The sequence below is a fragment of the Dendrobates tinctorius genome, unplaced genomic scaffold, assembly GCF_039654945.1.
Source record: "Dendrobates tinctorius isolate UK_male_01 unplaced genomic scaffold, ASM3965494v1 ptg000127l, whole genome shotgun sequence".
Taxonomy (NCBI): Eukaryota; Metazoa; Chordata; class Amphibia; order Anura; family Dendrobatidae; genus Dendrobates; species Dendrobates tinctorius.
The window spans coordinates 4,017,354-4,161,532 of NW_027361795.1; the positions used below are offsets into that span (position 1 = coordinate 4,017,354).

Here is a 144,179-nt window from a genome sequence, read left to right on the forward strand (position 1 = left end):
CACATCCACAGTGAGTACTGTCAATGGTTGCTCTTCGGGTGTAGATCTCAAGCTTTCAATGTAGTCAGTCACCCTTCTCCCTAATATTGATGCAGGAAAAATATATTTTGGGACCGTGCTAGCCAGTATATAGAAAAATATTACAATTTGAGAGTGCTCAGAGGTTGATACCTTTTAATGGCCAACTGAAAGAAGCAAGCTCGGGTCGCTCTCAGACAAAATCTGAAAAGTCAAATCTTTATACACATGACAAAGGAATACTTCTCTATTTCCTTTGTCCTGTTGTGTACAAATATGTAATTTTTCTGATATTATGTGATACTATACCTGATGAAGAGACCTGAGTAGTGTTGAAAACTTGATCTTTACCATTTTTTCAGTTAGCCATTAAAAGGTTTCAACCACTGAGGACTCTCAAATTGTAATATTTTTCCATCTCTCCAAAACACGTCCACATTCTGCAAAAGCATGCTCCAGTGATAGTTCTAGACTTGAATCTAGACCTTACATTGTACCTTGGGTGTTGCTATAAAACAGGAGTCACACTTGCGAGTGTGATGCTCGAGTCTCTCGCATCAATACCTGGCATTCGGATCGGAGTGTGCGGCTGTATGCATTTCTATGCAGCCGCACACTCCAGTCCGAGTGCCGGAGGCAGTGCCGGGTATTGATGCAAGAGACTCACACGAGTTTCTCGCATCACACTTGAAAGTGTGCCCCGGCCTAAAGCCCCCGTTACACATAGCGATATCTCTAGCAATATCGCTGTAAAGTCACCGATTTTGTGACGTAACAGCGATATTGTTAGTGATATCGCTACTTGTGTTACTTACTTCCGACCGGCTCCCCCGCTGCTCATCGCTGTTCGCGCGAGAAGGTCCTGGATCATTTCTCGTCGGCCACTTCCTGCTGGGCTTCCTGTGGCGCCGATGAGCGACGCGGGCGGGAGGACGTCAGGATCGCCGCGTCTGACAGGTAAGTAGCGACCCCCGACCCCTGCGATGTAGCTGGTGAGATCTGCCTGTGTGGCAGCTCACTAGCGACCACTTAGCGATCCACCAGCGATCCATATCGTTGTCGGGATCGCTGGTGCATCGCTAAGTGTAACGGTACCCTAAGTGAAAGACAACACTCCAAGGAGAAGTTCATTAGTTTAGTGTATTGCATAAAGCACTTATCACAAAGCATAGGAGCCCCTCCTCAACACCACACGGAAGATCACAATGAAGTGTGAGATTATAAAACTAGAAGAGTAGGACAGACCACCTTGTACAGGGAGTCTGGTGAGAGGACATCAAGCTTGCACTGAAGATATGTTCTGTAATTGCTGACATTGGAAGAGCTGGGACTACTGCTGATACTAAGAAAGCCTGCAGATGTTAGACAATATTAGAATACACTATGCAATTTGAAGACATACATACTTGTCATTAACTCTATGTTTAGTCCTGTCGAGAGAAAAGTAGAGCTGTCTTATTCCAAAACCTTCCTACTATAATGAGATTACCTTGCCTCTAAGCTCGTCCCCTTACTAAAGATGACAATATCTTACTCTGTCGCTTAGGAGATCTAAGCCCCCATAGACATCGTTGAGGATCTACGAACTCAGCCAACGATGTAATGTGTAAGGGGGCTTACCGACACTCCACAGACAGATGAGAGGTCAGGAAACGGAAAGATCTGGCAGTTGGAATTGAAATGTCTGATATGTTGGTTCTCAGACAAGATCGGCGGCTGTCAGTAGATTTCTTCCATCTATTAATGTGTATGGACAGCTTTAGCTCTTTACATGAATTTTAACTCCTTTGTGTATGGAATTGTGCTTTTGATGTAAGTAACTCAATCATACATCCCCAAAGCAATTCACTGATTCATTCTACAGTATTGTTAATTATGTGTGCTTTTCCACCAATGGGTGGATTTGTAACAATTTGCCTATTCGTTAAGAAATCTGCCTGCTCGATCACCGCCTCCAAGATCTGAGCTGCTAAGATCTATGGGCTAGACAAGAATCTCTTGAGAACCTGCTTCCACAGCTTATTTTAGATGAAAGGGGGCGTTACTAGTGTGAGACATGTAATGACTGACAGTCTTCTCTCCTGATCTACGTGTCTCACACTGGTAAAGCCTATTTTCATTAAAAATAAGCTCTGGAGGCAGATTCGTAGGAAGACCTATGTTCCGCCTATAGATCTTAACAGCTCATTTCCATATTGAGAAAGACATACATTTCTCTGGAATAAGACATCGGATCGCCGATATCAAGGTATCATTGTATTCAACTCTCTATGACCTACATGCTTATATAGATGGTTTAGGCGGGTTGATCCTACTGATGGATGCCCTTTAAACTTTTTTTTTTCACTTATTGTTTATATTTAAGAAATTTTTAGAGAGAACTAGTTAGACACAGTTGGAATTACTACCTTATTTTAGCACAAGAGCAGCATATTATATTGGGAAGCACAAAATTCATCTAAAGACAAAATTAAAAATACACACAGTTAGAGGAATCATAATTTGGCTTTATTTCGTATTGCTTACCTGCATGGATCATGGTAGTATTGCATTCATTAGAAATCATTCGCTTACATAGATTTATAAATAAAGTAAAAAATCTTGGGTAGGCAGATCAATGTAACATGCAGATAAAAGAATCTAGAATTGTTTGCAGGGTTCTCACAATCCCGAGGGTTCGGTCAGATTTCAGCCCTTTGCTCACGTAATGATTGTGTACAGCAAAGCAATATTTGTGAGCTTCTACTCTCCAGGACTGTCTACATGGGCACCCCAGCAGAGGTATCAAGAAGGCAAATATCACATGCATAGCATGGAACTTCTTGAGCACCCTAAAGCCAAATCAAGTGCTACTGATTCACATTTTAAGAATATGGCATTTGCTGGAGACATAATTAGAAATCACTGAGTGGCAGAGCAGATTATATATATTAACGAAGAGTCACGATCATCTACATCTAAAATACATATTTAAGGAAAACAAAGCCTCACAAGCCTGAGATTATAATATCAAGGATAAAAGCTAAGAATATTGTGTTTGCATTATAAGCTCACAGTGTTATGTAATTGTGTGTACAGTAGCGTCACTTAGGGGCGGTTGACTTCCTGTGATCTAAAAGGAAAAGCCAACATGCACCTGGAAATGTTTTTCCTGTAGATGTTAAACTTCAGGATATATTTTGTGCATCGTACTCCTCTTTTATTTGGTATTCTAATACATTTAAAACTCAGAAATATAAAGCTAAATCTTATCTTTGTCTCAGGAACTGAGCTACGTCCCCTCCTTCTTCTCACAATCCTGTGTCTGGCTGTAAGACAACTGACTGCAGCAGAAAGACAACATATAGCAGTCGGACAACACATACCCCTTCCCTTGGCTGAGGAGGCGGCTTCTAACTCAAATGGAAGAAATTACCAGAGGATTATTAAAGGGAATCTGTCAGCAGGTTTTTGCTACATAATCTGTCACCTGTTAGTCAGTGCTGAGGGCATGGTTGGACTAGTACGCATGAGGACTGTTGTCTTGTAGTAGTAATCTCCAGAAGATAAAACAGTGATTGTATTGAAACAGCAAAATAAATCCCAGTAAGCGACATCACTTGAATCAGGGTCTCTGCCCCTACAACATACTGCTCTCGGATTACATTGCAAAAATCATCTGCTAGATTCCCTTTAAGGCTATATTCACACGTAGCGGAACTCTCGCGGAAGTTACCGCGAGAATTCCAGAATTCCATTCCGCGGGAAAATTGCATTTTAAATTCCCGTGATTTTCCCATGGAAAAACTAGCAATTTGCAAGCGTAATTAGCTTGCAGAATGCTAGTGTTTTCCAAGCGATCTGGAGCATCGCTTGGAGAACTGATTGACAGGTTGGTCACACTCGTCAAACATAGTGTTTGACAAGTGTGACCAACTTTTTACTATTGATGCTGCCTATGCAGCATCAGTAGTAAAAGATAAAATGTAAAAAATAATAAAAAAAAAATTAAAAAATATTGTTATTCTCACCTTCCGACGTCCCGCGCAGCCTTCCCGCCTCTCTCCACGCTCCCGGTCCCAGTAATCCTTTGCGCGAATGACCGCGTGACGTTGCGCTCCCGCGACGTCATCGCGAATGACCACGAGACGTCGCGCTCCCGCGAGATCGCGACGTCATCGCGGTCATTCTGACAAAGGATTACTGGGACCGGGAGCGTGGAGAGAGGCGGGAAGGCTGCGCGGGACACCGGAAGGTAAGAATAACAATATTTTTTATTTTAATTCTATTTTTTACAGGGATATGGCACCCAGAGCCCGGAGGACAGTCTCCTCTCCTCCGGACCGTGGGTACCATCCGCAAATGTTCTGCTTACTTTTCGCATGGTGGGCACAGCCCCATGCGGAAAGTAAGCAGAACAATGCATTCCTATGTGGGCGGAATCGCCGCGATTCCGCTAAATTAATGAGCATGCTGCGTTTTTACCGTGAAGCGATTCCGCCGCGGAAAAAAACGCAGCATTAGCACAGCATTGCGGAATCCCATAGGATTGCATGGGATGCTTACTTTTTGCGTTTTCACGGCAAAATCGCGCTTTTAAAACCGCCGCGAAAACGCGAAACAACTGTGACGTGTGAACTCAGCCTAATACTTTGTGATCTGCAGGATTTCTACAAGTCCAGTTTTATCATGCAGAAAGTGCTGCAGACGGAAAAATTGTGAAGCAACTAAATTTCTCGTTTCATATAGTCATTCCTTTCTCGGCTAGTGTTCCTTCAAGTTCTATTGCTTTGCATATAATTATTTTAACTTCTCATAAATGTTCCCCTTGTGTTTTTTTACATTTTGTCATCTGTGTGAAGTCTCTTGACAACATATATAGTGGTATATATATGTGACTGGTCCTGACCCTGGACCTGTAACAAAGGTGATGAAAGTACAGCATTGCTAACCTGGGCCAAATACTTGCTATTAGTTTTATAGCATAAAGTAGCCAGTATACCTTCACACAATTCCTTCACGGGATTCTCCAGCCCTGCTCATAGACAAACATCAATTCATCAAGGGTGACAAAGAATAGAGGTACCATAGAGAATTAAGGCAGCAGTATTGCCAGGGCTCACGGGAGGCATTCTCTGTGCTAAAGTGTTGAAAGGTGAAGTATAACCAACATGTGCAGAAGTCTTCCATAATCAGGAGTCTCAACATCTGCAGATACTCTACCTTCTGATATACATAGAGCCAATGCAGCCACTAAATAGGATGATCTCTAATAATCATATATATTATTCAAGGAATACTAGAAGAAGACTTCCTGAAAGTTCACAGTCTTGGTGAGGTTGGCTTCGATTTCAACAACAGTTCCTTTATAAAGACAGGATTACCATTGTAGCCACTCAAGGATCAATGCCAACGACAAACTACTGCATGAAAGACGTATATAACGTGATTTTACCTAGGATCTGAGATAAACATTACATTTACGGTAATAGGTGCAGACTTGGCGTCATGCTTTTGAACTCACCTAAAAACACATTTTGTTGAAGAAGTAACTGTTGTTTTAATATATCTTATCAGAGAAATCTGCTTCGTTCTCCTCCTGGATTAATCGCTCTCTTTCTCAATTCCTAGGTAAAATCTGTATTTGGTTAAAGGGGTTATCTGGTATAAATTGCTAAGGGCCCCGTCACACATAGCGATCTCGCTAGCGAGATCGCTGCTGAATCACAAGTTTTGTGACACAACAGCGAGATCACTGTGTGACAGCGATCAGCAACCGGCCCCCCTGCCGGTATCGCTGATCACTGTAGGAAAGCCCTGGACATTTTTTTGGCCGCTGGTCTCCCGCTGGCCAGCACGCATCGCTGCATGTGACAGGCGGGAAACCAGCGATCAGCTGGTAACTAACGTACACATCGGGTATCTAAGGGACGTGCGTCCTTTAGATACCGGATGTGTACCTTAGTTACCAGCTCCCTGCATCAGCGCGCTGGTAACTAATTTTCACAGCGACGCCGTGCGCTCGGCGTCGCTGTGCTGATCCCTGGGAAAGCTGTCTGTTTGACAGCTCACCATCGATCACATAGCGACTTACCAGCGATCCTGACACGTTGATATCGTTGTCGGGATCGCTGGTGAGTCGCTATGTGTGACTCCAGCTTTAGTCTGCAGTCACTCTGTGTGACTGCAGACTTATTAATCCTCCCCAGCGCATGCACTGTGCACTGCGAAGTTTCTGAGCCGGAACCATAGGGTATGTATGCATTATGCATACTCCCGGGCAGAACGCGCCATACACATGTATTGAGTGAAGCGGCGCCCACTAGACGGCCAAGTCACTAGACTGGGCGCGGCGTTGCTCAGTACAAGTGTATGCACTAGACAGGTTCTGTCCGGGAGTATGCATAATACATACGTACCCGGCGGTTGCAGCTCAGAAACCGGCGAATCCTCGCAGCGCAGAGTGCGAGCACTGGAGGGATTCCCAAGTCTGCAGTCAGACAGATTGACTGCAGACTTATCAATTTAGACAACCCCTTTAAGATAGCTTTTCACATTACTAAGATAAGAGATGGCAGTTGCGCAGCTAGTGCTTGTAAACTTCTATGGAAATGCTGCAAGTTCTCTTGATCCATATGAGTACCAACTGTGAAAATCTGAATACAGATTTCAGATTCACTGAAGATAGGTTTTACCCATGCTTGACAATTTTCAGACTGAGTGATCAATCCAGGAGGAGAAAGAAGCAGATTTCTCTGATAAGATAAATTAATTATAAGTTTCTTATTTTCATGTGTACTATTGATTTCTGAAAATAAAATTAAAACAACAGTTATTCTTTAACTTTTTTTTTACTGTCACTGGAATATTAGAATTCCATTCCTGGAGCCTGGCATCACAAAATAAACAAGATTGTTCCAACACAAGGAAGTGACCACATGCAAACACATGAAACAGATATGATATAGATGCAGACAAACAAGGCTGGTGGTTCTGGTTCTGTCTTGAGATTTCACAGATGAGTTGTCTAATTTCAAGCATCAGTATCTGAAAGAAAACGATACAATATAACATACGTGCATGTACTTACACCATATGCTCTATGCTATGTACTAATTTCCCAAGGCCGAAGTGATCTTAAAGGAGTTGTCCACTACTCTGATAACTCCTTCTCATTCCCCATGATTGGCCCTGCTAAAATAAAAAGCCTCCACTCCCCTCCGGTGCCACTACCGTTCCAGAGGTGTGGGCGATTGCTCTTCCAGGGCTCGCGCCTTCAGATGTATACGTAATTAACAGGGTGTGAGTGTCTGAAGGCGGGGACACTGAAGCCAGGTTAAGATTAAGAAGCATCGCTTCGAAACGCGTCAACCCTGTTTTTGAATTTCTCGTGGGACTGTCTCCTTGGTATGATACATCATCCATGTCAAGTGTGGACTTTACCCTGAAACTATGATTTAAAGCATGAAATAAAGCCTGTGATTTTAACAGAGGTGCTGGATCCCTTTCTTCTTTTTCTGCATGGACTATTTCGCTGCAAGTCAGATGCCTGACCGCCGCTCCATTCATTCTCTATGTGGATTTTGGAAACAGATGATAGCAGCACTTGGAAAGTCCCATACCAAATAAATCGAGCATGCGCCATCATAAATCAAGTATTGGTGCGCCAGTCTAGCAAGGATAAAAGTGCCCCTTCCCACTGATGGGTTCAGGTCCCAGTGGTTAGACTCCCACCAATCAATAAGTTATCACCTTAGGTAATAAACAGTTTTCACAGGATAACCCCTTAAGTTGTAGGAAATCTGTGTTTGAGCTGTAGTCTGCAATTTGGTTCTTATTCGACTTACACCATCCAGGCCATTTTCTCATTCTAACACTTTACCTGTAGTAGTTGGGTTTAAATGGCCCATTTTTGTTGAGTCCAAGATATTTGGCTTGGTCATCACTTAACTCTGTTAGATGAGCATCAAAAGATGGCAGATGCAAACTGGCAACATACTCATCTAGAGAAAAGAAAGTGTTGTGATAAGAAGTGGTGACAATAAGGAGAAGTACAAAAAAGGAAGACGTGGCATCACACTGTCCATTATAACGTGTTTGTGAATTTCCATTTGCAGTCAGTGAGGATTCTAGACAATTTATTGGCAAGTAGCATCACCCCGTGAAAATATAATAAGCTGTAATCTCTCCAATGTATAAAATCCATAACTTACCCATTTTCTTAGGTAGCAGGTACACATCCTGCTTGTATCTGCCTTCAGGGGCGTTATACAGCTCAATCAACGCCAATGCCTATGGAGAAAAGAGATATTTTGACAACACATGTGGTAAATTCACATTCCTGGTAATAATGGGCAGGTTGGCATTTTTTAAGTGGGGCTGAGAATTGGAGAAATGGAACTCACATGTTAAATGAGAATTGCAATTACAGCATTTAATGCCCTCTCAGATCACCAAAAGGGTTACAATTGTTGGGGTTGTGGGCTGTAGTATAGTATACTGGTATCTCTCAAGTTCTGGTAAATCAGTGCTGAAAAAAAGGCACAGCAGTGTCTCATCTGGGTGACTAGGGTATTAGGGTACGGGGAATAGCTCACCTGGTTGGGTTGTGAAACCATAACATACAATGCGCTAGATATGGCTGCTGCAGACCCGTCCACAATACATTAGCAAGAAAAAAAGGGGTTTAATTCTGGCCCTGTAATGAAAACCAATGGATATCCCAGAGGAAGAACCAGGATAAAGGAATGCGGTTTATTGACGACGCGTTTCAATGTATAACAAACTTCTTCCTCAGGACAAACCGCAAGTACAGGACTAAACCCATTTGTGGATTTAAATAATGTCTGTAAAGTGTTGTGGAATTAACGGCACTATGTATGTGAGTAAAATAATATTTTCAAATACATTCGCCAATAAGATACATGGGGTGGACATATCAACTGTCAGTTTGAATAAAGCTTGTCAACATGAATAAAGAAAAATACATTTCACACAAAACACATCAACATATACCAGAAACTGGTAAAACTAAATTAAAAACAAAAAAATCTAGAAATAAAAGATAGTAGATGTACATGGAAAAAAAACAATATATATGTTCCAAGATAAAAAAAAAAGGACTCGAACTCGATGTGTGGCATAATTGTAGTGTGCAAAACAAAGGAGTTATCTACTATTTTTTCTTTCTAGGTTTTTTGTTTTTACTTCATTGTCAATTTTAACCCCTTCGCACCCGAGCCTGTTTTTGCCTTCGTGACCGGGCCAATTTGTTCAATTCTGACCAGTGTCACTTTATGAGGTCATAACTCTAGAACGCTTCAACGGATCCTGCTGATTCTGACACTGTTTTCTCGTGACATATTGTACTTCATGATGGTGGTAAAATTTCTTAGATATAAACTGCGCTTATTTGTTAAAAAAAAAATCGAAATTTGGCAAAAATTTTGAAAATTTTGCAATTTTCAAACTTTTAATTTTTATGCCCTTAAATCAGAGAGTGATATCGCACAAAATAGTTAATACATAACATTTCCCACATGTCTACTTTACATCTGCACAATTTTAGAAACATAATTTTTTTTTTTTTAGGAAGTTATAAGGGTTAAAAGTTGACCAGCGGATTTCTCATTTTTTCAACCAAATTTACAACACCATTTTTTTAGGGACCACCTCACATTTGAAGTGAGTTTGGGGGGTCAATATGACAGAAAATACCCAAAAGTGACACCATTCTAAAAACTGCACCTCTCAATGTACTCAAAACCACATTCAAGAAGTTTATTAACCCTTCAGGTGCTTCACATGAATGAATGGAATGTGGAAGGAAAAAATAAACATTTAACTTTTTTTCACAAACATTTTAATGCAGAACCATTTTTTTTTATTTTCAAAAGTGTAAAAAGAGAAAATGAACCACAAAATTTTTTGTGCAATTTCTCCCGAATACGCCGATACCCCGTATGTGGGGCTAAACCACTGTTTGAGCACACGGCAGAGCTCAGAACGGAAGGAGTGCCGTTTGACTTTTTCAATGCAGAATTGGCTGGAATTGAGATCGGATGCCATGTCGCATTTGGAGAGCCCCTGATGTACCTAAACAGTGGAAACCCCCCACAAGTGACCCCATTTTGGAAACTAGACCCCCCAAGGAACTTATCTAGATGTGTGGTGAGCACTTTGAACCCCCAAGTGTTTCACTAAAGTTTATAATGTAGAGCCGTGAAAATAAAAAAATCATTTTTTTTCCACAAAAATGATCTTTTAGCCCCTAAATTTTATTTTCACAAGGGTAACAGGAGAAATTGGACCCTAAGAGTTGTTGTCCAATTTGTCCTGAGTACGCTGGTACCCCATATGTGGGAGAAAACTACTGTTTGGGCACACGGTGGGGCTCGGAAGGGAAGTAGTGACGTGGAAACCCCCAATTCTAATTCCAACCCTAACCCCAACACACCCCTAACCCTAATCTCAGCCCTAACCCTAGCTGTCACGGGGTCCTTCTCTGGTATCACACAATCAACAGAGCAAGAGGAGAGTGAACAATTCCAAGACATTTATTTAGGCAAAAATATGAAAGGTCCATATTCAGTCCACCCCACAAAGGATAGATAGTCCAGAATCTGAATGCAGTTCAGTAACAGTATAAAATGTCCAGGGAGATGAGAGTCCAAAATCCAGCTGACAGTGATAACATGTTCCATATATTCTTCTTTCTCTCAGAAGTCCTGTCTTCACACCATGCTCTGCACACAGCAACTGACTTGCCCAGCCCCTATCCTCCCCAGCCCCCCTCATTATGTCCAGGGAGTCAAAACAGGTTGGGGGCCGGTTATCAGGCCTCCCAGACTTGACAAAAGGTGCCTGGGGGATTATGACACTACAGGGGGTCATCAAGAGTCATAGATAAAAGTCAGGCTGCAGACATACAAGGCATCAAGATTAACACTATGCAAATCAGTGAAATAGCAATATACACAAAATGATATCCATATAGCATATCACACCATCACAACCTCCCCCCCCTCATAATAAGTGAGCACGCTATGAGGTCTACACAGACCTCTGGCCTGCTCACTATAGTCCACATTGCTCAATCGTTTATAGTTCCTTGTACAGTGGCAGGGGTTGCAATAATTATAAGCACTTGATGTCCTTCCATAAATTCCCGGGTCCTGGCGTTACGGTCATACCAGGTTTCTTGACTGGACTGGGCCATTTGCTGTTGATCATTAGCCACTAGCTGGGCGAGACGATTTCTGAACTCTAGAACGTAGAGAATGATGGGCATTCCAATGTCTGCGATATCTCCCTCCAATTGTTCTTTCAGAAGAGTGAGAGGTCCACGGACCTTCTGGCCAAAGAGATTGCTCCTCAGTGGGGTCCGAATGTTGTGGTGCTTGAAGGGCATGTAGTCGGGTGACTGCTCCCACAAAATGACACTGTAACTCCCCAATGTCATTCCCAAGGAGGATATCTGCAGGAAGTCCTCCCATAACTCCAATCCAGCACAGTTTTTCCCCAAAACCATAATCCAAATGCACCAAAGCTCGCTGTATATATTTGCGGACGCCCCCCGCCAAGACAATGGGAATTCCTGCACCCTGGTGAATTGCCTCGGGTCGAACCACACGGGGGTCAGCGATAGTCAAGAATGCCCCCGTGTCTCTAAATCCTGACACTTTGTATCCATCAATTAACACCTCCTGCAGGTGGCGTTGCCGTTGCTCTGGGTAGCCAAAGGACAGAGGCCGAAGTCCGTACACTCTAGGAGGAGTATCTATGGTGCCGTGGTCGGTGGTCCACTCTGGTTGGGATGGTGGTAGCTCTCTCTCAGGCGGGATGGAGCGTACCAGATGCACTGGACGAGGTGGGGCTGCGTGGGGCTCCCTCCGAATCCTTGAGGGACATCTAAACTGCAAATGTCCAGGTTGCCCACACACATAACATCTCCTCTCTGTGATACCCCCAGGTCGTGGTCGGAACTGTTGGGGCCCAGGATTAGGAGGCGTGATAGTCAGCAGCTTGCGACTAGGTGGAAGGGCAGATATAATCTGAGGGGGACGGGGCGCGGGAGCAGGCCGTGGTTCATTGTCCAGAAGCCTCCTCCATTGCGGTCGGATAGTAAGGGCTTCATCGGCCAGGGCTGCAGCTCTATCCACGGTACACGGCGTGCGCTCCCGGACCCATTCCCGTACCTCTGCAGGGCACTTGGCAAGAAATTGTTCTATAAGGAACGCCTGTATAACATCTTCCACAGTAAAGGTGTTTTCTGCTTCCAGCCATCTCTGACATGCCTCGGACATCTTATGTGCATACATCCTAAACGATCCCCCCGTGGTGCATGGGAGGTCTCGGAACTTGGCCCTATATGAGTCTGGGGTGATAGCATGCTAATCCAGGATAGTCTGCTTTACAATGTTATAATCCTGATTCCGCAGTGCATCAATGGTTCGGTAAGCCTCTGCCAAGCTTCCGCTCAGGAGCCCCACTAACAAACGCATCCAGCTAGAGTGGGGCACCTCCATCACAGCACACTGCTGCTCAAAGTCTTTGAAGAACCCCTCCACATCTCCAGAAGCCTCATCAAATGGCTTAAACTCTGCCTGGGTGATCCGTACAGGCTCCCGGATTGTTGGGGTTACACTCCACATTGCGTTAGTCCCTTTTTCAAGCTCCATTGCTTCCTGTCTCCGCTGTGCCCGGCGGGCAGCCTCCTCCTTGTACTCCTGAGAGACGCCGGGGCCCAGAACCGCCATCTCTTCTTCATACCACACCAACCACTGGCTTTTCTGGATGGGGATCCCTGTCTCCAGTGCTCGTCCTTCAGACATCTGGGAGGAGGTGGCCGGGCTAGCGCCCACCAGTAGATCGATTAAGGCCTCTTTAGTCAGTCCCTGGTAGTTCAGGCCCAGGTCTCTGGCTCTCTCCTGTAAACTGCATACAGTCCAATTTCTGTACTCACTCTGTGGGTGGTTCTCCATTGGGTGACGCTCTGTTGATCCCACTGCTGCCACCAGTTGTCACGGGGTCCTTCTCTGGTATCACACAATCAACAGAGCAAGAGGAGAGTGAACAATTCCAAGACATTTATTTAGGCAAAAATATGAAAGGTCCATATTCAGTCCACCCCACAAAGGATAGATAGTCCAGAATCTGAATGCAGTTCAGTAACAGTATAACATGTCCAGGGAGATGAGAGTCCAAAATCCAGCTGACAGTGATAACATGTTCCATATATTCTTCTTTCTCTCAGAAGTCCTGTCTTCACACCATGCTCTGCACACAGCAACTGACTTGCCCAGCCCCTATCCTCCCCAGCTCCCCTCATTATGTCCAGGGAGTCAAAACAGGTTGGGGGCCTGTTATCAGGCCTCCCAGACTTGACAAAAGGTGCCTGGGGGATTATAACACTACAGGGGGTCATCAAGAGTCATAGATAAAAGTCAGGCTGCAGACATACAAGGCATCAAGATTAACACTATGCAAATCAGTGAAATAGCAATATACACAAAATGATATCCATATAGCATATCACACCATCACACTAGCCCTAGCCCTAACCTGCGTGCCTGCTTTTTTTTTTTCCTTTACTTTTTTTTTTCTTTTTGTGACAAGATCGCTGCCCTGCGATCTGACTCATAGTAGCCCTTGAAATCCAGAGCAGAAAATGGTCGCACTCGTCGAGATGAATAAATCACCAATTTATTGGCATTCCAGGGACCCGTTGAAGCGCTCACACAGCGCGAAACGGCCGTTGTCAGCCTCTCGTGCACTCCTTATATCACTCCCCCGACCTGATATGTAACTGGAATGCCAATAAATTGGTGATTTATTCATCTCGACGAGTGCAACCATTTTCTGCTCTGGATTTCAAGGATTCACTCATATTAGGTCCAGCACCCGGGATTCCCAGCTGATGGTCTTCTGTTTGCCGCACATCACAAGCGCATTCAAGGTAACAGCGGTGCCGTCCGTATTCTTTTGTTTCCTATATGCACTGACTCATAGTAACGCCACTTCTCCTCTGATGTCACACTGACAGATGATCAGAGGAGAAGCAGCGTTACTATGTGACAAGATCGCTGCCTGGCACATAGTAACGTGACTTCTCCTCTGATCTCACACTGACAGATGATCAGAGGAGAAGCAGCGTTACTGTGTGACAAGATCGCTGCCTGGCACAGCTGTGCCAGGCAGCGATCAAGTCACACAGTAACGCTGCTTCACCTCTGATCATCTGTCAGTGTGAGATCAGAGGAGAAGTTGCGTTACAATGAGTCAGATCGCCGGGAAACAAGCAGGTTTCCCAGCGAGCGCTCTCATTGGCTGCTGTGACGCTGACGTCATCAGGACCTGAACCAATCAGGTCTCAATGACGTCGGGGGTCCCAACATGCATTGTGCACCGGGATCCCCGCGTTATAAAGTATGTGGGGGTCCCGGGGGGCACAAAACCGCCGACAGTAGATAAACGTCGGCGCTGCACAAAGTCCAGCAAGCGCCAACGTTTATCTACTGTGGGCGGTCGGGAAGCGGTTAACAGTTTCTCATACAGTCATGGCCAAAAGTGTTGGCATCCTTAAAATTGTCCCAGAAAATAAAGTATTTTTTCAAGGAAATTATTGCAATTACACGTTTTGCTATACATATGTTTATTTCTTTTGTGCGTATTGGAACAACACAAAAAGCAGAGGAAAAAAATGCAGATTGAACATAATTTCACAGAAAATCTCAAAAATGGGCCAGACAAAATTGTTGGCACCCTCAACTTAAAATTTTGTTGCACCCCTTTGAAATAAATAACTACAATCAATCGCTTTCTATAACCATCAACAAACTTTTTACACCTCTCAACTGGAATTTTGGACCACTTTTCTTTTGCAAACTGCTCCAGGTAGTTTATATTTGAAGGGTGCCTTCTCCCAAGAGCAATTTTATGATCTCTCCACAGGTATTCAATGGGATTTAGGTCTGGACCCATTGCTGGCCACTTCCGAACTCTCCAGAGCTTTATTTCCCTCTATTTCTGGGTGCTTCTTGAAGTATGTTTGGGGTCATTGTCCTGCTGGAAGACCCATGACCTAGGACGCAAACCCAGCTTTCTGACACTGGTCACTAAATTTCGACCTGAAATCCATCAGTAATCTTCAGATTTCATGATGTCTTGCACAAAGTTCAAGGCACCCAGTGCCAAAGAAAGCAGTACAACCCCAAAACATCTTTGATCTTCCACCATATTTGACTGTAGGTACTGTTTTTTCCTTTGTATGTCTCATTCTGTTTTCAGTAAACAGTAGAATGATGTGTTTTACCAAAAAGCTCTGTTTTGGTCTCATCTGTCCACAAGATACTTTCTCTGAAGAATTTTGGATAACTCACATACATTTTGGCAAACTGCAGTCTAGCTTTTTTATGTATCTGTGTCAGAAGTTGGGTCTTTTGAGGTCTCATCCCATAATGTTTAATTTCATTTAAATGTAGAAGAATAGTTCATGCTGAAACTGATGCACCCTGAGCCTGCATGACAGCTTGAATTTCTTTGGAACTTGATTGGGGCTTATTATCCACCATTTGGATTATCCTGCGTTGCAACCTTTCAAAAATTTTTGTCTGCTTTTCACGTCCAGGAAGATTAGCTACAGTGCTATGGGTTGTAATCTTCTTGATTATGTTATGCACCATGGACAAAGGAACATCAAAAATCTCTGGAGATGGACTTTAAACCTTGAGATTGTTGATATTTTATAACAATTTTGGATCTTAAGTCTTCAGACAGTTCTCTTCTCTTTCTGTTCTCCATGCTTAGTGTGGCACACACAGACACACAATGGAAACATGGAGTCATCTTCTCCCCTCTATCTGGTTTTAGGTGTGATTTTCATATTTCCCACACCTGTTACTTGCCACAGGTGAGATTGAACGAGCATCACATTTGAAACAAAGTTGTATACCCACATTTTTGGATTGGTGCCAACTCTATGACTCGAGTATAAACCGAGATTTTCAGCTCATTTTTTAAAGCTGAAAGTGCCCCTCTCGGCTTATACTCGAGTTATAGATCAGGGGGGTCAGCGGGGGAGGGGGAGCGAGGCTGTCAGATCATACTCACCACCTCCTGGCGCGGTCTCTGCAGCCCCTGCTTCTCAGATGGTCTCCGGCGCCACAGCTCTTCCTGTGTTCAGTGGTCAAGTGGTACTGCTTATTAAAGTAATGAATATGCGCATTTTCATTACTTTAATGAGCGGTACCACGTGACCGCTGAACACTGGAAGGAGCTGCCGGAGACCATCGGAGAAGCAGGGACTGCAGAGACACGCCAGGAGGGGGTGAGTATGATGGGGAGGATGGGGGAGCATATGCGATATTCACCTGTTCCCGTTTCACCGCCACGCGCCGCCCTGTCTTCAGCGTCCTCTGGCTGCGATGTTCAGGTCAGAGGCCGTGGTGACGTGGTTAGTGCACGCCCTCTGCCTGAGCAGTCACTGCAGAGACCCGGAAGACAGAGCAGCATACGGCAGTGGAACGGGGACAGGTGAATATCACAGGTGCCATGGCCCTGAGCCAGCGGAGACACCGGCACCTGGCCCCCAGCAACGGGAGGTATGTAATTTTTTTTATTCACAGCAGCAGCATATGGGGCATATTCTATGGAGAATCTTATGGGGCCATCAAGATATATGGAGCAGCATATGGGGCCATATTCTATGGAGCATCTTATGGGGCCAAAACCTTTATGCATTATATGGGGCATCTTATGGGGCCATCAACCTTTATAGAGCAGCATAAGGGACATATTAATCTATGGAGCATCTTATGGTGCCATTATTAACCTTTGTGCAGCTTTATATGGGGCGTATTTTGTATGGAGCATCTTATGGGGCCCATCATGAACTGTATGGAGCATTACATGGGGCTCCAAATTCAATATCGATATTCAAAAACATTTAACCTATGGATGTCTCAATTAATTTTACTTTTATTGGTATCTATTTTTATTTTTGAAATTTACCAGTAGTTGCTGCATTTTCCACCCTAGGCTTATACTCGAGTCAATACGTTTTCCCAGTTTTTTGTGGCAAAACATGGATTTTTGTGAGTACTCACCGTAAAATCCTTTTCTCCGAGACGCTCATTGGGGGACACAGAGACTGTGGGGTGTGTGCTTCTGCCGTCTGGAGGCTGACACTAAGTATACAAAAAAAGAGTTAGCTCCTCCTCCGCCGCATACACCCTCGCCCCCAGACCGGGCGTAACTCAGTTTAGTGCATAAGCAGTAGGAGAACGCGCCTTAAATTCAGGCAAGAAATTATACGTCTGGAAAAGGGACCACCCTGATCCTTACATAAGGATTTGTATAACTCAAAATAAGCAAAAGCCAACTGGCTAGTAGGGTGGGTGCTGTGTCCCCCAATGAGCGTCTCGGAGAAAAGGATTTTACGGTGAGTACTCACAAAAATCCATGTTTCTCCTTCGACTCATTGGGGGACACAGAGACTGTGGGACGTTCTAAAGCAGTCCCTGGGCGGGATCTTAGCTCACCCAATCCATGCTATTTTGCGCCCCTGATTAGAGGTGCGCAACTGCTGCCTGGAGAATCTTTCTTCCCAGGCTTGCATCCGAGGATGCCTGGGTATGTACGCTATAATGTTTGACAAACGTATGCAAGCTGGACCAGGTAGCTGCTTTGCACACCTGTTCCGCTGAAGCTTGGTGTCGCAGTGCCCATGAGGCACCCACTGCTCGAGCCGAGTGTGCCTTGATCCCTGCCGGAACCGGCGTGCCACTAATTTCATAAGATTCTTGGATCGTCAGGCGAACCCATCTGGCCAAAGTCGCTTTGGACGCAGCGAGCCCCTTCCGCCGCCCTTCTGGGATCACGAATAGAGTCTGTCCGGCGGAAAGGAGCTGTCCTTGTCACATACCTCCTAAGAGCTCTTACCAGATCCAAGGTGTGCAATGCCTTTTCTACCCTGTGCACCGGTGCCGGGCAAAACGAGGGTAAGACAATGTCTTCGTTGATATGGAATGCAGAGACAACCTTCGGCAAGAAGGGAGGAGCTGGCCTTAAAACTACCTTATCCTTATAAAAGGTCAGGAACGGCGGTTTACAAGATAAAGCCGCCAATTCCGAAACCCGCCTAATACACGTAATAGCTACCAGAAAAACGACCTTCCTGGACAGGTAAGGTAAGGAAACCTCTTGTAACGGTTCGAAAGGAGCCTCCTGAAGGGCCCTGAGCACCAAGTTCAGGTCCCATGATTCCGTCGGCGCCTTATAGGGGGGTACTAAATGTGCGACCCCCTGCATAAACGTCCTAACCTGCCAGACCGAAGCGACCTTTCGTTGGAAAAGCACCGACAGAGCCGAGATCTGCGTTCTGAGCGAACTCGGAGCCAATCCTGCGTCCAGCCCTGCCTGCAGAAAAGCCAGTACGTTGGGGATCGAAAAAACCAGAGGAGCCACTCCGCGATCCCTACACCAACGGAAAAAAACTTCCCAAGTCCGATGATATACTCTCGCCGAGGAAGGCTTTCGGGCACTCACCATCGTGGCTACCACATCGCGCCTGAATCCTGCCTGTGTTAACAGCCAAGATTCAATGGCCACGCCGTCAAACACAGGGCCCCTAAGTTCGGATGGTAGATCGGCCCCTGGGACAGCAAGTCCGGCCGATCTGGGAGACGCCAGGGTACGTCCACCACTAGCTGAACCAGATCTGCATACCAGGCCCGCCGAGGCCAGTCTGGGGCCAGCAGAATTGCTGGAACCTTCTCTCTCCTTAACTTTCTGATGACTCTTGGAAGCAGAGGTAGCGGGGGGAACAAGTACGGGAGACGAAACTGGCTCCACGGAAGCACCAGAGCGTCTGCTGCGATTGCCTGCGGGTCGAGGGATCGAGCGACGAACCTTTGTACTTTGGCGTTCTCTCTGGATGCCATAAGGTCCACGTCCGGTGTCCCCCACCGTTGGCAGATCTGTTGAAAAACCTCGGGGTGCAGGGACCATTCCCCTGCCGCGACCCTCTGTCGGCTGAGAAAATCTGCCGCCCAGTTTTCGACTCCCGGAATGTGCACCGCTGAAATTACCACGCGGTTCTTCTCTGCCCAACGCAGTACCAGCCCGACCTTGCGCATGGCTGCCTGGCTGCGCGTGCCCCCTTGATGGTTGACATATGCTACTGCTGTAGCATTGTCCGACTGAATGCGCACCGGCCGGTGTCTCAGGAAACACTGGAAATGTTGCAGGGCCAATCGTATTGCCCGTATCTCCAGAATGTTGATCGGGAGAATTATCTCCTGAATGGACCACCGCCCCTGGGCTGTGTGACTCTGGAAAACTGCTCCCCAACCATGCAGGCTTGCATCGGTCGTCACCACCAACCACTGCTCCGGGGGAAAAGGTTTCCCCTGGACCAGGGACGAGTCGCGAGTCCACCACCGGAGTGAATGTCGGACCAGCGGGGACAACTTGCACCGATGACTGAGAGACAGCAGCCTCCGGTCCCATGCTGACAAGAGCGCATGCTGAAGCGGACGGAGATGGAACTGGGCAAACGGGATTGCCTCCATCGCCGCCACCATTCTGCCCAACACACTCATGCCGTACCGGATGGATCTGGTGCCCGGCTGCAGAAGGTTCCGTACTCCTTGCTTGATTTTTCGCGCCTTGTCCTGAGGGAGGATCACCAGCCCCCGGGAGGTGTCGAAAATCATGCCTAGGAACACGATTCTTTGGGCTGGAACCAAGGACGACTTGCTCCGATTGATCAACCAGCCTAGACGGGCCAGGGTATCCAGCGTGATACTGACATTCTCCTGGCACGCCTGAAACGACGGCCCCTTTACCAACAGGTCGTCCAGGTAAGGTAGTACCGTTATGCCCCGAGCATGCAGGATGGCCATAACCACCGCCATTATCTTCGTAAAGACTCTGGGAGCAGTGGCCAGACCGAAGGGCAGAGCAACAAATTGAAAATGTCGCCCTCCGATCGCAAAACGCAGGAACCTCTGGTGTGGAGGAAAAATCGGAATGTGCAGATATGCATCCTGCACATCGATCGAGGCCAGGAACTCCCCTGGATCCATGGCTGCAATGACCGAACGGAGGGATTCCATCCGGAACCGCCTGACTCTGATGAATTTGTTCAGGATTTTTAGATCTAGTACTGGCCTTACTGTCCCGTCTTTTTTGGGGACCGAAAACAGGTTGGAGTAAAAACCTTGTGTCTCTTCGCTTTTCGGCACTGGGACAATGACCCCGTTGCGCCGTAGCGTCATTATGGCCTGTAACAAACCCTCTGCCTGCGATACTGTTCCGGAAAACCGGGAATGAAAGAATCGCCGTGGCGGGAGTCCGACAAACTCTATCTTGTACCCGGACGATATCAGTTCTGCCACCCAAGCGTCGCGTGCCACTGCGACCCAAACGTGGCTGAACCTTAGTAGGCGTCCGCCCACTCTGTCGTCCGTAGGTACGGAGCGCCTCGAGTCATTTTGCTGGAGGCTTTTGGGATCTGGCACCCCTCGTTCTGGGCAAACGACCTCGGCCTCTGCCCAGCGGATTGGCTCTGTAAGAGGTTTGCCTTTCCCCAATCTGACCATCATTTGCGGAGGTGGATGCTCTGGCCGAAGTCCCCCTCCAGGGGTTACGAAAGGGCCGAAAACGCCTCTGTGTGTGCCTGAATGCTGGCCTAGTCCTCTGCTGCGGGAGGAAACTACTCCTCCCCCCCGTGGCTTCTGAGATAAGCTTATCAAGCTTCTCACCGAACAACCGATTGCCCTGAAAAGGCAATGAGGTCAAGGATTTTTTGGAGATAGAATCCGCTTTCCACAATCTCAGCCATAATGCTCGCCTAACGGCGATCGCATTTGCTGCTGCCACAGCAGAACACTCGGCCGCGTCCAGAGAGGCGCTGACGAGAAAATCACTTGCCCCTGATATCTGATTTGTAACCTCCAAGACCTCCGCAGGCAGATCTCTGTTTTGGAGGGCATTATGCAGAGCGTCCGCCCATGAAACCATGGCCTTAGCCACCCAAGTAGCCGCAAAGGAGGGGGCCAGGGCCGACCCCGCTGCCTCATACACCGAGCGGGCAAGCCCCTCTATAAGGCGATCAGTTGGGTCCTTGATAGAAGAACCGCTGGGTATCGACAATAGCGATCTTGATGCTAAACGTGATACCGGTGGGTCCACTACTGGCGACTCCACCCATCCTTTATGGAGTTCAGGAGGAAACGGATACTTTGCTTGCAGCACTTTTTGCATTGCAAAACGCTTATCCGGGTGTTCCCTATGTTTCTGGACTAGCTCCTCGAACTCCGGATGCGTGGCAAACCTTCTATGCGGTCGCCTGGTCTTCTTGAAGGAGACCTTGTGACCTGAGGCCGTGGACACATCGTCCTCGATCTCTAATGTCTGGTTGACTGCCTCAATGAGGCTGTCCACCGAGTCTTGGTATCCCAGGCTTTCTGGATTCCAGGCCTCCTCTCCCTCCTCCTCGCCCTCATCCTGCTCGCTTCCCGAGCTCGGCAACGGGAAACGAGATGCCCTAATACCCGCCGCCGAAGCCCCAGAGGGTCCGGCCGACGGGGAACGAGTTCTTTTGCTATGAGCTTGTCTGGTGCTGGAGCGGCCTCTAACGGTCGGAGGGTCCTGAGACGTGGACGAGCTGTCTTCCGCTGGCAGACCACCATCCTTGTCCCTGCCCGGGCCTCGAAGAGACTCAATTGCCCTTGTAAGGGACATCATAGAGTGTGATAAAGACACCGCCCATTCTGGGGGGTCCTGACTTCTGGGCTCTGCAACAATGGGGGGCTCCTGGGCTCGCTCCGACTCGCAGGCTTCACAAAATTTATCCGGCTGCGCCTTAGGCAGCCTGACCCCACAGGAAACGCAAACAGCATATAGGAAAGAATGAGCTTTCCCTTTGCCAGACATATTGCAGGGTAGGGTAGGAGGAGGAGGATAACCCCTTCCTTGACCACTAGTGCGGCACTCGAAACGGGGTTGCACTCACCCACCGGTAATGTCCACCTTGCGTCTCTTCCACGGGGCGTGCGGCGTTAGTCGCCGGGGCACTTGCGGCGCACTCCGGGAGATAGGCGGCGGCTTCCGGCCGCACTTCGCGAGAAATGAGGAGGGGGAGGGGGGCGGAGCTCCCCGGTAACTGTGCGCGCCCGCCGCTCTCCGCTCCCGGAAGTTAGTGGGCGGGACTTCTGGCTACCCCCGGAAGTCGGCGGGCGGGCGCGCGGAACTCCGGACCTCCCCATACAGCGGGGACCGCGGCCGCCGACGGGGCTTCTGGCCGCACTACACGTGCGGCGTTCGAGGGAGGAGGGCGGGAGCTCCCCGGTAACTGAGCGCGCCCGCCGCTCTCCGCCCCCGGAAGTTAGTGGGCGGGGCTTCCGGCTACCCCCGGAAGTCAGCCGGCGGGCGGGCGGAATCTCGGGCCTCACCATACAGCGGGGGCCGCGGCCGCCGACGGGGCTCTGGCCGCACTCCACGCCCATCAACAAGAGAGGTGAGCCGGGCCTCCCCCCTGTGGCTTCTGCGCCGTGGGCTTGTGGTGCTCTCAACCCCATCCCTGGGCCGGGAGGGGGAGGCTACTGCACCACTTCGACGCTTCGCTCCCTTGGCTCACCTGCGCCTCCAGGACCACCCCTGGTCTCCTACCTAGGGGTGGTAGGGGCATTAATGCATTCCCACGTTGCAGGAGAGTAACAACGTGGAGGATCACTCACACGTGCTCGCCCGCTGGGGTTCATGGGGAACCGAATCCTCTTATCAGGATGCGTTGCCACCTCTTTAGAAAAATAACAAAGAAAAATGGTTGTCTGGGGAAAAGTCCCAGATGTGTCCCTCGGTGCGGGAGAGAAAACACGTGGAGGGCTACTCACACGTGGTCGCCCGTTGATGATTTGGGGAGATCGGACCCTCTCTATAGGATCCGTCGCCCCTATCTTATCTTCATAGAAAGAGACCAAAAAAAAAAAAAAAAAAATCTAATCTGGAGCTCCAGACTGCGTGTGCCTCCATCAGACACTAAGCAAAAAACTGAGTTACGCCCGGTCTGGGGGCGAGGGTGTATGCGGCGGAGGAGGAGCTAACTCTTTTTTTGTATACTTAGTGTCAGCCTCCAGACGGCAGAAGCACACACCCCACAGTCTCTGTGTCCCCCAATGAGTCGAAGGAGAAATTAGGGGCCTCGGCTTATACTCGGGTCGGCTTATACTCGAGTATATACGGGTATGTCCGGCTCGTTTTTGGGGTTTTGTGAAAAAATGTCCAATTTGCCTTTTTTCTCAGTTCCTTTTTGTGTTGTTCCAATAAACATAAGGTAGATAAACATGTGTATAACAAAACATGTGTAATTGTAATCAATTTCTGGGAGAAATACTTTATATTCTGGTACAATTTCAAGGGTGCCAACAATTTCGGCCATGGCTGTATTTGTTGATGTGTTTTGAGAAATGTACTTTTTTTTTCCTGTTTTTTTGTGCTGATAAGCTTTATTCAAACTGACAGTTGATGTGTCATCTGACACCCTATGTGTTTTTTGGTGCCTACTGTATATTTAAACCCACACACGATTTTAGTCCTGCACTTGCGGTTTGTCCTGAGGAAGAAGTTTGTTGTACTTTGAAACGCATCAACAATAAACCGAATTCCTTTATCCTGGATCCTGATTCTTTCTCTTGAATATCCATTGGTATTTGTAGCAGCACAGAAATTAAACCCCTTTTTTTTCTTTGCTATAGTAATTTCACAATGATCGGCTTCCTCATTGCAGTGTTCTGTTGGGTGGGCAGCTCCCCACCAGCCTTTACGTGCTCTAACGGAGAGGTGTCTCCTTATTACACACAATATTAGTGACGATATTGGTTGGTGAGAAGCTTGAGGAAAGCTGCCTAGCAGACATCTCTCTCCCCATGCCTTTAAAGGTTCACTTTAAATATATAATATGAATTGATGAAACATATAATTACAAGAAACAACAGTCTTACAAAATAACAAACAAAAAAATATGAAAATGTTTTAGGCCATGTGCACACGATGCAGATTTGCAGCGTTTCCGCAGCGGATTTTACCGCGCAGAAACGTTGCATATCCGCATTGTGATGTACAGTACCTTTAAAATGAATGAAAAAAAAAAAACGCTGTGCAGACACTGCGGATTTTTCCGCGCGGTTTTCCTGCGGTACAAAATCCGCAGCATGTTACTTCTTTTGTGCGGTTTTCTATCTCCCCTGTTACCAAATCCGCAGGGGGAAAACCGCAATGGAAAACCGCACAAAAACCGCATGAAAACCGCGTGAAAAATGGAAGAAATCCGCAGGAAAAATGCAGGTCATTTGACCTGCGGTTTTCTTCTATTCTGCACGGAAAAATCCGCAGGGCTCAAAACTCCGTCTGCACTCAGCCTTATTTTTCACATTTGCACAGCAAAAACAAAATAAAATGTATTAAAAAGTTATCCCCAAAATGAAGTTAATCTTTATGCATAGGATAAGGAATGGCTTAGTGATCACTGTGTGTCTAACCGCTGGATGCAGTGGAGGTATGCATTTGTGTCCTTCGCTCCATTCATTGTCTATGAGGCCGCCAAGCACTACACTCGGCTGCTTCCGTCAGTTCCATAGACAATGAATGGAGTGCAGGCCAAGTATGCTTGCCTCCGCTTCACTCAGGACATGGCTGTAGAGCTATATTCTCTGGATCATGTGAGGCCCAGAAATCAAACACAAACCGATCAGCAAAGCATCCTCTAACGGTCTAACCCATGGATGGAGAAAAGCTTCTTTTTCAGAGAATAACCCTTTAAATACACTAACTCGTATGTATAATTAAACAATAACAAAAATAATACATTTTTTCTTGCATACATCAAACCATTATACAGCCACTTTATTGAAATGCAGAGGCATGAAAAGAAAAACTAGCTAGTTATGAAAGAAGCAGTTGTATGACTGCACCCTCACACTGATTGTCTTTCACACTCTGATTTTATACATGGTGGAATTGCTTCCCTTTTCAATCTCCTCCTTGCTTTCCTTTAGACTCCATCTTGATTCCCAGATTTCACATTGCTTTATTCCATTATGCCCTACTATAAGTTACATAAATTGAAAAAAGTACTACCTTTCTCCACCAATTATGCATTTTGTCACTAATTTAACTATAACCCACAATGTTATGTGTACTGAGGAAATCACGCAGCCCTTTTTTAAAAGCTGTTCTAGTGTCTGCCATTACTACCTCTTGTGGTAGGGAATTCCACATTCTGACTGCTCTAACTGTAAAGAACCCTTTCCTATTTAGCTGCTGGAATTGCCTGGAAAGCACATCCCCTCCAGGACTCCACTTGGTAGTGACAGGGACAGTCACACTAGTTTGTTAGGCACCTCGCCACTGCAGGGCCTGTGGACTTAACGGACAACACTAATTCTATATATCCTTTCCTACTGCTTTATATCTATTTGACTCCCCTGATGAATCCCCACCATAGGGAGCTTTTCTGTCCATTTTTCCCCTTATCAGTGGGGGTGTCCACTACAGCAGGGGTCCCCAACCGCCGGTCCGCGGCCCAGCACCAGGCCGCTGCAGTGCCCTTGCCGGTCCGCGGACACAAGGGGAGCCAGGGGCGGTCAGTGGCGTAGCGGGGGCTGGGGCGGCGCGCAGCAGTTCTTAGCGGCGGCCAGGGAGCGATCCAAGCAGCTCCGCTGCCTGCAAGAGGGAATAGCAGGAGCGGAGCTGCAAGGACCCGTCCAGCTTCCTGGCCGCCGCCCGCGCTTCCTGTCTCTGACTGACACAGAGAGGAGAGCGCGGCCGCTGCTGTGTCACAGCGAGGAAGCGCGGGCGGCGGGCAGGTGAGAGGAGAGAGGTGGTGTGTGTGTGTGTGTGTGTGTACGTGTGTGTGTGTGTGTGTTGGTCTGTGTTTGTGTAGCCTGGCCCTGGAGGAGATGGGGACATGAGGAGAAGGCCATGAGGGGAGTGATGGAGAGACGGCAGTGATGGGGTGAAGGCAGTGATGGGGTGAGGGCAATGATGGGGAGAAGGGAGTGATGGGGTGAAGGCAGTGATGGGGAGAGGGGAGTGATGGGGTGAAGGCAATGATGGGGAAACAGCAGTGATGGGGTGAAGGCAATGATGGGGAGACAGCAGTGATGGGGTGAAGGCAGTGATGGAGAGAAGGCAGTGATGGGGTGAAGGCAGTGATGGGGAGAGGGGAGTGATGGGGTGAAGGCAATGATGGGGAGACAGCAGTGATGGGGTGAAGGCAATGATGGGGAGAAGGGAGTGATGGGGTGAAGGCAATGATGGGGTGAAGGCAATGATGGGGAGAAGGGAGTGATGGGGTGAAGGCAATGATGGGGAGAAGGGAGTGATGGGGTGAAGGCAGTGATGGGGAGAGGGGAGTGATGGGGTGAAGGCAATGATGGGGAGACAGCAGTGATGGGGTGAAGGCAATGATGGGGAGACAGCAGTGATGGGGAGAGGGGAGTGATGGGGTGAAGGCAATGATGGGGAGACAGCAGTGATGGGGTGAAGGCAATGATGGGGAGAAGGGAGTGATGGGGTGAAGGCAATGATGGGGAGACAGCAGTGATGGGGTGAAGGCAATGATGGGGAGACAGCAGTGATGGGGTGAAGGCAATGATGGGGAGAAGGGAGTGATGGGGTGAAGGTAATGATGGAGAGATGGCAGTGATGGGGTGAAGGCAATGATGGAGAGAAGGGAGAGATGGGGTGAAGGCAATGATGGGGAGAAGGGAGTGATGGGGTGAAGGCAATGATGGGAAGAGTGGAGTGATGGGGTGAAGGCAATGATGGGGAGACAGCAGTGATGGGGTGAAGGCAGTGATGGAGAGACGGGAGTGATGGGGTGAAGGCAATGATGGAGAGACGGCAGTGATGGGGTGAAGGCAATGATGGGGAGACAGCAGTGATGGGGTGAAGGCAATGATGGGGAGAAGGGAGTGATGGGGTGAAGGCAATGATGGGGTGAAGGCAATGATGGGGAGACAGCAGTGATGGGGTGAAGGCAATGATGGGGAGAAGGGAGTGATGGGGTGAAGGCAATGATGGAGAGATGGCAGTGATGGGGTGAAGGCAATGATGGGGAGAAGGGAGTGATGGGGTGAAGGCAATGATGGTGAGAAGGGAGTGATGGGGTGAAGGCAATGATGGGGAGAGGGGAGTGATGGGGTGAAGGCAATGATGGGGAGACAGCAGTGATGGGGTGAAGGCAGTGATGGAGAGAAGGCAGTGATGGGGTGAAGGCAATGATGGGGAGAGGGGAGTGATGGGGTGAAGGCAATGATGGGGAGACAGCAGTGATGGGGTGAAGGCAATGATGGGGAGAAGGGAGTGATGGGGTGAAGGCAATGATGGGGTGAAGTCAATGATGGGGAGACAGCAGTGATGGGGTGAAGGCAATGATGGGGAGACAGCAGTGATGGGGTGAAGGCAATGATGGGGAGAAGGGAGTGATGGGGTGAAGGCAATGATGGAGAGATGGCAGTGATGGGGTGAAGGCAATGATGGGGAGAAGGGAGTGATGGGGTGAAGGCAATGATGGGGAGAAGGGAGTGATGGGGTGAAGGCAATGATGGGGAGAAGGGAGTGATGGGGTGAAGGCAATGATGGGGAGAAGGGAGTGATGGGGTGAAGGCAATGATGGGGAGAAAGGGGTGATGGAGCACTTATTCAAAACCTATGGTGAGTTGAGTCACATTATAAATGTTATTTAATTATAAGTATGCACTGCTACACTACAACCGTGTCCATAGCCCCGCCCCCTTATGACCAAAGCCCCGCCCCTGCCACACCTCCATCCCCGCCCTGCCGGGCCATGGAAGAATGGTCTTGCTTGAAACCGGTCCCCGGTGCAAAAAAGGTTGGTGACCACTGCACTACAGGATCCACTTGGGGCCTGTCCTTGTTAGGACAGGAGTAACGCTGGGGCACGACAGGGAGTGTAGGGGAATACTTTACATTAACACTGGTTTTCCCATGTCTCGGCTCCCCATGAGTGGATCGTCTCTCCAGCAGGATACGCCCTGATGCTGGAATGCTACATCTAATACCAATGGTGAGACCAAACCATTTTTTATTGAGCACTGGTTCACATGAGCACTTTTTTGTAATGTTTTTGTGTGTTATGTCCTTTTAACGGTTCATTAAAGGTTATGTTTTAATTTACTTCATGTGGGATACTCTCTAGGCTGTGTGCAACATTTAACCCCTGAGGGGTTTTTGGAATAGTGCTAAAAAGCTCACACTATAGCTGAGTGGCTAAACCCAATTGAGCATCTCTGGAGAGACCTGAAAATGGCTGTCCACAACGTTCACCATCCAACCTGACGGAACTGGAGAGGTTCTGCAAGGAAAAAGAATGGCAGAGGATCCCCAAATCCGGGGGTGAAAACTTGTGGCATCATTCCCAAGATGAGTCATGGCTGTACTAGCTGTGCTTCAACTCAATACTGAGCAAAGGGTCTGAATACTTTTGTCCATGTGATATTTCAGTTTTTCTTTTTTAATAATTTTGCAAAAATTTCTACATTTCTGTTTTTTTTCAGTCAAGATGGGGTGCAGAGTGTACATTAATGACAAAAAATGAACTTTTTTGAATTTACCACATGGCTGCAATGAAACAAAGAGTGAAAAATGTAAAGGGGTCTGAATACTTTCCGTACCCACTGTACATCAAGAAAATTTGACTATGAAAACATCCAATCAGATTTTGACATCTTACCTCTGTTGTTGCAGTTATCGAAAGTACAAAGGTTGGAATAGTTGAACAGCTCAGATTGAGGAGACGACCCTGGAACATATATTACAGTTGCACATAAGAATGAAGACAACACACCAGAATTAAGTGTGAACGATATCTCGACATTAGGTTCATATATTACTGACATTCTCGGCAATCATTTTTGTGCTGATTATTTGTTGCCAACTTATCACCATTTAGTTATGTTGTTCTATGTTCTATGATTCTATGCCCACATCCCGCACCCCTTATCCTGGCCTTTGACATCTCCAGTTTGTGTATCATCTCTCCTGCTTTTGTAGTCATCCACAGTGTAAGTCTGTGGAGCGCCAGAACGTGACTCCATAGGCTTACACTGTAAAAGAGACGTCCGGCTCATGCATAGAGCACAGAGTGAGCAGGTAGTTGCAATCATGGTGACGTCACAGAGACGAGCAGAAGAACGGCATTAGATATTGGAGAAAAGAGAGATAGGCGAGTATATTAATACACTCTGACTGTATTACATGAATATATACACACATTTAATGAATAAAAGCTTAACAGAAGTGCTTACTTAAAGGGGTTGTCCACTACTGATGAACCCCAGAATAAATACACTTCGTAGCCCCATTTAAATACTCACCGCCTGCAATGGCACCATTCCGGTAATGATGTCGTCATTGCTATTCCTGATGGGTCACATGACACTGTTGTGTCACAGGTCTGCTGCAGCCAATCGATGACCGCTGATCAGCTGCACCCTGTACTATTTTGTCAGAGCGGAAGTCCACTGTGATGAAATATTGATGCCCTGAAGCCAATCAGAGACCACCGATTGGCTGCAACAAATCTGTGACACAACAATCTCAAGTGACCCACCAATAATAGCAATGACAGCATCACTGGAACGAGGGACACTGCGGGAGGGGAGTATGCATGTAAGTCTCAGATAACAATATTATAGGACCACTGAACCTAAATACAAAGGATCATAGTAAGCAGTAGACAGTAAAATACTTTTCCCCTGTATTTGCTAGTCTGTAAGCCTTATACTATACAGTTGTGGCCAAAAGTATTGACACCCCTGCAATTCTGTCAGATAATATTCAGTTTCTTCCTGAAAATGATTGCAAACACAAATTCTTTGGTATTATTATCTTCATTTTATTTGTCTTAAATGAAAAAACACAAAAGAGAATGAAGCAAAAAGAAAAACATTGATCATTTCACACAAAACTTCAAAAATGGGTCAGACAAAAGTATTGGCACCCACAGCCTAATACTTGGTTGCACAACCTTTAGCCAAAATAACTGCGACCAACCGCTTCCGGTAACCATCAATGAGTTTCTTACAATGCTCTGCTGGAATTTTAGACCATTCTTCTTTGGCAAACTGCTCCAGGTTCCTGATATTAGAAGGGTGCCTTCTCCAAACTGCCATTTTTAGATCTATCCACAGGTGTTCTATGGGATTCAGGTCTGGACTCATTGCTGGCCACTTTAGAAGTCTCCAGTGCTTTCTCTCAAACCATTTTCTAGTGCTTTTTGAAGTGTGTTTTGGGTCATTGTCCTGCTGGAAGACCCAAGACCTCTGAGGGAGACCCAGCTTTCTCACACTGGGCCCTACATTATGCTGCAAAATTTGTTGGTAGTCTTCAGACTTCATAATGCCATGCACACGGTCAAGCAGTCCAGTGCCAGAGGCAGCAAAGCAACCCCAAAACATCAGGGAACCTCCGCCATGTTTGACTGTAGGGACCGTGTTTTTTTCTTTGAATGCCTCTTTTTTTCTCCTGTAAACTCTATGTTGATGCCTTTGCTGAAAAAGCTCTACTTTTGTCTCATCTGACCAGAGAACATTCTTCCAAAACGTTTTAGGCTTTTTCAGGTAAGTTTTGGCAAACTCCAGCCTGGCTTTTTTATAATAATAATAAATTTTATTTTTATAGCGCCGACATATTCCGCAGCACTTTACATTTCAGAGGGGATTTGTACAGACAATAGACATTACAGCATAACAATAATCACATACAATAGATTATAACAAATAACAAGAGGAGTGAGGGCCCTGCTCGCAAGCTTACAGTCTATGAGGAAAGAGGTAGACACGAAAGGTGGGTGGTAACAGTTGCTCTGATTGTATGGACCAGCCATAATGTTAAGTGTGTAAAAGTACAGACACAGAGGGCTAATGGATGCATAAAGCATGAGGGAACATGATGCTGGGAACCTGGTTATGGTAAAACTTTTGGCTCTGCCACACAGGGATAGGTTAGGTTAATGTGTTGAGGCGATAGGCCAGTCTGAATAAATGCGTTTTCAGGACACGCTTAAAATTGTGGGGATTGGGGACTAATCGTATTGACCTGGGAAGTGCAATCCAAAGAATTGGCGCGGCACGTGTAAAGTCTTGGAGACGGGAGTGGGAGGTTCTGACTATTGAGGATACTAACCTCAGGTCATCAGCAGAACGGAGGGCGCGGGTAGGGTGGTATACTGAAACAAGGGAGGAGATGTAGGGTGGTGCTGAGCCATGGAGGGCTTTGTGGGTGAGGGTAATAAGTTTATACTGAATTCTGGAGTGGATGGGTAGCCAGTGTAATGACTGGCACAAGGTAGAGGCATCGGTGTAACGATTGGTGAGGAATATGATCCTGGCTGCAGCATTCAAGACAGATTGGAGAGGGGAGAGTTTGGTAAGAGGGAGACCGATTAGAAGAGAGTTACAATAGTCGAGACGAGAATGAATAAGAGAAACAGTAAGAGTTTTTGCAGAGTCAAAAGTAAGAAAAGGTCGAATTCTAGAAATGTTTTTGAGGTGCAGATGACAAGAGCGAGCCAGTGATCGAATGTGGGGGGCAAAGGAAAGCTCGGAATCAAGTATGACCCCAAGACAGCGGGCATGTTGCTGGGGAGTAATAGTGGAACCACACACAGAAATAGCAATGTCGGGTACAGGTGCATTAGTAGCGGGAGGAAACACCAGTTCAGTCTTTGACAGGTTCAGTTTCAGATATAGTGAGGACATGATATTAGACACAGCGTTTAGACAATCGCCAGTGTTTTCTAGAAAGGCTGGCGTGATGTCAGGAGAAGAAGCGTATAATTGGGTGTCATCAGCATAGAGATGGTACTGGAAACCAAATCTACTGATTGTTTGACCAATAGGGGCAGTGTACAAGGAGAAGAGGAGGGGGCCTAGAACCGATCCTTGAGGAACCCCAAGGATCGGGGTTTTTATGACTCGGGATAAGAAGTGGGGTCTTCCTGGGTCTCCTATCATACAGTCCCTTTTCATTCAGACGCCGACAGATAGTACGGGTTGACACTGTTGAACCCTCGGACTGCAGGGCAGCTTGAACTTGTTTGGATGTTAGTCGAGGTTCTTTATCCAACATCCGCACAATCTTGCGTTGAAATCTCTTGTCAATTTTTCTTTTCCGTCCACATCTAGGGAGGTTAGCCACAGTGCCATGGGCTTTAAACTTCTTGATGACACTGCGCACGGTAGACACAGGAACTTTTTAATACATCTTATCAGGAAAATTTGCTTCTTTCTCCTCCTGGATTGACCTTACGTTGTCAATTCAAGAGTGAGAGCTACAAAATCTGTATTCAGTGAAGACTTTTGAAAATAAATGATCAGTCCTGGCGGAAAAAGAAGCTGATTTCTCTAATAAGATATATTACAAAGCTTTATGCTTTCATGCGTACTATTGATTTATGGAAAAAAACAACACTAAAATAATGGGTACTCTTTAAAGTGAACCTGTCAGCAGATTTGACCAACAAGATATGAGGTAAGACCACCACCTTTCAGGGCTAATATACAGCATTCTATAATGCTGGATATCTGCCCCCAACCCGACCTGCAAGACAAGAAAAGACCTTTTATTATTATCCACATGAATCAAGAAGGAGGACGACAACATCGCAAGAAGAAGGGAGGCGCCGGACCAACACCAGCAACACTCCTTGGATCAGAACACCCCACTGGTGCTTATAATAAAAGGTCTTTTCTTGTCTTCCAGGTCGGGTGGGGGGGTTTATATACAGCATTATAGAATGCTTTATATCAGCCCTGAAAGATGGTGGTCTTATCTCATATCGGTCAAACCTGGTGACAGGTTCCCTTTAAAGATGATGCTAAAAAGCCCCACATTGATTGGCTTGATAACAAGCTTTTTTTTGGGAAATCATTGCCAAGGAAAGGTTATTTCACATAATACAAAGTCTAGGAGGCCCTGCAAGACCTTGCCAGATAATATTATTGGTGTAGATTCAATATGTATCTGACTGAGCTGTTTCTGCAGTGTCCATAGACCTTCATGGAGCTTCCAAACGTCAATGAAGGACCCAGCAGAAAGAACTTGGTAAGTCATAAATATTAACTGATGGAAACCCCCTATAATTTTGGCAGAGTGCTTACCTCAGCCAGCAGAACTATCCGTTTTCCATCTGGCCAGATTACATGATCGACCTGAGATCTGATACGTTCCCATGTAAGCTCAGGAGTGCGTAGGCTGGTCTGAAAAGAAAGTTACAATGAGGCAGAAAAACTCTTTACAGTGTATTATTACTTTCAATTTTAAGGCACTTTAGCATTAAAGGGAACCTGTCAGGTCCCTGAACGCTATTAAAGGGGTTGTCTGGGACTTTTATATGGATTGCCTATCCTTAGGACAGGTCGTCAATTTCTGATAAGCGGGAATCTGTCACCTGATCAGCTGTTCCCTGTGGAGGCAGTGGTCTGCAAGTAGCGGAGCTGTACAGGACAGCTCTGTCAGCAGAATAGTGTCCAAGGCCAGATACTGCAGATCCACCCCCTATACAAATCAACAGGGGATGGATGTGCAGTACTCAGCTGTGGCACAATGCAGTTGACAGAGCTGTGCTTTGGAGCTCCGCAACTCGGCACACCTGGCCGGCACCAGGAACAGCTGATAAGCGGGGGTGCTGGGCATTGCACCCCCTCCGATCATATATCGATTTCCTATCCTAATTTTATGCCATCGATATAAAAGTCGGGAAAACCCCTCTAACCTGCAGATAAAGAGATAATTTGCAGGTTAATAGCAGGAACAATGCTGTCCAGCCACCTTAATTAAAGCCTGGCTACTGGAAGAAAATTGAACAAAAACGATTATTGACCTAGATAAATGGCACTTCCAAAAATATATCTAATCCTACAAACATAAAGAAGCCAATGCCAAAAATAATCTGAAAAAGATTTTACATTCTTTATTAAACATATAGTATACAAAATGTAAAATAATTGGGGATACAAGATTAAAAAATAGCTGCACACACAGGGAGTATATATTATATCAAATCAAGTGATTCATGTATAACATTCCTATTCAGTTTAGAGGAATTGACCCTTGTTTGCATAAATTAAAATAAATAGAGGTGGGAGGGCAAGATAGAATGAACAGGGGAGTCATAGGGGAGCTGTGGAATGGCTGATTAGCCTTAATGATAAGTAATCAAAGTTATTCCCATACCAGTCACTGTGCAAAAAAAGAATACCTTCCTGCAATGGATCCATATGCTGATTACAGTAACATGATTATGCTAGAATAGCTTAGTGGCTTAGTAGTTTCCATAGACACAGTAAAGTGCAAAGTGCATTTGGCTGAAAGTTGTGCCAGAAGCTTATTTAGTAATGCAACAGAGTAACTTAATAGTAATATATGTGGAAACGGATAGCAAGGAAGGAGGAAAGAAAACTCATGGAAGTGAGACATACATGACCTGGGGATGCAGCACGGAGCCCTGACGCGCGTTTTGCGTTAGCTTGTTCCTGAGGGGGGAGCTAAATTTATATTTATTAAAATGTATGCAAACAAGGGTCAGTTCCTCTAAACTGAATAGGAATATTATACATGAATCACTTGATTTGATATAATATATACTCCCTGTGTGTGCAGCTATTTTTGTATCCCCAATTATTTTAAATTTTATATTCTATATGTTTAATAAAGAATATAAAATCTTTTTTTCATATTACTTTTGGCATTGGCTTCCTTATGTTTGTAACATTAGATGGAAGAAAATTAACTTTGCTGTTCCCAGGAGCCGCCGGATTTCAGACATAGAAAAATGTCTACAGTCATTGTTCATTACGCAGTGAGTGGTGGCTGTAAGCACTCCTAAGCACTTTAAGTGACAGCCTGCTCTGCAAACCATCTATGCAGAGCGAGCTGTCAATCAAAGTTCTGGAGCATGCTTACAGCTGCCGCTCACAATACTGTGAGCGATGACTGTAGCTGCTCCGGGCATGCCTGTATGACTGACAGTCAGCGACTCCCAGGGGAAAGAAAGATAATTTTCTCCCTGTAGCAGCACTTTTAAAGTAATCTGTCAGCAGGTTTTTGCTCTTCAATCTGAGAGCAGCATAACGTAGGGACAGAGATCCTGCTTCCAGTGAAGTGTCACTTACTGGGCTGCTTGCTGTAATTAGGACTAGTAAACTGCTGCCATTTACTCAAACCCCGCCTCCACCACTGATCGGATGCTTTTTGTGTGCATTCAGCATTTAGAGAACTGGTCGATCTGCAGCAGATAAAACCTTTGATTTGATAAAAAAGACACCATGCTGTTACTTATACCAGTAAGCAATACATTGCTGAATTCAGGATCTCTGCTCCTTCCTATTGCTGCTCTCAAATGACATAGCAAAAAGCGGCTGACAAATTCCCTTTTAGTAAGGTGGCCAGACAGCTTTGTAATGCTATTAAACTGTAGATTAACCCTATCTGCAGAATAATAGCATTTGTGCACGTGCCCTTTAAACGTCATTCACAATCTTCTTTTCTTTCACGTTACTTCAATTTTCTTTTTTTGCAAATGGCAACCAGGTCAAACAAGGATTAACAGTTTTTAGGAAAAAAATTACATTCAAGCCTGTGAAATACTACACGAAGGTTACCTGGGTAATATAGCTCCAGATATCTAATTTGCAGCTTTCGATTGTTATTTTGTCTGTTACTTTATAATAATATTGTAAAATGATATTAAATAACTATTACAATCAATGATAGAAGATAATAATATTGTGCTTACTACATCAATCTCCGTATTAGAGTGTCCCATATTACATACAATGCAGCCATTCTTCATACGGTCAAGATGCTCCCGCATTACCACATTTTTGTTACCTATGGACCAAAGTAACGTCACAAGGTTTATTGGAAAATTAATGCTAATATTACTCCTGAAAAACTGCAGATGAAAGTTGTCTATAACTTCAGTTTAAGTGCAGTTTGCATGTCTACTGGTTATGGGATTCCATGGTCTATACCTAAAAATCCCAGTTGCCATATACCTGGTTACCTGTACAAGTGATGACCACATCCACTTGTCTTATAACTTCATTGAGTTTCATCACACGAAAACCTTCCATGCTGCATTGGAGAGAAAAGTATTGTACTGAGACCACAGGCAGTGACAGCCCATGAATATAAAAGGGGTATTAACACTCTACATACACGTCATTCATGGTATAAAGGGGTTGTCCAGTTAGAAAACCCGTTCTTGTATATCTTATAAAGAAATAGTTGATAGAGGGAACTTCAGGATCCTAATTTCTTGACCAGTTGAGTGACGTTACAGAGAGCATCGGTCACTCTGGAGGAATTGTGCCGTCCAGCTATACAAAGTCAATCCATGGGTGGGAACGGATACCGTGTACTGCCCAAAGAAGCGCTCCTATGAAGGTTTTATTTCAATAAATGTGTGCATATAGTGTAGTGTGAGTGTGCTTTCTCTGGTATCCAGCACCGTCCTTCAGACTCTCTGGGTCCTACTACAAGTGGCTTTTACAATCTAAGCCTATGGACCATCAGAACGAGGCTCCATAGACTCACACTGTAAGAGAGACGTTTAGCCAACGCATAGAGTGAGCCGGATAGTCTGAAGAGTGGTGACGTCGCTGAGAAGAGGAGCGGAACGGCGCTGAATCCCGGAGAAGGTGGTGGTAGGTGTGTACTTGTATATTAATACACTCACACTACATTACATATACACAGGTTTAGTAAAAAAAAAAAATAACATGGGAGGGCTTCTCTCATTTTCTTTTGTGGTGGAGCTGTATGAAAACGAACACTTAGGCCCTGATTCATCAAAGGATTTTCACCAGATTTCCGACGTAAACTGCAACATTTTTATGCGCAACTTGAGAGTTTGCACAAAATTTTTAGGAATTTTAGTTTCACGGCGGTTTTGTACAGCTGCTCTAAAATGGGTGCAGCTGGGGCAGGGAGGAATGGTGAGGTGTAGGGTACTTACCAAATAGAAATCTTACTCCGGTCTCTGAATGGAGTAAGATTTGTGGCGAGGGGCACAGAGAAGCACACCACTTTTCAGATGTGCCAGATTCATTAAAATGCATGGACCTCTTAATGAGTCAGAAGCGTATGACTCCAACGCATCCACCGGTGAAGATTGGTATGAACAACGCTGGTTTTCAAGAGTCTGGATTTTACTGACAGATTTGTGACCAAATTTGGGGGGCTTGTGGTTATCCTATTGCCAAAGGACCCTTTGAGTAAGTAGGGATAGTCAGCTGAGAACCCCTTTAAATGTTAATGTGTGGTACAGTGTTTTAATTTCTTGCCAACTCACAGAGATTTCAACATATAGAGTAGACTATCAAAATGGCTTCAACTTTAGGCGAGCAATTTTTGCACTTCGAAATTGTGGATTTAGTAGAAGTTTGAAGCAAAAGCTCTAACTATATTTAGGCCTGATTACTTACCAATTCACATACATGGTACATACAATTGTATAGAATGTTGATCCATTATAAAAAGAATAAAACTTTGCGTTTTTTAAGAGCAGTTATCAAGTATCCCAATCCATCAATGGATCACCTTTGGATCAGCTGTCGAGAAAATTGGCACCCTTGTCGGTTTATTATAAAGAGCAAATGGTCTTCAGAAATAAGTGGATAGGTACCAATTAGGAACACAGAATATGACAGAATTGTAGGATCCACTGCCTAATATTTGTTTCCACAACTTTTAGCAACAATGACAGCCTTCAAAAGATTTTATAGCCATCTGTGAACTTTTTCCATCTGCCTGTGATTAGCATCTTCCACTGAAATTCTCCTGAATGTTTGCAGAATTCAGCTTTCGCCAAAAATGTACAAATGGACTGAGATCATGATTCATTGTGGCCAAATGTAAGCCAGTTTCACATGCTCTGATAATCCTCTGATTTCATTCTTTTTATAACACATTCAAGGCCTAAAGTCCCATAGGCACAAAGCCGCCACACCGCACTATAGATCCTTCACCATATTTCACTATGTGTAGGGTACACTCTTCTCTATAGGCTTCATTTCACCATTCCTCAAGAAACATTTTCATAGAAGTGTAGTTTGTCTATGAAAATGGTGGCAACATTCAGTGGCTCTTTTCATTCTTTTTTTTTAAGCAATTTAGTCCTCCTGGGTCTTTGCCCATTATTTCAGTATGTGGCACAGAACAGGATAAAACTATCACTCCAGATTCTCCAGCTTAGTCTGAAGTACGTTGGATGTTATATGTGCTATCAGTGCCATTTCAACCCCCCTTCCTTTTGTAGGGTTCCCTCATCAATTTTCATTTTTCTAGAAAAACAGCGGTGCTATTTGAGGTGCTTTACAATTGTTGGAAGCTGATGGACTGGTGTGGTCACATAATCCTCCATCATCAGCCATTTTATGGATAGAAGTGTAGGTCAGTTTGTGAGGAAAGCTGCACTAACCAGAGATAGTGGCCAACCTCTATAAGGTCATGTGTGCATGACAACGTGGGGACAGGATTCATATTTAACTAATCATGCGTTAGTCTGAGTTTGCCCATTGCTCCAAACTGAATATAAAGTGTCATCAATTGTGTTTTGACATTGTCTTCAATTTTGTATGCTCTTTTCCCTGTCAAGTATGGTTATTTTTGTCAAATTTATGGGTATACATATATCCAGCTTCACTGAACACTTTCAAGAGATATAGCCCATGGTGCCAATACTTTAGACCTCAACTGGAATTTAGATCAAGACCTACTGAAAGTTCTGAAGAACAAGAATTAAAAAAAACACTATCCTAAAAGAGAGGCATCACAGACAATGTTTATACCATGGGTGCAGAACCTGTAGCCCATAATGCCATTCTGTGTGGCCTTTAACTATCTGGTCACACACATGCTTGAAAGTGTCTGGTGGATGCTCACATGTATTTCCCAAGTCGGAGAAAAGAGGAGCTAATGGTGCACAGTGTGGACATCTAAGAGTTCCACCATATTGTCTGGAGAGTCCTAACTCCTGAGCAGCACAGAAAGGAATAGATAAGTGCTGCTATATGCATTGCAATTTATGAGAGAAGACAAGCACGTAGCTAGTTCAGTGTCTTGCAAACACAGCAATGGAGAAAGTTGAATATATGGTATTTTTCTTTCTGCATTGCAAAAGGTAGAAACAGGACCTATATAATCTTTGAAATGTCTGAGTCTTAAAAAAAGGATTAGGACATACTAGATATTTATGGCATATACTGTATTTTCAATATGGCACAAATGTCTCAGAAGGTAATACCTGCCAATAACCAGGTTAAAAGGTTTTGTGACACTAGTTTATATCGGATAACTGGTATCACGGACAATGCTTATACCCTTGGAAGAGAGAAATGTCATTTACATCTGTGTCAACCATAAAAATGGTAATTTTAATGAACGATTAATGATTTTATTAGGAGAAACCCAGCTTAGAGCAACTGGATGACCTAACTTACAAGTGATGTGGATCAATTGTATGAAAGTACGATTTTCTAGTTATTAATGTTATTATGAGTGCCCTCCACCTCTTACCAAGCTTGCAGAGCACAGATAGGGTCAATCTCTGTGACATGTACAATGGCACCTAGCGCCTTTAGAGCTGCACAGCATCCTTTTCCAACCTGTACAGGGAAGACAAATAATTATGTACTGATAGGTGTGAACATGTTGTCTATTAGACCGTAAATGCTCAGGCCCTACAATTCCTGAACCTATAGATGGAATTTGTACTAGATTATTTGTAGTTGCATTGACTCTAGAAGGATTTGACTTACCGTATATGAAACAGCAGAACTGCTGAGTTCCCTGTTCGGCATCTGGTAGGGTAATCGGAGCTCTCTATAGCGTGCTGCTGATAAAACCAAAACTCAATGCTACTATTTCCTTTGGTCCCTCTTGATGTTAAAGAAATATACTCATTTGCATGCAGGGTAGCTACCATATATACGGTAAGTTATGGTATGGGGCAGTGATAATAGTTATATAATATATATATATTATTACATGTTAAAAGTAACAATCTTGTTAGTGAAGAGGCCACAGTCAGGTCAGCTATTAACCAGTGGTGACACCGGATTTCTTCTACATCATGGATATTAACACCACTCATCTTCACTAATTCTGGTCCTCACATTTCTGCAACTCACGGGGAAGGGAATCTTTTTGATAGCTCAGTGTGATCTGATTTCCTCAGATATTTTTCACTTGTGAACCGGCTTGAAGGACTTTCCTGTTTTTTAAAGGGTTCCTGGTTAGTTATAATTTCCATATTTGGTTTGACATTATTGCTTGCTACTTTCTCAATTATTTTGGCTTGTTTTGGCTAATGAATGATTATGTTTGGTTGGGTCTCCTTGGAGTGGACAAGACCCTGGCAACGTGTATTTGGTGTTGGACCTGTTCACACCTGTATTAAGGCTCAGATAGAAGCTTTTGTTGCAGATTGTCATTTTTTACCGTCAGAAATAGAGCAATACATGATCAATATAAGGTTCAATTTGTATCTGTCATATGACAGATACATATCCCGGATGAATTCCATTTTTCTGTTCCTAAAACAGACCAAATTCCTACTGCATATATGAACATAGCTAATCAGACCTTTAAAAAGAATAATATATTTATGCAAGATGAACACTGGCTCACATCAAGAAGCAGCTGCAAACCCCTATAACCAAGTCCTGGTCTTAGTGGAAAGTGGATGCACCCATATCCAGTCTGCAGAATGTTTTCTGAGATAAAAGGCCCCAATCCTGACTAACCACAAACTGTCAGCCCTGCTCTGAGTACATAAAATTGTATATATTTCTCAGCTGAAGGTCAATGGGTTTAAAATGACATATTTCTCATTCACGGACAGCAAACATATGTCTGGAAAATGGTGGGGAAATAAACATCCAATTGATACATACAAAAGTTGTAGAGCTAGTCCTCATACAATAAAAGTCCAAAGCTCGGATTGCCGACGTATCTATTTCAGACAGAAATGTCCTAAGTCACGGCTACGCTTTGTTCTTTCATATGCTAGTTTGGTCGAAAGAAACAGTGGTGAGCTGACTGCTTGTTTTATTTCTTGTGCCCTTTTACTACCTGACACTTCAGCTCCATGTCTTGGTACTCCCCACGGGTCTTCTCTTTACTTTGGCTGCCGCAATCACTATACGTGTGACTGCTGCTGCCAAACATTGGTTTCAACTGTCTTATGTCGTATACTCCTAAGCCCAGTGATTGGCGGCAGAGATCACGTGGTATATAAATCACACCATGTCTACAGCCAATGTAAACAAATGACTAGCAGAGAGCATCGGGCATGCAGGACTGGAAAAAAATAGAATTCCAATAATACCTATTTCTTTCAATTAAAGAAGACTGTAAAAGATTTACACAGCAGTTTACAGTTCAGGCGACATCACGCAACAAATAATTGATCAAAGTGTTGTGACAACATCACTGGCAAAGTACTGGAGGGGAAATATGTAACACTGAGGTTGTTAGCTTCAGTGATATGAACCTAGAAAATTGAGTGGGTGGGAGGCTGTTCACCTTATCTCCACCCCCAGGGTAGAGTCAAGAGGATAAATACACATCCTTCTGGCTCATTCAGTGTTGGGTGTGCCTGGAGATGGGAGCTCCAGAGCTGTGTTTGAGAATAAGGAAAGTTGAACCTTTTTTTTCAGTTTTTTACCTCAGCGGGCGGATCCCAGCTGCAAAACACGAACTGTGCCATTTGTTTATGTTTTGTTTCCCATTAGGCCAGAAAGGCCATGATTATGTTGCTAACCTTTCCCTTGCTTATGCTGTTCCTCAATAAGCCAGTGAAAAATTTAAAGAGACAGTGTTCCTATGTCTTCCTCTATGAGCAGCCGAGTGAGCCGATCTACCACAGTGTGCAAAGATTGCATAATGCACACATTTCTACAACTACAAATGCTTACAGAAACATCAATGAGGAATTCAGACCATTGCAGATTTTCTTGTATAATGTTCTACAGCGCTCCCATTCATCTGAAAAAAACCCAAACACCTGACTGAAGCCAGATATGTCTTTCTCTGAAAGACTGAAAGTTTAAGAAAAAACAGTTTCAAAAGCCAGTTTCTCCACGTCCCGCTCCAGGTGATGGAAAGGCCTCTTCAATATGTGTACATGTACATAGTAAGAGATCCATCAAATAACTGAAGTGGAGCAGGGAGAAAATGGCTGGAAACTAAAGGGAGAGACCTGATTAGTCTGGTGCCGCCCCCGATTGACTTCTCCTTGCTTCTCTCTCTATGGTACATTCATTGGAGTGACCTAGAGCAGGGAGAGAAGAAGACAGCTGGAGCTGTACCACTCTAGTTTCGTTTCTCCCTATTGTTTCGGTTAGCTTTTCAAACTATATTTTTAGATATTTACCCATATGGTAAAAACACTAAAGAAACTTGCTACTTCTAGATTTTCAATCTGAGATTCTATCCTTAATTTCTCATGCACTATACAAAATCTCTAACCTTAATTTATAGCTGCCAATTCATAGACATAAGGTATCATAATACATATCGGTGTGTTCAGGGCTCTCACAGCTGTTTTCCAGACACATAAACCTATATGGTGCACATATGAGACACAGACAAATTTCTCATCATTTCTGGAGTGCATCTTCTTCTAGAGGTATAGCGGTACGGTATTTGTTCTGGTTTCTCACTGCGAACTTGGTGTATACAATATGGCCCCATGGTGCACTCCATGGCACATACAGGTCAATCATACTGTCCACATATATAATGCCTTATCAATTACTCACCTCTCCATATCCACATACAACAACCTGTTTTCCACCAAACATAACATCTGTGCTTCTCTTAAGTCTGCAGCAATATAAAAGGGAAATAAATAAAATGATCAATAACTACAATAGAAGTGACACATATACAGACACTCATCGAGTATGTTATACTGCTACATGAAGTTTTTGTGTATTTACATAGGACAGTAGCCAAACATTTTCCCATAGTGCCCACCCTCTATTCCTTTGTCCCTTCATCAGGTGAATTATACAACCATGCTAGAACAATAGCCGTGTCTTTTTAAAACCTTTTTGCTCTAGTATGGTTGTATAATTTACCTGATGAAGGCTTTTGCCAAAACGCGTTGTCTTTACCTTGTATATTTAGAATAAAAAACTTTTATAATAAACCAATACAGCACAGGAAATAATTTTCAGGAGCGCCGGCACCAGACTGGTTTTCTGCATCTTTTCACTTTCACCTGCGGACGATTGAGGATCGCCTCGTGGACCGGGAGCTGTGCAGCAGACCGAAGAACTAGGACCTCGGTTGGGATTCTGCCCCAGGGCCAATACGCTGTTTCTTAAACCTGGTGAGTGCATCAGCTCTGCACTTTTATTTGCGATATTTTTAATATTGCGCGGTGCTGTCCCTTTTATGTTCCCTATCCTCAGGGCATTTTAGGACAAACATATTTGCTTTATCTTCCCATTGCTATTGCCTGACTCTAGAAAAAAAAATTAAAAAAGGTTAAAAATTACCTAGAAATTATGCCCCATGTATCATAAGAAAAAAAATGCAAAAATTATTTAAGTATCCAAAAAAGTTTTATTTTTAATTGCCCTTTAAACTGCATGTATGAAAAAAAAATACGAAAACATGTCTGGTCAAAACCTGGAGTAATTGGCCCAGTCTTGAATTGGGTGAAAGGGTTGTCTGGTCTTCTAGAATTCTGTCTGCAGCCATTCTATGTGTCATACGTCTGGCCACATTCCAACAAGACGTGCTCGGCCTCACTTAGTTCAATTACAAATTGCATACTGACACAGGAGAATCCTGACTGCATGTGTTGCGCATACTGTAAGGATTTAGAAGTCTGCAGTCACATACGAGTGACCACAGACATTTAGCAAAAGACTGGACACCGCTTTTTTAAGAAAACAATCGCTTCTTCCATGTTACTACTCCCAGCCAGCTATACCACATTGATGCTGCGCATATTCATATAGCTTTTTTTTTCCAAGTATTACTACTTTTCAAACTAAGGCCAAGGTCACACCATCCCGATTGACTACAGATTCATGGATGGATTCCGCATTGCAAATCTGCACCAGTTTCTAGTATGCTACAAATGAATGGGGTTTCCAAAACACACTCAGAAAACAGGTAAATTCCAGCAGGATCCACAGGAAATCTTGATGACTTAAAAAATAACTTTTATTATCATAAAATTATGAACAAATATGATGTTCAATGCAAAAATAGCACTAGCAGCACAACACATTTAGCAGCATAATCCAACGCGTTTCGACTCTAGGTCTTAATCATGGATACCAAATCCATGGCAGAAATTTCCACACCATGTGAACATAGCTCACAGAGACTTTGTGAAAAACTAAAAATATGCCTAGGCAAGAACAGGAAGGTAATTGCTACCTACCTGCATGTTGTGCTTGGTGCCGATCATCGCTGACACTGACCGCTCCTGCCAGGAATTCAGCTGCTTCTGCTAACGCGACATCGACAGAAAAGATGCTTCTTTTCAGCTCCGTTGACAAGGCGGGACTTGAATTCCCGCTGCCTAACTAGGGGAGCCGACTGTCAATCGCACGAAATCAGAAGCCACGCCCCGTCGGCAGAGTAGGGCGCTAAAGAAGCAGCTGAATACTCCTCGAGAGCGACCCATGACAGCTCTGTGTGGGCGATCAACGGCAACAGGCAGGTAGGTAGGTAGCAACTACCTGCCCGTTAGTGTTTATGTATATTTTTTGCTTTTCACAAAGTCACGGATATACTCTTTAAGGTTTTGCATTGCTGCATTGGGGGGTGAGCTGTACTTCTTAATGATAGTGTTGTAGTGTATAGCTCACTTTTTCTTTAGGCAGCAAGATAAGTAAAAAGCAACTCTGACATTGCCTTATTTTTCTCTTTTTTATGGTATTCATCATGCAGCTGAAGTAACTTTATATTTCGAGTTGTAGCAATGATATTTGTGTTGGGGGCTACGGTTACATTTTTTACAAAAAAATTTTTTTTAACACTATTAATCTTTTTCCTGTTATTTGTAGTCCCACTAGAGGATTTTAATATGTGACAGCTTGATCATGTTTACAATACACTCTAATTCTGAACTGCAGTGTAAAATGTATCATGCCTATCCGCATAATGCAGATCTATCAGTTTCTGCATAACAGATGCACTAAAATGGCAGATCTGGGGGTCTGTTAGAACGGGGTGCATTGACACTGGCCGATTATCACCTGCTGGTGAAGTACAGCCGAAAATCAAAAGGAAGAATTTGGCATAACCGTCTGACGATGTACAAAAAATAATTAAAAACATGTTTTTGATGAATCTTCAGTAAAGTTTGTTATATTTTTATACATGGTTGGACGGTTGTGCCGAATTCTTCCTTTCCTTTTCTGTCACCTTTAGACACCACAGCAACTAGTGGCACTCATCTCCCTCTGTAAACCACTTAGATGCTAGATGTGGGAGCACTGACAGCAGTGGTCATATGTCCAACCAAGCAAGAAGTACACAACCAGTCTCTCTACTGTATGAAATGGAAGAGTGCTTCAGCCAATAACTGGCCGCAGTAGTGATCAAGTGATCAGCGCTTCGACCAGTGTTTGTTTGCAGTCATCACCTGCCTGTCCGTCAAGAAACCGGCAGGGAATACAGGCAAATTTAAAGGTGGAGCAGCGGGGGATCAATATAGTGAATAAACTTTGTTTAAATACCGTACTTTAAAAAATATATGCATGTGCTGTAAAAAAAAAAAATCAGGGGTGGACAACCCCTCTAAGTGGCATTATTTACTATGGTGGTTTATTCTTTACACCATGTTCCAAATTATTATGCAAATTCTATTTTCCTAATTGGTCGATACAAATGAATCAGTATAATATCCAAATCATCGATCGTTAAGAGTAATATGAGGCAGTGACGTCTGTTACAGCTAGGGTAGGGGGCGCTGTGTGTTCTCCCCAGGATACACACGGAGGCTTATTGAGGCTCTGGAAATGCATTGCGTTCACAGGCGTAGCTGGGATTGCAATGGTGAAGCAGTGACCGATGTCACAAGTAGGGGTCGCTGTGTAGTCTCCCCAGGATATGCACGGAGGTGTATGAAAGCCATAGGTATGCATGGCAGTCACGGACGTAACTGTGACTGCAATGCAGACTGATAATAAACGTAAATGTTAGTCTTGGACATGCTAGTGTCCACGACAGTGGTAGAGAAAACCTGCTCTGGATGTGTGTATGAAACAGATTGCAGTATGATAGTGTTGTCGTCTGTTCCATTCCGGACAGAGGTTTTCCATGTGGCTGAAAGCCACAGGTTGCTGTGATAAAAGCCCTGCAGGAAAGGGTTACTGAGGTCTGAGAGAGTCTCAGGTGTGTCAGGGCCAGAGTGAGACCTGGCAACCCGCAGTGTACACAGAGATGCAAGTCGTCCACGGTGACTGGTCTCGGATAAGGACAGTCCTGTGCCCAGAGGTGAACTGGAGGTGGATGTCCTGTGCCCGAAAGAAGACTGGCGTGTTTAACGATTGCAAAACAGGTGGATATGGTGCCCGGCTGCGATCCAGAAGATATCCTGGACTGTGTACGGCTGTGAGTAGAGACTGTGATACAAGTGGTGCAGGACACCCACGGGAACCAGTCAGAGGAGGACTAATGTGTGTAGTGACTGCAATCTAAAGGATGCTGTGTACTATGTAGTGCTATGAACTGGTGTGAACTGAACACTGATAAGATGCACTGAAGTTATATGCAATTGTGTGAATTTTGACTTTTATGTGTGAAGACAACACATTAAAAAGACCTTTGTGTTTGAATTTTGTGAGTCACCGCCTCTTCACTGCGTACGGTGGTACCGCTACCTTACAGTATAAATACATTTTTATTGCACAAATCTCCCAAAGATGACAGTAGTATTTTTTTCAAACCTAAAAAACTCAAAATGCACTGTTTCATATTGTTATGCACAACAGAGTTTCCAAACGTGTTATAGGTAGTTAAGAACTAAAAATGGTGATTAGTTCAGTTTGCAGCATTAAGAGGTCACATTTACTGAAGTCAAAAGCTTTTTCAATCAAAAGCATCTTAACAGGCCAAGTAACATTTTAACATAGCACCCCTTCTTTGATATCACTTTTATCACCTTCACAATTCTTGCATCCCTACAACTTGTGAGATTGACATAGTTTATGCTTGAATTTATTTGCAGGATGTCAGAACTGATTCCAGAGCTGCTGTTTTGATGTGATCTTGAGGATACTCCAAAGGTTCTCAATAGGGTTGAGGTCAGGAGAGGATGGTGATGACACCATGTGTTTCTTTCCTTTTATTCATATAGCAGTCAATGACTCAGAGGTATTCTTTGCAGCATGAGACGGTGAATTGTCATGCATGAAAATGATTTTGCTATGGATGGTACAGTTCTTCTTTCTGTGCCATGGAACAAAGTTGTCAGAGACTCTACATACTTTGCTGAGGTCATTTTCACATCTCCAGGGATCCTAAAGAGGCCTATCGGCTCTATCCCCATGACTGCAGCCTAAAACATGTCTCCACCACCTTCTTGGTGATGTTGCATCCTTGTTGAGACATAGTGGCCATCTAACAACCATACACCTGGACCATCCAGGGTTGCACAGCACTTATCGTTAAACAAGACTGTTTTAAAACCAGTGCTTCATCTGTGTCTGGGCCCACTGAAACCATTTCTGCTTTTGAACACTGTTATGTTGTCTTGGCCGAATAGTGGGTTTATGCCCAACTGCAAGTGTCTGAAGGATCCTACACTTTGAGGTTTGTGGGACCCCATAGGCACCAACAGTTTCAAATACCTGATGCTGATTTTTATGATACTTTAGCAGCTGATTTCTTAATCCAATGAACTTGTCTGGCAGAAGCCTTCCTCATTATGCCTTTATCTGCACTAACCTGTCTGCTCTGTATAGTCACAAATTTCTTCACAGTAAGATGATCACGCTTGAAATATCTAATGTTTCATGCCTTGTCCAAGGCATTGCACTATGTGACACTTTTCAGCGGCAGAGAGATCCTTTTTCCTTACCATATTGCTTGAAATCTGTGGCATGCTTAATAATGTGGAACATCCTCCTCAAGTAATTTTCCCTTAATCGGGCTCACCAGGAATTTTTTTTTTATCTATTTCAGTGATCCAAAGAGCCCTGAGACATAATACCATCCATGAGTTTAGTTGGAAAACAAAAAAATTACATCTTTATGATATGATATTTAAATTCAATTTGCATAGTAATTTGGATTCTGGTGTATAAAGAAGAAAGGGTACATGCAAAAGACAGCAGGATTTATTTTACCACAGAGCAGAAGTTGATTTACGATATTAAATGAAGTTTAGAAAATAACTTTACTGCGTTCGCTGTTCAGTAGACATCACATCACTACTCGGTGTTCCCAAAATGGGAGCAGCGCAAGCACAGCAGTGGGGCACAGAAAAAGACCGCATTTTCAAGATTTACTTCCACTACTGGAGTAATCAACGTCCTTCCACACTGCCCACTACATATGCTCATGCCCTTCAAGTATGAGAACATGGTTGATCGTCAATGAACGCCCACTTGGGTAAGGGCAGTTATATTTTCTTTAGGTACATATTATGGCACTAGTTGAAAGTTACTGGGATTTTCCAGCGTGTACCATCACAAATTTCTTACCCGTCCAGTATTGACTCACGACAACAGTATAAATTATCAAATTTCTGTTTGGTGACAGAGTCGTTCACATTCATGGCAGGGATACAAAGCTTACCAGCCTTGGATAGCTGGTACAGGCTGTAAAAATACAAAAAGTATATTGTTCAATAGTTATAAAGTATATAAAATTGTCTTGTTCACTGTATTTAAGAAACACACATATTACACAAATACGTGACAAATACCATTTCACAAACATGGACATGTTCTTGGAAAAAGAACATCACGGGGCTTGCTTTGGACAATCACTCTATTAGCTAGCATAGGGAAGAGTTGAAGAGTTTCCCAATAAGACTACAACTTATTTTCTTAAATAGTATCAGAAAAATAGTTGGTAACAATAGGAAATCGAGTACTTTTACTTGACACAATTCTGTTAAATGCAACTCTTTTTTGCTTATTTTTATGCGCCTTAATTTAAGGGTGGTATACAATAAGGTCAGTGACCCCGATTCCAGTGCTGTCACCTACTGTAGTTTTGATATACCATAATTACCATTTTATCTGCTAGTTCTCTCAATGATGAGCTCTATGTAACCCCACTGGTAATATTTATTAACTGATTTTTGGCTACAATGTGATCTATAGAAAGCTACTAATCAGTGCTGGTGCACAGGACAAGCCAGAGCCATGAATATCAAGGACTACACAGCAGAGGCTATTACTGAGAAGACTAGCAAAGCTGCAGCAGATAAAATAGTGATTCATCAAAACTACAGCAAGTGACTCCGTGCTAGATTCAGGGTGTCTGTCCCTACTTTATGCTGCTGTCATGTGGCTAGATTCTCTTACAGATGGCCAGACATTATAGAGACGTACGTTGACTGAACCAATTTTAGCAGGACAGGTGTATAAAATGGGGATTCTTGTTCAAAATATTTTAAACACATGCACGCTCGACTACACCAAGTGTTACTTAAAGCATATGACCACCTTTCCTCAATCTGAGGCTGTCTATAGACTTAAACAAATAAGCTATTAGTTATCTATGCATATCCATGTACAGAGAAGGCATGCTGTACCCTGCTTAGTGTTTAGGGTCTCCTCGCTCCACTACTCGGACAAACCCCTTCTTAAACACTATCTTCTCTAGTGTAAAATAAAAATAACACATATTTTCTTACTACACTGGCGCCGACGTAAGGATATCAGCACTGGGTTCTTGCCACATGAGCGCTGCGGCCAATCAATGGTCACTGATGGGTTGTAGTTCTCACTCTTACTTTAGAAGCACCTCGGACATCCCAAAAAAAGTGTGATATCTGCAGTCTGCTAATAGTAGTTGTTTGTCTGCAGTGCTCATGTGGCGTAACAATGCCACTTGGACCCAAGGAAACCCGTCACCGACATCTTTGGAACAGCACCGGAGGTGAGTATCTGTTATTTTATTTTATACTGGGGAATATAATATTTAAGGACGGTTTGTCCAAGTAGTGTTCCACCCCTTAATGTACAGGGACGTCTAGGTATATGCATACAAAATTTGCAGGCAATCATATCAGGTATATACAAGCATAAATTGCAGCTTGTGCAAAATATCATGAGGATTGACTGTGGATTGGCGGCTTTTGGTTGTACACCTTCACCTGCACTAATGGAAGAATACATTAATACTTTTCAAGTTTTAGAATAATAGTTATGAATCTTAATACCAAATAAGTAATTCCTGCATAGGTCCCTTACAAATCAACTTATCTTACACTGCATCATGTATTATAGTCTCCGGATCATACATTATCATTAGTAAGCTTCAGGGCAAGTAATAAACTTACCGATGCACCCCAGTCACACTCTCCTCCACAATACCGCGGATCTTTTTATAAACATTTGGGTATTTCTTATAGACCCAATGAGTTAAATCTCCTCCATCATCCAGGATCTAAGAAAAACAGAAGCTTGCCGTGATGTGAGGTTTAATAATTCTGCTTATTACATGAAATACAATCTATTTAAATAAAAGAAGAAGCTTCCATGTACCATGTTTGGCTGCCAACTATCACCATTCACTGAGCGATCAATGCACCACCAAAAATCATCTTCTGATTCTCCTTTCCATGCAAACACTGCAACACCTAAAAATATGGGGAAAAGAAGAGTAAAAGATGCATTTTCATGTCGATTTTTATGTACAACCTATTTCAAACCAACATGTACTTCAGTTTAGTAGTTTTCTCCGCTTATAGTAAAGTAACATATTTTTAAGAGAATTGTCCAGGTAGTCTGACATTGCTGGGTTATGGCTGGTTGCATTGCCTTTTATTCACACCAAGTGGCAGATCATGTATAAGCCTGCGCTCACACTTTAAAACCTAAATATGGTATATTTTACTGAACTGAAAAATGTACTATTGATCCCATAAGGACAACCAATTTTTGGATTTAAAGAAAATAATTTTTGTTTTTTTTTATCATTCCAAATGATGTAATGTTTTGGAGTTTTTGTGTAGAGGTCAATGAATGAGATCTAGGGACATGCAAAATTAAGCATTTCTATATGAAGTTACAAGCATAAAAACACACAATTCCTAACACTATGCTGGCATACTTCTGCATGCAATCACATTGTAGCTGCCCTAACAGGTAGACGCATGAAACAGCCCTAGGAATCTTTGCTAGACCTAGGACTGTCTGCATGGTGGTGCCAGCGGCTGGAACTGTAGTGATCACGGCTAAAAGGTACTCCGTCCCGTGTACAGTGCCGCCATCATGTTTCATGGAGGCAATGATGGGGTTCACTGATCTTGGCAGCTGTGGCAGTATACAACAGTATACTGAGACTAAGGGACGGCCCTATATCCCGTGCGAGAATCGCATTGCACTGCACGGACTGGCCTGCCACCTCTCCTGACCTGAGCAAGACAGCGAGATGGATTACTATGCAGCTGTCAAGCTCAGGTCAGGAGAGCTGACAGCCAGTACGAGGTTTACGGTGCAATTCTTGCATGAGAAATATGGCCGTCTGTCTCTGCCCTAAGGGTTGCAGTAAGATGACCAACGATCGCATCGCCGTGCACGGACTGGCCAGCCCCTCTCCTTACCGGAGATTGACGGCGTCATGTATTTCTATGCAGCTGTTACGCTCGGGTCAGTAGAGCCGCCGGCCTGTCTGTGCACTGCAATGCGATCGTCGGCCATGTTATACGTTCATCTGACTGCGTCCTAACTGTGACGTACGTTTTTGTCATTAGTTGAGAAGGTATTAAATTAATGAAAAGCTAACCCTTACAAAATAACTATTTCCCATAAAATTAAAAAATAAAAAAATCGATTCCCACTCTACTTAGAACACTGCATTATGCTATTTCTTTGTTGTTCCTCCTGGAAATCAATCAATGAATAACTATTAGTGGCCATTTTGCGACCCACTGGGACTTCTTGCTAAACATTACGACACAGTACAGACTGTGCAGGAACAGATCCCAAAGAAAGGTCCAAGGGGAACGTGCCAATTTACACATTTTTTCCAAGAGGAACAATAGAGGAATGGAACAATGGCATGGATGCTCTTAAATTTATATTGCATGTAGAAAACAAAAGGAAAATTAAAAAAAAGAAAAAACAGTTCCATGTCTGGGCACTGTTCTTCTGAGTATTTCTGCCCTCCTTTGTATCTTTTGCTATATTTATTTCTATTAAGTTTCTAAATAACACAATATAATTTATAAACAAACAATATAAAAAGATAAAAACACCATGGCCTTCTGTATCTTTTAGTTTAACCCTTGAAACCCACTTTACACCGAAATTTTGAACAAGAATTAAAAGGTGCTGTCTATACTGGACAACCCCTTCTTAAAGGGGGTTTTCCACAAACAAATTTCATTTTAATCAATAGGTCTTGGAATAATAATAATTAGAGGTCTTTAAAAAAAAATGTTCCTGTGCTGATAATCTTATAAATGTGCCCTTGCTGTGTACTGTGTAATGGCTGTGTCTTACCGTGCAGGAACATTGGCTGATCATACCACAGCTCCTGGGCAGGGGAGAACAAAAGAGTATACAGACAGGACAGCACGGGATCACAGCTGATTCTTTCTTGGAGGTAAAACATTTTTAAAAACAGGCAGGGAAATGTTTTATCTCACAAAAAGAATCAGCTGTGATCCCGTGCTGTAATGTCTGTATCCTCTCTATTCCTTCCCCCCCTAGAGCTGTGGTATGATCAGACCATGTCCCAGCACAGTTAAGGTACTGTCACACTTAGCGATGTACAGCGATCCCGACCAGCGATATGACGTGGTCAGGATCACTGGTGCATCGCTAAGTGGTCACTAGTGAGCTGCCACACAGGCAGATCTCACCAGCGACATAGCAGGGGTCAGTGGTCGCTACTTACCTGTCAGACGAGGTGATCCTGACGTCCTCCCGCCCGCGTCCACGCCTCGCTCGTCGGCGCCACAGGAAGCCCAGCAGGAAGCGCCCGACGAGAAACGGTCCAGGACATTCTCGCGCGATCAGCGATAACCAGCGGGGGAGCCGGTCGGAGGTAAGTATCAGACATAGCGATATCGCTAGCAATATCGCTATATCGTCACAAAAACCAGTGACGTTATAGCGATATTGCTAGCGATATCGCTTAGTGTGACAGGCCCTTTAGACACAGCAATTATACAGTACACAGCAGGGGCACATTTATAAGATTTTCTCAGCACAGGAACATACTTTTTAAACACATTAAATTGTGGCAATTATTATTATTCCAAGATGAATTGATTAAAATAAACTTTATAATTAACTTTGTTAGTGGGAAAATCCCTTTAAATGTTAAAATCCCCAAATAAAGTAAAAAAAAAAATATATACAACCCCTGGCAAAAATTATGGAATCACCGGCCTTGGAGGATGTTCTTTAATTTTGTAGAAAAAAGCAGATCACAGACATGGCACAAAACTAAAGTCATTTCAAATGGCAACTTTCTGGCTTTAAGAAACACTATAAGAAATCAAGAACAAAAAAATGTGGCAATCAGTAATGGTTACTTTTTTAAACCAAGCATAGGGGAAAAATTATGGAATCACTCAATTCTGAGGGAAAAAATTATGGAATCACCCTGTAAATTTTCATTCCCAAAACTAACACCTGCATCAAATTAGATCTGCTCGTTAGTTTGCATCTGAAAAGGAGTGATCACACTTTGGAGAGCTGTTGCACCAAGTGGACTGACATGAATCATGGCTTCAAAACAAGAGATGTCAATTGAAACAAAGGAGAAGATTATCAAACTCTTAAAAGAGGGTAAATCATCATGCAATGTTGCAAAAGATATTGGTTGCTCATAATCAGCTGTGTCTAAAATCTGGACAAAATACAAACAACATGGGAAGGTTGTTTAAGGCAAACATACTGGTAGACTAAGGAAGACATCAAAGCGTCAAGACCGGAAACTTAAAGCAATATTGTCTCCAAAACAGGAAATGCACAACAAAACAAATGAGGAACGAATGGGTGGAAACTGGAGTCAACGTCTTTGACAGAACTGTAATAAACCGCCTAAAGGAAATGGGATTTACATACAGAAAAGCTAAACGAAAGCCATCAATAACACCTAAACAGAAAAAAACAAGGTTACAAAGGGCTAAGGAAAAGCAATCTTGGACTGTGGATGACTGGATGAAAGTCATATTCAGTGATGAATCGCGAATCTGCATTCGGCAAGGTGATGATGCTGGAACTTTTGTTTGGTGCCGTTCCAAAGAGATTTATAAAGATGACTGCCTGAAGAGAACATGCAAATTTCCACAGTCATTGATGATATGGGGCTGCATGTCAGGTGAAGGCACTGGGGAGATGGCTGTCATTACATCTTCAATAAATGCACAAGTTTATCTTGATATTTTGGACACTTTTCTTATCCCATCAATTGAAAGGATGTTCGGGGATGATGAAGTCATTTTTCAAGATGATAATGCATCCTGCCATAGAGCAAAAACTGTGAAAACATTCCTTGATAAAAGACACATAAGGTCAATGTCGTGGCCTGCAAATAGTCCGGATCTCAATCCAACTGAAAATCTTTGGTGGAAGTTGAAGAAAATGGTCCATGACAAGGCTCCAACCTGCAAAGCTGATCTGGCAACAGCAATCAGAGAACGTTGGAGCCAGTATGATGAAGAGTACCGTTTGACACTCATTAAGTCCATGCCTCAGAGACTGCAAGCTGTTATAAAAGCCAGAGGTGATGCAACAAAATACTAGTGATGTGTTGGAATGTTTTTTTGTTTGTTTTTCATGATTCCATAATTTTTTCTCTCAGAATTGAGTGATTCCATAATTTTTTCCCTATGCTTGGTTAAAAAAATAACCATTGCTGACTACCACATTTTTTGTTCTTGATTTCTTTTAGTGTTTCTTAAAGCCAGAAAGTTGGCATTTGAGTTGACATTAGTTTTGTGCCATGTCTGTGATCTGCTTTTCTACAAAGTTAAACAACTGAATGAACATCCTCCAAGGCCGTTGATTCCATAATTTTTGCCAGGGGTTGTATGTAGATTCAGTGCTCAAAAAAATAAAGGGAACACTTAAACAACAGAATATAACTCCAAGTAAAACTTCTTTGAAATCAAGCTGTCCACTTATGAAGCAACACTGTTTGACAATCAATTTCACATGCTGTTGTACAAATGGAATAGACCACAGATGGAAATTATTGGCAATTATCAAGACACCCTCAATAAAGGAGTGGTTCTGCAGGTGGGGACCACAGACCACATCTCAGTATCAATGTTTTCTGGCTGATGTTTTGGACACTTTTGAATGCTGGTTGTGCTTTCGCACTCGTGATAGCATGAGACGGACTCTACAACCACACAAGTGGCTCAGGTAGTGCAGCTCATCCAGGATGGCACATCAATGCGAGCTGTGGCAAGAAGGTTTGCTTGGCTGTCAGCGTAGTATCCAGAAGCTGGAGGCGCTACCAGGAGGCAGGCCAGTACACCAGGAGACATGGAGGGGGCCGTAGCAGGGCAACAAACCAGCAGCAGGTCCACTAACTCAGCTGTTGTGAACACTTTTGACCTGGCTTCTGAGTTTGGGCTCCCTCTGGTGGTTGCTGCTGGTAATGAAGCTGGTCTGGCTGACAGAAGTCAATCACCTGAGCAGGATGATTGGAGGTCAGGTGTTACATACTGGAGTGATTTAAGTGAGCAACCTTCCCTCAGCTCTTGCCGGTGATTTGGTTTTCTTCCTGAGCTTTTGGAAGTCTGCTTGCCTCCTGCTTCATCCTGCATCTTTCAGATAAGCTATTTTGTCTGCTTGAATCTTTTTGCATTTTATCCATTTTTTGCTTTTCTCTGATTTCTGCCTGTGCTGGACTCTGTTTCATTTGCCACAGCTTATGTCAGTCTTTGCAGTATTTCTAATCCCCTGTTATATCAGCATCTTTTGTTTGCGTCCAGTTACATCAGAGTTCTGATTTAGTGGGGGAGAGGTCGTGTGCCCTCAGTATTTTTGCATATCAGACGTGTTGGAGTTTTTCTTAGGGTTTTTTGCATGATTGCTGACAGTATCCCCCATCTGTGGACGTCGTGCACTCAGACCATCCTCATGCAGTCGGTTTCTAACCGTTTGTGCACACCCATACACATTCGTGGCCTGCTGGAGGTCATTTTGCAGGGCTCTGGCAGTGCTCCTCCTGTTCCTCCTTGAACAAAGGGTGAGGTAGCGGTCCTGTTGCTGGGTTGTTGCCCTCCTACCGCCCCCTCCACATCTCCTGGTGTACTGGCCTGTCTCCTGGTAGCACCTCCAGCCTCTGGAAACTATGCTGACACAGCAAACCTTCTTGCCACAGCTCGCATTGATGTGCCATCCTGGATGAGCTGCACTACCTGAGCCACTTGTGTGGGTTGTAGAGTCTGTCTCATGCTACCACGAGTGTGAAAGCACAACCAACATTCAAAAGTGACCAAAACATCAGCCAGAAAGCATTGGTACTGAGATGTGGTCTGTGGTCCCCACTTGCAGAACCACTCCTTTATTGAGTATGTATTGATAATGGCCAATAATTTCCATTTGTTGTCTATTCCATTTGCACAACAGCAGGTGGAATTGATTGTCAATCAGTGTTGCTTCCCAAGTGGACAGTTTGATTTCACAGAAGTTTGATCTACTTGGAGTTATATTCTGTTGTTTAAGTGTTCCCTTAATTTTTTTGAGCAGTGTATATATTTGCGCCTCCCGAGTCGGCGTTGTTCCAGTGATATCGGTGCTGCGTATCTTGGTGGTCACATGACATTACATCAGGTGGCAGCTGATCAGCTGCAGCCTTCAAACTTACAGAACTGTATTAAATTTGATGTGGCAGAATTGTGAAGGCAGCAGCCACCAATGGGATGCAGCGCTCATATGACGTAAAAATCTCACTTGACCATTGGGAGACACAGCGCTGGAATAGATTTGGTCCAGAAGGTGAGTAAAAGTTTTTATTTATTTTAGCTGGAGTACTTTAGCATTTAAAAAGTATTGTTTATCAATGGACAACCCCTTTAAAACTTTTACGGTCAAGGATTAATAGTTACATTCTTCTAGTAAAATGGCTACATGAAGTAAGGACTTTGCCTATTGACCAAGATTTAAAACCTAAAATCATCATGTTGCCCATAAAGGAAAACAATTTAAGTTATAATGAAATTTCCTGAATACATTTGTGTCAGAGGTCTCCCTTTAATTTCCCCCAGCATTGGAGCAATTACACGTTAATTAACCCATTAGTGCTCAGGAGCTGAGCCCTCTCGCCATGCAGTAGATGCTGTCTCTGACAGGGGTATTAAAATAGTGTGGTTGCCAGTGCAGCGGCTTCCACTGGCCCACCCATGATGAAGTGATATGTAGGCAAGGAAAGCCATGTCGCTACCACCTGGGCACTCCTATGATGCCATCCCATGGGGCTAAGCTTCTAAGCAGGCTGTAATTTTCACTATATATGGTTATACTGTGACACTGCACTACATAGCATCAGTGATCAGACGACTGCAGTTTTACGTGTCCTTAAGGGATTAAAAAATAAAGGAAGAAAGACACTTTATATCGCTTGGAGAACTGATTGACAGGTTGGTCACACTCGTCAAATATAGTGTTTGACAAGTGTGACCAACTTTTTACTATTGAGGCCGTCTATGCGGCATCAGTAGTAAAAAGATCTAATGTTAAAAATAATTAAAAAAAAAAAAATCGTGTTATATTCACCTTCCGACATCCCGCGCAGCGTCCCCAGGCCTCCGCGATGCTCCGGCAGGTCCTGTTCCCAGTGATGCATTGCGGCAATGACCTTTGATGACGTCGCAGTCTCGTGAGACCGCTACAGCATCACGAGACGCGACGTCAGCAAAGATCATCGCAATGCATCACTGGGAACGGGAGCTGCCGCGTGTATCGCTGAAGCCTGGGGATGCTGCGCAGGACGCTGGATGGTGAATATAACCAGATTTTTTTTATTTTAATTCTATTTTTTACAGGGATATGGTACCCACAGCCCGGAGGACAGTCTCCTCTCCTCCAGACCCTGGGTACCATCCGCAAATGTTCTGCTTACTTTCCGCATGGTATGCACAGCCACATGCGGGAAGTAAGCGGAACAATGCATTCCTATGGGTGCAGAATTGCCGCGATTCCGCAAATTAATGAGCATGCTGCGGATTTTTCCGCAATGCGATTCCGCCGCGGGAAAATCCGCAGCATTAGCACAGCATTGCGGAATCCCATAGGATTGCATGGGATGCTGTGTTTTTTTGCATTTTCGCGGCAAAATCGCGCTGTAAAAAACACGAAAAAACCTGAATGTGTGAACGCAGCCTTATAGTAGGTACACTGCAACTGTGAGATACAGTCTAAAAGAATAATCCAGAAAATTACATTGTATGATTTTTACATAATTAATTAGCATTTTATTGCATGAAATAAGTATTTGATACAATAAAAAAGCAGAACTTAATATTTTGGTGCAGAAACCTTTGTTTGCAATTACAGAGGTCAAATGTTTCCTGTAGTTCTTGACAGAGTTTGCACACACTACAGCAGGAATTTTGGCCCTCTCTGCCATACAGATCTTCTCTAGATCTTTCAGGTTTCGGGGCTCTTGCTGAGTAACATTGAGATTCAGCTCCCTACAAAGATTTTCTATTGGGTTCAGTTCAGTCTGTTTGAGACTGTGGTCGCAGCTCTCTTCAGGTCATTGATCAGGTCCTTACGTGTAGTTCTGGGCTGATTCCTTACCTTTCTCAGAGTCATCTTTACCCCACAAGATCTAGCATTGAGCCCCAGACTGAGGAAAATTGACATTCATCTTGTGTTTCTTCAATTTTCTAATAACTGTGCCAAAAATTGTTGCTTTCTCACCAAGCCGCTTGCCTATTGTCCTGTAGCCCATCCCAGCCTTGTGCAGCTCTACAATTTTGTCCCTGGTGTCCTTAGACAGCTCTTTGGTCTTGGCCATGGTGGAGAGGTTGGAGTGTGATTGTGTGGAAAGGTATCTTTTTTACAGGTAACGAGTTCAAACAAGTGCAATTAATACAGGTAATGTGTGCAGAGACGGAGGGCTTGTTAAAGAAAAACTAAGAGGTCTGTGAGAGCCAGAATTCTTGCTGGTTGGTAGGTGATCAAATATTATTTTATGCAGTAAAATGCAATTTAATTATCTAAAAATCATACAATGTGATTTTCTGTTTTTTTATTTTTAGATTCTGTCTCTTAAAGTTGACGTGTACCTACGATAAAAATGACAGTCCTCTCCATACTTTGTAGGTGGGAAAACTTGCAAAATCAGCAGTGTATCAAATACTTATCTTCCCCACTGTATGTAATCCAAATTGGTATCAATAAAACTATCAGCGTGCCAACAATCACTCACACATCTCCACTGACAGAAAAAAATTGTTATAGGTCTTGAAAAAAAGGCCAACACAAATCCAAATTTTATTTATTTTTTTACAAACGTCTAAATTTATTTTTAACATGTAAAGGAAAAAAAACATCTACGCAAACTCAAGATCTCTGTAATCATATTGAGGATGAAGTCTCCAGATCATCTTTAGCATACAGTGAACACCATAAATACAAAATTCAAAAAACAATTGGCAGAGTTTGTTTTTTTTTCACCAACTAACCCAAAGGGTATTTTTTCGTTTTTCATTGTATGGTAAAATGAATGGAGATAAATAAAACTACAACAAACTATCCCTGTCATGGCTAAATTGATAGAAAAATAAAGTTATCGCTCTTGGAAGAGAGGGAGATAAAAATGCAAACGTAAAATTAAAATTGGCTGCAAAATCAAGGGGATAAAAGAGAAATGTCACTTTTATTAAACTAATTTTCCAAAATACTTCTAGCCCCCGTTACACACTGCGATATAGCTAGCAATATCGCTGTAAAGTCACCGATTTTGTGACGTTGCAGCGATATTGCTAGCGATATCGCTGCATGTGATACTTACTGTACCTCCGACCCGCTCCCCCGCTGATCAGCATTGGTCGCGCAAGAAGGTCCTGGACCATTTCTCGTCGGGCGCTTCCTGCCGCGCTTCCTGTGGCGCCGACGAGCGAGGCGTGTACGCGGGCGGGAGGACGTCAGGATCGCCGCGTCTGACAGGTAAGTAGCGACCCCTGCGATGTCGCTGGTGAGATCAGCCTGTTTGGCAGCTCACTAGCGACCACTTAGCGATGCACCAGCGATCCATATCGTTGTCGGGATCGCTGGTGCATCGCTAAGTGTAACGATACCCTCAGATCCCAGACACAAACAATCTCTGTCTACCTAATCAGAGTTAATTGTTGATTAGATCGAGGAAGCACAGAATAGCAAACTATGCCAACAGGGAACGGATTAAGGCCGGAGTCACACTGGCGAGGAATACGGGAGAGTGAGAGGCGCAAAAAGCCCGCATTAGACACGGACAAATGATTTTCTATGGAGTCACTCGCACCAGGCGTATATTTCTCCTCCGTATCCTACGCTGCGTGCCACTCGCAGCATGCTGCGATTGTCAGCGTACTACGCCCGTAGTACGCCAATGCAAGTCTATGGGTGCGCAAAAAATACGCATTACACACGGAACACACGTGTGACCTGCGAGCAATACGCAGGTCTTTTGGCTGGTGAACAGGAAATGGGCCAATCCATCATCAGGAAGCCTAGACATGCAAATGAGGTCAAAAAGCGCTCCAGACATCCAGGAAGTACGCCTCCACGGAGTACAGCAGCAGCATGGCGTCCACATATATTAATGTAGAGCTCCTCATTGTGCTGGTGCAGGAGCGTCCAGAAATATGGGACCCACGCGACGCAAACTATGCGAACCGCACAAGAAAGGAGGCGTCATGGAGGCGCATCTGTCGCCAGATGTACCATGACTTTGGTGACAGACCACGTGATGAGCAGCATAAAATTCGTAAGTGCAACCATAAAAATATAATTAACCTTAGCGCGCACTATAAAAGGAATCTACAATCAGCCCCCCCCCCTTCCTGTGCATGTATTTTTATTAGCCTCATGAGGCCGTTACATTAGGATGTGACACGTGGCTTCACACAGCCATAATTAGGGGTTAGGCCACAAGCTCCTCATCCTCCTAGCCACTAAAATTAGTTTCAGGGGAGCTAATGAGACCCTGGGTATCGGCACAATTACATATGCCACCATGGGTAGAACGCACACCCCATAAGGATCCATGCCTAGACTACTGTTTGAAAATGTGACCTCTCAAATATCTGATTTTGACAATCTTTCCTGTCACATTGCAGTGGAAGATGTGATGAAACGGTGGAGAAGCATCCGGGACCAGTACCGGCGGGAACGCCAGCAGCGGTCCAGGAGTGGGGATGCTGGCCATGTCAAGCGCAAATATATCTACTATGACCGGCTGAACTTCCTCGCCCCAATTCTGGCTCTGAGACCGTAAGTACATACCTCACACCACATGACACAAAAACATTACACAAATACTTTACAGGGACAAAAATATTGATGTATTTTTGCCTCTGTTCTATTTCATAACAGAACTCAATCCAACCTTACGGATCGAGGAACGGCCTCAGAAGCTGAGCCCATTATAGATCCTGTAGGGGATGAGGTGGCTGGCCCATCTTCTCCCCCTACAAGAAGGATGGCTGAAGAGGAGGCTTCACCAGAACACACAATGGCTGCCCTACACAACACACCACCAGGACGGTCTGCAGCTGCAACCTCACCCATCCTGGAAGAGATGGGCAACTTGAGCAGCAGCCCAACTGCCCAGATCAGGCCCTCCCCACAGGCTGCTCTAGCAACAAGGCGAATAAGAAGAAGGCGCCAGGTCAACATTCAAGAGAGCAGGACCAATGTGGACACTGGGGTGCTGAATTACTTGTCCAGAGTCACTACAGATGATGGTGAGGAGGCCTATGCACGTAGCCTCACCCTTTATCTCCGTGCCCTTACCCGTGAGGTCAGGCTCCGTATTAGGGGGTGTATTCAGATCCTGCTTGATGCAAGCACCCCCCCCAATACCCCATATGAGGTGTTTGAATTTCTGGAGAGGTGGCAGCTCTCACCAAGAAATTTAATGTGCATGAAACCATCCACACAGATGCTTGCTCAAGCAGGGTCTGAGCAGCCCCTAATACGTGGGCCAACACCTCAACCCCTTCCTCCCCCTACCCATCCTTCTATTCCGCAGTCCCAAATGTCTTCATCAAGCCAACCCCACCAATATGGCCACTTGTACCCACCCAGTGTTGGAGGCTGGTCCCAACCTGGTTGGGGACGATCTGGCTATCTTGGTGGGTATGAGCCACGGGCCTACCAGAGCCAACAAGAAGCCCCTCACCATCATCATTATTACTCTGGCCAGTATCACCAACAGGCCCAGGAGGCTGGACAACAACAGCATCATGGGCAACAGTATGGCCCCACACAGGGCGATCTTGGCCACAATGTCCAGCAGCACCCACAGGCTGTTCCTCCCCGTTCCCCTTCCCCTACATATGAGGATTTATGATTCAAAATTTTGGAGATGTCCAGTAACAGGTAACTGGTGCTTCTAATCTAGACAAAAAAACAGGTGTTCTCCTTCACCAACATTTAGAACATAATTTAACACTCACATTTTTAAACAATGTTTTCCAAACATATGAAACAATCCATCATGACAGGCAACGCTACCTCACGCCTTTCACACAGATATTACATGTGTGTATAAAAGAGAAGATTTAAATGCGCTATACTGTTACCTGAAAGGATGAAAATACACTAATCACTTGCTAATGCATAGTAAAGGCGTGCTTGCCTTTAGTTAAGTAGTCAACTTTGTTATTAGCATTCTCTAGTAAACCAATTTGAGGCGACCAGCATTCTCAATATCACGCTCTCTCAATGTCTTAACAAGTGAGTTTTGTATTTTCATCCTTTCCAGTATAGCATGCTTAAATATTGTCTGTTCTACAGACAGGTAATATCTCTGTGAAAGATGTGAGGTAGCCTTGCCTGTCATGGTGGAATCTTTCTATGATTGGAAAACATTATGAGGAAATGTGAGTGTTATCTTATTGACTTTATTTTGGTGATGGAGCTCACCCTTTGTTGCCTAATCAAGGTTAATGTAGGCATGCAGCAATGTTGTTATTGCATAATGGTTGTTGCAGTTTTTTTCTGTAATGTTAATGTTACACCAAGTTAAAGAAGGCCCAAAGGGTCATTTTGGCCATTGCCAAATTTGTGTTATGGCAAAATTATGTTTGCCTTTAAAAAAAAAAAACAAAAAAAAAAAAAGGCAAAACTAAAAATTTGTCTACTCTAGTTAACGTCTCTGTGTGATTTCTCACTATCCCTCACAACATACTAACAGACACCAACCAATGCAAAGAAACACTCATAGAATCATAAAAAGGCTTGAGTAATATATATTTAGACCCACTTTGAAACAAAAAAATTATAACATAGACACAGCATTCTCTTGCCAAGAAGTTGCCCCCTCAGGTGAGATAAAGTAATTCGTGAATATATCACGCACTTTGAGGCCAGAGAGCGGTCTATGTTGAGGGATGATAGGTGGTCTCACCCTGCGCACATTGTCCGGCCTACGCACAACACCATCAGAGGAGGAACAATCATGTATCCTGGTGAAGTTATGCAGAACAACACAGGCTTTGACAACTTCATTCACATTTTGCTCACTCAACTGAATGGCAGACTGGAGTACCCGCCATTTGGCACAAAGAATCCCAAAGGAACACTCCACCAGTCGCCTAGCACGTGATAGGCGCAAGTTAAAAATTCTGCGCCTGTGGTCAAGGTTGCGCCGGGGATATGGCCTCATGACATTACGTGATAACTGAAAGGCCTCATCTGCCACAAGGACATAAGGGACTGATTGTTCGGGGGAGCCTGGTAGCTGGCGTGGTGGTGGGAGATCCAACTGGTTGGTGCGTAGCCGCCGACCCATTATGGAAGTATTGAAGACTCTAGAGTCTCCCGTCCTTCCATAGGCCCCAATGTCAACAATCATAAACTTGTATTGAGGGTCTACCAGAGCCAACAATACAACAGAAAAGTATTGCTTATAATTGAAGAATTGGGAGCCTGAGTTCGGCGGCTTACGCACCCTGATATGTTTGCCATCCAGGGCCCCAATACAATTTGGAAACTGGCAGTCCTCCTCAAAGTCCCGTGAAATCCTTAACCAGTCTTCCATCCTGGGCTCGGGTAGGACCACCTGATGGAGTTTTGTCCAGATTTCTGCACATGTAGACCTCACTATGCCTGAAATGGTTGACTTTCCAATGAGAAACTCATGGTGGAGGGCGGCATAAGACAGGCCAGTGGACAGGAAGCTGTCGAACAACAGAAATAGTACAGGTTAGAAAGGGGAAAGTAAAAAAAAATCAGTTACATGCCGACCAAACTTGGTAGGGAATGATAGAGAAGAACACACACATATTTGGTGGCACAATGACTAAGTGATATGCAGTACATATTAGATGTAACATTCTGCTGTGTCAGGTGAAACATATTTTGAGGAAGATGAGGGTATTAAACTTTGTCCAAGAAGGCCAAAAAACATAAATTAACACACACATTATGAACATAGAGAATGTGGTCGTGGAGTACATACCGTATTGTGAGTAGAAGTCGCTCCTCTGCAGATATGGCTTGGCGCATCCTAGTGTCCTGAAAGGTGATCCCAGGGCGCACTGTCTCCAAGAGGCGATCAAATGTGGAAATGCTCATTCGACAGTACTGGTAAAATTTCTCCGGATGCTCCCGCAGAGACGAATAGAGGCGGTGAAAATGACCTCTTGTGAGTCGTTGCCTCAAAAGTGGATGTACCCACATGCGTCTCCTCCTCCGCGGATCCACTATCACAGGATATGGTTGGCCAAAGCGCCGTGACAAAAGCCAGGTAAAGAGAACCTGCTCGGTTGTATTGAATGTCAGACCCTCGGCCATGCTGCACAAACACCAACACACCTCGTGAAAGCAAGGTGACAAATGTACAGAATGTAGGCATCCACCTGTTTCTGAGTGTCTAAATAGGGTGCAGGCTAATGATTTAAATTGTTTGCAGGCCTCAAAACCGTTAAATGTCCATTTTGCAAGGCTGCAAGAAAATCTCGCCATACGGATTGCATACGGATGCCACACGGATTACTTACGGATGCACACATGGGCAAAATACGCGACCACACCTTGCTTACGGATGACCTACGGAGCACTGTTTAGGGGTCATTGATCCGTATTACGCATGTAAAATACGGAGCGTATTTTGCGCAGGTTAGTGTGACTCCAGCCTTAGGCAAACTCCGCATGTGTTGCGGCTGTAACAGCCGCAAAACAGTAACCGCAGGGACTCAAACATATCTCAGCAAGCCCAAGATACTCTGATGTTATCCGAGCATACTTGCTCATGACCACTCCTCACCTATCGCTGTCTTCTCCAGCATCCAGCACCATTCCAGTCCTCTTCTAAGTAGTGTCACCATTCTTCAGACTTTTCGGGTCACACTGCGTCAGAACGAGGCTCCATGAGCTTACATTGTAATAGACTTATGGCTCATGCAAAGAGCTTATTCACACAAGGGTATCTACGGTACAAGTTCTGTAATTGCGAGAAAGAGGAGCAGCACTCGGGCCAATGCTATTCAAAGAAGCACTGCAGATGAGCGATTCTTTTTTTCACTGTGTGACAACAAAATCGCAGCAGAAATGAAATTCTTCCGTTAATTGCATGTGTCTCACCCCACTCTAGCCTATGGATGTGGAAAAAAAACAGGACACCATATTGAGCCACAGTATAGCATCCGAATTTTAGATACATCGCAATTCTGTAGCATAGGAAACTATAAATACTTCTGTAAATAGCAAAATGGACCTCATACGGATGACAAGGGAGAAAAAAATTGCACAACTTTTCTGGATGAAACTATGACCAGTTTTTATTTTTATTTTGTGCTACCTCACATCTTTCACACAGATATTACCTGTCTGTAGAACAGACAAGATTTAAGCATGCTATACTGGAAAGGATGAAAATACAAAACTCACTTGTTAAGACATAGAGAGAGCGTGATATTGAGAATGCTGGTCGCCTCAAATTGGTTTACTAGAGAATGCTAATAACAAAGTTGACTACTTAACTAAAGGCAAGCACGCCTTTCCTATGCGTTAGCAAGTGACTAGTGTATTTTCATCCTTTCAGGTAACAGTATAGCGCATTTAAATCTTCTCTTTTATACACACATGTAATATCTGTGTGAAAGGCGTGAGGTAGCGTTGCCTGTCATGATGGATTGTTTCATATGTTTGGAAAACATTGTTTAAAAATGTGAGTGTTAAATTATGTTCTAAATGTTGGTGAAGGAGAACACCTGTTTTTTTGTCTAGATTAGAAGCACCAGTTACCTGTTACTGGACATCTCCAAAATTTTGAATCATAAATCCTCATATGTAGGGGAAGGGGAATGGGGAGGAACAGCCTGTGGGTGCTGCTGGACATTGTGGCCAAGATCGCCCTGTGTGGGGCCATACTGTTGCCCATGATGCTGTTGTTGTCCAGCCTCCTGGGCCTGTTGGTGATACTGGCCAGAGTAATAATGATGATGGTGAGGGGCTTCTTGTTGGCTCTGGTAGGCCCGTGGCTCATACCCACCAAGATAGCCAGATCGTCCCCAACCAGGTTGGGACCAGCCTCCAACACTGGGTGGGTACAAGTGGCCATATTGGTGGGGTTGGCTTGATGAAGACATTTGGGGCTGCGGAATAGAAGGATGGGTAGGGGGAGGAAGGGGTTGAGGTGTTGGCCCACGTATTAGGGGCTGCTCAGACCCTGCTTGAGCAAGCATCTGTGTGGATGGTCTCATGCGCATTAAATTTCTTGGTGAGAGCTGCCACCTCTCCAGAAATTCAAACACCTCATATGGGGTATTGGGGGGGGTGCTTGCATCAAGCAGGATCTGAATACACCCCCTAATACGGAGCCTGACCTCACGGGTAAGGGCACGGAGATAAAGGGTGAGGCTACGTGCATAGGCCTCCTCACCATCATCTGTAGTGACTCTGGACAAGTAATTCAGCACCCCAGTGTCCACATTGGTCCTGCTCTCTTGAATGTTGACCTGGCGCCTTCTTCTTATTCGCCTTGTTGCTAGAGCAGCCTGTGGGGAGGGCCTGATCTGGGCAGTTGGGCTGCTGCTCAAGTTGCCCATCTCTTCCAGGATGGGTGAGGTTGCAGCTGCAGACCGTCCTGGTGGTGTGTTGTGTAGGGCAGCCATTGTGTGTTCTGGTGAAGCCTCCTCTTCAGCCATCCTTCTTGTAGGGGGAGAAGATGGGCCAGCCACCTCATCCCCTACAGGATCTATAATGGGCTCAGCCTCTGAGGCCGTTCCTCGATCCGTAAGGTTGGATTGAGTTCTGTTATGAAATAGAACAGAGGCAAAAATACATCAATATTTTTGTCCCTGTAAAGTATTTGTGTAATGTTTTTGTGTCATGTGGTGTGAGGTATGTACTTACGGTCTCAGAGCCAGAATTGGGGCGAGGAAGTTCAGCCGGTCATAATATATATATTTGCGCTTGACATGGCCAGCATCCCCACTCCTGGACCGCTGCTGGCGTTCCCGCTGGTACTGGTCCCGGATGCTTCTCCACCGTTTCATCACATCTTCCACTGCAATGTGACAGGAAAGATTGTCAAAATCAGATATTTGAGAGGTCACATTTTCAAACAGTAGTCTAGGCATGGGGCCTTATGGGGTGTGCGTTCTACCCATGGTGGCATATGTAATTGTGCCGATACCCAGGGTCTCATTAGCTCCCCTGAAACTAATTTTAGTGGCTAGGAGGATGAGGAGCTTGTGGCCTAACCCCTAATTATGGCTGTGTGAAGCCACGTGTCACATCCTAATGTAACGGCCTCATGAGGCTAATAAAAATACATGCACAGGAAGGGGGGGGGGGCTGATTGTAGATTCCTTTTATAGTGCGCGCTAAGGTTAATTATATTTTTATTTGCACTTACGAATTTTATGCTGCTCATCACGTGGTCTGTCACCAAAGTCATGGTACATCTGGCGACAGATGCGCCTCCATGACGCCTCCTTTCTTGTGCGGTTCGCATAGTTTGCGTCGCGTGGGTCCCATATTTCTGGACGCTCCTGCACCAGCACAATGAGGAGCTCTACATTAATATATGTGGACGCCATGCTGCTGCTGTACTCCGTGGAGGCGTACTTCCTGGATGTCTGGAGCGCTTTTTGACCTCATTTGCATGTCTAGGCTTCCTGATGATGGATTGGCCCATTTCCTGTTCACCAGCCAAAAGACCTGCGTATTGCTCGCAGGTCACACGTGTGTTCCGTGTGTAATGCGTATTTTTTGCGCACCCATAGACTTGCATTGGCGTACTACGGGCGTAGTACGCTGACAATCGCAGCATGCTGCGAGTGGCACGCAGCGTAGGATACGGAGGAGAAATATACGCCTGGTGCGAGTGACCCCATAGAAAATCATTTGTCCGTGTCTAATGCGGGCTTTTTGCGCCTCTCACTCTCCCGTATTCCTCGCCAGTGTGACTCCGGCCTTAGTGTTATTCTCACAATGCCTCATTAAGCACTCCTTTTGGCACATCCATAAATTAAGAGAAAGTCAGGTTTTCCCACAGCTAAAGCCAATAGACGAGAATATCAAGCTATAAAAACAACATTCAGATGGTTACACAATGCGGCCACTGTTCTGCTTGGTTTACACAGACGTTGTGCAGGCAAGTACTTGGATCAGAAACCATGATCATGCTCCCTGGCATTCCTGGCAGGCTTACCCTTCTATTAAAGAGGGACTTCAAGGTGACTGTAATACTGGGACTTAAAAACATCTATTCAACTTGCCAGTAACTTGCTACCTTACATTTTCAGAGCTGAGATTTGGCTGTAAAAAAAACTGCCTGCAGAGTGCACAGGATTAAATTTATTTCCAAAAATGAGACTGTGAATAAGGAAATTATGTAAGATAACAAGGTATAAAGAAGAAAAAGTCAAAAAGGGTGCTAGTCATGGGGGGCTAGTCAGGGTAAAGAATAAAAGTTTGAGTTTAGAGAGCCAAAAAAAACTGTCCAATTTGCCAAATTTTTGAAAAATTCCCTGAACATCCTCTACGAGTGATGTACTGAATACCGTATTTTTCGGACTATAAGACGCACCTTTTTCCTCCAAAATATGGAGTAAAATGGGGGGGTGCGTCTTATAGTCTGGATGTACCTGCTCTGGCTGTAGTGAGGAGGTGGAAGAGCGGCAGCGGCGGAGCAGCAGGTCACAGGAGGTGGGAGCCAGCTGCTGCGGCTAAAGTCTTTGCCCGCTACTAAAGAGAAGATAAATAGCTCTCTGTATTTATCAGCATTGAGGACACCATTAATCTTGAACAAATCCAGAATGCCATTTGCTAAAATGCAGCCCCAAATTTGCAATGAACCTCCATCATGCTTCACTGTTGCCTGCACTGTTGCCATGGTTCACTATTGCCTCCTGACACTCATTATTGTACTTGATCTGATCTCCAATCCTGCAGCGAACAAACTGCCTTCTGTTACACCCACGTTTTATATTTTGACTCATCAGTCCAGAGCACCTGTGTCATGATCCCAGTGCAGGTTTTTGAGCTGCATGTCAGGGGTTAATGTCTGGAGCTCAGTGCAGGTTTTGACCTGCACACCTGGGGTTAATGATTGTGGCCTCTCTATGGTTCTGGGAGAGCTTCTTAAACCCCTGGGAAGATCCAATCCCTGCCAGTTATACTTTTGCCTTTGGCCTAGTGTGCTGACCCCTGTGTGCCTGTTTGTTGCTATAGCTTGTTTATATGGTTCTGACCCGGTTCTGTTCACCGTTGTGAGTTTGCCTGTTGATTTTGTACTGCGCTACCCTCTCTGTGTATGACTCGTTGCCTGTTATCTGACTACTCTCCGCTCGCGTCTCTTGTACATTGCAGCTATCTCTGTGTGTGACTCATTGGCTACGTCCTGACTATCCTCCCTGTCTATGCCCCTTGGTAACTTTGTCTCGCAGTTACCCTGCTAGGAGTTCCCTTGCAGCTCCTTGCTCTCTGGAGTTTAGGCCACGCCCCCAGCAGTCACGTGCTTCAGGTCCTGCTGTTCTGAAGTATACACCTATTCGGCTGCTGCCCACTCCACAGGTATCTTTGGACACAGTTCTATTTACTCAGGACACGCGCACTGGCTCAGTGAGCAAGCTCAGTGCGGTGTTCCTGACAACCTGCCTCCAATTTTCTGCACCCTAGTGCCCTATGTTCTCTAGCACAGTTGAGTCACAGGATCTTGTTTCCATGTTGGATGTAGGGTTTTTAACTGCAATTCTTCCATTAAGACAACTTCTGGTCTAACTTCACAGAACAGTACTTGGGTGTAACTGAGTACAACTGCTGCTGCCAGTTCTGAGCTGATGGCACTTGTGGACATCATCCAATTTCAAAGTGGCGCAAGCATGATGTGTTTTTCATCTGCTGCACTAAGTTTCTTTGATCAACCCCTGCATCTACAGTCCTCAACGTTAACTATTTCTTGGTGTTTTATCAGAAGAGTTTGAACAGCACATCTTAAAGCCCTAATCTGCCTGGAAGTGTTTGCCAGGGAGAGACCTTGCTGATGCTGCATAACTACCTTCTGTCTTGCCATATTGTATGACATGAAAAAAGTCCTCATGTTAGCATGGAGAAGATTCGTGGATAATACCTGTGCTGCTGTAAAAAGTCTGATTCAAACAATTCAGAGATAAAAGATGATGGTTTATTCACTCTCAACGCGTTTCAAAGCCCTTGGACTTCTTCCTCAGGAGATGATATCATCAACAATGTATTATCCATGAATCTTCTCCATGATAACACTACATTTGTGGTCACCAGCTTGACCAGTGGAGCTGCAGCAGTTGCCTACTCTGATGAGTTTGCATATGCTAACCCAAAGACATATATGGTGAGTGCAATCTGATTATTTGCTGTATTTTATCCATCGGATAAAACCCTATCTGCGCTTCTCTCCTTCAGTTTGTTTCTCTATTATGAAAAAAGTCCTGGAATTGTTGATATGGCCCCCACAGACCACATATCTCAACATCATCAAGTCTATCTGTGATTGCATGAAGCAACAGAAGGATTTGCTCAAATCTACATCTACAGAAGATCTGTGGTTATTTCTCCAAGATGTTTGGAGCAACCTCCCACCCGAAGAACTATATACAAGCGTACCTAGAAGAACTGATGCTGTTCTGAAGGTAAAAGGAGGTGACACAAAATATTGATAGGATCTAAATTTCTTTTGTTCAGTCACTTTTGATATTTGATAAAAATAAACTATTAATACTTTTAATTTTTAAAGCAATTTTACTTTGCAACATTTTTTTTCGACATCTGCCTAAAATGTTTGCACAATACTGTTTGTATATTAAAAATGAGAACTAGTCCCATACTCACTTTTGAAATCCCTCATCACTCCAGCAGAAATCCATCTTTCTATACTAAGCTGCAGCGATGAAGTCATGACCACAGCATACTAATTACTGCGGAGGTGACGTACAATCCATAATGACATCATACTGTGTCACGTGTCAATTACAGCATGTCATCACACGGCAGTCATGTATACAAAGACTGGCACTGTGCAGATTATACCCAGATGGTTTCAAAATAATGAAATACGGAGGTTCTGGGTTCGGATGGACTTCTGTCTGACACACTTCAGTAATATTGTGAACAGGCTTATGTGTTACTTCCCCAGGAAATAGAGTCATATGAAACTTGGCATAAAAGGAGAGCATTCCTATGATGTTTTGTGGATATTCATAGTCAGATCAAGATGGGGATTTAACACCTCCCACGAATGTGGATGCAAATATGGCCAATATATTTCTGTCTTTCTTGAAGACATTTAGCTTGATTAATTAGTAATAATTTACATTTTATTCTTTACAAGTACTAGAGACAGAACAGGCAAAAAGTTTGTGTTTTATTTTAAGATGCCTAAAGAATATATTAAAATGCTCATAAACTCTATTTAACCCCTTCACACCCGAGCCTGTTTTTGCCTTCGTGACCGGGCCAATTTTTTCAATTCTGACCAGTGTCACTTTATGAGGTCATAACTCTAGAACGCTTCAACGGATCCTACTGATTCTGACATTGTTTTCTCATGACATATTGTACTTCATGATGGTGGTAAAAATTTTTAGGTATGAGCTGCGCTTATTTGTTAAAAAAATCAAAATTTGGCGAAAATTTAGAAAATTTTGCAATTTTCAAACTTTTAATTTTTATGCCCTTAAATCAGAGAGTGATATCGCACAAAATAGTTAATAAATAACATTTCCCACATGTCTACTTTACATCTGCACAATTTTGGAAACATAATTTTTTTTTTTTTTAGGAAGTTATAAGGGTTAAAAGTTGACCAGCGATTTCTCATTTTTACAACAAAATTTGCAACACCATTTTTTTTAGGGACCACCTCACATTTGAAGTGAGTTTGGGGGGTCAATATAACAAAAAATACCCAAAAGTGACACCATTCTAAAAACTGCACCTCTCAATGTACTCAAAACCACATTCAAGAAGTTTATTAACCCTTCAGGTGCTTCACATGAATTAATGGAATATGGAAGGAAAAAATAAACATTTAACTTTTTTTCACAAACATTTTACTTCAAAACCATTTTTTTTTATTTTCACAAGTGTAAAAAGAGAAAATGAACCACAAAATTTTTTGTGCAATTTCTCCCGAATACGCAGATACCCCGTATGTGGGGCTAAACCACTGTTTGAGCACACGGCAGAGCTCAGAACGGAAGGAGCGCCGTTTGACTTTTTCAATGCAGAATTGGCAGGAATTGAGATCGGATGCCATGTCGCATTTGGAGAGCCCCCGATGTACCTAAACAGTGGAAACCCCCCACAAGTGACCCCATTTTGGAACCTAGACCCCTTAAAGAACTTATCTAGATGTGTTGTGAACACTTTGAACCACCAAGTGCTTCACAGAAGTTTATAACGTAGAGCCATGAAAATAAAAATTCATTTTTTTCCCACAAAATGACCTTTTAGCCCCCAATTTTTATTTTCACAAGGGTAACAGGAGAAATTGGACCCCAAAAGTTGTTGTCCAATTTGTCCTGAATACGCTGATACCCCATATGTGGAAGAAATCTACTGTTTGGGCACACGGTGGGGCTCGGAAGGGAAGTAGTGACGTTCTGAAATGCAGACTTTGATGGAATGGTCTGCGGGTGTCATGTGCGTTTGCAGAGCCCCTGATGTACCTAAACAGTGGAAATTCCCCACAAGTGACCCCATTTTGGAAACTAGACCCCCCAAGGAACTTATCTAGATGTGTGGTGAGCACTTTGAACCCCCAAGTGTTTCAGTAAAGTTTATAATGTAGAGGCGTGAAAATAAAAAAATCATTTTTTTTCCACAAAAATGATCTTTTAGCCCCCAATTTTTATTTTCACAAGGGTAACAGGAGAAATTGGACCCTAAGAGTTGTTGTCCAATTTGTCCTGAGTACGCTGGTACCCCATATGTGGGAGAAAACTACTGTTTGGGTTCACGGTGGGGCTCGGAAGGGAAGTAGTGACGTTCTGAAATGCAGACTTTGATGGAATGGTCTGCGGGCGTCATATTGCATTTACAGAGCCCCTGATGTACCTAAACAGTGGAAACCCCCAATTCTAATTCCAACCCTAACCCCAACACACCCCTAACCCTAATCTCAGCCCTAACCATAACCCTAACCACAAACCTAACACCAACACACCCATAACCTTAATCCCAACCCTAGCCCTAACCCTAGCCCTAACCCTAGCCCTAACCCTAGCCCTAGCCCTAGCCCTAACCTGTGTACCTGCTTTTTTCTTTTTTTTTTCTTTACTTTTTTTTATTTTTGTGACAAGATCGCTGCGCTGCGATCTGACTCATAGTAACGCCACTTCTCCTCTGATCTCACACTGACAGATGATCAGAGGAGAAGCAGCGTTACTATGTGACAAGATCGCTGCCTGGCACACTGTAACGTGACTTCTCCTCTGATCTCACAATGACAGATGATCAGAGGTGAAGCAGCGTTACTGTGTGACAAGATCGCTGCCTGGCACAGCTGTGCCAGGCAGAGATCAGCTGTGCCAGGCAGCGATCTAGTCACACAGTAACGCTGCTTCACCTCGGATCATCTGTCAGTGAGATCAGAGGAAAAAGCCGCGTTACAATGAGGGAGATCGCCGGGAAACAAGCAGCTTTCCCAGCGATCGCTCCCATTGGCTGCTGTGACGCTGACGTCATCAGGACCTGAACCAATCAGGTCTCGATGACGTCGGGGGTCCCAGCATGCATTGTGCACCGGGATCCCCGCGTTGTAAGGTATGTGGGGGTCCCGGGGGGCACAAAACCGCCGACAGTAGATAAACGTCGGCGCTGCACAAAGCCCGGCAAGCGCCAACGTTTATCTACTGTGGGCGGTCGGGAAGCGGTTAAAGGGAATCTGTCAGCAGAGAAAACCAGGATGCAGCACTGCTACACTACAGAAGAGAAAACCAGGATATAGCATTGCTACACTACAAAAGGGAAAACCAGGATGTAGCACTGCTACGCTACAGCAGAGAAAACCAGGATGTAGCACTGCGACGCTACAGCAGAGAAAACCAGGATGTAGCACTGCCGCGCTACAGCAGAGGAAACCAGGATGTAGCACTGCGACACTACAGCAGAGAAAACCAGGATGTAGCACTGCGACACTACAGCAGAGAAAACCAGGATGTAGCACTGCGACACTACAGCAGAGAAAACCAGGATGTAGCACTGCTACGCTACAGCACAGAAAACCAGGATGTAGCACTGCTACACTACAGAAGAGAAAACCAGGATGTAGCACTGCTACGCTACAGCACAGAAAACCAGGATGTAGCACTGCGACACTACAGCAGAGAAAACCAGGATGTAGCACTGCTGCGCTACAGCAGAGGAAACCAGGATGTAGCACTGCGACACTACAGCAGAGAAAACCAGGATGTAGCACTGCGACACTACAGCAGAGAAAACCAGGATGTAGCACTGCGACACTACAGCAGAGAAAACCAGGATGTAGCACTGCTACGCTACAGCACAGAAAACCAGGATGTAGCACTGCTACACTACAGAAGAGAAAACCAGGAGGTAGCACTGCTGCGCTACAGCAGAGGAAACCAGGATGTAGCACTGCGACACTACAGCAGAGAAAACCAGGATGTAGCACTGCTGCGCTACAGCAGAGGAAACCAGGATGTAGCACTGCGACACTACAGCAGAGAAAACCAGGATGTAGCACTGCTACTCTACAGCAGAGAAAACCAGGATGTAGCACTGCTACTCTACAGCAGAGAAAACCAGGATGTAGCACTGCTACACTACAGCAGAGAAAACCAGGATGTAGCACTGCTACACTACAGCAGAGAGAACCAGGATGTAGCACTGCTACGCTACAGCACAGAAAACCAGGATGTAGCACTGCGACACTACAGCAGAGAGAACCAGGATGTAGCACTGCTACTCTACAGCACAGAAAACCAGGATTTTATCAAACCTCCACCAAGCCGTCCAGTAAGTAATATATCGCTGAAATCAGACATTCAACCCCTATATCATGCTGTTCTCAGATTCCATAGCAAAATCTGCTGACAGATTCCCTTTAAAACAAATATCGCAGTCACTTACCTGATTCCGCCAGAGCAGCAGCCACTTCATTTTGAGTCGAGTAGATATTACAAGCGGACCAGCGACATTGGGCCCCAAGTGCACACAGAGTCTCGATAAGAACCTAAAAATATAGATAAGTATAACTGCTACTCACATATACAAGGAGGCTACTATTAATATTACCAGGACTTCAGACACTCAGGAAAGTAAATTGCTATTACTAGTTGTATGTTAATAAAATGAATCTTTACCAGCATGGTGCAAATTCATTGTAAATTAGTGGGTACAATTTTTTAGTTTTAGACAATAATAAATGAATAAATGCACAAATAAAGCATTTATGTTTCTGGAGCAATGGTTCCATCAGGAAGTAATAAACCGTCCTCTGCAGCTTTGGTATGAGTGCACTCACCCCAGTCTGTGCGGTAATGTGTGTACAGCCGACTATCTTCGCTCCTGCCAGTGGTTTCTCCCCTTGTGCCCTTTTTCTCAGGGAGATCAGAGCGGTCATTTCTGTAAATGAGAAGTAGATGAACACTGACGGATTTCTCCTAATGATAAACCTTTATTCTGTGCGAACGACACCGCTTCCGCCCCGCTCCTCCACGAACATCAGGAGTCACCTTGCTCGGCAATTTCAATCTCTCTCCGTCCAAACTCCGCCTGCTTAACGTTCTTGACGCAGAAGTCGCTGCTGCCTTTCGAGGTGGTTTGTTGCTTGTCACGAGGAGACGTCTCGTCATCTGAGCTGTCCGTGTAGGAGGCGACTAACAGAAGAAAAAATAAATATGACATCTAGTATGCGCCATATTAGTTGTCAGGACTATATTGTGTCTGTGTGCCTTAGAAAACAAAGTGTCGCAGTAATAGAAAAGACTATAGACACAGTGCTGACGGAACAGTTATGGCCTATATTTGATAGATGCTCTGTGCCTGATGGATGATCAACACAGGGAAATCCCACAAACTCTGGAGCCTAAGTTAAAGGAGTTTTCTAGTTTAAGAAAACCACTGTCCCCTGGCACACTTTGTTTAAAAAAAAACAAAAAAAACAACAACAACAATCTGAGCCTTACTCACCCTCCCCTGGTCAAGCATTGAATAACGGTGTCTGTAAATGTTACATAGACCGAACTGAAGCCAATCACCAAACTCAGCAGCTCTGAGTGTCTCGAGCCAACTCTCAGGCAAAACCACTGATCTCAGTGATTGTCAATGTGTCGTCAGTGCTGCACACAATAAGATATCGGGAGCAGTGGCAGAGTCTCAATGCTGGACCCGGGGAGGGTGAGCAAAACTCATTTTTTAAACAAACTGTGCTTGGGGAACACCCCCTCAGAATGTCATCTCCAGAATGTAATAATGCTAATGATTACTGTACATTAAGTCTTTATTTCTTGTTCAACAGCAAGTTCATTATCACAGTGGTAATAAATAACAAATGAACAATGCTCATGACTTGCAGTAACCGCCTTGAGATTACAGCGCTTTGCTTCCTTGTTTCTGTTATTAATGACTGGTGTCTTATAGAATCAGCTTTGACAGATAACTGCACCCTAAGGGTATGTGCACACGTTGCGGATTCTCCAGCGGTAGAATCCGCAACGTGTGCACATACCCTAAAGATGTTTTCTCATCTGCAGATTTTTCTACGTTACCTTTTTGTATATATGAAAGCTTTGAACGCTTTCTTTAGGTTTACAGCACACACTTGCTTTTTTGAGTCTTTTCTTGTTGATCTTCGTCACACACTTTTTACATTTGCTTTTTTTTTTTGGGGGGGGGGGACAAAAGGCTAGGTTAAAACTAATGAAAGCATAAAAACACAACAACAAATGAAAAAAAGTAATATTTTAGTGTGCTTCATACTTCCTTATTTTCATAGCCATCATCAGGTGCTATGCTCTATTCTGTAAAAGCATGAAAAAGGGCTTGGAAAATGGCATTATGTAAGGCAACCTAAAGTAGATTCATATTAAGGCAAGGTGGTGGTGGTCTGAGGAATTAGACAGCCATCAAGGCTATGGACTCTTCTTCATTTTGATTGTAGTTTTCAGCAACTTGCGTTAATGGTTAAATGTCCTATAATATTTATACCGTATTTTGCAGATTATAAGATGCATCCATTCATAAGACGCACCCAAAATTTTGGGGAGGAAAATATGTCTTTTTTTTAATAATATGGTGCATGCTATAATCGGCTTTTGCAGTAGCTTATGTGGTGGGCAACGGTGGTGGAGCAAGGTCCCAGGTAGCAGGGTCGCTGCTGGAGGAGGCAGGAGATACTGCGGGCTCCAGGCTGGTAGGACGGGGTATTTGGCGGCAGCAGGATATGGGCCATGGCTGCGGGCCACAGACTGGAACGACAAGTACTGAAGCCCACCGCAGATATAATGCACACCCCAACACGCGTTTCGCCGTGTTATACACACTCACTGCAGATTAAATTAGTACTGAACACATCAACAATTTTCTAAAGTTTCTGTTGACATGAAATTATAAGCAGATATCGGTAACAACCCATCCACTCCACACAGCCAAAGACATCAAAAAGAAATCAAACCACAGATGACCATAAATTAAGTTATGTGTGATAATGTGAAATGACACAAGGAAAAAGTTTTGAACACGCTTACTGAAATTTACTTAATACTGCATATAAAAGCCTTTATTGGTGATGAAAGCTTCAATACGCCTCCTGTATGGAGAAACAAGTCGCATTTCTTGCGCGTTTTTTTCTGTGCGTTTTCTGGGAACATTGGAAATGGCTAAAAACGCGGAGCTATGCGGAAATTAATGAGCATGCTACGTTTTTAGCCGCTAAGCGTTTCCTGAGCGTTTAAAAACGCATGCATTGGCACAAAAAAACAAAAATGCATTAAATTGAATAGGAAGCTTCTTTTAAGCATTTCTGCAGCATCTGAGCCGGCTCAAATGCTGCGGAAACGCTTACAAAAACGCAACGTGGGCACACAGCCTAAATGTTGTTAAACGCACTTGACCATGCTTTTTGTTCAGCAATTATGTATTGCATGGTGACCGTGCACACAGACTATGGAGGTTAAATGCATTACTTACAGTTTGTTTTAAAACAATTGCACTTGCTGATTTCAGGTGTTTCTGTAGCTCTCCAAAGGTGGTCCTTGGCTCTTGGGCAACTCTTCTTTTCACTCCTCTGTCTGAAATCTTGCAGGGAGCACAGCACATTGTCATGGTATTTATGGTCCCAACAGTGCTTACTACAACCTTCAGTAGTTTAGAAATTCTTTGGTAACCAATGCCATCAGTATGTTTTTGTAACAATAAGGTTGTAAAGGTCTTAAGATAGCTCACTGGTTTTACCCATCATGAGATGTCTCTTGTGTGGCAGCATGGTAATAAGACACATTTTCATAGGCCATCAGTTCATATTATTTTTCACTAAGTGGCAAATTGCTTTCTAGTTAATAATAGGTTTCAGCAGGTGTCATGACTTTCCATGGCTTTTTGCACCTCTCTTTCATTTCTCATTATTACACATAATTTATGGATAGCTCTGGTTTGATCTACACACGTGGTCAAAATTGTTGGTACACCTCGTTTAATGACAGGAAAACCCACAATGGTCACAGAAATAACTTGAATCTGACAAAAGTAATAATAACTCAAAAATCTATGAAAATGAACAAATGAAAGTCAGACATTGCTTTTCAACCATGCTTCCACAAAATTTTTTAAAAAATAAAACTCATGAAATAGGCCTGGACAGAAATGATGGTACCCTTAACTTAATATTTTGTTGAACAACCTTTTGAGGCAATCACTGCAATCAAACAATTCCTGTAACTGTCAATGAGACTTCTACACCTCAACAGGTACTTTGGCCCACTCCTCAAGAGCAAACTGCTCCAGTTGTCTCGAGTTTGAAGGTTGCCTTTTCCAGAGGGCATGCTTCAGCTCTTTCCAAAGATGCTCAATAGGATTTAGGTCAGGGCTCATAGAAGGCCACTTCAGAATAGTCCAATGTTTTCCTCTTAGCCTTTCTTACGTGTTTTTAGCTGTGTGTTTTGGGTCATTATCCTGTTGCAAGACCCATGACCTGTGAATGAGACCAAGTTTTCTGACACTGGGCAGCACATTTCTCTCTAGAATCCCTTGATAGTCTTGAGATTTCATTGTACCCTGCACAGATTCTAGACACCCTGTGCCAGATGCAGCAAAGCAGCCCCAGAACATAACAAAGCCTCCCCATATTTCACAATAGGGACAGTGTTCTTTTCTTGATATGCTTCATTTTTCCGTCTGTGAACATAGAGCTGATGTGCCGTACCAAAAAGTTCCATTTTTGTCTCATCTGTCCATAGGACATTCTCCCAGAAGCTTTGTGGCTTGTCAACATATAGTTTGGCAAATTCCATTCTGGATTTTTTATGATTTTTTTTTTTTCAACAACGGTGTCCTCCTTGGTCTTCTCCCATGAAGTCCACTTTGGTTCATACAACGACGGATGGTCCGATCTGACACTGATGTTCCTTGAGCTTGAAGTTCACCTTTAATCTGTTTATAAGTTTTTCTGGGCTCTATTGTTACCATTCGTATTATCCGTCTCTTTGATTTGTCATCATTTTTCCTCCGCGGCCATGTCCAGGGAGGTTGGCTACAGTCCCATGGAGCTTAAATTTCTGAATAATATGTGCAACTGTAATCACAGGAACATCAAGCTGCTTGGAGATGATCTTATAACTTTTACCTTTAACCTTTGTCTATAATTTTCTTTCTGATCTCCTGAGACAACTCTTTCCTTGGCTTCCTCTGGTCCATGTTGAGTGTGATACACACCATGTCACCAAACAGCACAGTGAGTATCTGTAGCCCTATATACAGGCCCACTCACTGATTCCAAGATTGTAGACACCTGTGATGCTAATTAATGGACACACCTTGATTTAGCATGTCCCTTTTGTCACATTATTTTCAGGGGTACCATCATTTCTGTCCAGGCCTATTTCATGAGTTTTATTTTTTTTTAATTCTGTGAAAGTATGGTTGAAAAGAATGTCTGACTTTCATTTGTCCATTTTCTTGGTTTTTTGATTTATTATTACTTGTGTCATATTTAAGTTATCTCTATCACCACTGTGGGTTTTTCTGTCATTAAACAAGGGGTGCCAGCAATTTTGACCACGTGTGTATTTGCCTGTGTGGATTGAATAAATTGTTAGGCTGTGTGCACACGCTGCGGATTAGGTGCGGATTCATCCGCGCGGATTTTGTAAAATCCGCAGGTGAAACCGCAGGTCAAAAGACCTGCGGTTTTACCTGCGGATTGCTCTGCGGTTTTGCCCTGCGGTTTTTCATCTCCTCAATGGAGGAGATGGCAAACCGCAGGAGAATCCGCAGAAAGAATTGACATGTCAATTCTTTCTGCGGATTGAAAACCGCAGATAATCCGCGCGGAAAATTCCGCACCGTCTGCACTGCGGTTTTTGATTCCCATAGGGAATCATGGTACTGTACACCGCAGCAAAAACTGCTGCGGGTCCGCAGCGGCCAAAACCGCTGCGGAACCGCAGCAAAATCCGCAGCGTGTGCACACAGCCTAACAGTCATCTGGTGATGATTTCATGTTAATAGCACCTTTAGGAATATATTTACCTAGAAAATTGGTGAGGTATTCAATAATTATTTCACATGCTGTATATAAACACACATATAGATATACACATGTATACATACACCCACATACATACCAGAACTATAGCTGTCAGTGGAAGATTGAGAGATGGAACGTGATAGAGATCTGCGTCCTGTTTTAGTTGGAAACTTGCTAAACTCTTGCATGTCATCTGCAAACTGGATCTGATTCAGAAAAGAAACAAAATGACACATTTATTATATAGAGGGTCTCTGAAATACACAGCTAAAAAGATGAATAAATAGTGCGATAGAAGGTATATAAGATTGTCAGATGCCATATTGTAAATATTGCATAATCAGTAAATAAAAAATGAAAATAAAATTTCTTATACTACAATACAAGGTAAAATAAAATCAATTTCTTATGCAAGGTATTAAGTATAAAAAATTGATTTTATGTATTTTTTAGTTTTTGATTATAATTTGATTATAATGATTTTTTATGTTTCCACAGATGTTTTTGCACCTTGAAGAAACATAGCGAAACATGACTCACTCCACCATATAAAAGATTTATTTGTATATAATAAAATAAATGAGCGATATTTGTATACAAACTTTGCTTGAAAAATGTAATCAAAATTGTCAACCCTTTTAGAAGGGTGACACAATCTACTTGTACTATACAAGACACAGGTCTATGGAATATAATATGTGTATGTCCCCTTTAAATATGTACTTAAGGTAAATTTACATGTGATGAATCTTTTGCGTATTTTGGGTGACAACATGATATGTAATATACAGTAATTTGGGGTTGAGTTGTGGGCATGCAGGACGCCAAAAGCGGCGCTGATATGTTTCTGCATGCGTTTTCATATTATTAATGGTGGGGCGAGTCATAAACATTGCTAACTGTATGCACATGAGACCATTTCTTACAATTAAGATGTACTGTGTCTGCACTATTGTCTTTAATATTAAATATGAGTCCTTTGAGATACTACGTACAATTGAACACGCGAGTTGCACGATGCACTTTTTTGCACATACAGTATGTATGGATATATATGGATCTAAATAATGAATGGAGAAAAAATAGGATGGCACTCACCGTTCATCAAATCACTTTATTTCATATACATCGGGCATTGGCATGGGAACAACGTGCTATGAGACGGACAACAGCCGTTTCGCGCTGAATGCGCTTCAACAGGTCCTATGCTCAGACTGTGAGTAAAAAACATTTTAACCCATGTGTGCACATTAACTCCTCCCCTTCACCTGAGCTTGTCTAATTACTCTTTCACCATTAAAAAACATTTTGTCAAAAAGACAAAAAAGAAACTTATAACATTATTCAAAGCACAAAGAGAAGGCTGGTAGTGCAATAAGAGACTGCGCTGCTGTGGAAGAATTCAAGATATCTTTATTGCCAACGCGTTTCCTGAGCCAGTCCCAGCTCACTTCATCAGGGCGCAGTCTCTTATTGCACTACCAGCCTTCTCTTTGTACCAGGTCCTTGGACCTCGTGCAGACTGCTGCAGCTGTTTTATGTGATTATAGGTGTTGTGACTCTCACAACCCTATCAGGTGAGCCTAAGGGTACCGTTACACCTAGCGATGCACCAGCGATCCCGACCAGCGATATGACGCGGTCAGGATCGCTGGTGCATCGCTAGGTGGTCGCTAGTGAGCTGCCACACAGGCAGATCTCACCAGCGACATCGCAGGGGTCGGGGGTCGCTACTTACCTGTCAGACGGGGCGATCCTACGTCCTCCCGCCTGGCTCCACGCGTCGCTCGTCGGCGCCACAGGAAGCCCAGCAGGAAGTGGCCGACGAGAAATGGTCCAGGAGCTTCTCGCACGATCAGTGATAATCAGCGGGGGAGCCGGTTGGAGGTAAGTATCACATGCAGCGATATCGCTAGCAATATCGCTGCAACGTCACAAAATCGGTGACTTTACAGCGATATTGCAAGCGATATCACAGTGTGTAATGGGGGCTTAACACTTGCTGTGCACTCATCTACTTTCCATACAGACCTACTCATTGGAAGCGCCCTGTCTCCCCCTTTTATTATTCAAAGCACAACACTACCATAGAATAATTGATTTAATCTATTCAGAGAAAAACAGCCATATCTACCTTTTCATTCAAACCAAGTGGACCTGTGGCTTTGGTACGAAGGATCCATCTGGCTTCCACCTGTAATAGACGCTTACCATGATTCCCCCCGTGTTGTGGTACAGAGACTCTTTCAATACCGGCAAACTGCAATGCCTCAGCATTACCGCCATGGAATTTCCTCATGAGTTCAATCAATCTGGGGACTCCCTTTCCTGTACTAATGGAATTAAAGTGTTCCCTAAACCTGATGTAAAGAGGCCGGATAGTTTTTCCAATGTAATAAAAACCACATGGGCAGAATAAAACATAAACCACAAAAGCGGTTTTACAAGAGATAAATTCTTTGACCTCATGATATACTGATCCCATTTTCAAAGTTTTTCCACTCAATTTGAAAGGACACCAGGAACAATTTTTGCATTTATAATTCCCTATTGGGCTACTGGTTTCTAACCAATTATCTCGTTAATTTTGGTATCTGTTTTTGACCAATAAATCCCGAAGATTAGTACCCGTTTGCTCGCAAATAAAGGACCCCTGCTAACCACATCCAAAAGATCCCTATCACTTTCTAAAAGGTGCCAATTCTGCCTAATTACTGTTCTAATATTTCTGTCCATCGAATTAAATGTGAAACTAAAGACAAAACGCTTTTCTTTTTTATGTCTCCTGTTCTGTTCATCTGGAGCAGCTGCATCATTAACCCTTTGCACAGCAGAATGTAAGACAGACGCAGGATAACCTCTCTGTCTAAACCAGCTATACAAATCACCGGCTTGTTTTAAAAAACCTTCCTCATGACTGTTGATTTTTTTCAGTCTGAGGAATTGGCTGAAAGGCAGAGAATTTTTTACATAATCAGGATGTGCGCTATTATAATGCAACAGGGAATTAGTTGCAGATGGTTTTCGGAAAACCTCTGTGTATAATGCTCCATTATCCAATATTAACCTGACATCCAAAAAAATCTATCTGGGAACCCCCAAAATGAGAAGTGAATCTCATATTCATATTGTTATCTGAATTAAAAAATTCTACAAACAGAACAAAATCCATTTTGGAACATCCCATATTATAAAAATATCGTCCACATAACGTATGAACAGTTTTATATGCTTCAGGAATGGATTAGTAATTGCGTACACCATCCTTTCTTCTAAGGCCTGTTTCACACTTCAGTTTTTCACATCAGTCAAGATCCGCCGATTTGCCAAAAAAACGGATCCGCCATTTTTATTGGCGGATCCGTTTTTTTCCCCATTGACTTTCATTATCGGCAGATTTTGACTGATGATCGTCCGTTGCGTCCGTATTTGTGCGGATCCGCCAAAATTTTGGCATCTGCTGAGATCACCGAACGGACCATGCAACGTTTTTTTGCTGTCCGGATCCGCATTTTCCCCTTTTAACCCTGAATCAAGTCTCGCTGCTGGATGAAAATTCTCTCTCACTCTCTCCACTGCTGTACTCCCACGACTTCAGCCATTATCGCGCGATACCTTCACTGCTGTACTCCCGCGACTTCAGCCATTATCGCGCGATACCTTCACTGCTGTACTCCTGCGACTTCAGCCATTATCGCGCGATACCTTCACTGCTGTACTCCCGCGACTTCATCGGGCGATGCCTTCATATTGCAGCCATGGACCCCCGCTCCAACATGCAGGTACTCTGCTATATCGCGCCGATACGCTCTCTGCGAGGGTTCCTTTAAATTTTAACCATAGGCGGAACTGTACATCCGCCATTCCGGTGACACCCGTTCCTGTCAATAGAAAAAACAGCCAACAGCACACAGATGCATAGAATGCACGCTCCAAGGGTCCCGGGGGCCGTCGGGTCCAACAATACATGCACAATAAAAAGGAAGGAACAGCATCCGTTTCCAGGTGAAAAAAAATCTGAAGCTTTTATTCTGCCATCATCAGATACAACGTTTCGACCCTATTGAGGCCTTTATCAAGTACTTTTTATTGTACCCGTTCCAGTCAGTCTGCCTGCGGATCCGTTTTCCGCTATTTTGGCGGCTTTAGACTGACAAGAAAAACTGATGTGTGATACAGGCCTAAGACTGCTAAAAAAAGATTAGCGAGGGTACAAGCGACAGGAGTCCCCATCGCTGTACCTTCTATTTGTTTGTACCATTTATTATCAAACTAGAACAGGTTATTTGTGAGGATAAATTTCAAACCATCAGTGATGAAGTTGATAGTGTCCGAATCTTTTCCGGAACTCTGTAAAATTTGTCTTACCGAATTTACCCCACTTTCGTGGGGAATTCTGGTGTACAGACTTTCAACATCTATAGATGCCATCTGAAAATTTTCTTGCCAACAGATTTCCCTTACAATAGAGATAAAATCTTTGGTGTCTTTGACATAAGAGTGAATTTCTTTTAGAAGGGGGCACAATAAGCAATCTATGTACTGGAATAGGGGCTCAGTGAGTGACCCTATCCCAGACATTATCGGGCGGCCAGGGGGATTAGAATCTGACTTGTGTATTTTAGGTATGTGATACCAATGAGCCTTTCGTGGATATTCAGGAAATAGTTTTTCAGCCTTTCGTTTAGAGAGAACATTAATCTCTACTTGTTTTTTCAAAAAAGACTAACTTTTTTATATCTATTCGTTGGATCACCTTTTAATATTAGATAAGTCGAAGAATCAGATAATTGTCTGTTTGCTTCTTTAACATAGCTATCTTTTTTTAGAAGAACTACATTACCCCCTTTGTCGGTAGATCGTACGATTATGTCTGACCATCCCCGTATTTCTTTAACTGCCCGTTTTTCATCCGTTGTTAAATTAGCGGTCTGTTTTTGATATATTTGTGCCTCCAAATCACTTACTACTTTTTTTCAAAATAAATCCACAACATTGCCCGGGAAATAGGGGGCATACAGTATATGATGAACTGCATCCTCCCTGAAAAGGCTCGTATGTGCTAGTAGTCATGGCATTTTGCATAGATTCCGGATTAATATCCATGAAAGCTAGAGCATCATCTCTGATATCTGCTAGGGACCCACAACCCGCCATGAACCCTAAAGGGCCAATGCTACATAGAATCTCTCCCGAGCAAACATTAATATTGGAGGAGACATTGGACACGAAGGATTTATGCAAGTGAATTTTCCTCAGGGCTTTGAATCGGTCTATTTGGAACTCAACCATATCAAAGTCCTGGGGGACACAATAATTCAATCCTTTAGACAAAACCGCAAGATGTCTTTCTTCCAAAACATGATCAGTTAAATTAATGACAGAAACATTTGTGGAATTAATTTCCTCTAGGTTTTCCATGACACTAGTTTTCTTTTTCGCTGATTGCCGCTTGGACCCATTCTATGGTAGTGTTGTGCTTTGAATAATGTTAGAAGTTTCTTTTTGTCTTTTTAACAAAATGTTTTTAATGGTGAAAGAGTAATTAGACAAGCTCAGGTGAAGGGGAGGAGTTAATGTGCACACATGGGTTAAAATGTTTTTTACTCACAGTCTGAGCATAGGACCTGTTGAAGCGCATTCAGCGCGAAAAGGTTGTTGTCCGTCTCATAGCACGTTGGTTCCCGTGCCAATGCCCGATGTATATGAAATAAAGTGATTTGATGAACGGTGAGTGCCATCCTATTTTTTCTCCATTCATTATGAAGTTTACTGCTTTTTTCCGCACATGATTGAGCACCCGTTCAATAAGGGACTAAGGTGTTCTATGTTTTTGTGGACTGAGAATTACGTGTGCATGCTATTGGGGTATCTGCCCGACAGAACAGTGCCGGATATTTATTTTCCTTATATATATGGATCTATGAGTTTCACACTTAGAACGAAACGTTTCCTTGCTATGATGGGTTAATAAACCTTTGAAAATTGGACTATGGAGTGCTGCCTTTACCATGGATGGATAGATGGATGGATAGAATGGGTCAGTATTTCTGAATGGACATTACTTTTTCATTTTTTTAGACTTGATCAACAATTGTATATTTGTAGGTATTGCGGAGATTAGTGCAGAGATGACAACTGTTCTCTGAGTATATTTCAGGACGGTATTTGGCCATGTAATTATACTTGGTGTCAATAAATTGTAAACCTGTAATATTTGCTAGAACTCGTAGCTAATAGCTCTACGTGTCACTACTGCCGCTTATCACCATGTTCTATGTCCTATCCCAGTCTACATTGGGTCCTTCATGTTGTACACCAGTATTCTGCACTTACAGTGGGGAAAAAAAGTATTTAGTCAGTCAGCAATAGTGCAAGTTCCACCACTTAAAAAGATGAGAGGCGTCTGTAATTTACATCATAGGTAGACCTCAACTATGGGAGACAAACTGAGAAAAAAAAATCCAGAAAATCACATTGTCTGTTTTTTTTTCATTTTATTTGCATATTATGGTGGAAAATAAGTATTTGGTCAGAAACAAGCAATCAAGATTTCTGGCTCTCACAGACCTGTAACTTCTTCTTTAAGAGTCTCCTCTTTCCTCCACTCATTACCTGTAGTAATGGCACCTGTTTAAACTTGTTATCAGTATAAAAAGACACCTGTGCACACCCTCAAACAGTCTGACTCCAAACTCCACTATGGTGAAGACCAAAGAGCTGTCAAAGGACACCAGAAACAAAATTGTAGCCCTGCACCAGGCTGGGAGGACTGAATCTGCAATAGCCAACCAGCTTGGAGTGAAGAAATCAACTGTGGGAGCAATAATTAGAAAATGGAAGACATACAAGACCACTGATAATCTCCCTCGATCTGGTGCTCCACGCAAAATCCCACCCCGTGGGGTCAGAATGATCACAAGAACGGTGAGCAAAAATCCCAGAACCACGCGGGGGGACCTAGTGAATGAACTGCAGAGAGCTGGGACCAATGTAACAAGGCCTACCATAAGTAACACACTACGCCACCATGGACTCAGATCCTGCAGTGCCAGACGTGTCCCACTGCTTAAGCCTGTACATGTCCGGGCCCGTCTGAAGTTTGCTAGAGAGCATTTGGATGATCCAGAGGAGTTTTGGGAGAATGTCCTATGGTCTGATGAAACCAAACTGGAACTGTTTGGTAGAAACACAACTTGTCGTGTTTGGAGGAAAAAGAATACTGAGTTGCATCCATCAAACACCATACCTACTGTAAAGCATGGTGGTGGAAACATCATGCTTTGGGGCTGTTTCTCTGCAAAGGGGCCAGGACGACTGATCCGGGTACATGAAAGAATGAATGGGGCCATGTATCGTGAGATTTTGAATGCAAACCTCCTTCCATCAGCAAGGGCATTGAAGATGAAACGTGGCTGGGTCTTTCAACATGACAATGATCCAAAGCACACCGCCAGGGCAACGAAGGAGTGGCTTCGTAAGAAGCATTTCAAGGTCCTGGAGTTGCCTAGCCAGTCTCCAGATCTCAACCCTATAGAAAACCTTTGGAGGGAGTTGAAAGTCCGTGTTGCCAAGCGAAAAGCCAAAAACATCACTGCTCTAGAGGAGATCTGCATGGAGGAATGGGCCAACATACCAACAACAGTGTGTGGCAACCCTGTGAAGACTTACAGAAAACGTTTGACCTCTGTCATTGCCAACAAAGGATATATCACAAAGTATTGAGATGAAATTTTGTTTCTGACCAAATACTTATTTTCCACCATAATATGCAAATAAAATGAAAAAAAAAACAGACAATGTGATTTTCTGGATTTTTTTTTCTCAGTTTGTCTCCCATAGTTGAGGTCTACCTATGATGTAAATTACAGACGCCTCTCATCTTTTTAAGTGGTGGAACTTGCACTATTGCTGACTGACTAAATACTTTTTTTCCCCACTGTATGTTCATAACATGCCGGTGACCCCATTTCTTCGTATCCAATACCAGCACTCAGCAGTTTATGGAACTACAATTCTCAGCACTCCCTAACAGCCACGGACGCTCAAGCGGCTGTCTGGGCATGTTGGGCGCTGTACTGTAACAAGACCAGACATGCCATTTCTGATGTCTGCCCTACACATCTGATTTCACTAAACATTAACATAACTTTACTTTCCAGAAATGTGCCCACCTGATAGGGCTTCTGAGGCTGTGAAATAGCCAGGCTTAGGACTTTCACTGAGCTCTAGGTCTGACAATCAAAGCTGCAGTTTTTGGAGAGCAGATACCTGCCACTAGTATGTGAGCATACCTCAAAGGGAACCCATCACCTCGGAAAATGTAAATTACCTGCAGATATAGTGTTAATCTGCAGATAAAAAGGGTTAAAAAGCTGCATGACCTGCTACTGGGAAAAAATGATCTTGTTTCCTCCTGGAAGCCACCAGCTCTCAGTCATGGAAGCGTGCCTGGAGTGTCTACAGTCACCACTCACTATACTGTGAGCGTTGGATATAAGAACGCCCTGACGCTTTGTTTGACAGCTCACTATGTAGTGCCAGGGTGTGCTTGTAGCTGCTGCTCCCAGTATAGTGAGTGGTGACTGCAGCCCATGACTGAAAGCAGGCAGCTCAAGGGAGGAAATACATTTATTATCTCCCAGTAGCCACATTTTCAGTAAAGTTTTTCAGACAGCATTGTAACGCTATTTATCTGCTGATTAACCCTACATCTCCAGGTATACAGTAACTTCTGAGGTTCCCATCAAGTCGAAGGAGCTCAGAACGCATCTGGTGGGTATTATGCAAGTGACACGTGGCTGCTTAATCTATGAAGTGATTAACCAGAGTCAGCATGGGTTTGTAACAAATAAGTCATGTCAGATTAACTTAAATTTCTTCTATGACAGAATCACCGACTAGGTGGATCAGGGAAATGCTGTAGATATAGTATATCTTGACTTCAGCAAAGCATTTGACAAAGTATCTCACACAATCCTTATTGAAAAAAATGAGTAAGTATGGAATGGACAAGGCAACTTTTAGGTGGATTCATAACTGACATAGTGATCGGACCCAAAGAGTGGTCGTAAATGGCTGCACATCCAGTTGGAAGAATGTCTCAAGTGGAGTACCACAGGGCTCTGTCCTGAGCCCTGCATTGTTCAAAATCTTCATCTAAATCATTGATAAAGGAATTAAGGGTAAACTGATTAAATTTGCTGTTAACACAAAGCTAGGAGGGATAGCTAATACTAGAGAAGAGAGAGAGAGGGCAGCAACTAAGAATGGTTTTTAACAGGGAAAAATGCAAAGTACTACATCTGGGCAATTCAAATGAAAAAAGCATATACAGAATGGGAGGAATAGGGCTAAGCAACAGCACATGTGAAAAAGACATGGGTATACTAATAGATCACAGACTGCACATGAGTCAACAGTGTGATGCAGCAGCAAAAAGGCAAATTATTGTCCTCTACTCCTTTTTAGTCAGACCCCATATGGAATACTGTGTCCAGTTTTGGGCACCACATTTTAAAAAAAGACATCAACAAACTGGAGCAAGTTCAGAGAAGAGCGACCAGAAAGGTGACCAGTCTGCAAACCATGTCCTATGAGGAACGGTTACAGGATTTGGGAATGTTTAGCTTGTAAAAAACGACTGAGAGGAGACTTAATAGCTGTCTACAAATATCTCAAGGGCTGTCACATTGTAGAAGGATCATCTTTATTCTCATTTGCACAAGGAAAGACTAGAAGCAATGGGAAGAGACACAGATTAGATATTAGAAAAACTTTTTGACAGTGAAGGTGATCAATGAGAGTGGAACAGGCTGTCACGAGAGGTAGTGAGTTCTCCCTTGGAAGTCTTCAGACAGAGGGTGGACAGACATCTGTCTGGGATGATTTAGTGAATCCTGCTTTGAGCAGGGGGTTGGACCAGATGACCCAGGAGGTCCCTTCCCACTCTACCATTCTATATGAGTCTATGAGAGCAGTGGCATTCACAGCCTGGTGTCAGTGAAGGCATCTGATGGGGCATTCATAAGATGTCAGAGACCGGGCACTGCTTTGAGTTACAAGCAGTTACACATAGCAGGCACACCCAGAATGTGCACGACCCCCTTCAGTATATTTGATCACATCCCAATACTCTACCCCTGAACTATTTTATTAGAAATCATGAGAGCAAACAATCACGTCAGGAAACATTTGTGCCAATACCCTATATGACCCAATACATGAGAATAAAGGGAGGAAAGGCAGCAAACACAGCTCAGCAAACACTGAAATCACGCAGGCCCATAAATCTGTGAAATGTTGGTGAAAGACACAGTAAAATTCCTCCTGTGATTCTGGAATGTATGGAGAAATCAGAGCTGTTCTGGAATCCACATACTGCTGCATTGGTATTGCAGTTACAGGAATCACCGCACAAGAGGAGGAGCTGCAGATTATCAGGGCGTAATCCTCACCCTCTGCATGGGCCGTAGCAATGCTTAGCAAATTCTAAAAATATTAAATATATCCAAAGCAGCTTAAAAGAGGTTCTAGAGTTAAACCAGCATCCGTCAGAGGTCTGAACAATGGGGCAAGCAGCACAAGCTCTTTGAGTATAAAAAAAGCACTCAAAAAGCAAATACGGGGGCAGGGAACCTGCGTGACCAAAGCACTACATTAGCAGATGGCCATTCTAGATCGCAGGTAAATAAGGGGAACCCAGGAACGTAAAAAGCCAGGAAAAACAAGGTAGACGTAAAACTAGAAAGTAAGTCACAGGGATCAAGAGATCAGTCTTAGGGAAAGGGCACACATTCAGTATTTGCAGCAGAAATGTCTGCACCTAAAACGCTGCAGTTTACGGCACCTGCAGAATGTATGAGAGTTCTGTAAGTATTATTCTTCCTTGCAGATGTGTTGCAGTTTCATACCTGCAGCATGTCAATTCTTTCAGTGACTTTTCAGCATTTTATAAATGAATGGGGAAAAAAGCGCATCTAAAGCGTGCAAACTTTACAAAGTGTTTTTCCTGTCAAGAGACATGCAGGCATTTATGCTGCAAACACTTAATATATTCTTATACCCTTACACAGGAAGGAAATTACAATATAAATTACACACAGCAGGTGAAATAAGTATTGAATATGTCACCAATTTTCTAAGTAATTATATCTCTTAAGGTGCTATTGACATGAAATTCTCACCAGATCTTGGTAACAATTCATCCAATCTACACAGGTCAAGAAATCAAAAACCTTATATGTCCATGAAATGACACAGGGAAAACTATTGAACACATGAAGCAAGATAGGTGCAAATAGCCATGGAAAGTCATGACACCAGCTGAAACCTACTAGTAATTAAAAAGCAATGCAATCCTCACACTTGGAGAAATATTATATCAGCTGGCTCAACTTATAAAAAGGTGTCTCATTACCAAGGTGCAACACAAGAAACATCTCATGAGGAGTAAAACCAGTGAGCTGTCTCAAGACCTTTGCAACCTTAAAGTTGCAAAACATACTGATGGCATTGGTTACAGAAGAATTTCTAAACTACTGAAAGTTCCAGTGCGCACTGTTGGGGCCATAATTAGGAAGTGGAAAGAACCTGATTTCACCATAAAGCGACCACGACAAGATATTCCCCATAAGATTTCAGACAGAGGAGTGAAAATATTTGAAGAGTTGTTCAAGAACAAAAGACCATCTGTTGACAGATGGACAGAAAGACCCAGAATCAGAAGGTACAATTGTTTCAAATAAAACAATAAGTAATGCACCCAACCTACATGGCCTGTATGCATGTATGCAACAAGTAGCATGTTCAAGCATGTTTAAAGCTTGCTCAACATTTAAAGCTGTGAAATACTCGGAGAATATATTCTGGTCAGAGGACACCAAAACTGAACTTATTGGATGCCATAATACACACTATATTAAAACACCATACCAACAGTAAAGTTTGGAGGAGGGAACATCATGGTGTGGGGCTGTTTTTCAGCATACTGCACTGGCAAACATCAGGTAAGTGTCCCAGCCAATCACCTGACCTGAATCTAATGGAAAATTTATGGAAGGAACTAAAGCTCAGAGTTCATAGGAGGAGCCAACTGAATTTGAAGAGTGTGTGGAAGAACAGGCCAAAATCACACCGGAGCAATACATGCGACTAGTTTCTCCTTACAGGAGGCATCTTGAAGCTGTCATGTCAACAAAGGCTTTTGTACAAAGCATTTTTTACATTTCAGTAAGCATGTTCAATACTTTTTCCCTGTGTCATTTCCCATTATTACACATAATTTATGGACATCTATGGTTCGATTTCTTTGCCTGTGTGGATTGGGGGGTGGGTTGTACCGACATCTGGTGAGACCATGCAGCCCATTTTTCTTCCAGTGCCTCCTTATTGTGCATCTTGAAACAGCCATATCGCTAGTTTTCAGAGACTCCAGTATTTCAACTGATGTTATTTGTGGGTTTTTATTTGTATCACAAACAATTTTCCTGGCATTTGCCACAGGTCACAGATGAGGATGTTACCTTTAGTAGCCTTTCAAACCCATTTGTCTCAACTTTTGTGCATGTTATCAGGCCAAAATCACCAGGGTATGTAAACTTTTGACCAGGGTCATTTGGATGTTTTGGGTTGTCATAATTGTTATGATTTAAAAAGAGATTTAAAAAGAGAAAATACAGTAGTTTCACAATAAATAGCTTCAAGCAACCACTAACCATAAGTGGAGAAAACGGTTTGGTGTCATCATTCATATTCTCTGAAAAAAGGACAAGAAAGCAAAAATTCTGCCGGGGTATGTAAACTTTTGAGCACAACTGTATATACACATATATACACAATCCTGCTGATCGTTCTTGGCATTCCTTGATTTTTTTCATAGCCTGTACAATATCTTAAGAGATAGATGGAAATGTTATCCTCAGGATTTTTAATTAGTGGTCCAAAGTAATACAACAATAAAGCATTGTTTTTCAACTTACATGTTGCAATTTCAAAGAAGAAACGAAATAAGCAGCATGTGCAGCAATAAAGGTACCCCAAATTAATAATTCATTGCACACCCTTTGGCATTGACAGCAGCTTCTTGCACTTCTCAGTTGGTATTTTCTCCCACTCTTCCTTTGAAGTTTGTTGAAGCTCTTTAATGTTTGCAGGGTTCTTTGTCCGAATGGCAGATTTGAGCTCGTCCCAAAGATTTTCAATGGGATTGAGGTCAGCACTCATTGCTGGCCATTTTAAAACAGTCCATTTTTTCTTTTTCAACCATTCCTGTGTATTATTGGATGTGTGCTTTGGGTCACTGTCTTGCTGGAGGACCCAAGATCTTTGACTCAAACCAAGTTTTCTTACACTGGGTAAGTCATTTTGCTCTAAAATCTCTTGATAATTCATGATTTCATGATTCCTGTGATAGGGTCAAGGCCTCCAGTACCAGACGCAGCAAAACAACCCCACAGCATTATGGATTCTCCACCATGCTTAACTGTTGGTAGGGTGTTCTTTTCCTTATAAGCTTCATTGCGTCGTCTGTAAACAAACCGTTGCTTTGCATTGCCAAAAAGCTCTATTTTTATTTAATCTGTCCACAGAACATTTTCCCAGAAGGATTGTGGTTTGTCAAGGTACTCTTTGGCAATGATCAGTCATTCCTCTTCATGTATTTTCTTCAGCAATAGTTTCTATCTTGGCCTTTGCCCATAAAACATTGCCTGGTTAATGTGTGGCGTATGGTACTTGTTGAAACGATGACCCAAGACTGTTCCAGGTTGGCCTTTAGGTCTTTGGATGTTTGATGTGATTTTTTTTATTTTATTTTTTTTACACAATTCGCACCAACCTTCGAACACATTTCTTGCCAATATTCCTCTTTCCCCCATGTCCTGGGAGGTCCTTGATGGTTCCATGCTTGGCAACTTAATAACACTGCACACTGTTGAAACTGGACTACCAAGGTCTTTGGAGATGGCCTTATACCCTTAGGAAGTCTTGTGGTTGTTAATAATAGCAGTTCTGATGTCCTCAGACAGCCCCTTTATCTTCACCATTGTGACAAAGAAACATGACATACCATGTGGCTTTTTAAAATACTGAAGTCATCATTCATTGGCTAACTAATGTCACATGGGCTTCGGCAATTAGTCACAGGTGAATCACATTTGTGATTTACCACAGGCATGTCAAAATGTGATTCCATACTAATTTAATGTCAAGGGTACCAATACCAGTGTCACAGCAAGCTTTAGAATTTTCTATTTTTCACCCGTTGCTTTTTGTTTTAAATTATTATAGTGCTTTGAAGAAAGCACTATCTTGCAATCCGAACGCTGCTAACTTCTTCTTCTTATTATTATTCAGTTGATTTTCCGCAATTAATGCGGCCCGAACCGCCACACGCACAGACTCCGTTGAGGTGTCGTTTCGAAGCCAGCGTCCACGAGTGGTGTGCTAAGTAATTTTTGTGTCGATCGGATTTGTAGTTTTTGCGCAATTTGCGTTTGAAAAAACATTTTCCTCAATGCATTTCAATGGGAAAATGTTGCCATAGGGAAAACATGCCCTGAGGCGATTCAAATGGCAGTTAAGCTCATTGATATGCACAGGCAGACCCAGTTACTATGCCAACGCCTATTAACATCACATGACCCCCCCAGGACACAGTTTCTGCCAGATAATTTCAGCTCTTAAAGTGAAACCCAGAGCACAAATGCAAATCTAGCTTCATCACATGATGCATTCCCCTGAGAGAGAATGTGCGCCAAAGTGGATTTAGAAGCCCAGTGAGCCAAACTGGCTCTTAAAAGGGCCGACGCGCCAAAGTGATTCTTAAAGGGCTGGCGCACCGAAATGAGTCTTAAAGGGCCAGCGCGCCAAATCGAAAGCTGAGTGACCCCAGGCTCCAAATCGGAGACTGAGCCACCCTGGCCTCCAAATCGGAGGCTGATCGACCCTGGCCTACAAATCGGAGGCTGAGCCACCCTGGCCTCCAAATCGGACCCAGAGTGGTCCCGCTCACCAAATCGGACCCAGAGTGGCCCCGCCCACTGAATCGGACCCAGAGTGGCCCCGCCCACCAAATAGGACCCTGAGGGGCCCCACCCACCGAATCAGACCGAGTGGCCCCGCCCACCAAATAGGGCCCAGAGTGGCCCCGCCCACCAAATAGGACCCAGAGTGGCCCCCGCCCACCAAATAGGACCCAGAGTGGCTCCCGCCCACCCAATCAGACTCAGAGTGGCCCCGCCCACCAAATCGGACCCTGGGGGGCCCTGCCCACCAAATCGGACCCTGAGGGGCCCCGCCCACCAAATCGGACCCAGAATGGCCCTGCCCACCAAATCAGACCCAGAGTGGCTCCGCCCACCAAATCGGACCCTAAGGGGCCCCGGCCACAAAATCGGACCCTGAGGGGCCCCACCCACAAAATTAGACCCTGAGGTGCCCCACCCACAAAATCGGACCCTGAGGGGCTCCACCTACAAAACTGGACCCTGAGGGGCCCCGGCCACAAAATCGGACCCTGAGGGGCCCCACCCACAAAATTGGACCCTGAGGGGCCCCGGCCACAAAATCGGACCCTGAGGGGTCCCGGCCACAAAATCGGACCCTGAGGGGCCCCGGCCACAAAATCGGACCCTGAGGGGCCCCGGCCACAAAACCGGACCCTGAGGGGCCCCGGCCACAAAATCGGGCCCTGGGGGGCCCCGGCCACAAAATCGGACCCTGAGGGGCCCTGGCCACAAAATCAGACCCTGAGGGGCCCTGGCCACAAAATCGGACCCTGAGGGGCCCCACTCACAAAATCGGACCCTGAGGGGCCCACCCACAAAATCAGACCCTGAGGGGCCACACCCACAAAATCGGACCCTGAGGGATCTCGGTTACCAATTCAAGCCCTGAGGAGTCCAGGCCACCGAATCGGATCCTGAGGGGCTCCACCCACCAAATCAGACCCTGAGGCCAAAGTGGCCCCTGAGAGGCACCCACAGTTAAAACAGATCCTGAGTTGAAAGTCTTGCAGGGGAAGTAGGCAAGTCTCTCTTAAAGGGGCAGCCCGGACACCATTTCAAAGCACTATCTGTACTTCCTTCAGGAAATACACATCTAGTTATCATTTGCTCTTTTGTACTTAAACATCATGTGTGCCAATAACATTGAGCAGGGCTGTATATACCGTATGTATATTAAAGTGTATACACACATATATATTATATATAAAAATATCTATACCGATCATGGCTTGTATGTTGTATAAAAAGAATATATGGGTCTCCTTTGACCAGCAGCCTGTCACAGAGAATGACCCTTTTATATAATAATGCTATAAAGTACTTGGCACTCAGAAGACAATATATATGCAGACTATGATTTTATTATAGGCAATCCAAAAATAAGATGTTGAGGTCCTATAATCCTATATTTGGATCTTCTTCAAATTTGGTTTGTTATGTAGTATATGCCAGAGCTGCAGACATGAGCGCAAGAGAAACGTGACCGCAGTCACCAGGAGAGAGGACACTGTCAAGTACTTTATAATGTTATTGACAGAGTGGAACCCTACTTCAGCACTACTTCCATAGGAGTGCTGTACAGTGAGTATGGAAAGTATTCAGACCCCTTTACATTTTTCACTCTTTGTTTCATTGCAGCCATTTGGTAAATTCAAAAAAGTTCATTTTCTTCTCATTAAAGGGAATCTGTCACCCCATTTTTCGAGTATCAGCTGCCGGCACCGCCATCAGGGACTTATCTACAGCATTCTGTAATGCTGTAGATAAGCCCCCGATGAAACCTGAAAGAGAAGAAAAATGAGTTATATTATACTCACCCAGGGGCGGTCCGGGTCCGGTTTTGGCCCGATGTGTGTCGCGGTCCGGTGCCTCCCATCTTCTAACGGTGACGTCATCTTCTTTGCTGCCTGTCATGGCTGGCTCCTGCGCATGCGCACTGCTCTGCCCTGTTGGGCAGTGCGCCTGTGCAGGAGCCACTACAGGCAGCAAAGAAGAGGACGTCACCGTTAGAAGATGGGAGGCGGCGAACCGCAACACCCATCGGACCAAAACCAGACCGCCCCCGGTGAGTATATTATAACTCATTTTCCGTATCTTTCAGGATACATTGGGAGCTTACCTACAGCATTACAGAATGCTGTAGATAAGCCCCTGATGGCGGTGCCGGCAGCTGATACTCGAGAAATGGGGTGACATTCCCTTTAATGCACATTCTGCACCCCATCTTGACTGAAAAAAACAGAAATGTAGAATTTTTTGCAAATTTATTAAAAACGAAAAACTGAAATATCACATGGTCATAAGTATTCAGACCCTTTGCTCAGACACTCATATTTAAGTCACATGGTGTCCATTTTCTTGTGATCCTGCTTGAAATGGTTCTACTCCTTCATTGGAGTCCAGCTGTGTATAATCAAACTGATAGGACTTGATTTGTAATGGCACACACCTGTCTATATAAGACCTCACAGCTCACAGTGCATGTCAGACCAAATGAGAATCATGAGGTCAAAGGAACTAGGCAAGGAGCTTAGAGACAGAACTGTGGCAAGGCACAGTTCTGGCCAAGGTTACAGAAGAATTTCTTCAGTACTCAAGGTTCCTAAAAGCACAGAGGCCTCCATAATCCTTAAATCGAAGAAGTTTGGAACCACCAGAAGTCTTCCTAGACATGGCTATCCAGCCAAACTGAGCAATCATGGGAGAAGAGCCTTAGTGAGAAAGATAAAGAAGAACTCCAAGATCACTGTGGCTGAGCTCCACAGATGCAGTAGGGAGATGGGAGAAAGTTCCACAAAGTCAACTATCACTGCAACCCTCCACCAGTCGGGCCTTTATGGCAGAGTGGCCCGACGGAAGCCGATGCTCAGTGCTAGACATATGAAAGCCCTCATAGAGATTGCTAAAAAACACATGAAAGACTCCTAGACTATGAGAAATAAGATTCTCTGGTCTGATGAGACGAAGATAGAACTTTTTGATAATAATTCTAAGCGGTATGTGTGGAGAAAACCAGGCACTGCTCATCACCTGCTCAATACAATCCCAACGGTGAAACATGGTGGTGGCAGCATCATGCTATGAGGGTGTTTTTCAGCTGCAGGGACAGGATGACTGGTTGCTATTGAAGGAAATATGAATTTGGCCAAGTACAGAGATATCCTGGATGAAAACCTCTTCCAGAGTGTTCTGGACCTCAGACTTGACCGAAGGTTCATCTTCCAACAAGTCAATGACCCTAAGCACACAGCTAAAATAACAAAGGAGTGACTTCAGAACAACTCTGTGACCATTCTTGACTGGCCCAGCCAGAGTCCTGACCTAAATCCAATTGAGAATCTCTGAAGAGACTTGAAAATGGCTGTCCACCAACTTTCACCATCCAACCTGACGGAACTGGAGAGGATCTGCAAGGAAGAATGGCAGAGGATTCCCAAATCCAGGTGTGAAAAACTTGTTGCATCATTCCCAAGAAGACTCATGGCTGTACTAGCTCAAAAGGTGCTTCTACTCAATACTGAGCAAAGGGTCTGAATACCTATGACCATGTGATATTTCAGAGCAAAGGGTCTGAATACTTATGACCATGTGATATTTCAGTTTTTCTTTTTTTAATAAATTTGCAAAAATTTCTACATTTCTGTTTTTTTCAGTCAAGATGGGGTGCAGAGTGTTCACTAATGAGAAAAAAAAAAAAGAACTTTTTTGAACTTACCAAATGGCTGCAATGAAACAAAGAGTGGAAAATTTTAAGAGGTCTGAATACTTTCCGTACTCACTGTATATCTAAAACTTATATCTTTGATATATTATCTTGGGCTTTCCAATTGGAAAGCGTAATATACCATGGCAACATAGAAGTCCGTTAGTATTAAAGTGAATCCGTCAGCAGGTTTTTGCTATTTAATCTGAGAGCAGCAAAATGTAGGCTAAGAGACCCTGATACTAGGAACGAGTCACTTACTAAGCTGTGTGTTGCAGTTTCAATACAATCAGTGTTTTATCAGCAGGAGTTTATCACTACAGGACAAGGTCTCATGTGCAGAACAGTCAGGCTCTAAGCTGTGTATATCCCCGCCCCCACCACTGATTGGCAGCCTTCTGCTTATGTACAGTGTACACAGAAAGCTGCCAATCACTGATAGGGGCAAGGCACAGCATTTTAATCACACAGGTATTCTAGCCAAACTAGCCCAAGCAGTCCAGTAAGTGATACATTGATGGAATCAGGGTCACTGCCCCTAGATCATTCCGCATGCAGAATACATAGCAACAACCTAGTGACAGATTTCCTTTTACCACAATATTAATCATAAGGTAATCATCCCATCTTAAGTAGACACATGAATGGGGTTACATGGAATATTATAAACATTATGTACTAGATCCAGGAAGCACTAGATTATAAAATCCGTTGCATAAAGGATTACAACCCTTTAAATCTCATTGAACTCTGTTACAAGTGGTGTTTCCGTGTCATCACAGCGAGCAGGACAGCATTAGCGGGCGCTGGGAGGGACGCTGGAATGCGCTGTCACCATTTATACACAGAGGCTTAATTAAAATGGCTTATCGTCCTCTGTGACCTTCCTCTTCTGGCAGCTCTGGTCTGCAGCACTGAGGCTTCGATTTGTTCTCTGAATGGTCGGAGCACAACCTTTCCTCTACTGCAGCTGCACATTATGTACCCACAGGTCTATGGTTTCACAGATTTCCGAATCCCTTGTGTCACAGACTTTTCCCATTGTGCACAGTGCAGTAATGACGTCTCCTCCCTATACACTGATCAATGGTAACATCACATCTGTCACACGTACTGAATGCACAAGTATGCAGGCGTTAAAGGGGTGGTCCCAAGGCAAAGTCATTTTTGAAAAGCAATAAAGGCCATCGGGACCCTAACACCAGAGATATTGCCCCCATCATGCTACCTTGTGAGAGCAATCACAGCATTGGACTGTAGACTGATTGGATGGACACGGAGCCCGGGAGAAGGACAGGGAAATTTTAATTTAAGTACGGTATATTGGAAAATGGTTTAGATCATTGCATTAAATAGATAAGGATTTAGAATAGAAATTACCTTGGCCTTCGGACCACCCCTTTATTAATATGCAGGCTTAGTACACCCTTGTAGAACTTTCTGTATTCCAGATGTTACATCTGGACCCCTGCAGCTCTACCAAACTAAGGGCATTAGAAATAACAGGGGAAGGTGGGCAGTTTGACAAAAAAGGAAAAAACAAAAGTCAGCATATCATTTTCTATGACGACTACCAATGTTTCTTATTTTTTAGTAAGTGCTTACATGCTAGTTTTCTTTCAAAGGATATTGCCATCTGATAAAGTGATGGTGCCATGTCCCTACAGAACAAATGCCCCAAGCCGAAGGCTGTGCATGGGACTGCAGTATGGCCAAAATCCCCTTATTGGTGGCTGCAGAGCAACCTGTCCATTCTCAGGATTGATGGGCAGCCCCAGAGCTCAGACACCGTCCCATTAGGAAGTGATGGCATAGTCATGGCCTAGTTAATGGGATGCTGTTTGATTAATGCTGCCCAAGCCTCAGGCAGCATGAATCAGAACCTGACGCCATGATTGCAGCATGAATCAGAACCTGACGCCATGACTGCAGCATGAATCAGAACCTGACTCCATGACTGCAGCATGACTCAGAACCTGACGCCAAGATTGCAGCATGAATCAGAACCTGACGCCAAGATTGCAGCATGAATCAGAACCTGGACTCCATGATTGTAGCATGACTCAGAACCTGACTCCATGATTGCAGCATGAATCAGAACCTGACACCATGACTGCAGCATGAATCAGAACCTGACTCCATGACTGCAGCATGACTCAGAACCTGACGCCATGACTGCAGCATGAATCAGAACCTGACTCCATGACTGCAGCATGACTCAGAACCTGACGCCATGATTGCAGCATGAATCAGAACCTGACGCCATGATTGCAGCATGAATCAGAACCTGGACTCCATGATTGCAGCATGAATCAGAACCTGACGTCATGACTGCAGCATGAATCAGAACCTGACTCCATGATTGCAGCATGAATCAGAACCTGACGCCATGATTGCAGCATGAATCAGAACCTGGACTCCATGATTGCAGCATGAATCAGAACCTGACGCCATGACTGCATCATGAATCAGAACCTGACGCCATGATTGCAGCATGACTCAGAACCTGACTCCATGATTGCAGCATGACTCAGAACCTAACGCCATGATTGCAGCATGAATCAGAACCTGACGCCATGATTGCAGCATGAATCAGAACCTGGACTCCATGATTGCAGCATGAATCAGAACCTGACGCCATGACTGCATCATGAATCAGAACCTGACTCCATGATTGCAGCATGACTCAGAACCTGACTCCATGATTGCAGCATGACTCAGAACCTAACGCCATGATTGCAGCATGAATCAGAACCTGACGCCATGATTGCAGCATGAATCAGAACCTGGACTCCATGATTGCAGCCTGGTATTTTTTCTCTGAAACACTCCGGCGTTTGAAGCGAAATAAAATGAGTGAGGAGCTGTGAAGGATACACTAGACTAGTCCAGTGCTGCCCCAGGATTTACATTGATCATTTTTATGTTTTATTGTTTTAACAGATTTCCCCTATGAAATGAATAAAGACTTGCATCTGGAATATTTCATTCAGTGATATCTAGGATGTGGGATTTTAGTGTTCTCCATTTTTTTTGAGCAGTGTACAATGCCAGCCATCAGTCTAAAGATTACTCCTGCCTATATTCTTGTTATTCAGCATAGCTCAGTGAATCTGACATTATAGGACTTTCTACTGAAGGCTTGCACAGAGCACAACCCCATTAATCAAGTTATACAACTTGTGCTGTTTCCTCAAGGGTTCGTCTATACAACATAGTAATAGAAAAATGCCAGACAGCACACAGCGTGCTCGGTTATTTCTATTTCATAATCTCGGCAAACATCAGACCTGATAAACTGTAACAAAATGCAATGGGCTCCAGCCCTTTAAAGGGACTCTATCAGCACAGAATGACTGTTCAAACTAAGTCCTGCAGCTCTGTGCTTCATGGTGGGGCCAATCATCAGTGGTTAGCGCTGCTGCCTTCCAGTGCTGAAGTCCTGGGTTCGAATCCCACCAAGGACAACATCTGCAAGGAGTTTGTATGTTCTCTCCATGTTTGTGTGGGTTTCCTCCGGGTACTCCGGTTTCCTCCCACATTCCAAAGACATACTGATGGGGAATTTAGATTGTGAGCCTCATCGGGGACAGTGATGATAATGTGTGCAAACTGTAAAGCGCTGCGGAATATGTTAGCGCTATATAAAAATAAAGATTATTATCATTTATATACACCTTCCCTCAGTCTCCACCCCCACATAATTTGATGGGCAAGTTAGGATAGGATATGGGTTGAACTAGATGGACTTAAAGTCTTCCTTCAACCTTAATAACTATGATACTATGCTACTATGTAGCTCTGGCTTCATAGTCCATTTAAGCACCAGATAGAATTGATATAGATATTGATGACATTCATGCCTTATTTCTGCAGGTAAAATTCGCAGTGCTTTACAATACTAATCAAGACAGTAAAATTACAGAAATGTAGAAATGTCATCCACATACGGTACTAAAGATTTTTTGGTGTGGAGCTTGACATGTTTTACAGACTTTCAGATTTAGGGCACCCTGCATGGTTAGTATATAGTAGCTACCCCTTTTGAAAGTATTTTGGCTTGCAAACACTTTTTGTTGCCAAACAAGAGTCCTTCAATTCTTGTTTGCGGGATTTTCATCCATTCTTCCTGTTAGGAATGGCGGAAAGCACTAACTAAAAATATAAATAAAGTGCGTTCGCCGCTCGGGGTTCACAGTGCGGTAGGTGGTATAACCGCTGCTAGACGGTGGCAGAGCAATATGGCGGAGGTGCGCACGGGGTTAGCCTTCACCCTGGTGCGCAAAGCAATTGCTGTTTAGTCACAGAGATAGCAAAAACATAAAGTACGGAGCCTGTTAGGGGCACAGGAGCTCAGAGCAATAACACACACGGTAAGCGGTCACAGGAATAGCCCAAGATGGCGGCACTAAGTCCTTCTAGACCTACCGTGTGTGTCCGAGTATATAGTATCGCAGCCGCGAACGCTCAAGTGGGCTGCTACTGCAGCGCGGCGTGAATACTGCCGCTCAACGACACTGCTATGGCGCAGGCGCAATGTCGGACGCTAGCAGCTGAGTATGGAGCAATAGCGCGCTGGCACCGGTAGTAACTCAATCCCTCGCACAAGCGTATTATCAAAGGGAAGGGGTTTCAAATGAGTCATTCACCAGATCATGGATCCATCAAACATTTACTCAGAGGCAAGTATGTCTATACTAGCGCATGGCGGAACAGCCATGCGTGCTTTTTATAGCAGCCGGGACCCTCCGCACGCCTCAGATCTCTGAGATGGACAAATGAGATTTGGAGCAGGACCTGAGCACATGACTCCCGATCTCCAATGGGAGATCGTCCTATGAGCATGCTCAGTAAGAGGAGAGAAGGACTTAGCCTCAGGAGAGATTTGCTGCAAGGCAATCTCCTCTGCAATCTCCTCTGCAGTGGACAAAGAGCAGGAGACTGCAGAATGTGAGGGTCTGGATTCCTGCATAGCGACCGCAGAAACCTGACTCCTAACACTTCCTTGGAAAATTCTTCCAGTTCTGTGAGATTCCTGGGTCGTCTTGCATGCACTGCTATATTGTAGTCTAGCCACAGATTTTCAATGATGTTCAGTTCACATCAGGGGACTGTGAGGGCCTTTGTAAAACCTTCAGCTTGCACCTTTTGAGGTAGTCTATTGAGGATTTTGAGGTGTGTTTAGGATCATTATCTGTAGAAGCCATCCTTTTTTCAACTTCAACTTTTTTAAAGATGGTGTTATGTCTGCATCAAGAAATTTCAATGAATCGATTTTTCACTCTATCAGTGAAATGTTCCCTGTGCCATTAGCTGCAACGCAACCTGAAAGCATGATTGATTCAAATCCAGGTGTCACGATATAGAACGACCCAGCAGGGGGTCGGTCAGCAGATGGCACAACAAACAAACAAATGGAGAGGAAGGCCCTACCGATAGGGAAATGAGGGATGGGACACCCCCTGAGCTCAAACCTGAGCCTGTCCCTGCACTCCCCTAAAGCCTTAAGTGGGTCCTTCTCCCCACCACTGTCAAGAACCTCATCCCTCGCAAGGGCGCTAGCTTCATCACTGCAGATGGTACCACACAGGGAACAGTGAAAACACACGATAGACAAGGAATAAGCACAACACGTAGCTTCCAAGCTTCTGCTGCAAACTCCACTTAGCGTAGGATACAAAACCAGGACCTCAAACAGCTGGCACCAGAGAGCTCCTCAGAGAAACTCTATCACCAAGCCAGCTGATGTATCAGGTGACCATTTAAAGGATGGTGGGAGTGGTTACCACCCTCATCAGCTGACCCAGTTACAGCAGATTGCCAGGGAGGGAAAACTGACATTAACCCCCGCTGGTCCTGAAAGGGAAAACCTACATTTAAAACAGAGTTGACCCATCGTCGCCACGAATCCAAAAAATGGATTGTGACACCAGGCCTAATGATTGAGATGATGGGTACGGAAAGTATTCATACCCCTTTAAATTTTTCACTCTTTGTTTCATTGCAGCCATTTGGTAAATTCAAAAAAGTTCATTTTTTTCTCATTAATGTACACTCTGCACCCCATGTTGACTGAAAAAAACAGGAGTGTAGAAATTTTTCCAAATGTATTAAAAAGCAAAAACTGAAATATCACATGGTCATAAGTATTCAAACCCTTTGTTCAGTATTGAGAAGCACCCTTTTGAGCTAGTACAGCCATAAGTCTTCTTGGGAATGATGCAAGAAGTTCTTCACACCTGGATTTGGGGATCCTCTGCCATTCTTCCTTGCAGATCCTCTCCAGTTCCGGCAGGTCGGATGGTGAACGTTGGTGGACAGCCATTTTCAGGTCTCTCCAGAGATGCTCAGTTGGGTTTAGGTCAGGGCTCTGGTTGGGCCAGTCAAGAATGATCACAGAGTTGATCTGAAGCCACTTCTTTGTTATTTTAGCTGTGTGCTTAGGGTCATTGTCTGGTTGGAAGATGAACCTGCAGCCAACTCAGAGCACAATGGAAGATTATTTCATCCAGGATATCTCTGTACTTGGCCGCATTTATGTTTCCTTCAATTGCAACCAGTTGTTCCTGCAGCTGAAAAACACCCCCATAGCATGATGCTACCACCACCATGTTTCACTGTTGGGATTGTATTGTGCAGGTGAGGAGCAGTGCCTGGTTTTCTCCACACTGTGAGGTAGTGACCGATGTCACAGGTAGGGGTCACTGTTTGTGCTCCCCAGGATATGCACAAAGGCGTATTGAGGCCATGAGGGGGTATTGCAGTATCATGTGTAGTTGTGATTGCAATGGTGAAGCAGTGACCGATGTCACCGGTAGAGGTCACTGTGTGTTCTCCCCAGGATGTGCACAGAGGCGTATGAAGGCCATAGGAGTGCATGGCAGTCATGAGCGTAGCTGTGACTGCAATGCAGACTAAAAATAAAATAAGTGCTAGCCTTGGACATGCTAGGGTCCAAGGCAGATGAAGGGAAAACCTGTTCTGAGATGTTGTGTTGTGAAACAGACTGCAGGATAGTAGTTGTGCAGTCCGTTTCACTCCAGGCCAAGGTTTTCCATGTGGCTAAAGGCCACAGGTTCTTTTGTTAAAAGCCCTGCAGGAAACGGTTTGGGTGTGTCAGGTCCAGTGTCAGGGCCAGAGTGAGTTGGTGCGTGTTACTGTGCAGAGCAGTTGGTGTTGCAGAACACGGCCTGTGAGCGGAGCAAATAGGCCTGGCACCCACAGCGTACACAGTGGTGCTGCTGTCCAAGGTAACTGGTCTCAGAGGTGGATGTCCTGTGCCCGGAGGTGAACCGGAGGTGGATGTCCTGTGCCCGAAAAAGGACTAGCGTGTTTAACGGCTGCAAACAGGTGGATATAGTGCCCGGCTGCGACCCAGAGGATATCAAGGTCTGTGTACGACTGTATGAGTAAAGAGACATTAACACGGTGCTGTAGTCGCCCACGGAAACTGGTCAGGGGAAGACTGGGGTGTTTAGGGACTACAATCTAAGGTATATAGTGTACTGTGCAAACTAGAAGAGATCGTGTCTTATGTGATGCTGTGAGTAAAGAGACTTTAATACGACGCTGCAGTCACCCACAGTTACTGGACAAAGGGAGGTCCAGCATGTTTAGTGACTAATCTAAAGCCGTGTACTATGTAGTGCTATGAAATGGACACTGAATATTATATGCACTTGTATGAAGTGGACACTGAGCATTATATGCTGTCACGATCCATTTTTGGATCTGTGACAGATCTGGCTTCACACATTAAAACTTTTTTCCTTTCAGGCCATTGGGGGCTAATGTCAGTTTTTCCCCATTGGCCTACTGGTGTTATTGCATCGCTGCTGGGTCAGTCGGTGGTGACCACTCCCACCATCCTTCAAGAGATCACCTGATGCATCAGCTGACTGTCGGTGTTAGTTCTTTCTACAGTGACCAAGCTGAAGGAAGGAGCTCTCTGGGTGCTGTGGTGCTTTGCTGAGTTTGCTTGTCAGGTGCCTTACTCTGCTGTGTGGTGCTTTGCAGCAGAGGGAGTTAAGTGTAGCATTTTTTGCTTACCCTGTCCTTTTTGGTGTCTGTCTGTCCTTAACTTTTGTTGTATTAGTGCAGCGGTGGGACCAGTGCTCACCTGCCAGTTCCCTACTTAGGGATAGGAGCAGGGCAGTGAGGGATTAGGTTTCCTGCTTGGTGACGGGGTGATAGAACCCCTAGAGGGACGACAGGGCCCACCATTATTAAAGTTTCCCTGGTGTACCCTTATGTGTTGTTCCGTCCGTTGACCGACCTTTCGTGGGGTCGTGTCACACCTCTTCGGTCACATCGTGACATATGCACTTGTGTGAATTGGACTTTAATGCTGTGAAGTAACACATTAAAGAGACTTTGTGTTTGAAACTTGTGGGTCACTGCCTCTTCACTGCATAAGTGTGCTACCGCAGCACTACAACACATACCGCTTAGAATTATCACCAAAAAGTTCTATCTTTATCTCATCAGACCAGAGAATCTTATTTCTCATAGTCTGGGAGTCCTTCATGTGTTTTTAGCAAACTCTTTGCGGGCTTTCATATGTCTTGCACTGAGGAGAGGCTTCAGTTGGACCACTCTGCCAGAAGGGTCCGACTGGTGGAGGGCTGCAGTGATAGTTGGCTTTGTGGAACTTTCTCCCATCTCCCTACTGCATCTGTGGAGCTCAGCCACAGTGATCTTGGGGTTCTTCTTTACCTCTCTCACCAAAGCTCATCTCCCACGATTCCTCAGTTTGGCTGGACGGCCAGGTCTAGGAAGACTTCTGGTGGTCCCAAACTTCTTCCATTTAAGGATTATGGAGGCCACTGTACTATTTGGAACCTTGAGTACAGCAGAAATTCTTTTGTAACCTTGGCCAGATCTGTGCCTTGCCACAATTCTGTCTCTGAGCTCTTTGGCCAGTTCCTTTGACCTCATTATTCTCATTTGATCTGACATGCACTGTGAGTTGTGAGGTCTTATATAGACAGGTGTGTGCCTTTACAAATCAAGTCCTATCAGTTTAATTAAACACAGCTGGACTCCAATGAAGGAGTAGAACCATCTCAAGGAGGATCACAAGGAAATGGACAGCATGTGACTTAAATATGAGTGTCTGAGCAAAGGGTCTGAATACTTATGATCTTGTAAATATTTCAGTATTTCTTTTTTAATAAATTTGCAAAAATTTCTACACTTGTGTTTTTTCAGTCAAGATGGGGTGCAGAGTGTACATTAATGAGAAAAAATGAACTTTTTTGAATTTACCAAATGGCTGCAATGAAACAAAGAGTGAAAAATTTAAGTGGGTCTAAATACTTTCTGTGCCCACTGTACCTTTGATAATTGTGGCTAAAGAATTCTAATTTAACTTTATCTGTAGTCAGGACTTGTTTCAAGAATGCATCAGGCTTGTTTAGATGTTCTTTTATATACATCATGGTGCAGGCACTACTACAGTAGCCATACACTTCTGGTGTATGTAACACATGGGCGGACACAGTACTGGAGTATAATACATTAGAGCATACACTACTGGTGTATATATTACATGGGCAAAAACACTACTGATGCATATAGGACATGGGTGGATACACTACTTGGGCATATAATACATGAGAGGATACAATACTGGTATATATAATTCATGGGAGGATACAATACAGGTGTATAGAGATGGGCGAACCCGAACAATATGCTAGCAGGGATCTCATTGAGGTAACCGCAGTTCATTTGCTGGCTGGGATCGTAGTTATATTGACCTGCAATAACCTTGATGATGTCATCGCTAGCCACTGAGGTTGAGATTGCAGAAGCTCAATCCCCAGTGGTTCTCAGCCTGGACGGTCACATCTTGGCACTGTCCAGGTTGAAAACTGTTTATCTCCCAGACGTGGATTACTAATCTGTGGGCTTGATGTAACCAGAAAATACAAAGGTGACATCAACCCCACAAATATGAACCTTACCTGCCACCGCTATGTACACGGCAAGTGGGAAGAGCCAGGCAAAGCACCAGAATCGGCGCATCTAATAGATGTGCCTTTCATGAATACCCCTCATGCGAGACCAGACGTGTTTCGGCTTGGCTGCACCCCGAAAAATATAGTGCAAAAAATACAAAAATAGTGAGGTATCAGTTGATATTTTGGTCAAAATACGTAGGCTCGTAACCCGCGCTCGCATGGTCTCACATGAGGAGGGGTGTTCACACTGTGATGCATTGAGGGTGTGCTGGCCAGCCCGCCTAATCGAAAAGTAGGGGTGTTACTAATAGGCTGTGAACCAGACACTATGCAGTACCATTGTGTGAACAACGCCCTAAGCGGGCCTTTATTGTACAATTGTATACTGGACAGTCACCCCCTCCAGGAATGGGTAGGTGGAGAGTGGCTGTCGATCTGGTATTTTGCACCTGTGTTGCTAACATCTTGCTTTATGGGCTGGCTGCACCATGTAGTGCATTTGTTCCAAGATCTGGGCAGGTAAGCAGTGCTGCCTTTTTGTCTGCTGTTTAAACTACTGGTGTATATAACACATGGGCAGATATACTACATGGGCGGACATACTACTGGTTGGATACATTGCTGGTGCATATAATACATGGGCGGATACACTGCTGGTGTATATAATACACGAGCGGACACACTACGGGTGACTATATTACATGGGTGGATACACTACTGGTGTATATAATACATGGGTGGATACACTACTGGTGCATATAATACATGGGCGGACACACTGCTAGTGTATACAATACATGAGCGGACACACTACTGGTGTTGATAATACATGGACGGACACACTACTGGTTTATATAACACATGGGCAGATACACTACTGGTGTATATAACACATGGGCGGATACACTACTGGTGTATATAACACATGGGCGGATACACTACTGGTGTATATAACACATGGGCAGATACACTACTGGTGTATATGACACATGGGCAGATACACTACTGGTGTATACGACACATAGGCGGATACACTACTGGTGTATACGACACATGGGCGGATACACTACTGGTGTATATGACATGGGCAGATACACTACTGATGTATATGACACATGGGCGTACACACTACTGGTGTATATAATACATGGGCGTACACACTACTGGTGTATATTACACATGGGCGGACACACTATTGGTGTATATAAAACATGGGCGGATACACTACTGATGTGTATATTACATGCGCGGATAAACTACAGGTGTATATAACATATGGGAGTATACACTACTGGTGTATATAATATATTAGCAGATCTACTGCTTGTGTATATAATACATGGGCGGAAACACTACTGGTGCATATAATATATGGGTGGATACACTACAGGTGTATAAAACACATGGGCGTACATACTACTGGTGTATATAATACATGGGCGTACACACTACTGGTGTATATGAAACATGGGCGGACACACTACTGGTGTATATAAAAATGGGCGGATACACTACTGGTGTATATGACACATGGGCAGATACACTACTGATGTGTATATTACATGGGCAGATACAATATTGGTGTGTATATTAAATGGACGGATACACTGCTGGTGTATATAATGTATGGGTGGATACACTACCGGTATATATATTACATGGGTGGATACACTACTGGTGTACATGACACATGGGTGGATACACTACGGGTGAATATAATACATGGGCGGATACATTACTGGTGTATATAACACATGTGAAGAACACACTACGGGTGTATATAATACATGGGCGGATACACTACTCGGGTATGTAATACATGGGTGGATACATTACTGGTGTATATAATACATGGGCGGATACACTACTGGTGCATATAATATATGGGCGGATACACTATAGGTGTATATGACACATGGGCGGATACACTATGGCTGTATATAATACATGGGCGGATACACTATGGGTGTACATAATTCATGGGCGGATACACTGTTGGTGTATATGATACATGGGCGGATACACTACTGGTGTATGACAAGGGCAGGTACACCACTGGTGTATATAATACATGGGCGGATACACTATGGGTGTATAGATTACATGTGCGGAACACTACTGGTGTATAAAATGGGCGGATACACAACTGGTGTATATAATACATGGGTGGATAAACTATGGGTGTATATAATACATGGGAGGATACACTATGGGTGTACATAATACATGGGCGGATACACTACTGGTGTATATGACACATGCGCGGATACACTACGGATGTATATGACATGGGCGGATACACTACTGGTGTATATAATACATGGGCGGATACACTACTGGTGTATATAATACATGGGCGGATACACTACAGGTGTATATAATACATGGGCGGATACACTACTGGTGTATATAATACATGGGCGGATACACTACTGGTGCATATAATACATAGGTGGATACACTATGGGTGTATGTGACATATGGGCGGATACACTATGGCTGTATATAATACATGGGCGGATACACTTTGGGAGGACATAATACATGGGCGGATACACTGTTGGTGTATATGACATATGGGCGGATACACTACTGGTGTATGACACAAGGGCAAGTACACTACTGGTGTTTATAATATATGGAAGGATACACTACTGGTGTAATAAATAATCTTTATTTTTATATAGCACTAACAAATTCCGCAGCGCTTTACAGTTTTCACACATTATCATCACTGTCCCCAATGGGGCTCACAATCTAAATTCCCTATCAGTATGTCTTTGGAATGTGGGAGGAAACCGGAGTACCCGGAGGAAACCCACGCAAACACGGGGAGAACATAAAAACTCCTTGCAGATGTTGTCCTTGGTGGGATTTGAACCCACAACTGAGCCACCGTGCCGCCCGTGTATATAATACATGGGTGGATACACTATGGGTGTATATATTACATGTGTGGATACACTACTGGTGTATATAATGGGCAGATACACTACTGATGTATATAATACATGGGTGGATAAACTATGGGTGTATATAATACATGGGAGGATACACTACGGGTGTATATATTACATGTGCGGATACACTACTGGTGTATATAACGGGCAGATACACTACTTATGTATATAATACATGGGTGGATAAACTATGGGTGTATATAATACATGGGCGGATACACTACTGGGGTATGTAATACATGGGCGGATACACTACTGGGGTATGTAATACATGGGCGGACACACTACTGGGGTATGCAATACATGGGCGGATACACTACTGGGGTATATAATACATGTTCGGATACACTACTGGTGTATATTATACATGGGCGGATACACTGTGGGTGTATATGACACATGGACGGATACACTACGGGTGTATATAATACATGGGTGGATACAATACTGGTGTAAATGACACATGGGTGGATATACTACTGATGTATATCATACATGGGTGGATACACTACTGGTGTATATAATAAATGGGTGGATACACTATGGGTGTATATGACACATGGACGGATACACTACGGGTGTATATAATACATGGGTGTAAATGACACATGGGTGGATATGCTACTGATGTATATAATACATGGGCGGATACACTACTGGAGTATATAATACATGGGCGCATACACTACTGGTGTATGTAATACATGGGCGGATACACTACTGGTGTATGTAATACATGGGCGGATACACTACTGGTGTATGTAATACATGGGCGGATACACTACTGGTGTATGCAATACATGGGCGGATACACTACTGGTGTATATAATACATGAGCGGATACACTACTGGTGTATGTAATACATGGGCAGATACACTACTGGTGTATATAATACATGGGCAGATACACTACTGGTGTATATAATACATGGGCGGATACACTACTGGTGTATATAATACATGGGCGGATACACTACTGGTGTATATAATACATGGGCGGATACACTACTGGTGTATATAATACATGGGCGGATACACTACAGGTGTATATGATACATGGGCGCATACACTACTGGTGTATATAATACATGAGCGGATACACTAGGGGTGTATATAATACATGGGCGGATACACTATGGGTGTATATGATACATGGGCGCATACACTACTGGTGTATATAAAACATGGGCGGATACACTACTGGTGTATATAATACATGGGCGGATACACTACTGGTGTATGCAATACATGGGCGGACACACTACTGGTGTATATAAAACATGGGCGGATACACTACTGGTGTATATAAAACATGGGCAGATACACTACTGGTGTATATAATACATGGGCAGATACACTACTGGTGTATATAATACATGGGCGGATACACTACTGGTGTATATAATACATGGGCGGACACACTACTGGTGTATATAATACATGGGCGGATACACTACTGGTGTATATAATACATGGGCGGACACACTACTGGTGTATATAATACATGGGCGGATACACTACTGGTGTATATAATACATGGGCGGATACACTACTGGTGTATATAATACATGGGCGGATACACTACTGGTGTATATAATACATGGGTGGATACACTACTGGTGTATATAATACATGGGCGGATACACAACTGGTGTATATAAAACATGGGCGGATACACTACTGGTGTATATAATACATGGGCGGATACACTACTGGTGTATATAATACATGGGCGGATACACTACTGGTGTATATAATACATGGGCGGACACACTACTGGTGTATATAAAACATGGGCGGATACACTACTGGTGTATATAATACATGGGCGGATACACTACTGGTGTATGCAATACATGGGTGGACACACTACTGGTGTATATAAAACATGGGCGGATACACTACTGGTGTATATAAAACATGGGCGGATACACTACTGGTGTATATAATACATGGGCAGATACACTACTGGTGTATATAATACATGGGCGGATACACTACTGGTGTATATAATACATGGGCGGACACACTACTGGTGTATATAATACATGGGCGGATACACTACTGGTGTATATAATACATGGGCGGACACACTACTGGTGTATATAATACATGGGCGGATACACTACTGGTGTATATAATACATGGGCAGAAACACTACTGGTGTATATAATACATGGGCGGATACACTACTGGTGTATATAATACATGGGCGGACACACTACTGGTGTATATAATACATGGGCGGACACACTACTGGTGTATATAATACATGGGCGGATACACTACTGGTGTATATAATACATGGGCGGATACACTAGGGGTGTATATAATACATGGGCGGACACACTACTGGTGTATATAATACATGGGCGGACACACTACTGGTGTATATAATACATGGGCGGATACACTACTGGTGTATATAATACATGGGCGGATACACTACTGGTGTATATAATACATGGGCGGATACACTACTGGTGTATATAATACATGGGCGGACACACTACTGGTGTATATAATACATGGGCGGATACACTACTGGTGTATATAATACATGGGCGGATACACTAGGGGTGTATATAATACATGGGCGGATACACTACTGGTGTATATAAAACATGGGCGGATACACTACTGGTGTATATAATACATGGGCGGATACACTACTGGTGTATATAATACATGGGCAGATACACTACTGGTGTATATAATACATGGGCGGATACACTACTGGTGTATATAATACATGGGCGGACACACTACTGGTGTATATAATACATGGGCGGATACACTACTGGTGTATATAATACATGGGCGGACACACTACTGGTGTATATAATACATGGGCGGATACACTACTGGTGTATATAATACATGGGCAGAAACACTACTGGTGTATATAATACATGGGCGGATACACTACTGGTGTATATAATACATGGGCGGACACACTACTGGTGTATATAATACATGGGCGGACACACTACTGGTGTATATAATACATGGGCGGATACACTACTGGTGTATATAATACATGGGCGGATACACTAGGGGTGTATATAATACATGGGCGGACACACTACTGGTGTATATAATACATGGGCGGACACACTACTGGTGTATATAATACATGGGCGGATACACTACTGGTGTATATAATACATGGGCGGATACACTACTGGTGTATATAATACATGGGCGGATACACTACTGGTGTATATAATACATGGGCGGACACACTACTGGTGTATATAATACATGGGCGGATACACTACTGGTGTATATAATACATGGGCGGATACACTAGGGGTGTATATAATACATGGGCGGATACACTACTGGTGTATATAAAACATGGGCAGATACACTACTGGTGTATATAATACATGGGCGGATACACTACTGGTGTATATAATACATGGGCGGATACACTACTGGTGTATATAATACATGGGCGGATACACTACTGGTGTATATAATACATGGGCGGATACACTACTGGTGTATATAATACATGGGCGCATACACTACTGGTGTATATAATACATGGGCGGATACATTACTGGTGTATATAATACATGGGCGGATACACTACTGGTGTATATAATACATGGGCGGATACACTACTGGTGTATATAATACATGGGCGGATACACTACTGGTGTATATAATACATGGGCGGATACACTACTGGTGTATATAATACATGGGCGGATACACTACTGGTGTATATAATACATGGGCGGATACACTACTGGTGTATATAATACATGGGCGGATACACTACTGGTGTATATAATACATGGGCGGATACACTACTGGTGTATATAATACATGGGCGCATACACTACTGGTGTATATAATACATGGGTGGACACACTACTGGTGTATATAATACATGGGCGGATACACTACTGGTGTATATAATACATGGGCGCATACACTACTGGTGTATATAATACATGGGCGGATACACTACTGGTGTATATAATACATGGGCGGATACACTACTGGTGTATATAATACATGGGCGGATACACTACTGGTGTATATAATACATGGGCGCATACACTACTGGTGTATATAATACATGGGCGGACACACTACTGGTGTATATAATACATGGGCGGATACACTACTGGTGTATATAATACATGGGCGCATACACTACTGGTGTATATAATACATGGGCGGATACATTACTGGTGTATATAATACATGGGCGGATACACTACTGGTGTATATAATACATGGGCGGATACACTACTGGTGTATATAATACATGGGCGGACACACTACTGGTGTATATAATACATGGGCGGACACACTACTGGTGTATATAATACATGGGCGGACACACTACTGGTGTATATAATACATGGGCGGATACACTACTGGTGTATATAATACATGGGCGCATACACTACTGGTGTATATAATACATGGGCGCATACACTACTGGTGTATATAATACATGGGCGGACACACTACTGGTGTATATAATACATGGGCGGACACACTACTGGTGTATATAATACATGGGCGGATACACTACTGGTGTATATAATACATGGGCGGATACACTACTGGTGTATATAATACATGGGCGCATACACTACTGGTGTATATAATACATGGGTGGACACACTACTGGTGTATATAATACATGGGCGGATACACTACTGGTGTATATAATACATGGGCGCATACACTACTGGTGTATATAATACATGGGCGGATACATTACTGGTGTATATAATACATGGGCGGATACACTACTGGTGTATATAATACATGGGCGGATACACTACTGGTGTATATAATACATGGGCGGATACACTACTGGTGTATATAATACATGGGCGGATACACTACTGGTGTATATAATACATGGGCGGACACACTACTGGTGTATATAATACATGGGCGGACACACTACTGGTGTATATAATACATGGGCGGAAACACTACTGGTGTATATAATACATGGGCGGATACACTACTGGTGTATATAATACATGGGCGGATACACTACTGGTGTATATAATACATGGGCGGATACACTACTGGTGTATATAATACATGGGCGCATACACTACTGGTGTATATAATACATGGGCGCATACACTACTAGTGTATATAATACATGGGCGGATACACTACTGGTGTATATAATACATGGGCGGATACACTACTGGTGTATATAATACATGGGCGGACACACTACTGGTGTATATAATACATGGGCGGACACACTACTGGTGTATATAATACATGGGCGGATACACTACTGGTGTATATAATACATGGGCGGACACACTACTGGTGTATATAATACATGGGCGGACACACTACTGGTGTATATAATACATGGGCGGACACACTACTGGTGTATATAATACATGGGCGGATACACTACTGGTGTATATAATACATGGGCGGATACACTACTGGTGTATATAATACATGGGCGCATACACTACTGGTGTATATAATACATGGGCGGACACACTACTGGTGTATATAATACATGGGCGGATACACTACTGGTGTATATAATACATGGGCGCATACACTACTGGTGTATATAATACATGGGCGGATACATTACTGGTGTATATAATACATGGGCGGATACACTACTGGTGTATATAATACATGGACGGATACACTACTGGTGTATATAATACATGGGCGGATACACTACTGGTGTATATAATACATGGGCGGACACACTACTGGTGTATATAATACATGGGCGGACACACTACTGGTGTATATAATACATGGGGGGATACACTACTGGTGTATATAATACATGGGCGGATACACTACTGGTGTATATAATACATGGGCGGACACACTACTGGTGTATATAATACATGGGCGCATACACTACTGGTGTATATAATACATGGGCGCATACACTACTGGTGTATATAATACATGGGCGCATACACTACTGGTGTATATAATACATGGGCGCATACACTACTGGTGTATATAATACATGGGCGGATACACTACTGGTGTATATAATACATGGGCGGATACACTACTGGTGTATATAATACATGGGCGGACACACTACTGGTGTATATAATACATGGGCGGATACACTACTGGTGTATATAATACATGGGCGGATACACTACTGGTGTATATAATACATGGGCGGATACACTACTGGTGTATATAATACATGGGCGGATACACTACTGGTGTATATAATACATGGGCGGATACACTACTGGTGTATATAATACATGGGCGGATACACTACTGGTGTATATAATACATGGGCGGATACACTACTGGTGTATATAATACATGGGCGGACACACTACTGGTGTATATAATACATGGGCGGATACACTACTGGTGTATATAATACATGGGCGGATACACTACTGGTGTATATAATACATGGGCGGATACACTACTGGTGTATATAATACATGGGCGGATACACTACTGGTGTATATAATACATGGGCGGACACACTACTGGTGTATATAATACATGGGCGGACACACTACTGGTGTATATAATACATGGGCGGATACACTACTGGTGTATATAATACATGGGCGGATACACTACTGGTGTATATAATACATGGGCGGATACACTACTGGTGTATATAATACATGGGCGGATACACTACTGGTGTATATAATACATGGGCGGATACACTACTGGTGTATATAATACATGGGCGGATACACTACTGGTGTATATAATACATGGGCGGATACACTACTGGTGTATATAATACATGGGCGGATACACTACTGGTGTATATAATACATGGGCGGATACACTACTGGTGTATATAATACATGGGCGGACACACTACTGGTGTATATAATACATGGGCGGATACACTACTGGTGTATATAATACATGGGCGGATACACTACTGGTGTATATAATACATGGGCGGACACACTGTATGTGCCATGCTGGGCACACTGACCACACAACCCACTATGCTCCAATCTGCAGGTGTGTATCTGACCGGTCGATATCGCGACACGGCGTCGATCGGCCGCGCGCTCCATGTATCCGGGTTCCCGCTGTAGCTTATCCGATAAGCGCCATAGATTGCTGAATAAGTGGGGACCCGAACAAATTCGCTGAACTCTATCTGCGTGGCTCTAGCGATCCATGACCTGGCGCTCAGGCCTGCTGCCATCACATACAGCAGCGCTATAACAGGGGCTAGCACTCATTCCTGTCATTAACACTCTCGTTACCGTGCAGAGGGAGCGTAGTGGCTGTCCCGTCACTAATGCGCTGTGACGTCACGCACTAGGGCTCGCACTGCACAGAGCACGGACTATCAGCCGTCACACACCACGGGGACGGGACAAACGACCCCTGGCACCCGGGGGACAGGTGAGGAAGACACACACGCCCATGATCACAAGGGGGTGTGGCAAATGGCCGAGTGACGTCATTACCTTCTTTGGGGTCTTGCTGACCGCAGCCATGAAGGAGAATCTGTTGGACGCCTCTGGTTCGTCAGGTCCAATCGCGTCTGGGGTCGACATCTTGCTTAAGGGCACGTGTCCCTGACAAGTAGATGGAGGCGCTTACTACCGGAATCGGTGACAGCAGCACCGGGAAGACCGGACGTCACGGCAGCGTATTACCTCACCGCGTCAGAGCCTGGCAAGCGGGGCTGCCGTGTGTGCTGTGGGCAGTGAGCGCTAGAGGGCGCTGCAGAGACGCAGCTGATCGCTGTGGGCTGCTGTCATTTCCCGGAACTCGTGCATGGCGCTGCCTTGCGGCCCTGGAACCTGCTTATATCAGAAGTGCTCATAGGTTACCGAGATGTGAGATAGAATAGTCTCTGTCTCCCACTGCACCAACTCCATGATATTCTGTACTGACAGCTCACAATTGTGTAAAATATGCAAATAAGTTTTCCCTTGCACACTGTTTCTGCTTTCCTGGATCTCCATTGGTCTGTGTGCCCCAGCCCCCACCAGGTGATCGCTGCAGGTGGCTACTGGAAATCCTGGTGACATGGACCCTGTTCATGCTGCCCCATCATTAGTCCATGGTCATAAGACCCTCCTAGCTACCCTAGTGTCTCTTCTGATTGATATCCAAGAAGTATCATTTGTCCTTGCGGAGAATGACAAGCATGTCCAGATGAGGAGACTGAAAGCCGCAACGTAGAACCCATGCGTCCTACCGTAATGATGACTGTGCATACTCAGGGCTCCATCACACGTCCGTGGCTCCGGTATGTGTGGTGACAGTTTTCACAATATCGGAGACCCTGACACATGTGACATATGTGCATATGGGGGCGACGACTGTAATACCTGGTAGGCAGGGCCGGACTGGCCATCTGGTAATTTTGGCAAATGTCAGAAGGGCCTGTCTGATCGTGAGCTGTCTGCCACGTGGTTAACAGAATCGGTGCTCTCAATACACAAATCTTGTTAGGGGATGTGCACACGTTGCGGATTTGGCTGCGGATCCGCAGCAGTTTTCCATGCGGTGTACAGTACCATGTAAACCTATGGAAAACAAAAACCGCTGTGCACAGGATGCGGAAAATTCTGCACAGATTTGCTGCGGTGTATTTTCCTCAGCATGTCGATTCTTTGTGCGGAATCTGCAGCATTTTTACACCTATTCCATTATAGGAATCCGGAGGTGTAAAAACACAGACGAAATCCTCAAAAAATCCGCAGGTAAAACGCAGGTCATTCAGCCAAATCCACGCGGAAAAATCTGCAGCCATACCCTTAAGAGTTGTGACTGAGCACAAAGTCCCTGACACCATCACTTACCCCAGGAGGCCACAATAGCATTAGAAATATGGGTCTTGTAGTAAATCTTGCTTTCCTCCATTCAGGGTGATATTAGTAATATATCCCATCTGGTGCTTGGGGACAACATGGGCCGGTGTGATTTCAAATGCCGGAGCTGGATTTATTAATTATTTATCATAGCATTCCTCTCTTCTCCCTGTTTTTATCCTCCTTTCTCCCCTATGCCACTGTTCATTGTGTTGTAATTTTATTTTTGGTGGTATAGTACAGCTATTGTGCTGACAGTATGGATATATACCTAATAGGACACATTGAGTCCAACTTGATTGATATTATATCTGCATATTTGCTATTTCAGGGATTATGCAAGATATTGTGGTTGCTATGCATTTATAAATTGACAGCTAGGAGTTCTCTGAGAATTACTCTATACTATGTATCATTGTTTGTATCCATGTTGTGGACTATTTTACGTGTTTTTAAACTCTGTGTTGTCTAGCAAAAATATGTTTATTCTTTGGTGATCCCTGGCTAAATTACATATACTCTTTTCTTTTTGTTGTTATGTTAATATTGATATGCATTAGGTGGTCCCAGCTTAGTTATTTAGTGGATGGTGCCTGCTTATGTTCATTTACATGTCAGGGTGTTTCCACAGGCCTTGTGTTCATGGGCAAAACACCCTGACATGTCCATTTCTTACCGTCAGCATGGACTGCAAAACGTTGTGCACATGGAGAACATACATGGATGCCATCCGTGTGACACGCATTGGCGCCAGGTGAGAAGCGTTACAGTAAGTGCTCAGGGCCGGCCCGAGAGATTACGGCGCCCTAGGCGAAACTATTTTGTTGCGCCCCTACTATTCTTGGCAGTAGATGAAAACTTGGGATATAAATTTAGGAGCAAAATAAACCACAACAACAATGATTAATTAACTCTCTCCTAACTCTTTAATCTTCTGAGAAGTTGTATAGGACAAATATATACAAAGTAATCAATAACACAAAACAAAAACGACCATAGGTAATTAAAATTTTTGCTTCCTTGCCTTTTTTTTTTTGAAAAGGATGACACTAAGTCACCGAGATTAATTTGTTTAGCAACTTCAGATTCTATCGAAATTGTTGCCAACCCAACCAACTTCTCTTGCGTCATATTTGCCCTTAAATATGTACACTTTTCTTTCCATCCCTAAAACTTTTTGCCTTTTGAAAAGATTTTTTATAATTTTTTCTATTTTTTCTCTGGCGCCCCCTTTGGTTCGGCGCCCTAGGCGGCCGCCTAGTTCGCCTATACGTTCGGGCCGGCCCTGTAAGCACTGTTCCCCAGCGCCAGGTGCTGAAGACGCTATCATCATTCTCACCTGCTCTGCCGGCAGGGGAGAATAATGAGAGTTGTATTCAAGTGATCATAATGACAGCAGGCGGCGGCTGATGAGACTGTTACTCTCATCAGCCTACACCTGCTGCCGCTAATAATGACAGCAGGAGCGGCTGATGGGAGTTTTCCTTACCCGCTGCCTGCTCAATAAATAAATAATTGAATTACTCAGCGTGGGTTCCCTTCTATTTTCGATAACCAGCCAGGCAAAACTCACAGCTGGGGGCTGCAACCCTTACCTGTCAGCTTCTGCAAGGCTAGTTATCAAGAATAGAGGGGTCCCCACACTGTTTTTTTTTTTAAATTATTTAACCCCTTAATCCCCGGAGCTTTTTTCAGTTCTCGTTTCTCGCTCCCCTTTTTCCCAGAGCCATAATATTTTTATTTTTCCATCAATATGGCTGTGTAAGGGCTTATTTTTTGCGGGACTTTTCAACGACACCATTGGTTTTACCATGTCGTGTATTAGAAAACGGGTAAAAAATTTCAAAGTGCAGTGAAATTACCAAAAAAAAAAGTGCAATCCCACATTTTTTTTGGTTGACTCTTTTGCTAGTTTCAATAAATGCTAAAAGTGACCTGCCATTATGATTCTCATATGACCCTCTTCCCATTGGAAAAAATAAAGTTGGATCCAAAATGGCCGACTTCAAAATGGTCTCCACCCATCTTGAAAAGTTTCCCTCCTCCCATATACTAATGTGCCACAAACAGGAAGTTGATGTCACCAACATTTTATTCAGGTGTATCCATATAAATGGCCCACCCTGTATATAAAAATAGTTGAAGAGGTCATGCTGCCTTATGCTGTTTGAGTGTTTGAGCAGGATAACAACCCCCAAACATGCCAGGAAGCAGACAAGATCATGGTTCCAGACCAGCAAATTGATGTTATGAAGTGGCCAGCCCAATCCTCAGACCTCAATCTGATTGAATTTATGCAGTCATGCAAAACAAATGCTGCTTTTGATACCAAATTTTAGAATGCAAAAGAACTGAGGAATGTAGTCCAGCCATCTGGAATATCTGTTCGCAGGTAACATGTTAGTTGACTCCTTGCCACACAGATCCAAAGCACTTATCAGAAATAAAGGCTACACAGCTATTAGTTCAGCGATTAACAGAAAAGCGAAGTGTAGAAACAAATTTCAGTTTACGCTGTAAATATTTGAGTTTGTAAACTCAAATGCAACACTGCTATTTTTTAACAGCCTGTAAAAAATAATATTTTCCTAATGTTTTCATTTGGAATTGAATGTGCAGTGCTTCTAGTGCCTTTGTGTATATGGAAATAAATGCTATTATGAGGACTATTTTGCACATAACTGGAAGTAGTTTGGGGTAAAATCCTGCTGACAGATTCCATTTAAACTGCTATAGCTCGTTTAAGAAATTTCATTTATATGGGCAAAAGTCCACGCATCTAATCATTGAATTCAGGTTTTTCAGTCCCATTATCACAGGTATGGGTTGTTCTGAAGAGCTCACTGAATTTGAGCCTGGTTCTGTAATGCAATGCTATTGTTGTAGAGAGTCGTTCCATAATGAGTCTTTCCTCCTAAACAGTCCACCGTCAACTGTAAGGGGTAGGAAAAAGTGGAAGTGTTTAGGAACTATAGCGACTCAACCATGGAGTAGAGAACACGTAAAGTTACAGAGCATGGTTGGCAAGTGCTAAAGTGCATAATGTATAAAAGATGCCAATGCTGTTAAGTTCCAAACCTCTTCTGGCTAGAGTTGAGCGAAACGGGTCGAAAAATTTCAAAAGTCGCCGACTTTTGGCAAAGTCTGGTTTCATGAAACGAAACCCGACCCTAGGATGAGGTCGGCCACGAGGTCGGCGACTTACGCGCCAAAGTCGCGTTTCAAAAGTTTGTTTTGCGCTCTTTTTCAGCCAATCAAGATCCACGGACACTGTGGGCAACGTGATGACATAGGCAGGGGTCACCACCATCTTTCAGAAGGGCATGCAAGTGATTGGCTTGCTTTGGTGGGCGTCACAGGGGTTATAAAAGGGCGTGCACGCCGACCGCCATCTTACTTCTGCCAATCTTAGCATAGGGAGAGGTTGCTGATTCTGTAGGGAGAGCGTTAGGCAGGGAAGAAGAAAAAAAAACTGCTTCTGCTGCTAGCGATTTTGCCTGTGCAACACACCAGTCACTGTGTGTGCAGTGCAAGGGGAGGCTATATTGTGGTGGATCAGCGGTGTTGGTTGTTAGGCTGCCTTCTAAGGCTTCCTGACAGCAGCATTGCTGTTTCCCCACTGCTCTGCAAACTGCTTTTTTAAAAGCAATCCCAATTTTTTTTTTGTCCTGAGGTACTGAGCGTGCATTTATTCACACCATACAGCGGTGTACGCTCCTCACACAGTACCGTGTAACGGCTGTTATCACAGCCACAGTGAAGCTATCTGTGTGTCACTGTGGAGGACTTGTTCCGTTCTTACAGACCTACACTCTAGGGAGATTCCTATTCTGCCCAATTCTACATACATCTTGTAGTTTGTGATACACTAGCCAATTTCTGCCTGTGACATAGCGCTCTGATATTCAGTGGGCCTCACACAATCCAAAAGTGTCCAGTGTCCACAAGTGTCTGCAGAAATTCAAAATCTTCCTTATCCTGTAGTCACTTTTTTCACACCTGTGCCATCGAGCCTGTGACATAGCGCTCTGATATTCAGTGGGCCTCACACAATCCAAAAGTGTCCACAAGTGTCTGCAGAAATTCAAAATCTCCCTTATCCTGTAGTCACTTTTTTCACACCTGTGCCATCGAGCCTGTGACATAGCGCTCTGATATTCAGTGGGCCTCACACAATCCAAGTGTCCAGTGTCCACAAGTGTCTGCAGAAATTCAAAATCTCCCTTATCCTGTAGTCACTTTTTTCACACCTGCATCGAGCCTGTGACATAGCGCTCTGATATTCAGTAGGCCTCACACAATCCAAGTGTCCAGTGTCCACAAGTGTCTGCAGAAATTCAAAATCTCCCTTATCCTGTAGTCACTTTTTTCACACCTGTGCCATCGAGCCTGTGACATAGCGCTCTGATATTCAGTGGGCCTCACACAATCCAAAAGTGTCCACAAGTGTCTGCAGAAATTCAAAATCTCCCTTATCCTGTAGTCACTTTTTTCACACCTGTGCCATCGAGCCTGTGACATAGCGCTCTGATATTCAGTGGGCCTCACACAATCCAAGTGTCCAGTGTCTGCAGAAATTCAAAATCTCCCTTATCCTGTAGTCACTTTTTTCACACCTGCTGCATCGAGCCTGTGACATAGCGCTCTGATATTCAGTGGGCCTCACACAATCCAAGTGTCCAGTGTCCACAAGTGTCTGCAGAAATTCAAAATCTCCCTTATCCTGTAGTCACTTTTTTCACACCTGTGCCATCGAGCCTGTGACATAGAGCTCTGATATTCAGTGGGCCTCACACAATCCAAAAGTGTCCAGTGTCCACTAGTGTGTGCAGAAAATCTAAATCTCCCCTGTCCTATAGACACCTTGTACCTTGTTTTACATTACTATATAGTTTGTTGGATTTTGTCTACATTTCTACCAAAAATGAGGAAGGCTGGTGGAAGAGGCTGTGGAATTGGGCGGGGGTTGGCAGCTGGTAATGATGGTGTTGGTGGTGGATCTGATGGTAGTGGCAAAAGCAAAATAGGACCGAATGCAGGAGGTGTTGAGCCTGCGTCATCGTCTAGCTCCATAAGGCTTAGAAGGCTTAGTTTTCTAGGAGTTGGCAAACCGCTTTTAACGCCAGAGCATCAGGAAAAAGTTTTGTCTTACATTGCTGACTCAGCCTCCAGCTCTATCGCCTCCTCTTCTGAAGTTGTAAAAAGTAAAAGCACTGAGTCGTCATTGGAGGCTCATGTTCATGAACCACACCTTTCCTTGTGTCCTTCACCCCAACCAAGATTGAAGGATGACGCAGGCCATACTACTGATTACTCCATGGAGCTGTTTTCACATACCATGCCTGGATTATCAAGTGAAATGGTGAATTACCCAGGCCAAGATGAATCTGACATGGAGTGCACTGATGCACAGCCGCTGATAGATGATTCTGCTGGTACATTCACTCAGAGCACTACATTGTCCTTGCAGTGTACAGAGCCAGATTCTGACCCTGATGAGACTCAGGTGCCCCTTCCCGCACACTATACCACCATACACGGTGACACAGAGGAAGGTGCACATGACATTGAAGAGGAGGTGATGGATGACCCAGTTGTTGACCCAGATTGGCATCCATTGGGGGAAGAGGGTGCTGCTTCCTATAGCTCAGATGAGGAGCATCCACAGCAGACATCGACATCGCAACAGCTGTTATCTGGCAGGCCCGGAGCACTCCAAAGACAGGTTCCAAAAATCAAAAGAGTTGCTGGACAGCTTGTCCAGAGGGTCAAAACATCACAGCGTGCTAGGCCGCAAAATGTCTGCCAAAGTAGGAAGAGTGCAGTGTGGCACTTTTTTGAACAAAATCCTCATGATCAGGCCAAGGTTATCTGTAAGAAGTGCGCAAAGACCTTTAGCCGAGGGAAAAATCTGAAAAATTTGAATACCAGTTGCATGCTTAGACATTTAACCAGCATGCACTTGCAAGCGTGGACACAACACCAAACCTCAAGTGCCACATGTGCAACTGATCACAAAGAAGGTAGTCAGCAACGCTACATTGTTTCCCCCACTGTAAGCCCACCGGTTAGCGCAGCAGCAAATGTTGAGGTGTCGTTGCAAGGCCACAGCAGTCAGGGAATCCCACTGTTATATCAACGAAATACTGAATCTAGGCCATCAGAAAGAACACCAACTCCATCACCATCATCAACCCTCTCTCAGTCCGCCCTGTCCACCGCTACTTCCACCATATGCAGCTCTCAAGTCCAGCTCACCCTCCCAGACACTATGAGTAGGTCAAGAAAGTACTCAGTCTCTCATCCGCGTACACAGCTTTTGAACGCCCACATTGCCAAACTAATCTCGTTTGATATGATGCCCTATCGGTTGGTGGAAAGCGCAGCTTTCCGCGAACTCATGGCCTATGCAGTACCATGCTATGACCTACCCAGTCGCCACTTCTTCTCTCGCAAAGCCATCCCAGCCCTCCACCATCATGTGAAAGACCGCATTCTCCATGCACTCAAGTAGTCAGTGAGTGGAAAGGTGCACCTCACAACTGATGCATGGTCCAGTCGGCATGGCCAGGGCCGTTACGTGTCCATCACTGCGCACTGGGTTAATGTGGTGGATGCAGGGTCCACAGGGGACAGCGGTGGTGGGACAGTGCTGCCTAGCCCACGGTATAGGAAACAGTTGGCTGTAGGCGTTCGACCCTCCTCCTCCTCCTCCTCCAGAAGCGAAAGCTCGTCCACAGAGCGCAGTCGTACGAGCACTCCATCTGCAGCTGCCACTGTTGCACACGAGGTGTCCCCCTATCGAGCAGCTAGTGGAAAGCGTCAGCAGGCTGTGTTGCAGATGATGTGTTTGGGCGACAGACACACCGCCGAGGTGCTGGCCGAGTACTTGAAGCGACAAACTGAGTCATGGCTGGGCAGTGTACATCTTGAGGCAGGCAAGGTAGTTAGTGATAACGGCCGTAATTTTGTGGCAGCCATAGCCTTTTCAAAACTCAGCCACATACCTTGCTTGGCTCACACCTTGAACCTGGTGGTGCAGTACTTCCTCAAAAATTATCCGGAGTTAACAGCCCTGCTCCTTAAGGTGCGAAGACTGTGCGCGCACATCCGCCGGTCGCCTGTACACTCCGTTCGTATGCAGAAGCTGCAGCGATTGCTCCACCTTCCCAACCACCGCCTCATTATCGACATTGCAACAAGGTGGAACTCCACCCTGCACATGGTGGAGCGGCTGTGCGAGCAGAGGCAGGCCAGAATGCATTTGTGGGAGGATACACGGCCAGGCACTTTGAGAGCAGACATGGAGTTGACAGGTGTGCAGTGGTCGAAGCTGAAAGACCTCTGTAAAGTCCTTCAGTGTTTTGAGGAATGCACACGGCTGGTAAGCGCAGACGACGCCATCCTAAGCATGAGCATCCCACTTATGCGTCTGCTCATGCAAACTTTGACGCACCTTAAGGAGCAGGCGTCTGCAGCCAATGTTGACGAGGAGGAAGAGGTGGAGGGAATCCTTGATGACATTCCGCCATTGTCTGCTCAGGGACCTCTCCTGGACGAGTTGGAGGAAGAAGAGGAGGAGGAGGATGATGATGGGGATGATTACTTAGGGGAGGAGGATGCATCTCGTGGGGCAAGTGAAAATGTTGGCGTGGCAAGGTCTGGTACAGGGTTTGTGCGTGACTGGAGGGATGTGGATTTGCCAGAAAGTGCTCCTCCAACCAGCACTCGCAGTGCATCATTGACACCGGGAACATTGACCCACATGTCAGATTATGCCTTGCGGATCCTAAAAAGGGACCCCCGCATTGCCAAAATGATGAACGATGACAACTACTGGTTGGCCAGCATCCTGGATCCACGCTATAAAGGCAAATTACAAAACATCATGCCACAGGAGAACCTTGACCTAATATTGGCTAATAAACAAGCAACTCTGGTAAATCGGTTGCTTGAGGCATTCCCAGCACACAGCAGCGGTGATGGTTCTCACACGAGCCGTACGGACCGGGGGCAGCTTGGCAGAGGTGTTCATGGTGCACACAGCAGAAGTGGCGTTGGAGACAGGGGTTTCATGACAATGTTGTGGACTGATTTTTCAAGTACCGCTCACACAACTGGTAATACAGCATCGATGGAAAGTGACAGGAGACAGCAGTTGTCAACTATGGTTACAAACTACTTTTCCTCCCATATCGATGTTCTCCCACACAGGTCATTCCCCTTTGACTATTGGGCCGCTAAACTGGACACCTGGCCTGAATTGGCACAATATGCCTTACAGGAGGTTGCTTGCCCAGCTGCAAGTGTGCTATCAGAAAGAGTCTTCAGTGCAGCTGGATCAATCCTGACAGAAAAAAGGACCCGTCTGTCAACCCAAAATGTGGATGATCTAACCTTCATTAAAATGAACCATGCATGGGTTTCCAAGGATTTTGTCCCACCTTCCTCTGATGACACATAGGGTGACAGAAAAATGGCTTGCTTTGGTCCACCTCTTCCTGGGACTTGACCTATTTCGCCTTTTGCATCAGCTGAATGTCCAACATCAACATATGCCACTTTCTAAAATTCCCTAACTGTGCTGCCTCCCCCCCCCCATGGCGGGGGTCACCACCTAGCGCACGACACCGTGCGAGTGCCGTTGCCCTGGACAGGTGGGTAGGCCGACTCTTGGGCGCGGGCACTGGCACAGGGTCCCTCATAGTGCAATCAAGTGTCTCTGACGGTGGTGGTGCACACCCGCCGTCAGACAGACTGCCGTACTATGAGGGGCCTAGTGCCAGTACCGACGCCCACGAGTGGGCCCCCTTGCTTGGGCAGGGCCCCAGCATTTGCAATCTTTACCTCTCCCTGCTCCTCCGCTGTGTAGTCTGGGCCGTCAAATCCATACTGTGCCTGACACCGTCTGAGCCTGCCTCCTGATGTATAGACATATCTTTTGAATGTGTACGCTATCCATACATGTTATCCGGGGATACGGTACCCTTTCTCACCTTTGTGCAATCACGTGCAAGCCATACTGGGCCTGACACCGTCTGAGCCTGCCTCCTGATGTATAGACATATCTTTTGAATGTGTACGCTATCCATACATGTTATTCGGGGATACGGTACCCTTTCTCACCTTTGTGCAATCACGTGCAAGCCATACTGGGCCTGACACCGTCTGAGCCTGCCTCCTGATGTATAGACATATCTTTTGAATGTGTACGCTATCCATACATGTTATCCGTGGATACGGTACCCTTTCTCACCTTTGTGCAATCACGTGCAATCCATACTGGGCCTGACACCGTCTGAGCCTGCCTCCTGATGTATAGACATATATTTTGAATGTGTACGCTATCCATACATGTTATCCGGGGATACAGTACCCTTTCTCACCTTTGTGCAATCACGTGCAAGCCATACTGGGCCTAACACCGTCTGAGCCTGCCTCCTGATGTATAGACATATATTTTGAATGTGTACGCTATCCATACATGTTATCCGGGGATACGGTACCCTTTCTCACCTTTGTGCAATCACGTGTAATCCATACCGGGCGTGAGAACGGCTGGCGAGCTGTTAAGCAAGCTACAGTACCTGTGGTTTGCACACGTAAGTTTTTCATTTTTTCAGGAATGACGGTTAGGCCTAATTCCGGAACTGCGGTTGACCTGCACTTACTGGGAAATCATCGTTCGCGGGTAATAATTGTAATCAGTGATCCCCATCACTAACGTTGTTCAGTGGGTTATCTGCACCTGTAAGCGACAAACGCTGGCCTTTTCAGTGTAGCGCACATGCAGCCACGGACATGTAAGGGCATGACACACCAGTTATTGGCCAATCTCATTTGCCAGAGCCTCACGTGTCCCTCTAGTAAGCCGGACTCGGACCGCGGGGCATGACGGAGTCTCGTTCGTTAACGGAATTAAGCTTGCAATGTGTGCATCTGTTCTGTAGCTGGCATGGTTGAGGTTTCCCAGGTGGAGTCGAATTTAACCGTAGGCTCCACTCCTCGTGGTGCCCTTCTGGACATTCCTTTAAGGTTCAGCTTTGCAACCATACTGCCCACGTAAAACAAACACTTTGCCTTCATGAACGCTGTTTGGAGGGTCATGACTCGTGGGAATAACGCCGCCCAATCAGTTAACCTGCTAGAGAGATCCTTCGTTGCTCCCAAGCATGACATCACACTCCCTAGGAGGAAGGTAATGCCACTGTGGCGACCGTACTCCTGGGGGCGACACAAGTGCACTGATGCCCAGCCACTGCTCGATGAATCTGCTGGTACATTGACCCAGACCACTACATTCCCCTCAAACGCTACACGGCCTGAATCTGACCCTGATGAAACTCAGGTTACCCTTCCCATATACAGTTCCATCTTACACGGTGACAAAGAGGAAGCTGCAGATGAAAGTGCAGGTTCGGCCCACCCGCCATCAGACACACCACCGTACTATCAGGGGCCCTGTGCCAGTGCCGTCGCCAACGAGTGGGCCCCCCCTGCTTGCTCAGGATCACAGCACTTGCAAGGTTGAAATACTGTGCAGTGAGATGGAAGATGGGGACGATGAGGAGTCCAGACTAGTACAGGGATTCCCTAGCGAGGAGACTTATTTGATTGTTTTCAATGTTGGGACAGCAATTTTTGGGGAGCACTATACTCTGGAGAATGATAGATGGGGCCCACCATACACTGGAACATTCCAAAGGTGGACATCAGACACTGGAGCAGCATTTACAGGGCCCATTATACACTAGAGCATTAGAAATGGGGCCCATTATGTTTGGAGCATTATTTGGGCCCATAAGACAGTGGAGCTTCATCTATGGGGACCAACATATACTGTAGCATTATGTGGAGCTCATCATATACTGTTTCAAACATTATATGGGACCAATGATTCTGTATGGAGAAATAGATGGGCCTCGTCATGAGATGTAAAAAGTGAAGTATTTTTCATTGTACTATACCGCTATTTCTCTGCCGTATCGGAGCATGATGAGTTGTGGTATGTGTTAAAGGGGCGCTCTTTCGCCCAGGGCACATGAAAATCTGGAGCCAACCCTACCCCCCCACAACTTTAGCCAAATAACCCCCATTTTTCAGTGCGTAACTTGTATTATGAAGTTAATTAAGGTTGACAAGCTTAAGTAAGAACAATTGATGCTTTTGGCATTCAAATGAGCACTGTAGGTGTGTTTCCTGTCCTCCTCTCACTGCCGACTTTTATTCCCCATTGACTTACATTGGGTTTCGTGTTTCGGGACGACCCCGACTTTTCCCTATAATGGGCCGATCTTGCTCGACCCGACTTTTGGAAAAGTCGGGTTTCACGAAACGAAACTCGACCCTAAAAAAACAAAAGTCGCTCAACTCTACTTCTGGCATTAACATCAGCACAAGAACTGCATCGGGAGTGTTATGCTATGGTGTCAAGTTTTACGCCACTTTATTCAACATTTAGCACCTTGTTCCTTGGTGATATAAGGCTTGCATGCATTGCTGCTCAACAATGGACAACAAATCACTGTTCTCTGTCAGTCTGATGGACGCATCTTGGTTTCACAAAAGAAGAACATTACCTGCCAACATTGTGCCAACTGTAAATTTTGATGGAGGAGGGATAATGCCATGTGGTTGTTTTTCAGGGTTGACATATTAAGCACCTTAGTTGCAGTAAAGGGAAATCTTAATGCTTTATCATAGCAAGGTTTTTTGGACATTTGTACGCTTCCAAATTTACGGGAACAGTTTGGGAAGACCCTCTTCTGTTCCAGCATGGCTGTCCCCAGTGCACAAAGCAACTTCCTTAAACACGTACTAACATAAAATCACAGCCGAACAAAGAGACCCATTAATGGCACTATTCTTTATTAATTGCAATTAAAACAATATTTAAAAATAAGATAAATTCAGGATGAGCATAATAGCAGAATCATAGAATCGTAGAGTTGGAAGGTACCTCCTGGGCCATCTGGTCCAACCCCCTGCTCAAAGCAGGATTCGCTAAATCATCCCAGACAGATATCTGTCCAGCCTCTGTTTGAAGACTTCTATTGAAGGAGAACTCACCACTTCTCGTGGCAGCTTGTTCCACTCATTGATCACTCTAACTGTCAAAAAGTTTTTTCTAATATCTAATCTGTGCCTCCTCCCATTAAGTTTCATCCCATTGCTTCTAGTCTTTCCTTGTGCAAATGAGAATAAAGATAATCCTTCTGCAATGTGACAGCCCTTGAGATATTTGTAGACCGTTATTAAGTCTCCTCTCAGTCTTCTCTTTTGCAAGCTAAACATTCCCAAATCCTGCACACCTTTCCTCATAAGACAGGGTTTGCAGACCGGTCACCATTCTGGCCGCTCTTTTCTGAACTTGCTCCAGTTTGTTGATTTCTTTTTTAAAATGTGGCACCCAAAACTGGACACAGTATTCCAGATGAGGTCTGACCAAAGAGGAGTAGAGGGCAATAATGACTTCACGTGATCGAGACTGCATGCTTCTGTTAATACATCCTAGAATTGCATTTGCCTTTTTTGCTGCTGCATCACACTGTTGACTCATATTCAGTCTGTGATCTATTAGTATACCCAAGGTTTTTCACATGTGCTGTTGCTTAGCCCTATTCCTCCCATTCTGTATATGCTTTTTTCATTTTTATTGCCCAGATGTAGTACTTTGCATTTTTCCCTGTTAAAAAACATTCTGTTAGTTGCTGCCCACTGCTCCAGTTTATTTATATCTTTTTGAATCCTCTCTCTCTCTCTCTTCTCTAGTATTAGCTATCCCTCCTAGCTTTGTGTCATCAGCAAATTTAATCAGTTTACCCTCAATTCCTTCATCAATTCCTTGAACAATACAGGGCCCAGGACAGAGCCCTGTGGTACCCCACTTGAGACATTCTTCCAACTGGATGTGCAGCCATTTATGACCACTCTTTGGGTTTGATCACTAAGCCAGTTATGAATCCACCTAACAGTTGCCTTGTCCATTCCATACTTAGTCATTTTTTCAATAAGGATTGTCAAGATATACTATATCTACAGCATTTCCCTGATCCACCCAATCAGTGATTCTGTCATAAAAGGAAATTAAGAAGTTAGTCTGACATGACTTATTAGTTACAAACCCATGCTGACTCTGTTTAATCACTTCATTCTTATCCAGGTACCGACATACATGTTGTTTAATAATTTGTTCAAAGATCTTTCCTGGTACAGTTGTGGCCAAAAGTATTAACACCCCTGCAATTCTGTCAGATAATACTCAGTTTCTTCCTGAAAATGATTGCAAACACAAATTCTTTGGTATTATTATCTTCATTTAATTTGTCTTCAATGAAAAAACACAAAAAGAATTGTCCTAAAGCCAAATTGGATATAAGTCCACACCAAACATAAAAAGAGGGTGGACAAAAGTATTGGCACTGTTCTAAAAATCATGTGATGCTTCTCTAATTTGTGTAATTAGCAGCACTTGTAACTTACCTGTGGCACCTAACAGGTGTTGGCAATAACTAAATCACACTTGCAGCCAGTTGACATGGATTAAAGTTGACTCCACCTCTGCCCTGTGTCCTTGTGTGTACCACATTGAGCATGGAGAAAAGAAAGAAGACCAAAGAACTGTCTGAGGACTTGAGAAACTTAATTGTGAGGAAGCATGAGCAATCTCAAGGCTACAAGTCCATCTCCAAAGACCTGAATGTTCCTGTGTCTACCTTGCTCATTGTCATCAAGAAGTTTAAAGCCCATGGCACTGTGGCTAACCTCCTTAGATGACGGAAAAGACGGAAAAGAAAAATTGACAAGAGATTTCAACGCAAGATTGTGCGGATGTTGGATAAAGAACCTCGACTAACATCCAAACAAGTTCAACTCGTACTGTCCGTCGGCGTCTGAATGAAAAGGGACTGTATGGTAGGAGACCCAGGAAGACCCCACTTCTTACCCCGAGACATAAAAAAGCCAGGCTGGAGTTTGCCAAAACTTACCTGAGAAATTATATTTGCAAGATTTAAAGGCAAATACAATTTCTCTGGTTATCCAATAAAGGTATCACTCCTTGAATACTTTTCTCAATTTTTTGGGGGGACATAAGTATTTACATCTAGTTTTTATGAACACACACTGATTACAAGCAAAGAGGTCACAGGTGTAGATGTTACCTTTAGTAGCCATTCAAACCCATTTGTGTCAACTTCTTTGCATGTTATCAGGCCAAAATCACCAGGGTATGTAAACTTTTGATCAGGGTAATTTGAATGTTTTGGATTGTCATTATGATTTAAAAAGAGAAAATACAGTAGTATGACAAATGGCTTCACCCAACCACTAACCATGAGTGGAGAAAAAGGTTTGGTGTTATAATTCATATTCTCTGAGAAAACACCGAGAAAGCAAAAATTCTGCCGGGGTATGTAAACTTTTGAGCACAACTGTAATATATATTCAATATGTAATACCGAAGATGTAAAATAAATATATACAAAGGTGATAACCACACATGCAGAAGAATATGGCTGAGGAACAGAGATTTGATCCTGAACAGATGTGAACAGAAAAGTTAGGCCACTCCAGTACCTTGAAATGCTGCTTGCGGAGCCACTTCTTAGTTGTCCTGGCTGTGTGTTTTGGGTCATTGTCATGCTGGAAGACCCAGCCACAACCCATCCTCAATGCTCATACTGAGGGAAGGAGGTTGTTGGACAAAATCTCGCGATTCATGAACTCATCCATCCTCCCTTCAATACGGTGCAATTGTCCTGTCTCCTTTGCAATAAGGCACCGCCAAAGTACTGTATGATGTTTCCCCTACCATGTGTTAGGGACGGCGGAACGCACTAAATATGTGCAGCACTGCTACGGGGGCCTCCTTCCCTGCAGGTCCCCGGATCCAATATGGCGGCGGGGACCTTCGGGGGCCTGCAGGGAGCCAGCTTCCTCAGTGCCTGCAAAGCGCAGGCATGAGGAAGCCTTCTGCAGTGCCTGTGTCAGATCGCTGATCTGTGATGTGTCAGATCAGCAATCTCACACTTGACAGTGATGTACCCCCTGGGACAGTATAATAAAGTAAAAAAAAAGTGTAAAAATAATTTATAAAAAAATTGCTAAATAAATGTAAAAAAAAAATTCCCTAATAAATTCATTTTTTCGAAATAAAAATAAACAAAAGTACACATATTTACTATTGCCGCGTCTGTAACGACATGCCCTATAAAACTGTCCCATTAGTTAACCCCTTTAGCGAACCCCTTAAAAAAATAAAAATAAAAAACAAAGCAAAAAATAATGCTTTACTATCATACCGCCGAACAAAAAGTGCAATAACGCGCGATCAAAAAGAGATATAAATAACCATGGTACCGCTGAAAATGTCATCTTGACCCGCAAAAAACGAACTGCCACACAGCATCATCAGTGAAAAAATAAAAAAGTTATAGCTCGCAGAATAAAGCGATGCAAAAATAATTACTTTTTATATAAAACTGTTTTCATTGCATAAAAGCGCCAAAACATAAAAAAATGACAAGTGAGGTATCGCTGTAATCGTACTGACCCAAAGAATAACACCGCTTTATCAATTTTACCGCATGCGGAACAGTATAAACGCACCCCCCAAAAGAAATTCTTGAAATGCTGGTTTTTGCTCATTCTGCGTCCCAAAAATTGGAATAAAAAGCGATCAAAAATTGTCACGTGCCCAAAAATGGTACTAATAAAAGCGTCAACTCGTCCCGCAAAAAATAAGACCTCACATGACTCGGTGGGTCAAAATATGAAAAATTATAGCTCTCAAAATGTGGTGATACAAAAACTATTTTTACAATAAAAAGCGTCTTTTAGCGTGCGACAGCTGCCAAATATAAAAACCCGCCATAAATAGTAAATCAAACCCCCCGTTATCACCCCCTTTGTAAGGGACAAATAATAAAATTAAAAGAAAATGTATTTATTTCCATTTTCCCATTAGGGTTAGGGCTAGGGCTAGGGCTGAGATTAGAGTTAGGGGTGTGTTGGGGTTAGGGTTGGAGTTAGAATTGAGGGGTTTCCACTGTTTGGGCACATCAGGTGCTCTCCAAAGGCAACATGGCGTCTGATCTCAATTCCAGCCAATTTTGCGTTGAAAAAGTCAAATGGTGCTCATTCCCTTCCAAGCTCTGCCATGCGCCGAAAGAGCGTTTTACCCCCACATGTGGGGTATCAGCCTACTCAGGACAAATTGCAAAACAACTTTTGGGGTCCAATTTCTCCTGTTACCCTTAGGAAAATAAAAAATTGGGGGCAAAAATATGATTTTTGTGAAAAAAAAAATATGATTTTTTTTATTTTCACGCCCAGGCATTATAAACTTCTGTGAAGCACTTGGGGGTTCAAAGTGCTCACCACACATCTATATAAGTTCCGTGGGGGGTCTAGTTTCCAAAATGGGGTCACTTGTGGGGAGTTTCAACAGTATAGGCACATCAGAGGCTCTCCAAACGCGACACGACACGCTCAGACCATTCCATCAAAGTCTGCATTCCAAAACATCACTACTTCCCTTCCGAGCCCCGACGTGTCCCCATACAGTAGTTTTCTCCCACATATGGGGTATCAGCGTACTCAGGACAAATTGGACAACAACTTTTGTGGTCCAATTTCTCCTGTTACCCTTGGGAAAATAAAAAAATTGGTGACTAAAAGATCATGTTTGTGGAAAAAATATGAATTTTTTATTTTCACGCCCGGGCGTTATAAACTTCTGTGAAGCACTGGGGGTTCAAAGTGCTCACCACACATCTAGAGAAGTTCCTCAGGGGCTCTCCAAACGTGACATGGCGTCCGATCTCAATTCCAACCAATTTTGCATTGAAAAAGTCAAACGGCGCTCCTTCCCTTCTGAGCTCTGCCATGCGCCAAAACAGTGGTTCCCCCCACATATCAGGTATCAGCGTACTCAGGACAAATTGCACAATAACTTTTGCAGTCCAATTTCTCCTGTTACCCTTGGTAAATAAAATTGGACCTAAAGTAATTTTTTTGTGAAAAAAGTTAAATGTTCATTTTTCATTTAAACATTCAAAAAATTCCTGTGAAGCACCTGAAGGGTTAATAAACTTCTTGAACGTGGTTTTGAGCACCTTAAGGGGTGCATTTTTTAGAATGGTGTCACTTTTGGGTATTTTCTATCATATAGACTCCTCAAAGTGACTTCAAATGTGATGTGGTCCGTAAAAATAAAATGGTGTTGCAAAAATGAGAAATCGCTGGTCAACTTTTAACCCTTATAACTTCCTAACAAAAAAAAATTTTGGTCCAAAATTGTGCTGATGTAAAGTAAACATATGTGAAATGTAACTTATTAAGTTTTTTGTGTGCCATATCTCTGTGATTTAAGGGCATAAAAATTCAAAGTTGGAAAATTGCAACATTTTCAAAATTTTCGCAAATTTCCGTTTTTTTCACAAATAAACGCAAGTTATTTGAATGAAATTTTACCACTAACATGAAGTACAATATGTCACGAGAAAACAATGTCAGATCAGTGGGATCCATGGAAGCGTTTCAGAGTTATTACCGCATAAAGGGACAGTGGTCAGAATTGTAAAAATTGGCCCGGTCATGAACGTGCAAACCACCCTTGGGGGTAAAGGGGTTAAAAGAAGTGAGATAAGACAGAATATATGCGCAGTAATGTCATTTTGACATTGCTGTGCATTATGTTCATTTTAAGGGGCATCTTGCACACACCTTAGGCTAAGTTCACATTTGCGTATATGTGGCCAGGGTATCATCTACATGTGCAAACACATGCCAAAACGAATGCTAAACCAGCATTTTTTATCTGCCTCAACTTACGCATGACACACAAAAAATTGCTTGTACATGCGTTTTGGCATGCGTTTGCGTTATTTATGGACATGTGTTCAATAGGACAATGCTTTTCCAGGATAATTTCCTTGACATAAGCCACTGTTGTGAGTTCATTTTTCCCTTCACCATTGAGGTCTGATGAACTCCCTCCTCTAGTGAAGGAAGGTAGTGAGACTGATTGCCAAACACCTGGGCAGCTAGATGATGACTGGATGGCTGGAATTGAGGACTGGATATAAGGCTGCCGACGCCCTTCTTCCTGGCTGGTGATTTTCCTGCTGGATTCTTGGAGACCAGTCTGATTCCTGCATCTCAAAGCTAAGTTTTTCTGCTCTGCTTTGTACTTTTCAGTTTTGTTTTGCCTTGTTTTTTGGGAGTTCTGCCATCCCCGGCCGGGGGTGAGCTGAATTTCATTTTTGTCTCTGATCTGTTGATATTTTGCTCTGTCTTCAGAATATACCTGAGTGCTGATATAGTCTTTTGAAGCCTAGCGACTTCAGGGCCTGTTTTTCCTATCAGTCGGTTGGCTCATTTTGATAGGGTTTTTGCGGATGGCAGACCGCAGCTTTCCTATCCTGTCCTATGTAGTTAGCTTGGGCCCCATCATTTGCTCAACCTATCTTTCTATCTGTGTTAGTGTTTTCATCTTGCTTCACCGTCATTATATGTTGGGGGCTGCCTATTGCTTTGGGGTCTGCTCTGGGGCAGTTTAGTTTTTCCCCTTTCTGTCTTTAGGCTATATAGTTCTCCGGCTGTGATCGAGGGGTCTAGGGCACCGTAGGAACCCCCCATGGCTACTGCTAGTTGTTGTGGATAGGTTCAGGGGTCTGCAATCCGATAGCTGCCAACCTCTCTGGTTTTTCTGGACTTAGCTGGTATTTTGTTTTTTCCTCCTTCGGTGACTCATCATAACAGAATCACCAGCCATACCGCAGATCCTAGGATACTCAATAGCAGGAGAGAATTGTAAAAAAAAAAAAAAAAAAAGTGTCAGAATTTTTTTTTTTGTGTGTGCATATTTTTTCCTCTATATCTCTGAGGCCGTAGGGGGAATTTTTCTCTCAATGGAGATGAAGCATTTGTCTGATCGTGTGGAGCAGCTCGCTGCTGAAGTGCGGGGAATTTCCCCCTATCTTGCTCATTCACATGCTGCTGAACCAAAGATTCCTACTCCTGATGTATTTTTGGGGGATCGGTCTAAATTCTTGAATTTCAAGAATAATTGTAAATTATTTTTTGCCTTGAAGCCTAACTCGTCGGGGAACTCCGCGCAGCAGGTTAAAATTGTCATCTCTTTGCTGCGCGACGATCCCCAGGATTGGGCGTTTTCTTTGAAACCTGATGATCCTATTCTGAATAATGTGAACGCATTTTTTCAAGCCTTGGGGTTGTTGTATGGTGAACCTAATGCTATTGATCAGGCTGAAAAGACCCTGTTGGCATTAAGCCAGGGTCGGGATTCGGCAGAGTTGTACTGTCAAAAATTCCGAAAGTGGGCGGTCCTTACTACCTGGAATGATGGTGCCTTGGCAGCCCTCTTTCGGAAGGGTTTGTCAGAAACTGTAAAAGATACTATGGTGGGATTTCCTGTTCCCTCTGGTCTTGACGATTCTATGTCATTAGCCATTCAGGTGGATCGGCGTTTACGTGAACGCAAAACTACACGAGAGTTGTTACCACCTGTTGAACAAATGTCTGAACCTATGCAATGTGATAGAGTTTTGTCTAGGACGCAACGTCAGGAGTTCAGAAGGTGTAATAAGCTGTGTTTTTTTTGTGGAGATGCCTCGCATATTATTTCTGTCTGCCCTAAACGAGAGAAACGTTGTGCACACACGTTTTCTGTGGGTGGTGTTCAACCTAAGTTTCTTCTGGCAATTACTCTGATCTGTTCCCTGTCCACATTTTCCGCCAAGGCTTTTGTGGATTCAGGAGCAGCTCTGAACCTGATGGACTTGGATTTTGCTAAACGTTGTGGATTTCCTATAACACCTCTGCGGACGCCTATCCCTTTGAGGGGTATTGATGCTACTCCTTTGGCGAAGAATAAACCTCAGTTTTGGACCCAGGTGGTAATGCGGGTCGCCCCAGACCATCAAGAAAATTGCAGATTTTTGGTGTTGCATAATTTGCATGATACCATTGTTCTGGGGTTTCCCTGGTTGCAAATCCATAATCCAGTTCTGGATTGGAAATCTTTGTCTGTGGTGAGTTGGGGTTGTCAGTGTGCCCTTAGTGATGCTCCTGTTTTCTCCACCTCTCCCCAGTCACATGAGGTTCCTGACTATTTGGCTGACTTTTATGATTATTTAGTGAGAATGAGTCTGCGCCTTTGCCTCCTCATAGAAGTTATGACTGTGCTATTGAGCTGAACCCAGGGTGTAAATTCCCCAAGGGTCGGCTTTTCAATTTATCTGTACCCGAGCATGAGGCTATGCGATCCTATATTAAGGAGTCGTTGGAGAAGGGTCATATTAGACCATCCTCTTCACCCTTAGGTGCTGGGTTTTTTTTCGTGGCTAAAAAGGATGGTTCATTAAGGCCTTGTATTGACTATCGTGCCCTCAACAAAATTACTGTTAAATATCAGTATCCGTTACCCCTGATTTCTGATCTATTCTCCAGAGTTAAAGGTGCTTGCTGGTTTACCAAGCTTGACCTCAGGGGGGTGTATAATCTTATTCGCATTAAGCATGGGGATGAATGGAAGACGGCGTTTAATACTCCGGAGGGACATTTTGAGTACCTGGTGATGCCTTTTGGGCTCACTAATGCCCCTTCTGTCTTCCAGTGCTTCATGAACGATATATTCCGAGACTTTGTGGATAAATTTTTGATTATCTATCTGGATGATATTTTGATCTTCTCCAAGAATTGGGACTCTCATGTGGAACATGTTCGGCCTGTGTTCCGGATTTTGAGGGAGAATTCCCTGTATGTCAAGGGATCGAAAAGCCTTTTTGGGGTACAGAGGATTTCATTTTTGGGATTTATTTTGTCTCCGTCAACTATTGAAATGTACCCGGCCAAGGTACAGGCCATTTATGATTGGGTTCAGCCCACTTCTTTGAAGGCCCTCCAGAAGTTTTTGGGTTTTGCTAATTTTTATCGGAAATTTATAGCTAATTTTTCTGGTATTGCCAAGCCATTGACGGATTTGACTAGGAAGGGTGCTGATGTGCTGAATTGGTCTCCGGAGGCTGTTTCTTCCTTTCAGGAGCTAAAGCGAAGATTCACTTCTGCTCCGGTTTTGCGGCAACCTGATGCCTCACTCCCGTTTCAGGTGGAGGTGGACGCTTCTGAGATTGGTGCAGGAGCGGTGTTGTCCCAAAAAGATCCTGTGACATCTAAAATGAATCCTTGTGCTTTCTTTTCCCGAAAGTTCTCCCCATCCGAACGTAACTATGATGTGGGGAATCAGGAACTGTTGGCCTTGAAATGGGCATTTGAGGAGTGGAGACATTGGTTGGAGGGAGCCAAACACCAAGTCGTGGTCCTTACTGACCACAAGAATTTGATTTACCTGGAGTCGGCCAGGCGCTTGAATCCTAGACAGGCTAGGTGGGCCTTGTTTTTCACACGTTTTGATTTTGTGGTCTCTTTTCTTCCGGGCACTAAGAATGTCAAGGCAGACGCCCTCTCTAGGAGTTTCCTTGCTGATTCTCCTGTTGTGACTAAGCCTGCTACCATCTTAGGCGAGGGGGTAGTTCTTTCTGCCATCTCGCCCGATTTGAGACGTGCTCTGGAAGAATTCCAGGAGGACAAACCTGAGCGTTGTCCCAGGGGAAAGTTGTATGTTCCTGACCAGTGGAGGAAGAGAGTGATGTCTGAAGTTCATTGCTCTGCATTGGCTGGTCATCCAAGTATTTTTGGTACTAGAAATCTGGTGAGTCGATCTTTTTGGTGGCCCGCCTTGTCTCGTGATGTCAGGAATTTTGTGCAGTCCTGTGGGACTTGCTCCCGGTCTAAACCTTGTTCTCGCTCTAGTGGCTTGTTGATGCCTTTGCCGGTGCCCAGGAGGCCATGGACCCATATTTCAATGGATTTTATCTCTGATATGCCTGTCTCTCAGAGAATGACTGTTATTTGGGTGATTTGTGATAGATTCTCTAAGATGGTCCATCTTGTACCACTCCCTAAGTTGCCATCTTCCTCTGAGTTGGTGCCCTTGTTTTTGCAACAGGTGGTTCGCTTGCACGGGATTCCTGAGAACATTGTATCTGACAGAGGAGTTCAGTTTGTGT

General features: G+C 44.0%; 1 protein-coding gene across 2 annotated transcripts; it reads right to left on the bottom strand.

The window, feature by feature from the left end:
* Positions 1-2,504: 2,504 nt before the first annotated feature.
* On the bottom strand, positions 2,505-120,959 carry AHCYL1 (adenosylhomocysteinase like 1). Of its 2 annotated transcripts, XM_073542438.1 has the most exons (17): positions 120,730-120,959; positions 81,719-81,827; positions 76,613-76,756; positions 76,402-76,502; positions 76,008-76,110; positions 50,787-50,881; positions 50,582-50,688; positions 48,771-48,887; positions 42,855-42,918; positions 39,607-39,695; positions 36,092-36,162; positions 35,822-35,916; positions 33,186-33,284; positions 28,757-28,825; positions 8,211-8,289; positions 7,880-8,000; positions 2,505-7,044 (listed from the first exon to the last, which is right to left on the bottom strand). In XM_073542438.1, exons 1-17 carry the CDS (start codon positions 120,817-120,819, stop codon positions 7,038-7,040), a joined length of 1,560 nt encoding a protein of 519 aa, XP_073398539.1. In that variant the 5' UTR covers positions 120,820-120,959; the 3' UTR covers positions 2,505-7,037. The 2 variants fall into 2 exon arrangements, with proteins under 2 accessions (XP_073398539.1, XP_073398540.1); XM_073542439.1 differs by lacking the exon at positions 2,505-7,044 and having other exon boundaries at positions 7,876-8,000.
* Positions 120,960-144,179: the final 23,220 nt, after the last annotated feature.

Bases quoted from the DNA above. Each gene is read 5' to 3' on its own strand.
- AHCYL1 (XM_073542438.1), bottom strand. From the start codon at position 120,819: ATGTCGACCCCAGACGCGATTGGACCTGACGAACCAGAGGCGTCCAAC. The intron at 35,917-36,091 runs GTAACCAGGTAT...TTTGGTCCATAG, and splicing joins TGTGGTCATCACTTGTACAG to GTAACAAAAATGTGGTAATG. The intron at 33,285-35,821 runs GTAAGCACAATA...CTTTCTTTTCAG, and splicing joins CTAATACGGAGATTGATGTA to ACCAGCCTACGCACTCCTGA.